The sequence below is a fragment of the Indicator indicator genome, chromosome 31 (genome assembly GCF_027791375.1).
Source record: "Indicator indicator isolate 239-I01 chromosome 31, UM_Iind_1.1, whole genome shotgun sequence".
Taxonomy (NCBI): Eukaryota; Metazoa; Chordata; class Aves; order Piciformes; family Indicatoridae; genus Indicator; species Indicator indicator.
This window is the reverse complement of record NC_072040.1, coordinates 4,877,594-5,021,772: the sequence shown is the minus strand read 5'-3', so window position 1 is coordinate 5,021,772 and position 144,179 is coordinate 4,877,594. Positions and strand designations below refer to the sequence as shown.

The following is a 144,179-nucleotide window of genomic DNA, read 5'->3' as shown; positions in this document are numbered from 1 at the left end:
GGACGGGAGCGCCCACACGTGTGGCTCTCCTTAGGTTGTCTCCGGGGCTTTCCATTTGCCCGCCCGCCGTCATCTAAGCCCTTCTAAGGGTTCTTGTCTAGTTCTTAGCTAGCCATGAGGGTTCTTGGCTAATTGTGAGCCGATTTTCGGCAGTGCTCTTGCTCTTCCCTCCCCTCCCCCGCCCCTCCCCCTTCTGTTTTCAGGCTCTAAACAGCATACTGTTGCATCTGAATTGCAAAGAGTAGTTCATACTGACTTTGAGTAGTGTAACACTGCCGGAGTTGCATATACTCTAGCAATATGCAGCATGAACAGCAGCACTGGACAGTTGCTACATTTGAAGACTCCCATTTTCCATAGTCTTTAAAATACAAAAACCAGTTATCAGAAGAGAAATCAACAAACTTCTAAAATTTATGGATTAGCCTTCTAATCTTCAGAACTGTAGAGTTCGTAACAGCATTGATTAGAAGGTTTACAAACCTCTAAGTAGAAAGGAAGTCACTGGTTCCTGTTACTTATTCCATGCCTGATGATTTGTTCCTAATTTTCTTCTTTAGCTGCATCCTCCCATATAAACTGAATAATAAAAAAGGTAGGAAGAAAATGGAGCAAACAAGTCATTCTTCTTCTCTGTGGTTCTGTCTTCTCTGTGCTGAAAACCCTGTTACTGTGGGCAAATAGGGATGAACTGTAGTCGGCCTTGGCACTGGAATTCTAAAATCTTCAAAGGTCACTTGAACATTTTCTCCAATGTCAAAGTCAGCTGGAAACTGGAACCCTCTTGCATCCTGTGATTATACAGAATATTAGGTTATTTTCTTTGTTTATATAATTCAGTTACTTAATTATAGAATTTGCAAATATTATTGCTCAAAATAACTTCTTCTTCTAGATTTAGAGGGAGAGTGATACAAAATTAAGAGAGTCAATTGAATTAAGAATCTGAAGATTTTTTTTCTTCCCTTAATTTTTAGTCTTTGAATGTTTAATCAGATGTGTCAAACATTACTGGATAACGATTTGCCAAATGTCTGGTCATTTTAAATGCAGTTTTACGTTTTTTTAATTTGTTTTAAACTCTTTGTGACACAGCATCTCCTCTTGCTCTGTCTCAAAGTGCTAATCGTATTGCATAGCCATCAAAAGTCAAATGGGTATTTACTGTTGAGTCTTATAACACAGGTCAAGCTGCCATGAGAAGGCTTTAGTGGTTGGACCAAGACAGATTTGCCCAAATTTGATGGTGTTACAGCGAGCTTTGTCTGCTTAGGAGATGCACCGCAGGGGCAGCTCTTAAGGGAGCCTGGGGGTAAGTCCTGAGGAGCAGGTGGGTGCATGGGCAGTGCAGGCAGCAAAAGCCTCAGCCCACCCAGGGCCCCTACTGTGCCGAGATGCCTGGAAAAATCAGGGAGGTGAATTCCCACCCTGTGTGGTGGGTCTGCAGCTCCCCTTATAATGAAGTGAGCTAGGAGAAAGCTCTTTTTATTTATAAGAATGGAAATTGTGTGTAAAGTCCTTAAAATTAAGGAGGGCATAGCTGGGTACTTCACATGCTTTTGAAAGCTTTTCCAAATCCAAGTTGTTTCTCTGTCCTTTCCATGCTCTTTCCATAGTGAGTCATACCTCCTGCCACTTTAGGCAACTGGCCCAATTCCTGAAATATCTGAATTTTAATTTCTCAGCTCAATACCCTGAGCTTTTTATCATCTGAACATTGAAGGGGACTGAATGATTTTGTGTGAGTAAAATCTTCTTTCTAACTTTTAGGTTATACGGTTGTCAAAGGAGAGAAATATCCCATTGGACCTTATGTTAGACAACTTTGACAGTCCAGTGATACAGTCTCATGGTTTTCTAGCACTTAGGACCATTCATTCTCTTTCTTTTGAACTTAACAGAGATTGAAAGATTAAAAAAAAAAAGTAAAAGAAAAAGCTGGTCTTAATTGTTTCTTTATTTTCATAGATTAGCCCAAATGAATAGACTACTTGCACCTACCTAGTGAAACTCTCACCTGCTGCAAGTAGGTACCTTTACTGCATCATGAGAAGCAGAGGTAAGGTAGACAGCAAATGTGAACTCTGGCTTTTGACCTGTTGTAAAGATTGAACAGAATATGCTTCTTGCAGTATGTGAATGTTGTGACTTACCAAAGAAAATGTTGGTTGAGCTTGAGAGATGGGAAACTTCTCTAATTGTATAGTAGGTGAACAAGGAAGCAGTATCCTTGGCTTTATCAGTGATGATGTGAGGAAGGTCACTGGCACACCTGTTCAGTTGGTGGTCAATTTATGGTGCATACAAGGAGTGTCACATGTGCAAAGGCCATAGAGCTATGTCTCTGTGCCACAGGAGTGCAGAGTGAGTTCAGAGGCATTTTTTGGTGGCTCTTACAAGAACACAATACCTCACCAGGCTGTCACCTAGTATTTGGGGTCCAGAGGCCAAGCCTTTCGCTTGTGGGTTCTTTGGTTGAGCATTAGTTTTCCATAGCCAGGATGACTTATTTGTAGCCATTCTTTTTGCAACCCATCCTATTTGGTTGGGTTTTGTACTCTGAAGGATACTGTGGCTTCCACTGCTGAAAATACTGCAGGTGGTGCTTCTTGAATGCTTCTACTGGCTTGGGTGAAGCTACGGCTTTGAAGGTTGTTACGATTTCAGACTCAAATGTATCTGACGTTATTAAACAAAACCAAACCCCAAAGCAGTTAAAAAATCCAATTAAAACATTTCACCTAGATGAAAATTACTTTCAATTGCTCTGTGTAAATCTCAGAATCTTTAAATGTGATTTGTGTTGCTTATAACTAGCAAAGTTTTACTTGGTTGTACTGAATTGTGCAGGAACATTTGAGTTGTTTGTTCTTATACTGCAAACTTTTATAGACCTTGTGTATTTTACAAACTACTTTAAAAGCCGTGTAAGAGAGTAAGTAATGCCTTACTTTCTAATCTAAGTTTATAATAGGCAGAGAAAGGCTTCCTAGAGCATGGATGGAATTATTACTCATTAGAAATGTCGTATACAACCACACAGGTTGAAAGTAAGCTTTGTTGGTAAAGCATCTTGCACTTCTTTCCTGAGGTAGGTGAGTATTCCAGTTGCATGTTATGATTCACAGCACAACTCTTTTTTCCTTGTATGTATTTCATATTCTTTATTAACCTTAGTCTAATAACATTAATCTCTGGACTCTGTTGCCTTTTGCAATGCTTGACACAAAAAGCAGAAAACTGATGTATTGCTGAAAAAACTGATGACAAATGAATGTGTTCTCTTTTTATTCTCTATTTGTGATACATAAATTCAGGGAAAGTAGAGATTCCTGTCCCTCCTTGGCAACAAAGATTCCATGGGATGCTAAAAACAAAGATGTTTAAACCTGTTTGAGGTGCAGAATTCACAATATAAATGTTTGTGGGGTTTTTTTAATGTTAAGAACACAAGTTTCTCTTATGTTTTCACCATAAAAATATTCTTATTTCCTGTCCTAAACTGTGGGCATGTTTCTCTGATGAGCAGTTTTAGTTACATTTCAGGTGCAAATAAAGTTAATCCCACTGGGTAGTTTAAATATCACATGAGTTTTATAAGTCACTTAAAGCTCTGGCAAGCAAGTTGCCAGTATAATTTTAATGTTGTTTTGCAGTTTGGCTTTCATGTCACAGTGAGTGTAAGTGCCATGGGTTTTACACAGCTGTCCAAGAGATTGGGACTGGTTGCTCTATATTTACATAAAGGAGAGTTTACCAATTAAGCAACAAACCCCATGTTTTTCAGCTTGCTCTGCTGCGAGTTTACTCATGCCACAAGTCCTGACACCCCATGCATTTCTGCTCAGTGGTATTAGGGAAAAACGTCTGATGAGATGGATATGGATGCCTACGGCAATACAGAAGTTGTGACCTACTTCTGTGCTGTTATGTAGAGCATTACCTGCAGGTTGCATGCCCACAGAACTCTGGGGCTGGTCTTGAGTCAAGATTTGGGTCGCTGTCAGCACTGCAGTTGGTGTGGGATGTCCTCCAGCAGATGTGTGTGTTGGGTCCTGTTGGGCAACTATCAGTTTTACTGGAATCCCTGTGGCTCCTGGAAGGGAGAATGCTGTACTGCATCTGCAGGTGTTCCAGGCTGAAGCAGAAGTGGTCTTCAGCTGAAGTGCTGGAATTGTTTATAAAGCTGCTCAAAGTCCCTACTAAGTTTTATTTGAAAAAAAAAAATCTCTTCCATTTTATTTCTGTTGGGGTTTTAAATTTATTTATTATTATTCTTTTACACTTGGCTTAGTTTCTTTCCTAGCATTGGAAAGAATTGTTTTCTACATGCTACTCAGGCTATCTGCCAAATTTAACACCTTGAAGGAAGTGAGGGTGGGGGACTTTCCCTGTTAGTCTCTTTGATAGCAATGCGTAGTGGTTTATGCACCAGACAGGATTTGGGATTTACCCCAGAGGAGTAAATAACAACACTTGCACAGAACTTGGAAGTTAAATGAAAATAACATTTACAAAAGTAGGCTAAATACAAAAGGTAATAAATACACACACACATGTATAATCGAACAGTAGCCCAGTGGTGCCCCCCTCCCCACCCTGGATCTGAGCTGTGCAAGCAGCCTTTGGGCTCAGTCCGGGGGACAGGGCTGCAGATGACACAGTTGGATGCAGCTGCTGCAAGTGCCCATCCCTATGTATTCCTACACTGTCCAGGCTCATAGATGAAACTTCTCATTACAAAGTTGCACACCAAGACGTATTTTCAGTATCAAGTGCTTTTGATGGTGCACTTTGCCCATCTGGAAAACAGAGTGAAGGCTCTGAGGCCCTCAGCAGTTAAGTTAAATCCAACCAGTGTGTACTCAATGAGCCAAAAAAGGAGGTGCTCATCTGCCTCAGCAGTTAGTCTTCTCTGATTCCTCCTGCAGCTCCCAAACTTTAACTTTTGGTCAGCACTTGGGCCAGCTTGGCTGCATGCTTTCAGCTTCTTGCTTCTTCCTGCTGCTTGCTGGACACTGCTTCCCTGCTTACCCTGTGCCATGTACTGGAGACTGATACTTGCACTGAAAATTCAACTCAGAACTCTGCTATAAAGAGACACAGAGCAAGTAGCTGGTTTCAGTAAGAAAAGGGGAGGAGGGGAAAAAAATCCAAACTGAAAACCATCCAGCACCTGGCTGCAGCAAAATAATGATTTTTGCAGCAAACGTGCGAGATTCTGTGGAATCTTGGGAAAATGCCAGCCTCTGTGACCACAGAAATGCTGAGTCCATGGGGCCCAGAGAGAAATGGCTGGAGCAGTTCACATCTCTCTGTCTTTGTTTCAAGCTTCTTGCAGTCTTGCCGAGGCATCAGATTACAGCTTTCTCACATTTTTAAGGATATCTTTGTTACCGGAAGGGCTAGAACATTCATTTTGATGGAAGTGAGCTGGATTTTGGTGGCACAATTTTCCAGCCCAGCAGCGGTGATATGACTCTGTCTATGGGCTTTGCTAGTGACAGCCAGGCACAAGATCAGGGTTTGAACTCTGTCATTGACAGCTGTCACATTGTCTGGGTGTCACATTAGGAAACAAAGTCTGCAAAGGCAATGAATGCAAATACAGGTGTTTTGCCTTAGGTTGGAAACTCAGAGTATTGTCACCTGTGAAAGTCAGGTGTGTTGGAGCTACCTCAGTTTCTCTCACAGGCTGGCACAGCACTGTACTTCCTTCTGCTTTTCCTTGCTGCTCTGAAGAAATGTGTGATGTGCTTCCTTTTCAGAAAGCTCTGCAAAGCAATAATCAACAAGCTCCATGCAACAGCACTCTGTAACTGAGCTTATAAAATTGAATGAACTGCACCTTTCCCACTTCTCTTCCCCTCTCTATCTGCAGTTGGTAGAATATTGGAAACAAGCCACAAAACCCACTTAGAACATTTTCTAAGTGTCTAAAATAATGAACAGCCAGAACAAGCTGATGTATTTAAATTCCCCAAATTGAGATGAGCTGCTGCCGAGCAGTCTATAGTAACTGCTCTCTCCATAACTATTACTAGAATGTTTTCTTTAGAATAATTTCAGTGAAAATACTTCTGAAAATCGTGAGCTGTTTGTGGACAGTTTAAAGAGCATACTTTATTCGCTAGAAAATATTCATTCATCTGTGTTTGGAATTCTTGTTGATGTACTTTTCCTCATCAGTGGCAGAAACTCTGTAATGCCACAGGCGATGATGCTTGCAGCACTGATGGAAGTACTTCTGCCCACAGCTCACAGTGCTGGACATACTCATGTTTCAGAACCAGAGCATAAACACAGCATTCATCATAACTTTCAATTTTAAAGAGTGTTTTTAATTTTCTGCCAATGACATTGGGAACTAATCAACTGCCAGTGTAACTTGGTGTGTTTTCTGCACATAGTCAGTGCTGAGCTCATGGCTTTAGGAGCAGGAGGGGGACCTTGCAGGGATTTCATTGTGGTCTGTCAACAGATACAACCACTGATCTCAGCTATGAACCCTTTTTTCCTCAGAGAGGTGCATCTTTTTCTTGGTCAAGGCATGAGGCATTTTTAGATCCCCTTACAAAATGGGTATTTCAGCAATGAACGGTCCACCCGACTGCAGTTGCTCTGTATGTGCACTGCGTGCATACTGTTCTGCATGAAGTCTTTAAAGTCTTGATGAAGTTGTAGCTTAGCCTTTAATAGTAAAAGTCAAACTGCTAGTGAAGTTTATTTTCCTTTTTACTAGGTTTTCTGGACTATTGTTTCGCTCAAGGAGCCATATTTGTTAATTTTGGCTCTCTGACTGTTCTTCCTTAAGGGTAAACTCTCTTTAGGCAGTTGTACGACTATGCATTAGAAGACTGCATTCATAGTTTATTCACAGCCTAGGCTCCAGCAGAATTCAACTGTGTGACTTCCTGGCTAAAGCAGGGGTGCATCCGTAATATAAATATCTTCTTGATTTTGTGGAAAACCAGGAGGTTTTATGTTTGTTCTTGTAAAAGGTTCCTGCTGGAAGCTTAACTTTAAAGTTGGCATCCAGCCTTTTCTGCTGTGAGTTGGGTAGTGATCTGATTTTGTGCTTCTGTAGACGTTTTTATATTTTCAAATTTTTAATACAACATTAGCTTTGCTTACAATCAGAATAAAAGCACATAACAAACATTGTAGTATTAGATTTTATCACCATTTATTTCTTCTTGTCTGCCCAGGGATTTCTGCATCTTCAGTAGAACTAATTTGCAGTCAGACACTGAGGTCTTCTAGAAGGCCAGCAGGCTCCACAAACTAATTTATCCAAATAACCAATCCCTCATAGGCCAACTATAGAAAGACACCAAAATGGGCTAAGCAGGCAAAGCCCCCTTTTGAAGTCTGGAATGTTTTGACTGACTTGAAACAGGCGGCAGGAATGAAGGGATAATTTTCAGTGACCCATGGGACTTTTTGCCATTTTCAAATATTAGGTAAAACAAAGAGAAATTGCTTGTTCTAATTTAGAAAGACTTAGCAATCCGGAAGGTAGCCAGACTCGGAATGGAGTACTGAAGTACAGAACTGAAGTTTACTCAATGCATTGGGGGTTTGTGTCTGGGTTTATAGGATTTGCATGCCCACACATACACATGCTGCTTTACTTACACATGGACATACCTGAGCTGGGATTTGAATTTCACTGTTACAGCACAACTTTAGTACAGAGTATGTCTATGCAACTTCAAGTGAACTACCTGAAACACTGCCCTGAAGTACATACTGTTTTTCTTGAAGCAGTCATTTGTAATTTGAAGGATGTGTTTCTGTTACTGCTTCTGAAGCTGGGATACTCAGATGCCAACTCACACCCCCCACCCCCCCATACCCCCCTCCAAGTTCTGGTGCCAGTTGAGTAAATGTGGAAATTAATGTAATTTTAAAGTGAGTTTTCTAGTCTAAGGTAGTCTTGCAGGCACAAAGTCGAGTATTTTGGTGCATACATAAAAATACATTTTTCTATGAACACTTCTAGGAAGATAAAGAGAGAGAATGTGACTCTTTAAGGAATAAAATTAGAACATTACAGATCAGGTACTTCATGTTCAAGCTGAGTCTGTGTCTTAGTATGGAGCAATCTGATGGATTTCAGCAGCTTCTTTAGATATGCACTTCTGTAAATTTTGTTTCAAATGAGACAGACTGACTTCAGTGCTCAGCTCTGTCCCCATGACATTGGCTCAGATAAGCTGGAGCTTCCTAGCAGAAAAAATGTTGTCTGCAAAGAGGAATGACTAAACCACTAGTGAAGCTTCTCTACCCATGCTGAATAGAATTATGTTTGCTTAAAACAGTATTTTGGCAGAGACTTTGATCTCTAGCACTTTTCCTTATGACGTCTTGGGTGGTTCTTGGGAGCTGCGCATTTTTAACGCTCATTGTTAAGGAAGAGTCTGAAAGCCATCACCTGTGCACTCACAGTGAGGTTAATAGGTTCAGAGGCCTGCAGAGCTTTGCTGTGGGGCTTATGTGTGTGTCCTGAGAACTTTATGGATAGTAATGTTAAGTTGGCAGGGTAAAGTTGGCGCTTAAAGCTCTATGGTGCTTGGTTTGGCTGTAGCTATTGCTGGTGCTGCTCCTACACACACAGCATTTTGCTTATTTTACAGTGTGCTGATGTTGTGGGACAGGCCTGAGCCAGCCATGGGCTGCAGGCCTTTAGCAGTTTGCAGTCAGCCCGGCCCCTGACTCAAGCTGACTCAGGTGAATCCCATCCCATAAACATCACCCTCAGTATAAAGGGGGGAGCTTGAGGATAGGGGCTCCTTGTTTTGCTTCTAAGGCTGCTGTCCTGTTTTGTGCCTGCTGTGTGTCCCCTGGGCTGAGGATAACTGTAGATGCTTGATATTGGGGTGAGTTTGGTTGTTTCATGCAATCCATTTTCATTCCAACCTGGGGTTTACTTTCCTTTTCCTGCTCCCCTTCTCTGCTCATCAAGGGTCATCAGATGATGGTGCAACTGCAGTAGGTCAGCCCTGGATACAGGCTAAATTTAGATACATGGGATATGGAATGATAAGTTTCTCCTGATTACAGATGTCTGTGAAATATTTGTGCTTACTGTTGTCCTGCAGTAACAGACAAATATTGTAGAGTGACAGAGGACTCTGAAGTACAGTTTTCAGTCATATATACTGACCTCAGATTAGTGGATTCTGGAAACATGATGTTTGAATTAATGTTATTTTGGTGTCAGTGTATGTCTGTCTGTATGGAATGTATTAGATTAAATTATGGTCCAGATTTTACTTGAGGAATATAATTTTGTTAGTAGCTAATAATATTAATGCTGTGATTTTCTCATGTTATGTTTACATATATGGCTACCCTAAAATCAAATTATATTTGCTGGGGTAAGTTTAGTCAGTAAAGAATCTGTTTACAACAGGAGAAATTAAAATCCAGAGTTGGTAGGAAAGCAATCTTCTCTATTTCTGTTTGCCTTGCTTTAGCTGTGCTGTCAAGTCCGTCCTGGAAGTCGTGGTCTGCACACAGCAGAGCCTGGCAGTGAGTTTGGGAGGCTTTGCAGGGATTTCTTATCAATCACATCAAATTTGTCATTCTGATGTTTTTGGCTTTCAAAGTCTTATGTTCTGCCACCAGCATTCACATAGGGAGTATACCAACAATGCACCTATACAAATGTGTAGTGCAGCAGATGGGGAAGAACTTCTTCCCAGCCCCTGTGTTGAACAGCTCATACCCTGAAGCACAGGATTTGATTATCTTGATTGCAATTTACAGAGCTATAAACGTTAATGATCATGAGTCAATGAATTAAATTGCTTGAAGATAAAAAGTTACTTATTATTTTCTCTGTCTTAAAAGGAGCAGGTAGGAGAGCCAATTGCTTCAAGCACACTTTCCCACTGTCCTTATGCAGTGGAGTAATTTAAAATACAATCTGTTACATTTGGGCAAAATGAGTAGGGATTAAGAAGGAGGTAGAAGTTTTTTAGCAAGCACTGTCTGGGTGCTTGTAGATTCAGGCTTTTGCTCTTGCTGAGTGTATTTAGTACTGTACATATTTTAGGGAAGAAAGCATGGTTAATTTCTTATTTTATATTTATTCTTCGTAATTGGATATATTTTTTATATTTAACTGCACTTTCAGGCCTGTAAATAATTTAGGAGATCTAAAAGTATCTCTGTATTCAGAATCAGCTAGTTAAATGTTTACATGCTTTGCTTTCACCTTCAGTTATTTGTGCATGAAAAAAGAATCTAAATTTAGGAATGGCCTGTTCCACTTCCGTTTTTTCTGCAGTTGTTTGAAGCATTAGGCTCTTCGGGATCAAGGTATATTTAGCAGCAGCCTGATGGATACATCAGACTTGTGTCTTTTGCAACAATATTTCAGAAAGGGAGAAGGCATAAGTTTTATGTTTTATTTTTCTTTGGGCTTAGTAAGGCATAGTAAAAGCTAAGTGGCACACCGAGCATGTTTTTATAGTGCAGACACTGCATAAATCCTCTGCTGGGTCCCTGGAAGGGCTGCACACTGCCATTATGCTTTCTATAAACAGAAGATGAGTGAGCTGCCAAATCCTTCCAGCACTGGCCGTGAGCACTCTCTGGTCTTAGCTTGTCTTGTTTGTTGTTGCTCAAAGGCTGTCTTGTTTGCCAGTACTGCATCCACTTTGGATCACCGGGAGCAAAGAGCATCTTGCGCTTCTTGGTAGCTGGACTCTTCATCTTCTCGGTTTCTTCTCCATCTGCCATTTTAAATGAAATAATTGCCTGCAATGAATAGAATTAATTTAACAGTGTTTTAATCTGACTGAGGAGAGTTAAAAGTGATACTGAGTCAGAAGAAAACGCTTTTGAGGTTGGAGAGGAAGATGGGAACCTCATATGACAGCTGGAAGAACACTCAGATCTGGAATGACAGAGAAGAGCAGGAGGTACGTAAGTGTCACTGGGCCAGACAGCAGAACTTGCGCTGTATCTCACAGCGACCAGCAGCAGACATTTAAAGAGTAGGAGATAGAGAGCAAGTGCTGCTTTTGGTGGGGTGGAAAAAAACCATCATGACCGTTGTTTAATGCTGTCCTCTGTAATCTTGCTTTTGTTTGGATGTGTTTATGCTTTGAGCCTCTGTAGTGATAACAATTATTGCTAGTTAATTATGTGGCTTCTAATAGCTTTTTGGTTGTTGTTGTTAATAACTACAGCAAAACCATGAGGATGTTACATTTTCTTGACATGAGAAATAAAGAATTTTGGAATTCCACAGTAAGGTTGTGAAAAGTGCCCACTTACTCTCTTCCGTCCTTTGAACAGTAATTCATGGCAGACCCTCTATTTCACTTGAGACAAATTGCTTTAGAGGTTTTGTGAGAGCTTTTGAGAAATAAAAATATACTCTATATTAACCAAGTCACTCTTACGCAAATAATCATTAACTCCTTACGGAAATGCTAGTGATTTTGAAGTTATGACTTCTCTTTACAAGCTATGATTTGTCTTCCCCATTACATCATTCTTGTGTGCTTACCAGTTCTCTTGCTTATTTTAGCAGCTGATTTGGTTGTGCTTCCATTGTTGTAGAGGTCTTGAGCAAAATATTGGGCCTGGGTGTTTTGTGCCTCTTTGTTTTGTTATCCTCCTCCAAAGTTTCTTTTGCTAATGCTTTCATTAAGAGCTGTCAAAGTCTTTTCTTGTATGGTCAGCATCATGCCAATAACTCATTTAACTTTTCTGCAATGGTCTTGTCTTGGCTGAGCATTACTGTAGGCTAATGTCAGCTTTTCACACATTTTCTATTAAGTTTTTACATTAATCTAAGCCAATAGCAAATGATTCTTCAGGATTTTGGATGATTCATCCTGCATTCCCCTCTGTTTGCATTTGGAACTACAGAAAATAATTTCAGTTATTTAGTTGTAATGTATGGTGCTCTCTGTGCAGTACTCAGCATCTGCTCCAGCCAAGCCTGAGACTTGCAGCTCTGCACAAGTCAGCTAGTCATGTGCAGGTGTCTAGGACATTTAAAATTGCACTGGAGGTCTTCTCTGAGCATCAGAATTGCTTCAGGTGTCTTTTTATTAACCTTGTATCCTCCAGTGTAATTTTTTTTTTGTACTCCTGATACCTTTGCACAGTACAGAGTTACTGTTGCAGATCATTCATCTCTTACAAATGTTTGCTGTTTGTAGATACAAACCATTGGTTTAATGAGATCTATGGATTGCCTGTATTGTGCATATTGGGGAGAAATGCATGTTTTACTTACAGGTAGTAGTTATGAAGCACAAACCTTGTAACTTCCAAGGAGGGACAAAGCATGACCACCATGCCAGCTGTCAGTACTGGGGGCATGCCTGAATGCATACTTGTACCTTTTGAACCTCTTCTTATGTCTTAGGAAATGAAAAAGATGTCACAGATTTTAGAGTATAATAGGATAAACAGGAGTCCTGGTATTCAAAGCCCTCTTAATGCAGGCATTGGTTTAATTATTTTTTGGTGTTTAATTGCATGTTTCAGAAAGTCACTTCCCACGTGGTCTTACTAAAATATTAACTAGAAGCCTAGAAACCTCTTCAGCTTGACTAATGCTCTTGAAAGATTCTTGATTTGGTTCTGGTAGGCAGGCAGCTGTAGTCTTGCTCATGTCTTGGGCAGAGAGGGCAGTGGAGTCTCCTGCTCAGACAGGTGCCCTGCTCCTCCTCGCTTCTTGCTATGGATACCACTGGAAACAGCCATCTCCCCTACACTGAAAATTGAGCTGCACAGGCAGTGGGACTTTTTTCTGTCAAAGCTAAATCAAAATATTTCAACATCCCTGAAGTATTTTTAAACACCCAGAATGAATAATTTTTAAATGTTACCCTCCTCTGTGTTTTCCTGAATGTGAACTTTCCAAAACGGAATCAGTGAGAATCAGGTCACAAAACTCTCTATTTCTGTGGCCATTTTTGTGGCCATTTCCTTACAGCTCAGGTAACCACAGAAACAAAGCTGAAATGAGAGTGTACTTCCTGTCATATATATTTTATTTATTTTTTAATCAACAATTTCTTTATGAATCTCCTTTATCTGTGTGAGATTTTTCTAGTTTGGGGTGTTTTTTTTGTTCCTCAGAAGCATTCTGTGTGAGACCAGAATGACATCCAATGTTTAAAGTTTTTGTATGATGTGCCAATGCCTGAGAACAGAACTTGAGTACCCTGTGCTACCTTCTCCAGTGGAAGGCTTCACAATGTGTGCAGATGTGACTGTACAGTGCTAGGTTGAGATCAGAGTAAAGCTCTTTGTTGTTATTAGAGTTATTTGAACAGTGAGGTAGAACAGTCTGTCACCAAAAAGGACTCCCTTCTGCAGCTGAGACTTGAGGTGACAACATTTTGCTTTTTGCATGGTATGCAACATTTGATGCCTGAACTGAACAGCAGAGCTCATTACAGTGAGAAGCAGAAGCGTTAATGGTTGTGATGACTAAAAAGTAAATGAGATAAGATTTGCAGGGGAAAAAAGTCAGCATGATGGAATAAGAGGTTGGAAAAAATAAAACCAATTTTCGATGCAACCAGAACCTTTCTTGCTGAATAGCTTTGAAACAGAAACTCCTTGTGAATTTGTGTTGAATTGAGGTTAATAGTTTTGACCAAACCCACAGAATCTGGGGGTGCTGGCATCAGCTGCAAATTGGTAAGATGTGATTGCACTGCTTCATGTGAAATATTATTGTCTTGTCACTGGTAGCAAGAAGGGTCATGCTGACAACTTTGACTCTGGCCTTTTAGAGCATGTCCATTCTCCTCCATTTTACAGCTGTTAGCTGTGTCTTGATGGCATTTGATGTGTACAGGAGGAGGCTGTGGTGAGCATGTTAAAGGTGAAGAGGAAGGTGGGAATTGTATGGTGTTGTAATACATGAATGCGTTGTAAAATCTTGTGGAAGATGACTCTAAGCTCTAAGAGGCAAGCCTGAAAGAAGGAGGTGTAATTTGCTCCTTCCTTTTACCCCCAGGTGAAAGCACTCCTTCAGTCACCTGTCTTCCCTAACCTTTGACTTGTCTTTGTTTTCACATTTACTGGCATGGAACATTTTGGGGTGCCTTTTTCTTTTTTGGTTGAGGTTAATACATGAACAATGATCATACCAGCTCATACCTGAGAAATTGTTTGTGCCTCTGAGCTCTCAAGTCTTGTGTATGACCTGCCATAAAATTAAAAATGCATGTTAACCCTTTTCACAGGATGGCTTTGAGAAGTATCAATTATCTCCTAGCTTTTGCTGATGAGCACTGTGACTATTTGCTTGCTTCACACTGCTGTTTAGGTCATCTTGAGTCCTTGAGCATTGGTACACTTTTGGCTGTCTTCCCACTCGCTGTCAACTTGTTCTAATAATAATCTGTTGATCTCAGCTGGTTTTGTCAGTGTTCTTCTGGGGCTGGGTTTGTTGTGTTTTTTCCTGCAGTCATCTTAGTCAGCCACTGATGTTCTGTGTCACTCTAGTTTCTTGTTGTCGGTGGTGAAGTAGGAAAACATTGCTGGGGGTTGGAACCAGATCTATAAGGTCTCATCCAACCTAAACTCTTTCATTCTATGATTATTTTTTCAAAGCATGTACAGGGCATTCCATGTCAGAGGCAGCTGCCAGAAATAGTTGTCCTTCTTGGTCTGCTGAGCAGTTGTGGACAGTGTGTCAGATGAACTCACTGGGAGACTGTGTGGTTGTTGCTGTTACCTGGAGAGGATTTAAAACTTGTGCCAAGCTTTTGAATACAGACGACAGTGCTTGCTGTAGTAATTTTCCTTTTTATGGGGTTCCTTGGCACATGTTTCATGATTAAATATGTTTAATCCCAAATCCTTGTGGGATACTACTTCAGAGGGTGTTGTTACTCTGTAAACCTTGTTTCCCCACTGAGAAACTGAGGTAGAATTGTCAGGAACAAGTGGTGCTGATCAATCTAGTGTATTTTGTACTTCAACATTTGCTTTCTGTGAGTCATTTGTAGGTACAGGAGTGACACTTGAGTGAATTAAGTGCTGAGAAATATTACACAGGACTGTAAAATAAATGTGGCTGTGATGAAGCATGCGAGGTGGTGGTAGTGGAGATGTTAGAGACTCTTGTGGGGGCTGCTAAACAAGTACCATTAAGATCACAAACAGGCCAAGTATGGGGAGTGCAGGTGCTGGACTTTATCTTCATTCAGTACAACCTTTCGATTTAATATTCACAAGTTTCAAAACTTAATGGATTCAGGACTGTTAAAAATAGTAAAAACTGAAGGACTAGGTTAACTGGCCATGACATCTGATGTGTTAATTCCAAAATCTGTTAGCCCAGTGTACCCGAACTGGTACTAAAGGTTTCATGACACTTTTTAAAGAGCGAAGACTTCAGTGAGGAAGTAACTTAATTTCTCTGCTTTAAGAGGTCCTGATGTAATGTTTAGTGGCAAGCAGGGTATTGGTGTTAAGACACTGACCTGACACTGGGATATATGAATCCTTACCACGGCTGTCCTGCAAACAGCTGGCTTGACTGTAGGGATTCCATGTGTTCTGTCTATTCTTTGTCTGCAAAAAGGGATGGTAACGATTTTTCTCACCAGGTTAGTCAAATCTGAGCTAGTTGTAGTAAACCTGTGTTATGCATAGCAGTTGTACTAAGCACTGTCTTGCAGTTCTGAGTATGACATTTGCATTTACTTTTGAAAGTCAAGTGACAGTGCCAGACATGAAAGGTGAGCTACTCTGGTTTTGCTTTCAGTAATGGAAGTGATGAAGCTCAAAATATTCCAATGAACATCTCTGAGTAAATGCTGGTAGCAATTATAGTCCAGTGGACAAATCCAAAATACACAGGGGCTGGCCCTTAAGCTCTTACAGTGATGAAGATTTGAAATCTAGATCTGGACACTGTAATCTCTCTATGTGGGAGGAGTGGCAGTTGTGTGCACAGCTACAGCCATGAGTTTTCATCCAGGAGTTTCTCCTACACTCTGCCAAAGCAGTAATTTCTCTTAAAACATGTTCTTGCATCTGGCTTTGTCCTCTGTGTGGGCATGGATGTTTTATTGTAAGACTGTTGTATGGTCTATCAGAAATTGTATGCTTTGAACAATTTAAATTCCAAGGCAATTATTTTCTGTAGCAGGCTTTGATATTTTAAAACACTGAGTACAATTTCAATGACACTGTCCAATGCTTTCACATTTTTGTTCTCATCTGATCAGAATACAGTGTGGGAATGTTTTTTTTTTTGAGAACCCAAATTGCAGAATGTGTTTAGTAGGGTTTTTTTAATATATATCATGTAGTTTAATGTAAATGAAGGAAATGTTAGGAAAAGTAAATCTTAAACTTGTTCTTTAGGTCTTTCCTAAAATAGGACAAAGTTAGTAGACTGACTTAAATATCTGCTGTTGCTTCTGTGTACAAATGATACCCTGAATGTAGGGCTGCATGATGTTGTTTTAATAGTAGCAAGGACCTATTATCTTGTAACTTGAGTTTTTTAAACAATGTAAATTTTAGAACAAATATAATTCAAAAGTAACTGCTGCATGTACTTTTTAATATTGATTTTTATATTTAGCTGAAGTTCCTCTATTAATCTTTGTTTCAAACATTAAATGCCTTGCTCATGGCAGCTGTCCATTCACTTGTACCATGACTACTGGCATGTTAAGTTCAGAGTGGAATGTCATGGAGAAAGCTGATAATATATTTAGTTCCTGTCACCAGACAGCGCAAGGCACCAGCACGTCTCGTTCTCAGAGGGGGAAGCCAGCTGCTTGCACTGCAATGTGTATCTCCAGTTAATAGAACTGGGCTTTTTTGTTTGTTTTGTTTTTAATCAGTGAAAGGCTAACTGAGGCTCTCAGCATGATTTTTACTGTGATCTTCAGTGTTATGAGTACCAAAAAAACCTTTTTATACGATGTGACAATTTTAAAATCGGTGAGAGATGTGTAGAATAATATTTTTCATTTTTTTCAGTGTTTTGATATGTGCATGCCCAAAAATAAGCTGCAGCTGGAGCAGATGCAGAAGAGCTCAGGGTTTGAATGACCAGAAGCAAACCATTTATAACATGATAGAAGCTTATTGGAGGGAGGATTTTCCCAAAAGTGTAGTGGAAGGCTTAATCCATATTTCTAGAAAATTGCAGCTGTGTATTGGCCTAGCAAATGTGAGATGTTGCAAAGAAGTTTGGCCACACATTTAGAATATTAATAGCTTCCTTATGTCAGATGTTACTCAGAAATGTGTCTAGTCATGTAGCCAGTTGTTGTGTATTGATGATTCTACCAAAAGTAATTTCTTCTACTGTATGATTTGCTTTCCCTGATAATTTCCATGCATAATGTCAGTACTTCATTGACATTACAAAGCCCATTAAAAAAAACCCAAAAACTAAATTGATCCGATCAGAAGAATGTGTAAATGCTCTCATGCTTTTTCAGCCAGTGCTGCTGGAATAATAGGGATGTGATTTTTCTTCTCCTTAAATGTGATACTGAATCCAAATGTATGTGCCTGCTTTCCACAGAGCCAAAGTAGGATGGAAGGCCCTGGGTGGATGGAACAGCCACTGACTTCTGAGAGCCTGATAGTTTTTTTTTTTTTAATTCCTGGGGGAAGCTTTTGCTTTTGAATGACCAGTTCTATGTCATCTTATCTAACTGATAACGTGCAGTGTATGAGACCAAACTGCTTTTGTGGCAACTTCTAAAAGCTGAACTAGGCTACAAAAGTAATAACCACAAAAACTCTCTAATGCAGCTGAACACTGGGGCAAAACAAATTCAACACCTACAATGTTAAAACAATGCTTTTCCCTACTCCCTGGGATGCTTACAGTGTTCTGCCTCTTATTTTGAAGATTTCTATAACTGTTCCATTTGTTCGTCCTGTCTGTAGAGAAAATTAGTAGTCACTAAATGAGTAAATTTAATGATAATTGATAGAAAGCAGTAGCTCTTCGAGTCACAGTGAACAGGCTTTTTAAAGCATGTACTTTGAGATAAGAGATGAGGAATACAGTATGGAGTTCATGACTGACCCATGAAGAGGCTGAATGTTGAAGAGATTGAGCTAAATAGACATGGCTGTTACCATGTTGGCAGGTCCTCTGCATCTTCCACCTTAGCCCATTTATGTTTCTGAATGCTAAAGGCCACACAGTTTTGAAATTGCTGAGGAGACACCATGAACAATTACCAAAAACTAGTTTAAATTTTGGACTCCCTTCTGACTTGCAGCCAGGTTTCTAGCAAGGAAACTGCTGCCCTCAAGCCTGGGGATATCCTTAATACAAAATGCTATTCATAGTGGATTATGAAATTAGGTTTATAATGTAGCTTGTGTTGTCTAAACTGGGACCGTAACAGACACTTCCCTCAAGACCCCATATTTGTTGAACCTAGACATAAAGTATCAAAATAACTTTTCCTGAAATGTTCAGGAAATCATCATAATCACAAAAGACCAGGAGCTTCATCTCTTCTCGATCCTTTAGAGGTAAGAATTAGACTTCCTCAGTGGTTTCTGGAACAGTTATGCTAGTTTAAACTCCCTCAAGGAATTCTAAGACCTTTGTAAATGAGCAAGATCTAAACATTACTTAAGATCCAAGGGGTGTTGTGGAGTTTTTTTTCATCTTGTACCTTTATACCAAAAATATTGTTGCATCGCTTACATCTGTGAGGGTCTTTTGAGATTTATACCAGTGTTCAAAAAAGGGAAAGTGAGGCACATAGTGGGATACTGGTACAATTGTGTTCACCTGTGATAAAGGCTTGTTCAGCAGGGTCTGTGATGAAGCAGCTTTAAATTCTTCTTGCCAGTGACACATCTTCTGTAAAGGCTGAGCAAAACATACATCTGGTGTAAACAGACCGTGTTAATAGGTACGTCTGTATTTGCATTAAGCAAACTGGTATGATGTGTAGGAAGCTTCTCACTAGGACTGTAAGGATAACTCTCATCAGTTGTGGAGCAATCTCAAGCTTACACATGTGAAAAAATTATCTATTATGGTAAATTTTGTTCTAAATACTAATTGAATTTTTGCTGAATGCCTGTTTTTCATTCCTTCTGTGTTAACCTTTAATCTCTGTAGAAGCCAAGTATTGCAGTTGCAAAAAATCTTAAGTCTTGGTTAGTAGATCACACGTTCCACAAGGGGACTTGTGAGAGGGAATTTTATACATAACTTTTCTAAGTATGATTGAAGGAAAATTATCGAAAGAGCTCTGCTAGTGCCAAAACTAATTTATAAGGTAATTGACATTTCTGGACCACGGCCAAGGTGATGCTTTGGGAGGTCATTTGTCACTTCATGGATTTTTTTAATTGTTATTATTTATTTTAAATTTTGGTTAGCTTTCAGGTTTACAGGGAAGATCTGCAGCAAAAGTCAAGTGTAAGGCGAACACTTCAGAGATACTGCAATTAATTCTACTAACAAAGTGTTTTTGCAGACCTTCTGTTTCTGTATTTCTGAACCATTATTAGTTTGTCTTAATACAAACAACATAAATAGTTCACTCTTGTGTGTAAGGGCCTAATCCCAGGCTGTGCATTCCTAGGTAAATGATGAAATGCATAATTATTTTTAATGACTGTACCTAATGCAAAGATAATGACAGAAGTTATGGCCCTGTTGAAGTCAGCAAGAGGATTGCCAGGGATTTTGGAGGGACTGGCCTCCTAATTTTTTTCCATGGCTTAAATTCCTTCATTTTTATAATGCCGGTTTCTACCAGTTGGTCTTTAATCTATAGTGGATTAGTCTATTGTACATTTTAATCAGATGAAACTCAAAACAATACTCTGGAAGACAGACCTTTTGAAATTTATGAAGCTCAGTTGTCAGTAGCTGGCTCCTGTGTGGACTTTGTGTAATCTAAAATCTGACTGAGAGTGAGGCAGCCTTCCTCTCACGTAGCACTGTGGAAGCTGTCCTGTCTGCCAGGTTTGAATGTTACCAAGCAAAGGATGACAGCTGTGTGGTCTGAGTGATGGTAACACACCCAGAGTGTTTTTTCCTTTTTATGTGAAATTAGATTTTTTTTTTGTGGAATTAATCAAAAACAGAAACCCCCAAAGTAAGTCTGAAACTTTTTTCACCTTTCTCTCATGTAAGTATAACCAGAAGGTATGGCAGTGTGCAAAGCAAACCCTTAAGCATCCCCATGTTGAAAATTTGGTTTCTAGTAGATGAAATTAGAGCCAAGCAGCATTCCTCAGGATTTTTTGGAAGTCACATCACATATGAAAATAAAATTTCATATCTCTTACAGAGGCTGGTTATAAAATTGATAACTTGGAAAACATATCTTAGGAAAGCAATTTGAAGTTATTTAAGATCCTGGAAGAAATGAGATGGGGAGTGTAGAGAAAGTGTAACCTCTGCTTGTTTGAATTGTGTCCTACCAGCTGTAGTAGGAACTTGATTAGTTCTCATGGGCACTGCATCATCCCCTGGAAGTAAATTACAGATGTGATAGCTGGCATTAATATTAGATGACATTTTCTTGACCTTTACTAGTTGTGAAGTGATTAAGAGCAGAATTGCTCATTAAGGAAAAAAAGTCAAGCAGTTCCTGGCCAACGCAAAAATAAGGACCATGAAACTTTTAATGTTTATTTCCCTTTTTAAGTATATACTAACTGTGATAATAGGTAACACACTTTTTAAATTAATCTGTAATTATCTGTATCTTTCAGATAATTAAAACTGATTACACCTTATCCAGATGTGGGCTGTGTTCTCTCTTGCCAGGTGCCGTGTTTCATCATGCACACCCCTTAAAAGGAGTACAGAATATGACTGACTACTGAAGGATTTGATATTCCTTTATGAATACTCAATGTAATAGGCAATGCAAAGTCCAGAGGACTTAGATGAATGTGTCTGCAGGGTAGTTTTCACCGTCCTATTTCAAATGAACCATACAGGACAGACTGACTGTCTTGAGGACCAGATAAAGTTTCCATGTCTAGTCAAGGCATAGACAGTTAGAGGATCAGTGACCTAATTAGAGAACATATATTCTTCTAGTGTCGATGCCTAAAGTTCAGATGCTCTTTATTTTACATGAGACTTGCCTGCCTGGCTGCTGCACAGGTACTAAAACAACTCTTGTTTGAGACAAGTTTTTTCAGCATCTGGTCTGCAGCACCATGAGACAGTAGCTAAATCTTTGCTATGCAAGACCTGCTTGTCAATCGTGAGCCTAAAGATAGTAGCCAGTGTAATAGGATGTTTATTGGGGGGAAACAAATAAAACAAATAATTCGGGGCTTGAGATAAGCTCCTAACACAGACCACATCCCTTTTGCAAGTTACTGTAAAATGACTACTGTGGTTTCCTCCTAACTGTATTCCTTTCAGGAACAGCCTCTGCATGCCTGCTGAAGTCATTCATAGCCTTGCCCTCTATATAAATGAATGTCAAGGTTGACTAAGATAACTAATGAGTTGGACAACTTCATACTTGAGCAACAGAAGAGAGGTAGCTCTAAGTTTCCTTCCTTTAACCCTTGGTGAGTTGCTCTTACCCCTAATGGTTTTCTCCCAATAAACTTCTTACTATGTTTCTGGAAAAAAATACCTGAACTAGAGCTTATCTGAACCACATCTACTTCATTACCACAGTCATCTTGGGACAAAAGCCCTTAAGTGCAAGACGGGTAAAATATGAAAACAATGGTTTCCAACTGTTCTAAGTCTTCAGGTTTTAACTAAATATTTTAGCATCAGAAATGGAACTAATAAATTGGAAGCTTTCAAAAATCACAACCAGAAGGTATGTTGTACCCTATAGCATGTGTTTTAAAAAGGAAATGACTGAGTAAATTAAAACATGGGAAGATAATCTGAGTTAATTATAGCTGTATGCATTAAATCATTCAGGAGAAGTTGCAGCTGAACTAACACTCTGTAAAAATGAACTCTCTGTGGTAGACTCTTCACTCCCTGAACTTATTTAAAATGTAACAGAGAGGGGGGATGGCTGCACAAAATGGAAAATTGCTGCCATGGAAGAGATGTTCAGATTTATTTCTTCCAGAAGAGAAGATGATTCAGTTACAAACCAGGGAGAAGCAATTAACTGTCTTTCAGTTAAATCTGATGCTTATTTGAAATGATGCTTATCCCCAAACCAATTTGGTACCTCTTATCTAAATGTTCATCTATAAAAGGAAGCAAGCATGATCTATTGATAGAAAGACACTGTGGATGTAATTAGAAATTGTTTATGGTCTGCACAAACACCAAGTCTAACTGCTTTCTCCATAAATGTTCACAGCACCTGCTTGATCTCTTGGGGTTTTTTTTTCTCCTAATAATATTCAATCATGCTTTCACTTCAAGTGCATGACAGAACTACAGTCCAGCTAAAGTCTTACTACCCTAATATACAGTCCCTGACAAGGGGCCCCTTACAGAGCAACCAGCCTTTCAAATTCAGATCTTACTGTTTTGTCTAAATTAGAAGCCAATGAGCTGGAACATGTAATTTAATTTTATAATGCACTGAAAGTACCAGACTGCTACAGCACATGGTCTCAGGGGTTTTCTGCATAATAGATTTCAAAGAAATTATCTGTTATCAGTAAATATAGAAGCATTTCTGAGCTGTTGGAAGGGTACCTTGTTTGGGTTTTAAAGAACTGAGCTAGAAAAATACTTTGCCATGTATAAGACCAAAGTGCTGCAGTTAGCCCTTGGAGAGCCAGCTCTTTTCCTTTCTTCTGCTCCTTTTTCCTAAAAGGTTACTTTGCTAGAGCTGCCTTCTACTGATCTTCCTTCTGTAGCTGCTATGGAGACATGAGCTTTTACTTTGCCAGAGAAAAACTCAATCATTGAGCCTATCCCCTATATTCATATGCTGAAAGCATTGGTGTTTCATTATTACACCTAGAACATGCCATTTCAAGGGACTGTCCCAATGTGCATCCTGGAAAAACAGCTGGTTCCCTGGTTAGGATGCACTGAACTGGTGATCGTGTGGCCTGTAAGACTTTCTCTGAGGCATTTACTTAGGAGGAAATGGCAGAAAACGGTAATGCTGATTTAAGGATTCCCTTCTACTTCTGGCACATTTTCTAAAAAGTGAACAAAATGAGAGCTGTTGTCCTCAGATTTCAGGGAAGAACTTTACTGTGAGGGTGCTTTAGTGGTTGTTCCGTCTGTACTCAACTGTGCACCACAGCAGCTGGGGTGGTTTCAGTGAGGGAAGGCAGAACAAGTTCAGTGTGTTCCAGTGTGACCTGCTCTAGGTGATCCTGCTCTGGCAGTAGGGTTGGACTGGGTGATATTTCAAGGTCCTTTCCAATCCCTAACATTCTGAGATTCTGTCCTGTACTTCCCAGTGTCTTTGAGCAAGTGACCAGGTTGAATCCTGTGTAGTTAGGTCGATGAGGACTAGGAAGCAAGTGAATGGTTAACACCTAAATTAATTTCATTCCTCAGGGCTTCACATTTTAAACCAGAGGCAGATAAACCTCTCCATAGTGGGATCCCCACTCTGAGATCTGTGTGTGAAAAGCTGCCTAGGCCACATTGTGTGTTTGGGAGCAACAAGGATAGCAGGAGTGTGATTTCCTAAGAAGGAATGACAGCAGAGTCCTTGTGCTTCATAGGGCTGCCCTCCCTTACTTCCCAAGGCAGCTGAAGAATGTCATTCTGGGCAAGATGAACTTTGCTGGCCATACAGACAGACTGAAAGCTTACTGCTGGCCAGCTTCACTGCAGGGAAATTTCTGTGAACACCCACTTCTCTCTAGCATCACATTTTAGCCAGTCTTATCTGATTGCTTTAAGAATCTTGAATCAGCTTAAGCATTAACCTCAGGAGTAAACGGGCTCATTATAATCAGTGCAGCTACCAGCAGGCTAACCTGTGGTTTGTGATTTAGGATCTCCATTAATAGATAAATAGGGTGGATTCTAGTGGTTCCATATGCCCACTTTTCATTTATTGGAAAGTACTGCACCAGCCATAGTTCAGACCAAGCTGCTTTACAACATATTGTCATCAGGAGTCAGGGGTATACAGGGTGTAGTGAGGTTAGGCAGGAGTGTTGCTCACTTGAAAAGATGAAGTCTCTGTAACAGTGAAGTGAAAATGTCTTCATTTAATTGGAAACTCCTGTATGCCCCATTCAAAGGCTGCAGCTTGTCTTCTGCTAAATTTCTGGGAGTTTATTCTATCAAAGGCAGTGCTTTGAGTTGGGAGTCACTAGCTTTAGGAGACACTTGTCAAGAGTGGGACTACTCTATGCTGCAGAAATCCAAGAGGGATAAAGTCTGTTCTTGGCTGATACAGCAGTCTAAGTTGTAATACTAAAAATGACAGCTCCTATTTTTGTTGCCAAAATTTGCTTTACTTTTTTTTATAGATGACATATATGTGAATTTGAGACCTACTTAAGACTAATTTTCACTGATACAAAAAGAAATAAATTCATCCTTTTAAAACTTTTAATGAGCTTTTTCTTTCCTAATGATTTCTTTACTATATGACATATCACCATAATATTTTAGATATACTAACTGTAAATTTAACAACATTAATAGAAACACTAATGAGCAAGAACTTATTTCAACAGGTGGCTTCATCTATTGCCATCTCTGAAGCTGAAATCATCTTGATTGTGGCTTCTCCTAGGCTCACCTGCTGGTTCACATATTTGTCAGGGCATGTTAGCTAAAAGAAGCTGAGCTGGTTGTGTGTCACTAAGGTGGTTGAAGCTCGCAGAGCATACATTCACATATGATTTTACATCTTTTGTGTACTGAGTCTTTACTTTGAGGTCTTCAGGGAAGCAACTGTCTGCTTTCCTCCCTAGAGAGTGCCCTGTGCATTATAACAACAACAAATAACATGAAGAATAGGTGAATTTCCTACTATTATTCAAAGACAAACTGAGGTTGTTCTAAATTTTCAATGCCTGCAAATTTATTTAGCAAATGCTTTGTCATCTGACCTTTCTTTTGTTGCTATGAGGTTCCCTTCAAGGCAAGCATTTTTCAATCAACAGTAATTTGCATATAATTTATCAAGAGAGATGAAAAGCAAAATTTTATTTAAAGATTTTTCCTTTCAGTGTCATTAGCAGTTCTGACTAATCAGATTTTTACAATCTCATCAGGTGCTTTTAGAAAATCTCTCTGAACTTGTCTGGAGGATGCATTTATTCCTGAGTGTCCTGTATTGCATTACAGCACAGTAACGAGTCACTGACTGCTGCAGATGTTTATGTGAAATGCAATTAACACTCTGCCAATTTAGTTTTTATAAGGACACAATCAATTTTTATTCATTTTAAAGCTAGAATGCTTTCTTTTGTGTGCTGCCTCTCTGCTGATTATATAGCTAAACAAATTATTCTGCTGTTTGTAGCAAATGGGAGTATTTAGGCAGGCAGAACTCTGGTGTGTTGCATGGATCACACGTGAGATGAGGATTAAATGTGTGGTGATGCAGAATTTGTATGAACTAGAAACTTTTAAAATATATGTTTAGTGTGTGAGAACCTCTGACCAAACAGAAAAGGATCCAAACAAAAACCCCACTATGTAGAAATGTGAATGATAGTATTTAGAGATGTTAATTGCTGTTGAATGTTTAATTACTTGCTTGGTCCTGTGATGGGCTTAGTGCCCACAGCTACTATGGCTTTCATTATGAAGGCAACAGAAAACAGCTTGGCCAGAATCTCCTTTGGCAGTGATGTTTTCTTGGACATTTGACTTCATGTGATTGCAGTGAACAAGACTAAATTGTTGTATGGTAATCTTTGAAGCAACAAAGAGAACTGAAGTGAATGGGATGCTCAGCAAACCTAGGGATGCCTCTGCAGGTGGGGGCTGTTGAAGACTGAAGCAGAATGGAGATTTCTGAGTGTTCCTGATCAATTAACTTTTTTGGCTTTATATTAAATGTGTTGTCAATTCAAGTAAAAAGAAGGCAAAAGGAAGACTCAAAGTGGCATGAATGTCAAGTCTTAAGAAAAATTTTGCTTGGAATGAACCAGCTCCTGCACTTTGCCAAAATATTGGTAAAATTGCCTTGTACTCATGCAGAAGCCTTGTTTAAAATTTTCTTCTAGGAAGTGGTTCCACCTGAAATGTATTACCCTGACTTGAGCAATCACATGCACAATCTGAAAAGAGGGCTTCTGCTTGTTAGTCTTTCTTCCTTTAGAAGCAAGCCCATACAATTTCTCTCCCTTTGTTAGGTGTTTGCCTTTTCACTTGACTGTTGTTTCTGTGTTTATCTGTGTTACTAGAAGCTTATCAAAGAGTTGCTCCCTTAGCCCACATAACTGGGCTGGCCAGGGAACCCCTTGGATGTGTTTCCTTTTTCAGATATTTAGTTTTGCACCTGATCTGGCTTTCTGTGGCAAGAGGTATTGGCACCTTTGGTGCTAATGTGAATGTCTTGCAACCTAAGGCAGGGTTTTGTGAGGCCTCGCTGCAGACAGCGCAAGGGCTTCGTTTCACTTCTTACGATTTATTAGTATGCAAGGTCAGTGAAACCTGGATGAATAATTGCAGAAAATAAACACCCCTAGGAATTACAAACAAGTTGAGCTATAGAAGCTGCTTTTATCAGAGTCAGATGTGATCCACATTTAGTTCTTTCATGTTTCTCTTGTGATGTTTTTCAAGGGAATTGGTACAATGAAAATTACCATTTAGAAATACACTGTAATTGCCACAGTGTTAGGACAGAAACCATTGTGAAGCAGGGGGAAAAAACACTGGAAATGACCAGCAAGGACACTTTAATGAACACTTGAATGCACCTCAAATGAAAACCAGATGTTCTTTGTTAGCTTCAGCAGTAAGCATTCTGTTCCAATTGAGGAAGCTGTACCTCAATCAAGAACAGAACAAGGAGAACTTTTACAGCAACAATGCCTGTTTTTTGAATGGTCACAGATAGCACAGTAGAGCCATGCTGCTGTACTTTTCTGAACCCTTATGACATATTTAACATTACTGATGGAAAGAACCCACGGTGCTGTAACGTTATGACTTGACAAGTGCAGTTCTGTATTTAAAAAAGTCCTGTAACACAATTTGCTTAGCAAATGGGGAAATATTGCTGCAAAATAACCACTGAGAAAAACTACAAAGAAAAAAAAAGGACCCATTTTCTTACAATTGTATGTAATTTCTAGACCTTCAAAACATTGCCTTGTAGAACACCTACAGTAGCGACGTGAGGTGTTAGCACTCTGCAGCCCTGCTGCAAGTACAGCCTTATGGACTCTGCTGCAGCTTAACAATGGTAAGTTTTCCCTTTAGAAAGTGTTTAATCAGAGATGTTCAGAAGTAGTTCTGGAACCTGTTACGTTTCGTAGGTTTGATTTATAGTACTGATTTCTCTCTGGGTGATCTCACTACTCCATAGAATGTTGTGTGGATAGCTGCTTCCTTGGTAGGAAGTGTGAAATCCCCTCTCTGCCCTGGAAGGGATACAAATAATTTTCATGTGCGATGTCCGTTTTCCTGTTAGGAGAAATGGAACTGGAAACAGACAGGTCATGGTGGGGATGACTGCTCAGTGCTTCATCATTTGTTGGACACAGTGGAAGTAGAGGGAGTTCCTGGCTGTTTTAGCTGGAGGGGAGAAATAGCCAGTTTCTTGTAGCTCTTCCTCTCCACATAGTTTTAGGATTATGTATACTTTATTATTTCATTAATTACTAATGTAATATGAATCATTACAATCTGCCACCTTGGGACCTACTGAATGGAAACGTAATGTATCATGCCAAGATCTACTTGGAGACAACTTAATTTATGACTTATTGACTAAAAATTGTGACCATTTTCTTCTGAGCTCTTAATATATGCTGCATAAGGGTTTGTCAGGGTGCTGACTCTGAAAATGAGGTTGGAGGGCTGAAAGAGTAGCATGCAGTGGCTAATGCTGAGCAACACACTATAGTTACCAGTTGCTTGTGCATTTGTCCTTCTGTAATATTACATTATTTAGCCATTTATCTTTTTTAGTTATTAATAAATGGGGATATTAGGATTATAGCAAAGTGCTGTTTGGAAGGCAGCCCAGGAGTCCAACTTCCTGCTCAAAGCAGGATCACCTGTAAGGTCAGACCAGGTTGCCTCAGTCTTACCTAGTCTGGTCTTACAAAACCTCTAAGTTTTTCACTTCAAGGAGAAAGTTTTCCTAATATTCCCTCTGAAACTAAAGTTCTGCTCATTGCCTTCCTCATCAGGGTTTTTTTTCTACTTTAAGCAGATTTTTCTGCAGTGTGTCTGAAGGTTAGTTGTTCATTATGCCAAGTTGTATGTCTCATTGAGCACTGAGGTCATGGAAATTGTCTGGGGAAGGATTTCACAGGAACAGGAAGGAGTACAGAAATGTTAGTAAAAATGTGAGGTTTTCATCTGGTTATTGAGGTCTATTCAATTTAAGTGAGCAAACTTGTGTGATACTAATTAGTACGCTAAGAAAATGAGAGATAAATTCAAGGCCATTCCTGTGTTTCAAGCTTTAGCAGTTTGAACTGAGATTCGTGTGCTATTGCTGCTTGTTTTATGTGAAAGCCAGGCTGGGATACTGATCCATGTGATTTGTGGAAATAGTAAATATTTACTCATTTGGGAAACCATCTTCAGGTTTATGAATATATTTTGAATTGGTCTATGCAAAGTTTATCCCAATGTCAACATAAAACAGATCCATTCCTGCTGTAAGTGATAGCACAACAAAGTGATGTTTACAAGTTTCAAAAGAAATATTAGATAAATCAAATAAGCCTCAAATGCACAATAACTTGAGTACAAATGCAGTTTTTAAAAAGAGGTTTGGGATACATTTATGAGGGCAAATATTACATCTATTCCTTCTGTTTCGTCCTACTTTCCGTGTGCTGGGATTCAGTATTGTAGGCACGCAGATGGCAGAGCTTAATGAAAACACTACCTGGTGTACTCCTTGGTGTCAGACACCAGCTCTTCATGAGATGTTGATTTGTAGAATCACTGGTTAGTGGGGAAAAAAAAATCTGGATTTGAAAATTCTGGTTCAAGTATTTCCCTACTGTACTGCGGTGATTTTACTCTTTTAGAATAGCTGGAGCCGTGGCAGTGTCACACTTGTCATATCCTGGAGTACTGCATGAGTGCTGACTGCCAAAGTGTGGGGTCTAAGGCAGCTGGCAGGAGTCCTCAAGCTGAAAAGAAATCATGAAAATGGAAGTTATATAACTTTCAATTCCTCACCAAATATCTCCATGCCATTTTACTCATTTGAGAATTTTTTTTCCTTTTTATTGGATTCGTATCTGGGACAGGTGTGTTACAGGGAGCAGAAATCAGATTATGATTTAAATCCATGGTATGATTACTATTGCAGCATTTGATATAGCTGTCTGCTGAGGTTTTGGTGTAAGAACACTAGTTCTTGGGGAGGAAAGTGGAGTTTTTAACTTAACAGGAAAAATAAATAGAAGGTCCCACTCTTAAACACAGTCCCTCTTCCCCTAACTTCTTAAAGTTTGGACACCATTCAAAGTGGTTCAGAATTAAAGTTAGACCCAAACAAGCTGTTGTGGAAATGCAACCTGGAAAAGGAAGAAAATAGGTGTCTTTGGCCCTATATTTTACATAAAGCAAGGAAAGCCTTCGTTTTATGACTCATATATAGTTCAGCTTGGTTTGTTGATGTTTCCTTAGAGAAGCAGAGAGGTGGATGGAGAGCTTCATTAGTTCTTGGAGGACTTAAGAGATTGAATCATCAGCAGAGAACTTTCTTGCCAGCTGTTTGAATTGAGTTGTAATAAAATGTACGCAGATGCTCAGAGATTTCAGTAGATGACTGTGCCTGATGAAGTGGAGTTATAGAAAAGAACATCTTAATTTCAGTCCACTGTCTCAAACTCCTTTCATAGGCACTGAGAATATTTTACTCTTGTAGAAATCAGACTACTGAATTCTGGGCACCCAAGTCAGAAAACAGAGCCTCTTGTATTTCCCCAAGACTTGAAAGTTTTTGTTTGTTTGAAGAGAAATAGATGAAAGAGTTTATCTTACAACAGAATATTTAGTTATTGATAATTTTTATTAGCATCTCTTGGCTAATCCCCACTAGAATTAGAAACATCTGATTGTTCATTTTGAAAATCAAAACATTAATCAACTTCCTGGGACAGAGCCCTAGGCCAGCCATGGGCTGCAGGCCCTTAGCAATTTGGAGCCACCCAGGGCAGCTGGGGTGAGTTGGCTTCAGGTGAATCCCATCCCACAAACATCAGCCTCAGTATAAAGGGGGAGCTTGAGTAAAGGAGCACCTCCTGTTTCTTCCCATCCCTGGAGGTTCTGTTCCCATCCTGCTCCTGAGGCTGCTCTCCTGTTGCTGTACCTGCTGTGTGTTCCCTAGGCTGAGGATGACTTGAGCTGCTTGGTATTGGGGTGAGTTTTGCTGTTTCATTCAATCCATTTCCAGTCCAACCTGGGGGGCTTCTTTCCCTGCTCTTGTTCTCTGCTGGAGGAGGGGTTGGTGACAGAGCAACTGCCATAGGTTAGCCCCAGACATGGGTTAAAGGAAGATGATCAGCCTGGCTGACATATTTGTATATATAGGTATATTTGGACTGTCAAAATAGCTTTAGATTCCCACAAGGAGTAGTTCAAGAAACACTACTGCTAAACTTGTATGGATTGAAAAGTGGCCAGGAATGAAAAAAGAACAAATAGAAACAGCAGATTGATGTTCATCATGCAAAACCTTCAGCATCTCTACTACAAGTGGGGTGATAAATACTCTTGCTAATCAAATAAAAAGGTTTTTCTAATTGGCTAAAAATAGGATGAGTGGAGACCTGGCAAATTTAAGACAACATAATTTGGGTGAAGAAGATCAAGAGGTTGAAGAACTCCTGTGTACCTGGTATGAGCTGCAGCACATCTGGAAGGACTGTGTGAGCTGCTATAGCCAGTGCTCCTAGAAATATTCCAGAATCCTTTTGTGCAGCCCACTGCCCAGAGCACACCACTAATCAAAAGTTAAAATTATTTCATTGATAGTAGAAAACATTTTCTTTATGCAGGTAATAAACCTGTATCCCACAGAAGAAAGATTTCTAAAGCTCAGAAAGAGTTAAATGGATATTGACAAGAATAATGGATATGGCAAAAACAATCACAAAGATTACTTTGTAAATGCTACATAATGGTTATGCTTCAGAAAGCAAAACCATGGGCAGATCTGGAGGAGCAGTCAGCATTTCCCTGATAGAAATGTCTGGTACCACAAGATGGGTGAGACCCTATGGAAAGGACAGACAATGAGGCTGCCATGGTACAGCAGTCCATGATTTCACAAGTGAAAATAAAAGTTTCTAAGTGACAAAATGCTTCTACATGTACAGGTCATTGGAAAGGGGAAATTCAGATCGCAAGCCCTCTGCATTTAGCTTTTGGCTCCTGCACATTTACTCTGTGGAAGACAACACTTTTGTCTTATCTGAGATGATACCTTCACTATTCATATTAATTCCTAACTGATCACCTGACTGCTTAGACTGGTATGGTTTTAGTATCCCAGCCTAGCTAAGTGCTTCTGGAGACTTAGAGCTCAAAACCCAGCCCACTCAAAAAGCTTGTTAATGGGTCCCACATGACACAGCTATCATTTTTTTAGTATCAGATGTACATGCTGTATCCATTGTAACTTTCATTTAGGGGCAGCTTGCTCTAACTGCACAGGAACTTGTAACGCTTTGTTCTTCTTTTGGTCTGAAAAAAAGTTAGATGAGAGTGAAACTGCATATTGTGGAAGACAATGCTCACTGTGTCTGGCAGAGAGGACCAATGCATTGAAAAGTGTTGCAAGCTTCTCTGTGTTTAACATTTTCCAGGTTGTTTAAATGTGCATTGTAAGCAATGATAAAATGACAAGTTATCATTGATCTGTCCTTTCCTCCATCTCAGAGGGATTCATTAAATAATGCATGCACCCATGTGAATTACCCTTCTTCAATATACTGTCCCCAGACCATTAGCCAAATATAGCACCAGCAGTATCTTGCAACCCCTAGAAACCCTTTGGCTTTCATTTAATTAAATTATCCCATTATGAAAACTCTTATAATGAGATTAAATTTAATTATTTATTAGACACTTATTTGCACTAGGGAACCTATCAATTATGCATGGTTTTGCTAAACATTTTTCAATCCATCACCTTTTCTTTTCATGGAAGGTGCAATTTATTACATGCAACTGAAGTACTGTAACAGAAGAGCTCTAGCAGAAATGCACATGCCATCCTGTTTCAATTAATTGCAAATATAATAGGACAACAAATATGAAAACCCATTCACTTTCCTTTTGAAAATCAGCATGCCCACAGAGTTGCATGTTTTGTAGTTTAGTGCATTTTTTGCATCTGGCCTAGTAAGGTAACAGTCTTAAGTCATGGATTGTTGTTGTTGTTGTATTTTATGTTAATGGTTCCTAAATGCACAGAAATTCAGAGGTAATGACTAACTAGAGTAGTTCAAAGAAATTTGTGGCACATTGTGGCTTGTATCTATATACATACAAGAATTTCTTACTGATTTATAGAAGATACTAATATTCTCTTAAAGTTGTCATAATTATTAGATTTTAGGCAGACAATTAACATAGAAAATATCATCAGTCACATCTTCATTAGGATATGAAAACAAATGCATAAAGTTGACAATAATTGTTCCAAGCAGAATGACATTTTCGAATATATATCAAGAAGAAGATCTAAACATCAATACATCTCTGAGCTTTTCTCTTATAAGGCCTTGTCAATATGTAATTAATTATTCAACTGGAGTTCTGTGTGGCTCAGGGCAGCATTTCAAAGCACTTTCTTCTGTAAATTGCAAAGTCATTATGCGATCCTTTTAGCTTTTTCTCCCTTTTTTTCACAGAATGGGGATGTGTATTGACACCTGCAAATGGCACATGCAGGGCAGTGACAAAGGGAGGAGCCAAGGGCTTTTCAGTAGGCTATGGCAGATGCTTTCATAAATCACAACCTTCTACCTTGATCTAAAAGTGCTCCTGTTTCATGTTCAGATGTGAAAAGCGGTCAAGCAAAGACATATCCTTTTTTAACCCCTCATTTGTGCATGTCAGAGGACATTTGCTTCATTAGCTTTGAAATTCAGTGGCCAAACAGACTGTGTATTTTAGAGGATTTAACTAAGTGTGTCCCAAAGTTCACACAAATTACTACAGAGCATTTGGATACTCAGCTAGTAGGAATGAGACTTGGTGCATCTGTTAATAAAACCCAAGGAAGGAGTATTGCTTCTGTTTGGCAAGAGTCCTGTCATCTGCTTCTGACTGTCAGATTCCCTGTTGTTATTTGGTGCTTTCCTGATGAAAGTCCGGACGGTCAGTTAAACCTCAGTGTACACTCATGGGCTAGGTAGAATGGTTTTATTTTTGCAAGGGAGGTGGCATTCCTCCAGACAGCTCTCCAGAGCATGTTCAGAGTTGGTATGCTTTTTGATGCACTGCTTTTTCTATCAAAGGACCTAGCTCTCTCTAGAGCACCCACCCATATTCCACTTGAAGGGATCTACTCATGTGTGAGTTGGGCATGTTCCATCCCTAGTCGCACACAATGATGTTTCTTCTCTGGAAGCACCAAGTGAAGTGAGTGGTGGTACCATAATTAGTCTGAGAGAGACCGTAATGGCCTCTGACACTTCCTCTACAGCAGCAGCAAACCTCTGAGTGAAGTTAAAAAAAGGTCTCTAAGCCAAACTCTTTGCTACATTACACTGCAATGGATTGTCACCTGCAAACACTGGAGTGGTGAAAGACTGAAATACATTTGACATCATCTTTGCCTAAAAGAAGGGGTTTAATGTGTTTTTCAGTAAGTTATAGAAAAAACTTCATTAACTTTGGCAAAGTTGTGACAGTTGCAGTGCCTAACTTTTTAAAACCTTGGTGATTCAGCGAGCTGTGGAACAGTCCAACTTAGTCTGTGCTGGGGGCCAGTAACTTGGCAATGGTTGTTCTCACTTTGGCCATTGTATAATCAGTTGGCAGCTTTGAACTCTGCTTTGAAATCCCCTTTAAGAATAGTATTGTGTACACACTCCAGAATGCTTAAAAATAATTTAAAATGCATACTTGAGAGATGAAAATGAGATTAAAATGAAAATTAACACAAAGCATGCTTGAGACATGACACCTGCCAGCCACCTGCTTAGCTTACAGCTAAGCCAGCCAGGCTGGATGTACTGCTAGATGTACTCAACCTTCATACCTCAAACCTGTGGAGGTTTCAGTGTTTGCAAATTGGCTGTGGTTGCAATTCTCCAGGTACTTCTTTCCTCCTTATACATGTCAATCTTTTTCTTTTCTAAGTGGTACAAGAAAGGTGAGCCTTCTGAGAGCTTCAGATGATTCCGAAACTATATATCCAGCTTCAATTGTGGAGCAGGATTTTGGATACAGTTTTCCAATACTTTGAATGTAAGCTTTGACGATTTCACCTGAGCAAAGCCATGTTCTGTGAAGACAACCAGAATGGCTGTGATGTTTTCATCAACAGTACCAAAACATTGCAGGCTTTTCATTTAAGTAAATGAAACTTATGTGTTAACTTTCACTAACATCCCTTTGCTTTTGTATTTATTAAGGACAATTAATTGGACGCTGCATAGGTATCAACATGTTAAAAAGCTACTAACTTCAGCTCTGTACCTTTTCAAGCTTGAAAAAGGTGAAAAGACAAAACCTGGCCCAGGCTGTCACAAGCTTTGGTCATGTCGTTATTAATAAAGACCAGCATGAACTTAGTATGGTTCTGACTGAATATAATTTATCAATGTTTTAAAAGAAAGATATCAAATTCAGGTTTAATATTACATGGCAGCACAGAGTTTCCACCTGTGCTTGTTTATTGCTTTGCCCTTCCAGAACTGTTTAACTAGAAGCAGGCTTCTGTGGAGGGCTTAAGATGGGAGTTAAAATAATGTTGTATCAGGGAAATTATGTTAAAGGAAGAACTTGTTAAAAATGGAGGGAAACATGGGGGTTTGAGAAAACTGCAGGATGCAGTAAAAATTGTAGGACATTTTATGTGCAAAGACTTGGCTGCCTTTTTAAATTATTATTCTTACAGCTTTAAAAATATTTTTAGACAAGTGAGACTGTTTAGCTTGGGCAAAAAGGTTTCTGACTTGAAATTTCCTTGTTTCGGGAGAAGTTTCCTTTTCAGCATATCACTGATTTTCCCAGTACAGATAACCATTGCTGGAAATCAAGGCATCAGGTCATTAAGGCAGAGAGAAAGACTCCTGCTTCCCTTATCCCTGATGCAAGGCTTTTTTCTCCATGGTTTAGGCTGCCAGCACTTTTCTTTTGCACCAGGCTGGCAGATGAAGGCTTCCCAGCATGCCCTTTGAAAATGAGGTGAATCAGGAGCTCACACACAGTGTCCATTCCTGTGGCTTTTACATCTTTTCTAATGGTCTCAAACCTCACTCCATCACTGGTGCCTTTGATTTTACCTTCTGATATTCATTAAAGTAGATGGTGAATGTCACCCAACTGAACAAATGGGTGGAAAATAAGATAATGGGTGGAAAATAAGATGCTCTGTTACATGGTGAAGAAGATAAAGTCAGCCTGGCCCGTGCAGGAGAAAGGACAGTCTAGCTGTGTGCAGCATGTCTGAGCTGAAATAAAGCAGTTCAAGTGTGAGGTGACTGTGTGATTACAGCCACAGCTGGGCTTAGAGAGCAGGCAATGAGCAACCAAATGAGGGAAGCACTTTGTAGTGGTGTTTCCCTTCCTTCAGCAGCTGTAGAGGAGAAACCTGATTTCTTGAGATACAGCCTGACTGGTACAGATAGGGACTGAGAGGGTTTCCTGTGACAACTGACAGATCTTACGCCCTGGGCAGCTGTCTTTATGTAGAATGAAGTTGCCGTGTCAGCAAAATGGGGAAAAATAATTATCTGGGAACTGTAAATGGTGATCAGCTAATTTCTTGTTACAAACTGGCTTCCTAAGGAAGAGCTTTTGCTGCCACATTCTTTGTGCATGTCTATCTAGCTGTGTCTCCTAGATTGATATTTGGGGAAATATCAATCCAGTCTGACAGAGTTAGCAGCCTCAAAAAATACCATGCTGCAGGTTTAATAGAAACATGCAGATGGGTTGTGGGAAGGTAAGCAGATGTCCTTGGCTGATGAAAAGCTAAAGGCAAACATCTCTTGTGCTAGATGTCTGTGAATCTGTAGAGTGTCCCTGTACTGACAGTGGCAAGGTTGGAGGTGTGTAGGACTTTGTGGTACAGGCTATAGATGCCTGTTGGCCCTGGGGATGCTCTTGGTGGGCACAGCTTGTTGTTTCCCTATGCTCACACTGGGGTTTTGGTGAGAGGTGCATGGCTGGTCTTAGTCAACCCTAAGCCTTGGGAGCATCCTTAGTGCTCCCAAGACCAGAGACTATATTTCAAAGCAACTTCCATCCCAGAAGCCAGACCATTTCCCCTTGGGAGCTACACCAATAACATCAGCAAGCCTCCCCTTCAGCCCTGTCTCTTGATTACTTTTACTTAAGTCAACCCAATGATCTTCTTTCCTACTGGCTCAACAGAGTCTTCAAATCCACTGCAGCTGCTTTACCATGAGATTTCAACTCTTTCAAGGTGCAGCTTTGAGCTAGCTGTGCTCCTGCCGACTGCCCATCTGTGTTCACTCCCCTTGATTCTGTGGCCACTGAACCTCCTGAGGATATCTGTGTGGAGAAGAACAGTCCTCCCTTTCCCCATTCTTGGTTACCAGGAGATGTAAAAGAGCTGGTTAGAAGCAGCAACTGTGAGAAGAAAGCCTTTGAGCTATAAAACAGAGGGAATCTCTGGCAAGACACTGTCAGTTCTTCTAAGCTTGTAATTTTCTCTGCTCACAGCCTTGCTCTAAAAGACCCTGGTTGACCTTCCTAGCACATGGTTAGGAAAGCTCAAATGCAGTAAAATTACAAGAATCTTTCATTTATAACTTACTGCCTGTCTCCTCTGGGGAGGAATGTTAAAGTACAGTTTCTGAGATTGTGTGGTGGGTTACCAGGTTGATTATGTCATACCTGTTTTTAGTGGCTCTTTTGATCTACTTTTTTTGGTAATTGTATTTTAATTATGTCAGACGTTCCCAGGATATTAATTTTCTATGTATCTAAATAGGCATTTCAGCAAAGGAATTGATGGAAATGTCTTTAGAGATGAGGATTAGGAGCAGCATGAGGAGCTTAGTAACTGATTAGGCTGGGGACTTTTTCCTTTGGGTATAAAATGAAGCATCCTGAAATATCTGTATGGAAAGACTTTATGCCTTGTGCATTTATACATTGCAGAGTGGCAGATGTAGACAGTGCATACTTGGAATTAACTATTTTAGATGGTGGATACCGGGGGAAATTTTCAGATTAGAGTGTTAGAACATAACTATGTGACTCATTAAAATTAATGGGAACTGTGTCGTGTGGTCTCCACACACCACTTTGAAAATTTCCCTGGGTGTTTCTCTATGAATATTTATGCAATCAGAAATAAATTGCAGACAATGAAGCAAAAGCCAGTGTAAATACAAAGTGATCATGTGATTTAAGTATCTTTAATTACTGATGTAAACTTTACTTCTGACCAGTAATAAAATATACAGATGAACGAAGAAAGTGGTAAAACAAAACAGTTTCAGCAGTTGATTAAAAAGAATATACATTTCTGATTAGTTTCTAAAAGAAGTTTCTAAACCTGCTGGCCCTTTTAACAAAGATTTCAAATCTGTACTCCAGTATATAAAATAGTCCACTATAAAAAACAAATTAACAAAACAACAATATATGATTACATCACTCAAGTGTTTTGTGCTAATCAGATCACCAGATAACAACCAAGCTTCTGGTAGTGTACCAAGAGCCTAATTTGATCTCAGCATTGGGTTAAACTAGTTCTTTGTATTCTGAAGACTGTCTGCACTGAGGATGCTAAAAGAAAGGGTGCAGGAGGTAAAAGGGAAGGGAGCTTGCCTTTGCCTAAGAGCCTGCCCATCCCGCGTGTCCTCTGACCAGGTACCATGGGCTGACTGAAAGAGACAGGCTATTTATCTTCAAGGCACGTGTAGTGTTAGTTTTATTACCCACTGCTCTTTTATTTAACAGCATAAACCCAAAGAAGGGTAACCAGCAAGGTTTGTGGTTCCTGATTGTCCACTGAGTTCAGGGAAAGAATGAAAAATGAAGCAGTGATGTCTGGAAAAACAATTAACATGTGGTGTCTGCATCCCATCCAAAACTCCAGACTCCCAGAGCTGTTCTCAGCTGCTAATATTATTGTGCCATCTTTGCTTTCCTAAGACAGATGCAGCAGGTCAGAGGATGGCAAAATGAGAATTCTGAATTGATGCAACCTTTAAAAACCCTGTCAGGAAGAGCAGGTATTCTGAAGCTTTCCCTGTGCTTTTGTTTCCCAAGTGGTCTCTACCTTTTTTAAATCTTGTCAGATTGAACAGCAATCTTCCACCAAATAATTCCATCACGAGATTAGTCTGTCATAGGCTTTGCCAGTTTATCTTCTCTGCCCTATGGCCTGAATACTGGATACCAGAAAAAGTGCGTTATGCTTTTTCTGTGTAATGCTGCCTTAACCCAAACATCTTCCTCCCCTTAAGCTGTGAAGCAATGAAATTCCTCCTCAGGACACCAAGCAAAAAAAAAGCAGTCACATCTCTAGCAGGACTGAGTTGCTCACACCCTTCCTAGTGAGAACAGTTGAAGGAGTGAGAAGAAATATATAACAAATTGGTCAGCACAAGAATGAGCCCTTGCATGTCACAAGCAGAATATAAGCACCCTTCTGTATCCTATGGAAACTCCAAGAGAGTAGGTTCCCCTGGGAAACACGTGTGATTTCCCTGAGAGGAGGATAGTTTAAGAAGCTTTTGTAAGGGAAGACAAGTTTTGTACATCTGTTAACCAATGGGTAAATGGATAGAGGGCTGGAAAATCATGCTAGGAGGATGTGGACATCTCCAGATGTTGCCAGCTGCTTATGAGTAGCAGGGCAGCAGAAACTTCATGAGAAAATGACAGCCACATGATTGTCCCCACTGCTAGTGTAACTCAGAGTATCTGTGCTTCCTCCCTTGGTTTTTGGGATCAAGAGAACTGATGGAAGGAATGACAAAGGGATCTAATAAACGCATCCACTGCCTTCTCTCTTCTTCAAAGACAAGAGAAGGGAATTAAACTTCTGGCCTGAAACAAGGCAGCTACCTCTGGGTGGACTCCCTGGGAAGCATTCAGAACATGGTTAGAGGTGAGACACCAGTGTGGTGGACAATGCAGTGGCTTCTCTGACTGACTTTCCATCCTACAGAGATGTTCATTTGAGCATCACTGCATTTGATGGTAGGCAAGGAAGGAAGCTGTGCTATTAGTTCTAGGCTGGAATGAAAATAACACATTTTCATAGGCTAAAGGAAGTGTGAAATGTTTTGGTCATTCTCTTTAGCAAATACCACCTGTGTCTGGCATGCTGATCTGTGGGAATCTTAATGAGTTTGGATGTTGCTATTTTTATTGTATGTTAGATTATCACATTGCCACTGATGTCTGTATGTGGGCTTTTCGTGTTTGACTGTTAAATGGCATCACTGCTTTGTGATTGCTAATAGTTCACATTGCTATTAGTTCTTAGCTATTTGAGAGAAGATTTAATAGTTTTCTACATGGATCTTTCTAGCAAGAGAAAAGCTATGCATGTGCTTAGAGAGCTGAGGTTGGAAATTTGGCAAGAATCTTTTAAGCATTGCTGGGGAGTTCTGTTAAAACAGACACTTAGGTCTTGTGAAGGTTATAGCTTGCTTAGGGGAGTAGAGAGATTTCACAAATCAATGTCTCAAGCCCAACTCTTAAATCACTGTGATTTTTTTTTTTTTAATCTATAGTCATGAATTTTGAAACCAAATGTAACAGCAGTCTTTAAACCTCTCATTCAGGGTCTCTAAAGTCCACCCCTGTAAATATAGGGGAAACTTTTTTTTTTTTACTGCATATTAGCTTTCAGCTATTTTTTCATTGTTTTTTGCTTAAGTTGTTTTGTGGTGCTCATTCACGTTTTGAGAAGCTGCTGTCTTGGTGGACTTCAGTGCATCCAAACATAAAGAGATAACTAGACCTGGATCCTGCAGCCTGGACTGTGAGGGTAGACTCCAACACTGGTACACAGCCCTCTGAAGGTAAGAAGGACTATCAGTGGGTGCCCCAGTCCACCTCTGGGTTGGACTGCAAGGCACTGGCCAGGGTTGAAGCATACCCTAGCTCTGGCTGACAAGAACCTCATGACATAGGACCTGCTGAAACTATTTCATCCTGAGCATTCATCAGATGGTAAAAACAATTTTGGGCAACCCTGTATTAGATTGCCATAAACCCCAGCTGATCTAACAGTTATTTTATGATGCATACTGTGTAACTATTTACTATTGACCAGAAAAACAAGAGCCAGATCCTGGAATTCATCAACTAACAGAGAAAGATTTGTATAAAGCTCCATCTGTTTGGTATATCACATATGTCTGAGGCCAAGCCTGTAATAAAAAAATAGGATCAACATTGTGTCAAGTTTCTAATGTAGGCTTTAGACATGCATAAACAAGATTTCATAGTATTTTGGAGGTGAAAATACTTATGGCATTTTCTTAATTATATATTAAAAATAATTAGAAATAAAAATAATATGGATTTTGAGAAAGTAGAGACAAGGGAAGATAAATGTACCATAGGGGTGGTGTTGCTGGCTTGTGAGAGCTTTTTTGGGTCTTGTAGAGGATCAGAGAGGCTTGTAGTGCCCAAAGTGTTCCTAGCTGAGGGGCAGCTGCTCTCCATCCCCAGGTTTCCCCCCTTCTCAGCTGTAGATGCAGTGCAGTTCCTAAGACACTTTGTGAATTCAAATTCTAAATATGGATAAAGGTTCAAGAGGGAAAGCCTCCCTCCTGGACACCAGTACTCCTTTCAGCGAGGGGTGGGAAACAATTAACTTGTGGCTGGGGATGCTGGGGTTGCTCTCCCATTGGAGCTTGGTGGAGTGGGCAGCAGCACTGTCAGCATCCTCAGCCAGGGCAGTGGAGCCCTTGTTTGTGTCCCAAGCACTGCAAGGCATCACTTGAAGTGTTTGGTCTCCAGCAGTAGAACTTCTGACTTTGCTGCAAAAAGCACTCATCTGCAGTGGTGTGTATTGCTTGAGTATGTTGCAAGTTAGTGCATTTCTTAGCTACTAAATCTAAGTTTTCCTAGATGTCCCTAAATTAGGATGTGCTACTTCCAAAAGAAAGAGGAAAGATCAGCCTGGCTACACAAAGGTGCCCTGCTTGTGACTGTAAAGAAAGTGGCACCACAGATACAAGCATTTCTGAGTGTCGCTCAACACTGTCCTTAGGCTGACAGCTGCAAGTCAGGATTTTTACAAAAATCAAATTATTTAAAACCTGTTTATCTCTGCTCATCCACCCCTGTCTTGAGTTCTTTGTTCTGTGGTATTTCTGTCCTTGTCTCCTTATGTTGCTGTATTCTCCTGGTGTGGCTGTACGAGAAGCCTTCTGCCTCTGCTGCTTGTGCAGTGCCTGCGCTGCATCATTTGGCACATCAGCTGGCATCTAGTGTAAGGTGTTTGTCTGTGTTTAGCTTAGCAGCATTACCTAGTGGGGAGTGCTGTGTAGAGTTTCCTGTGTTACAGAAGGCAAGGGGTCCTTAAAGGCATATTTTAATAACTTCATCAGGCGAATCACCTGGCAGAAATATGAGCACTTCAGCCTTTTGTGCATTTGAATATGGCACAAGACAGATCTCATGTTTTAGGTATTGAAAACAAACTTTTGCTTGTTCTTAATTCTTGTGAAACCTTCTTTAATCCTTATTTTAACCTGGTTCCCTTTAAACTAATGACAGGTTTGCAGGGACAAATGTACTGACTTGAGCCTAGGTTCGAAAGGGGTCTGTCATCTTGTGTTCATAGGCTGAAAACACAGGTGTAGTTATAAATAGTTGGGTTAGGAATTCAATATTTCTTTAGAAAGGTGAAAGGTGGATCATCAAGCAAGAAATTAATGTAGAAAATCTGTGTAATGCACTTAATGTAAAAAAAAAAAAAAAAAGGGGGGAAAAAAAAAGGCAGTATTAGTAGCTGGGAAGTTTCCAAGAGGTAAAAGGAGCTTAAGCTTTGTTTACATTTTGGTGGCAAGAGGTGACTCTAAGTATTTAGGTAAACAAATCAAAGCTGCTGGTTTTATTAGTATGTAACACAGAGCCCAGTTTTCTTACGTTAAGCTAAAAAACAGTGGCAAAAATTATTTAGATGTCTTGAATAGTAGTCATGATAAACTTTGCAGCATGGGGAAAAAAAAATCCCAAACAGCAGAACAACCTTCAAATTTTGTACCTATTAATAAAAACATCTCTAGTGCTTCTGGGTGCATTCCGAACAGCAGTGTGACTGCAGGGCTCCTTGCATAAAGTTACCTGACCTTTGAATTCTGACCTTCAGTCTAAAACAGCTTTAAGGGTTATGCTTTTTCTGATTTGTAAGATGGCAGAGAAAAAGTTCATGCTGCTGGAAGGAAGCAGGGGAGGGAGCTGGGCTCAGAGATGAGAACTGGGACTTTGAAGCCATCTGAGAAGTTTTCCTCTGGCCTTGATTCCTAACAACAAATACGGGCAGCCTGACTCCGAGTAATTATATGAATTTTCAAAATAGAGCATGTGACAATTCAAGTTTCTGTGAATACAATTACTATTGAGACAACTGATTTTAAGGGAAATGATACAAAATGTGGATTCTCGGGGGATCTGTAGCCATCAAAACTTGGGAGCCAGCTTAAGCCCATCACCTGTGTCTAGAGGGAGGGAAAAATCTCAGCAGTTGTTCCTAGACACATCAATTGCAGTGTCTGTGTTTCTGAAGATGAGGGTTGGGACAATCATTTCAAGCTAAAGCTGATATTTAGATGGCTATGGTTTGGGTGAGAATCCAACATGTGCTGAACAAATGAGAGTCGTGATATAATTACTGTAAGGTTTAGAAGAATTTATTGTGGTAAATTCCTTACAGTTTACAGGAGAGGCAATTGAGGGGAGTGTAACACAAATTGCCCTGGTAATGACTATTTTAACTTAGACTTCCATTTTTTCCATTTTGTTGCAAGGCCCAAAATGTGGAATATTTATTAACTTCACTTTTAGTAGATACTTGATCCCTCCTGATCGCCATGAGAAAAATGCATGCAACAATGTTTCATGACTAAGGACATACATAGACTGTGTTCAGCTAATGCAACGATTGTGATTTGGGTGTGTTAATCAAGTACATGTATTGGTCATTAATGCAGGCTTGTTGTAATAACCTGTCAAAGTGACCTTGGATTGCTGATCTTTCCTCCTTCATAATTCTAAATCCTTTATTTTATCTATATATTTTTTTCTTATTTTTCAGCTGCTGCACAAGAAAATTATGCAAAAATTTACACAAATAAGTGAAATATAGCAATGATCCACTGCTCCATCTGCTGCTGAACAGTGACATGAATAATGGGTCAGGAAAAAGTAGAGAACACACTTAGGAAATCGTTACAAAATAGAATTTGCAAGATACAGACCTGTTGTTTCTGTGGTCAGTGAGCAAACGCTTTCCTTGCAGAATTAAGAATTCTGAGTGCAGCTTTAATCCAGAGCTGAAAACCGAAGAAGAGCTCTCCGTCTCCCTTTGCACCTTTCTGGACGTGCTGACAAAACTGGTTTTGTTCATGTCAGTGCAGAGTAGTTGGAGAAAAGACAGCCCGGAAGGGCTGAGATGACTCGCTCTGTGCAGTGCACTGTGCTTGTGGCACTGGCAAAGATGCCATTTACTGCTGTGAAAAAATGTGCAGTTGTTTGTAAAGTCTAACTTTTTCTCAACTTCCATTTAGTGCTATTAGAGAAGGTTTAGACAGTTATGGGAGCACAGAGTAGGCAAAAACGAATGTGTGTGTGAAGTGAGGGGTTTCTAGTGTGCAGAACAGCAGCACTGGGCTGCTTTGTCAGCTCTCTGGCAGTCTCTTGCACAGTGCTCCTGGCGCACCTTGGGCTGCCTGAGTTCTGTGTTTATTGCCTGCTGCAGGGTTAGCAAGCTGCTTCTCATCACCAGTGGTGGCTGAGTTGGACTGGTTTGTTTCTGTAAGAAAATTTCATCACATTGAAGGATGATTATTTTCAGGTTTTAGGCAGGTGGGTGTTCCATGCCAGACTGGAGGAAAAGATGGAATTTAAATTAGAAAAATTAGCTCTTCCTCAAGGATGCTCCCAGGTTGCAACTTACTCCTTTCTTTTCACCCTCTATCCTGCAAATAGCTAATTCTCCAAATTACTTTGCTCGAAGACAATTATGTTGCCTTCAGCAGGATACTTTTATAAATGGTTACTAACATGTTTGTGTCTTTTGAGACAAGGTGATTGTGTGAAAAACATTGTTCTCACTGATTCGTAGGTATCAGTGACAACATTAAAAAAACCCTTGCAAAACTGTTGAACTTGACTGGAAAATGAGAAGTAATTTTCAGTAGCTGAATTCTTTAGCTGGGACATTGCTGAAATGAAGGCTGCTCAAGTTAGAAAAGCTACAACACTACACTTAAATCAGCAGCAGATCTTGGAGCTCTGCCTTCAGAGCATCACAGACTTGGGGTCTCAGTCCCTAGGGAAAAGCAATGCCATCACTTACAGGCAGAGCATCTACTTCAGATGATCTGGAGAACAAAACTTACTGGTATTTTTATGCCATGAGCTTTCTAGCAGAGGAAGGTGATGTAGGAAGCTTTCAGCTGGGTGTTTCAAAGTACCAAAAGAGAGAAGACTGTTAGACACATTTAAAACACCTTCATGTAGGAACCTTCCCTTCACCCTGCCAGATTACTTATTGATTTTTCCCATTAGAGTGCTGAGCATATTTATAGTTTACACTGCTTATGTCTATGTAAATACATATTTATGCCATATTTTTCCCTCTGTTACATCATGCTTTTAAGATGCAGATAACCTATTGAAAAAACATGCATATCTTGATTGATTTTTGGACAGTGAAAATTTGAGAAATACTGAGGTATTTGAAAAATCTGTTTGCGTCATGGCTCCCAAGAACTATTTCAGAATCTTATAAAGCTCTGCATTCATTCAAAAAGATAAAGCAGTGTCTACTTTTTAATGCAGACTGCTATTTCCTATTTTAAATTATAGAGAATGATCCTGTGCTTCACACTGAAGCTGCTGATTCAACACAAGTACAATTACAAGAACACCAGCAAAGATGTCAGCAGTTTGAGGATGATGGTTAGCAGCAGGTACCTTTTTCTTACAATGCCTCACACACAGACCCTAATTCATTATTAATTTTATCCACTGTATCCTTAAAGGTCTGCAAGGAAATTGCCCTTTTCAGTCACTGAGATTTTGGAAAGAACAGTTGACAGGGCTGTCGTCTTTCACTCTTTTGTTTGTAGTTACCAAGATCTTCCTATTTTTGCTCACATGAGTAGCAGACAATAACGGCTCCTGTCAAACCTGCAAACTTCTGCTCCAGCCAGGGATGTTTCTAGGCAACAGCTGCCATGTGTAAGATAAAACTGGTGTAGAGACACTGGAGGGGCAGTGCCTTCTTCAGAGGGGTCTGGTGTTGCGTTGCAGTTGTCGTGGGCGGAGCCGGGCGCTGGCTTTGGGGAGTGACGGGACGAGCCTTGGGCTGCAGCCAAGTGTGGTCTTGCTGTGCCTGTTTCTAGTGTTGAACTGAAGGCCAAGATGCAAGCATCTCACTGTTTTCCATCCATTTTCTGTTTCATTTCTCTGGATTATCAGTACATCTGTCACTGCGGCACCAGAGCACCGTGGGTGCTGTGCTCAGCATGAACTTGCTTTGCTTGTGCTCAAATGAGTGTGTGGTACTGCACGTGGAGCTAAAACCATATTGCATGAGTAACAGTCATAAGAGTACACTCAACAGCTTGTTGTGCTCATGTTATGTAACAGGTCTGCTCTTGTGCTCCTTGTGACTCAGGATGCCAGCCACATCAGCAGGAATGCAGAACCAGGGCAAATTCAGGTGTGATTTAAACACACACAGATCCCACTGAAATCTCTGCTGCAAGCCCAGTGCCATTGTGGTTTAAAATTGGTATTGGGTGCCAGTGATCAACAATCTAGTCTGCACTGATTTGGCATGAAGTTAGATGGAAGAATCAAACCAAGAAGCCAAGTAAACAAACCCTTTTCAAATAGGAGCAGTGCTCAGCTGGCATCATTTGGTCATCTATTGACATAAGTCTGCACACATTTAAAGGAGGATCTGCTCTGTGGTATCAGCTGCAGGGTAAGTTCATAGGTTAGACCATACGAGGGGGTAATATACACTAAGATGAGTCCAATCTTCAGACATCACATAAAGACCTTTAAGGCACTGTTTAATGGATTCTGCTTTATCTGATATCCCCAATCTGGATCACTTATATAGCTTCAGTTCTCATACTGCCTACACGCCATGCAACAGAAGAGATGAAAAATTCAAAGCCCACTCTTTCTTGTGATGCATCAGCAACACCCTTTTTCTGATCATCTTAGCCTCTGTGTACTTTATCCTGTGTTTATCATCGCATCATCAGGCTCTGTATGTGTGCGGGGATCTGCCTTCGTTTAATTCAATACAGAGACGGGGCATGCTCCTGGAATTATTACTTAGACAAAACTCCCACGGGAACTACAAACTCTAACCAAGAGTAAACCTGCTTCAGTAAGCTCTACATTTAAATCAGTAAAGTTTATTGCATGCAAAGATTCACATGCATCACTGGGAGTCAGTCTTTTTTTTATTTTTTTTTTATTTCCATAGCACCCTGTTTTAGAGAAGGGGGTTTGAGTTACATTTCCCAGTGTCAGATGGTGCCTCACAATAACAATATCATTTCCACATGTTTTCCCCACCCTTCCCTCCCCAAAACAAACCAAATAACACCCCACCCCCCCAAAACAAAACCCCCAAACTTCTGCTTTCTGAGAGTGTGTACCTGATCCTTGTCATGAAATAGAATCATAGAATCAACCAGGTTGGAAGAGACCTCTAAGATAATCCAGTCCAACCAACTGCCCAGCCCTAAGCAATCAACTAGACCACGGCACTAAGTGCCTCATCCAGTCAGGGAAGCAGGACCTGTGCCTTTAACTCTGTAAGGGACTGGGTAGGGGTTTTAATTTAAACATGATCAGATTAACTCTGGGGAAGGCTTCAGTGGTGAGCATGTTTCAGTGAGGTTTACCTGACAAAACAGTGTATGTCTGTCATAAGTAACTTGTGTTTCTTTCATAGTTTAATATAGAACATCATAAATAGTTTTCTTGGCGTGAGATCTGGTTTGTGACTGTACAGAAGTGCAGGGATTGTTTGTGCTGGCTATGTAGACAGGCCCAATGGAAAGCTGCTTATTTTGACCTGGGTTCCCATATATGGTGTGTGACTGTCCCAGATCCCTTTTCTCTGCTAACAAAATGAAATCCTAGGTGCCTTTTCAGCTCGAGGGTTGACTTGTAGCTTTGCAAACTGATCTGCTTTCCTGAGGTGTTCCCAGTGTACTTGCTACAAAATAATCTCTCACTTGCTGCAATGTAGTTGCCAGAAGATGTTTCTCCTCTAGAAGTGTTGCTTTCATTCACAGGTTAGTTAATTGAAGGTAAGGATGTATCAGCAGTGAATAATCACAGATTTCTGTAAAGAAAAGGTATAAAGGGTTTGGGTTTGTTGTTTGGGGTTTGTTTTGTTTTGGGTTTTTCTCTTAGTATGATAGACCTGGCACAGTATTAAGGCTGCTTCTTTTGCTGCTGGAAATCATTTGCACGGTTTTCCTCATCATATTTGGAATAAGTGTACTGAAAAAATGTAGGAAAATAGGTTATGTGAATTGAAGAACACCATCCATGAAGTGGAAATGCTCCACAGAACCCGGGTCAGTCTCAGCTATTGTGACTGTTTATAATGTTGGGCGTGGGGGTGGTGTAATACTATATATATATATATATATATATTTTTTTTTTTTTTTAAAGAGGGGTTTGGGGGCTTTGGTTAGGGTTTTTTTGTTGTTGTTTGCTCGGTTGCTTTTTGGTGGTTTGGGACTTTTGTTGGTTTTATTATGAGCAACTGAAAGTGCTGTAACAGGCATGTATCATAAACCATTTCAGTTTAATGGCTTACTAATTAAATTACTTAATTACCTATTGACTGGTGAAAGCTAGGCTTTAAGGAGTTAGCGTTACCCCATGCACAAATTAACTATGTGCAACCATCTCTCCCTCCTTTAGAGATGTGTAAGGTCTGTGGAGAGACCTTTACACAGTTTCAAACCTCTAGTAGCGGAGTAGTAATGTGAAGTACAAATCTGACTCTACTCAGTTGATCCTAGGGCTACTGGTATTTCACTTATCTGCATAGTTATGGAACTCTATGTGAAGAGTTCCAGCTATTTCATTTAATAATTACCTTTAGATTGGGGCAGGCTGGGTCCCACAGCTTCATCAGACCCTTTCTTTACAAGGCTGCAAGAATCCCACATATTTAAGCATAAATCCGTTACATATCCGAGCGGAGCGGCGTGTGATGCCGTGCGCCGGGGAGCTTCGTGAGTGGCCGTTCTGCTGCTACCGCGCTGTTTTAGCTCCGGTTTCTCTTTCCGCTGCTCGGGGGGAGATGTGGCTCGCACGGTGACAGCGTTAAATGCGGGGGAACCCGCGGGGATCGGTAGTCTTTGAGGGGTGAAGCTGAATAAGAAAGGTGCGGAGCGGGCGCCGGTTCCGCGCAGCCGGGGCAGTCCGGCAGCCCCGGCCGCATTCCGGCCGAGCAGACGGGGCGAGAGCGCACAAGCCCCAGAGTGGCTGTCGCTCTCAACCTAGCGTGGCTGGGGCAAGGAGAGGAGCCGTGGTTTGTGTTACAAAAACAACAAAACCCCAGTAAAAATGAGGGGGGGAGGGGGAGAGAGAAGGGGAAGCGGCGGGGAGCGGCAGCCCCCAGGCACTGCCTGAGCGCACCCAGGCTGAGGAGCGGCGGCGGGGCCGAAACAGCTTCCTCGCGCCGCGGCTTTGTCTGCCGTCTCCTGGCTCCGCGGCGCAGTGAGTAGTCGGAGGGCGCGGGGGGCGGCGGGACCGGGGACGAAGAATAGTAGCCGGGCGGCGGAGCGGGCCGCGGTGCTGCCGGTGCCGCCTCGGGGAAGGATAGCGCTCGCTGCAGCAAGCAGCGGCTGGCTCAGGGGCTGCGGGCTCCCCGTAAACGAGAGTCTAGGCAGTTCTGCCCGTTCTGAACGAGCGCGGCGGGGAGCCTGCGGGCGGGTTTCCCGGCCGCGCTGTTACCGCAGGGAATTGGACAGGTAGTGCAGGAGACCCAAGAGAGAGTGAGGAGCGTGAGAAAGACGACAGAGAAACGGGGGAAAAGTGCCTGGCAGATTGTGACAGCGCCTTCTGAAGCAGGAAATCCTTCTGCTTAATGTGTTTGAGTTTTCCAAACACTAAGGAAAACACGCAGATCCCCCAGGAGAGCTGTTGTGGATGGCAGAATAAACATCTACACAACTGAAATATTTGACGTTTATTGATGTTTTGCGTGGCTTATTGAGAACGGTGATCTTAGAACAAAGAAGTTTAAAGACCTTCTGAAGTCTTACTGCATTTACATCTTGATTTGAAGCAGCCGACAGCCACGCGTCTCCCGAATTCGTGTTTCTCCCTGTGCTCCTGACAAACTCCAATCAGAGGAAGGGCTGCCTGCGCTACAAAGGGTTTATTCTGGAGAAGCAAAACTCTTAGTGTGATTAAAAGTTTCTTAGAAGGTGGCTGGGGTTTGGTGGAGATTTTCGGTAAGTGAACATTTAGAAATAATGCAAGAAGAAGAGGTAAAAAAAAAATCAGGTGAAAAGGAGAGCATCTATTTCGTGTAGCTTGTCTAAAATCATCACACAGAGACGAATTTGAGATAGGAAGTGGAAATGTTCTGTAGTGTATTGGTGGGAGAGACTTTTGGTGTTAGATACCATATATAAAGAGTATTTTATTTTCCATCCTATTCTTGGACTTGTTTGCTTTGCTTGTTTGCAAAGACTCTGCCACGGCAGACTGCTGGTTTGGTGTGTGTAAAATAATCCTGTCTCTGTAAATACCTATGCGCGTGTGTGCACACTCGACATTTCGGTGCACGTAGGCACGGATGTGCCCAGCGCTGCCGAGGAGCCGGTGACACGCGGGGGCCAGCCAGTACCTCGCGGCCGTCCCCAGGCCTGGCAGTCTCTGGGCAGCAGCGGAGGCTGGAGTCATGCTTTGTCTTTGGAGAGCAGGAAGAAGGAATGAGTAATCATTTTGCTTGAATTGCAGTAAGTATGAAATATTTCTCGGGAGCCAAAAAATCTTGGAAAAGCAGAAAGCCGTTCTGAAATGGCTGGTCATGATCGCAGCATTGTCACAGGGCAGTGCTGCTCTCCGAAAGGGCAGCAAGTGCTGGGGTTTCAAAACCTTTCATTCATAAACATAGGAAAGGAGCACCCAGGAAGGGTTTAAACTAGCAATTAAAAATTAAATAGCTGTAATTACCTGCTTCTGGTTTAATAAGTGCAGTTTATCTTTGATGTGAGTACCTGATGGAAAAGCCCTGCCACTCTACTCTGAGCCCAGCAACGGGGTTACTGAAGGAGTGAAAGTATTACCAGGGTTCATGTTTTGCCAGCAAGGTGCCTTTTTGGAGCCAATTTGCATTTTGGTTTTGTAACGTTTTGGCTGCAGAAGCCATTCTGATGCTGACTGCAACGCTTCTACGGAGGCAAAGAGTGCTGCTGGCAGACAAGTCCTGTTTTCTCCCTCCACCCTCATTAAAAATGACAGTTGTTCTTAATTTTTTTTTGTTTATTTGGGTTTTTTGTTTGTTGGTGTGTTTTGTTTTGTTTTTCTTCCCTAAAGAGGAAGGCTAGTTTGAAAAACTGCCATTCTTTGAAATGTGCTTCTTTATAGTGGAGCTGCCATCTAAGAAAAAGTGTGCATCCTGGGCTAACGTCTTATTTTCACTTGAATTTCTTTTCATCTGGAAAAGTGTTTTAAATTATAGCTATTAAAAAACAAACAAACAAAATCCCAAAACCCCCAAACTCCCCCCACCAATAAAAGGTTGTTCCTAGCAAGCAAAAATACTGTGGAAAACCTTTAATTTAGACAAGTACCTACATTTTATTTGCTCTGTGCTGCTGAAATTTAGAATCCCCTCCCATTTACAGTTTACTTTTCACAGAACATTATTAACTTTTTAGCTTCATACATGATCTTCTGTCAGACGCTTTTGATTTGTAATTTAGCACAGTATAATAAACAGTGCAAAAGTCATGAATTTTCCTCTGCATTCTGAGCTCTGTGGTAGGGAAAAATGTGATAAAATGTGTACCTTAAGTCTTGTTTGATGGGCTCTCAAAGCAAGTTTGCCGTCTGGAAATAATTTCTGGGGTTGAAGAGCATGGTATTAACAGATTTAATGTGGCTATTCAATGGATTGGTGGAGTACTGTGTGAGGTTTAACAAAATGAGAGAGACAAATTGAACATCAACAAAGCCTACATCTGTGAAGAATTATAAATTTAATTAGAAAAAAGGCAAACTTAAAAGACCTCCTTAACTAATCAGAGTTTGATGTTGCTAATTTAAGATTCTTAAATGGTTGGATTTTAAGTAGCTTTGCTATCACTGTGGTGCCCAGATCTGCATCCCATTTTTAAGGAGAAAGATGTGAAGGTTATGTACAACAATCAAATTACACCCAGTAATATTTGAGAGGTGGTGGAGAGAATGTGTGTGCCATTTTTCATTGATGGCATTTTTAGTTTAAGCAGAGCAGAGTATGAAGGGCGAGTAAGGGTGAGTGACAGCTCCTTTTTTTTTTTTTTTTTCTTAACCTTGTGGGTTGCTTTGGCTGCCTGGGTAAGAGCTTTGCATTATTTTTTTCCCCCCACTTTTTGTTCAATATGTGAGTTATGTTGTAGAACCTCAGTTATTCAGAGATCTGTTGGCAAAATGGGAGAATGTATGAGAGCAAGCACACACCACCCAGGAATGTTTTTATTCTAGGAACTCTGGTTGTCATAAGTGTGGTTCCTTAATATGCTGTAATTTTGTACTGCACATAAAAAACTGAAAGTATGTGAAGTGTAGCATTTTGTAAACTGTAACTAATTTCACTCACATCTGTGTCTAATTGTTGTCTGCATTCACATTCTTGAAAGTAGATTTATTTTTCCTGGACCACTCTGTGGATTCAGCTGACCAGCCTAAGTGAGGATTAGTTGTTTTAAAGTTATTTTGATTAAAGCGTCATTTTTAAATATTGTAACGTACAGCACATGGTTTAAATAATCCTTGAGACACAAAGGAATATATCTGAAGTATGTCTAATGAAAATTAAGATTGTGGATATGAGCATTCACAAATCATAGAAGACATCTAAGGTACATACTTAATTCACTTTGAGCTGTTTTTTTGCCCTCTTCCATGAATCCATAAATAACGTCTCTTGCATACATGTGCACATGGCTATGGATGTGTTTGTAGCTGTGTAGAAGTTCTCTTTTCATTTGGGCAAATAAAGTAGCAAGGGTTAAATGTACATTACAGTTTAGTGAAGAGTGAGTAATATGTCAGGGCACTTTGGGAAATACCAGCTAGTTAAAGCATCTACTTGAAAAAGGAAGTTTTCTGTTATACAAGTTCTGTTTTAAAGGATCCCATGCAAGAAGGTGTGAAGATAGCTCTGTAAACAAACTTGGTTCTCACCTATAAGTTTTTCTAGGTGTTTGGAAGTCACAGCAGAAACATATCCTAAGGCACTCTGCTGCAGTTTCTGGAGTAAAGAACTGGGAAAAAAGACTCTTTAAACCAAAATACAGTTTTGAATGTATCAGCTCACTTAGTTTGGTTTGGCAAAGCACGTTGTGCACTGCTCTGAGTGCCTGGTCACACAAAGATTGATTGTTTTTCAGCCTGTGTTATTGTTGCTTCTTGACAGCAGTTGTGATGTTCTGCGTTGCCTGGTTGCCTCCAGTAGTTGTTTACTCTTGTTAGTAGTAATTCCATCTGTGATTAAAAATAACAAAAAAGCCAACCTGCAGACACATAAGTAGGATTTGCTTGGATGATTTTTATGGTACTTAAAATGCCTCGTCTCTCTTGCCTGTGCTCCGTGATCATTTAAAAGATGTCAGTTCAGGTTGAATGGAAGCACACACGAAGGACACTCAGTGCATTCAGAGGATGCAGACCTTGACTGGAGAAGCTTTTGTGTGCTCTTAAGCTAACAGTGTCTAGCAGTGTATCTTCACCTGAATTTTATCACCTGCTGGCAATTGTTGCTGGCTACAGAAGAGAGTCTGCTAGCCAAGCAACCATGTTTTCCTAACAGGGTCTTGAGGTCTATTACTCACCTGAGTTATAAAAGGAGTTGTTTAATTAAACTGGAAAATTAATGCTGGGCTTCCCTTTAGAACCAGACTCATCATTTTGATGAGTGACCTCAGAGGTAAATGCTACAGCTTCTTCCTATTTATTTGGCCAGGAGTGTTCTTTTAGGTCATTTTACCAGAAATCCTGCTAGTGACTTTGTGCGGTGATGTGCGGAGGTTTTATTTCAGCTCACTGTGCTCAGAGATGGGCTGGTTCTGGAGCTGGGTGTGTAATGGTGTTGGTCATGGGCTGATCTGCTCATAGGGAGATTTGCCCCTTCTCCCCGCAAAAAAAAGCAGTGACCTCTCTGTCTTGCTTTGCTCCTTGCCTTTGGATGAGCTGACTTGGGGGTTCCCAGCTGCCTAGGGACAGAGGGAGGATGTTGAGGAATGGAGAAAGAGAAGAGACAACATGATGAGGGCATGAAGCTGTCGAGAGCAAAGGGGATGGGATGGGAGGGAGAGAGACCCTGGCTGACAATGGGAGAGGTGAAGGGTGGTTGGTGAGGACTGGGGGTTCCTTGGTGGTGTGGCTCAGCAAGGTGGGGTTACCTTGAGGGGTGTAGCGGGAGCTGTGGGAGGACAGGGCCCCTCTGCAGCCGTCACAGGCCCCTGATGAATCACTGTCCTGTCACTTGGCTGCCGTCCCCCTGTGCGGGGAGGAGGGAGAGACCTGCTGAGAAACAGCAGCCCAGCCTTGATGTAAAGACAATATGCCTTTGACGGGCACTGCTGCCTCTGCTCCGGGGCTCAAGGCATGGAATCGTCACCTGCACTGTTCTTCTTTCTTTAAATAGTAAAGCAGAGTAATAAAGGCTTCTATTTGCTTCCCTGGTTTACAGGTGAAGAAGTCCCAAACTGGTTCAGATGTTGCTGTTTTCTCAAGCTTCAGGTAAGGATTTGATTCAACAATGCTTCTTTTCTGTGAGCCTTTTATTCTATTTTTTTTTCCCTTTTAAATCTTTCTTAGTTTCAGGTGATAAGTGAACTCTTATTGTTGATTTTGGCATTAAATAGTTGAGCTAGTGCTGGAGCCCCACTTTTATATGCGTGCAACCAAGTCTGTAAAGCATGAGCATGTGCGTTTTGCCACTAAATTGTTTGACTTTGTATCAGATACTGACTATTTAGGCTCATTGCAAGACTATGATATTGTCCTTTGGAGATTTGTTTAGCTAATGAGAGATAAAATGAAGGATTTGTGTTTAGAACTTGTGGTAAAATTTCAGTTAACATGCAAAAACTTTGCGGCTGAAATGGCACTTGGGCTTAAGGACATTTATGCCATTACTGTGGAAGGAATTTTTAATGTCATTTTAATGGTCTTTAAAAGAGCCCAAGTGTTTATTCTAAACTGAAAAATGCAAGGCTCAAATGGCTTGGTGACACAGTGACCTATGGAGTTTCTACTAGGAGCAGTTACTTAGACTGAGTACATCAAAAAACATTACTAAAAGCTTTAGGTGTAAAGCAATGGGAGGATGGGGCACTTCCCCAGCAACAACCAAGGGATATGTTGTGGTGAGGATGGCAGTAGGCCTTTTTGTGTAAGGCTATTCAAAAACACAAACTGGAAATGTTCAGCTCCTTGCCTGCTGTATAAATGTTTAATTTTTGCTTTGGATCAGAGTTGTGCTTTTCAGACTCAGCAACAGCTGCTGAGCCACAGCCCAGCACCAAGGCACCAGCACCTGATGGCTCTGTTCTGTTCTGCTTGTGTTCTTTTTCAGCTGGGCACACTTTATGTAATCTACAAAGCAAACAAGTGAGCAGACAGAACAATGTTTTAATGCTGCATTTGTTTCAATGGAAACAGAGGAACAATTAAGTAGTTTGCCAGAGTAAACACATACATCAGGAGTATCTCACGCCCTGTCAGTAGATGATAGGTTTCCACAATTGCTTCATGTGTTTTATTTGGTTTGGAGGCTCATTATATTGACACTGAAAAAGAAGAGTGTTAATTTGTTGTGAAGAGACTGCAATTACTGGTGATTCCATCTCTCTGCATCTTAAAATCACAAGGTAGTGTGAGTGTTTAAACCACAGTGCTTCATATCTAAATTTTATTCCGTTGGAAGCTGCAAACATTACGGTAGTTGGTCGGTCATGTACAAGGCTCCAAAATGAGTTTAGCACTAGAAAAGATGAAGTTGGGAGAAGCTGCTGACTTTTTACTAAGTGTTTTCAGGATGCTGATGAATAGCAGGCTGGCTCTTGTAGAGATAATTCCTTTGTAACCCATGCTGAATGCATCACTAAAAGTGGTTGTGTATTGTTTGCAGGTCTATGGAAATGCAGGATCTAGCCAGTCCACACAGCCGACTCAGTGGTAGCAGTGAATCCCCCAGTGGTCCAAAGCTTGATAACTCTCACATAAACCACAGTTCCATGACACCCAATGGCACAGAAGGTGAGACACTGTTTTTCAGTTTTTCAGAGTCCTTTCCCCGTCACACTGGTGTTCTTGCAGCCCTATAGAGAATATGTTTTCCTATTTTAGGTGTTCTGTGTTGACGTAATGCCATGTGTAGAGCTGATGTTAAATGTTTATCAGTAGTTATCAGATTTCACCAATAGCTTTCATTCCAGGTTTATTTTCTTTTCATAGAGTTTGGATGGACTGAACTTAAAAAAAAAAAAAAATCCAGAAAACCTGAAAGTGTAGCTTAGTGGTAAAGCAAACCAGGAGATGCTTAGAGTTGTCATACCATAAAACACAATCTTGCAGTCTTTTACACCATTTTGATATTTTTGTTCTTACTTTTTGCAAGCTCCTAAGGCTGTGAAACTTTTGCCAAGTATGCTAATAAAACCTGAGTGTTGAAATTTCCTTGGGCTAGCTTGCTGCTCTGATCGAGTGGCCAAAATTCAAACAGGTGTAGTTATTCCATGTGGTAAACGGATAGCTATTTTTTGAGCAGAAATCAGGCAGTTGGTAAGTTGTGTTTGTTCTCAGTAGAATACTAACAGCAGAACAACCTAGCAGCTTTGCCAGTACTATAATGCATATAATAATGCATTCAATGAAGTGTAGAAGGGCTTCTATAGTGAAGCAGCAAAAAATCCTCTTTCGTATAACATTTCTATGGCAAGAGCAGGAAGGGCACTTGGCACCTGGCCGTCTGCATGACCAGAGATTGTAGTACAGTAGTAAAAAATAGTCACACAGCTTCAGTATTGCTGCTCAACATAAATATACAGTTAAGCAACTGTTGTAGCAAAGATAGGCCTTTTTTTTCCCTAGAAACTGGGTCATATTAGTGCTGCCAGACCGTTTTGGATCATGGGCACGCATTGCGTTCTTCCAGGAAAGGCACATGTCCATCACACAGATGCTGTCCCCACTCGGTTCCCCAAACATCTCTGTTATTTGTTCTAATTGGAGCCCTCTGTAGTGGGGAGGCTCTCTGGGTTATCAGATTAACAGACACTTCTGCCGCAGTTGTCTATAATTCACTTTTTGCTGCTGCTGTAAAAGTATTACTGTAATCAAATTTTAAGCCATTTGAAGACAGAAGAAAAAAGGTAGCTTTTAAAAGAATAAATGAAGGGCATAATATGTTACTGTATTTTACTCAGAAGAATATTTCATGTCCACAGATGAGTCGTCTTCCTTTTATACACCCAAGCATATTGTTATGTTTTTCTATCGGATTATCACGTGTGAGTTTTGGTACAGGATAAAATGGCCTGACCCTTTCAAATTACAACTCCTCTAGCTAATGAAGGACTCCACCAGCTTTTGTGCCTTCTGTGTAACTCGGAAGGTTCTTTAATAGCACAAAAATGGGGATTGTTCTGTGAAACACTGACAGACTCACCATCTGGTTTACCTTTGTGTTCTTGGTAGCTGTTGTGTGCAGGTACATGCTCTGCAGAGCGGGCACTCGGCATTACCTTGTCAGGGGAAGGGTGATGTATTTATCTGCTTGTGTGCTGACTTCAGGAAGCAAACGATGATACAGTACGTGTCAGAGCTTAACGGAGAGAGTGGATTAAGCCACGGTAACTATTTATCTGACACTAGAATTTTCAAGTTCAGGCCTAATGATTTGAGGTGAATTCCTCCCCTGAAAGCTGTGACTTGCAGTGCATGTTTACCTTGTGAGATGAAGCCAAACGGTTCTCTTTTGTTTGCCATTTCCCCCAGGTGACATCACCCTCCTCTGTACTGCAGACTGGCTGCTGAGCCCTAGGGCCCAGAGCCCTGTAGGTTTGGGAGGTGTGGGTGGGGCCCCAAAACGTCCCCAGAAATCCCTGTTGATTTGGGTCTAAACTGTCCAAACTGAAAATTCCTGTCTGATTGCTCTTAAGTGACCAATAAGGAAAGGTTTTCAAAAGAAATTTCATCAGATCTATTTCTAAATTAGACATGTGCCAAGAGACAAAATTTGTGAGCAAAGCAGATGCCCAAGAAGCTGAAGGTGGAATTTTTGCTATTAATCTTTTTTTTTTTTTTTTGTCATGAGAAAATGTTTGGTTTGGATTCCTTGAGCTACTAAACAGGTTTGAGGGGAAAAAAATAAAGCAAAGTTTTTATTTTTCTATTAACAAAGGGTGAAGTAAAATTTTTTCTTCTGAGATTCTTAACACAGAACCCTGCTGACATACAAGTGGCAGACTGTAAGGATGCAGTCACAAGGGCTGGCCAAACACCTTCCTTAAAACACTTAAGTGTGGTTTGCTTGCTTGTTGCACATGGAGTGGAGATGTGGGTTGCTGAACCAGTATGTGAAACCAACATCTAATTTACTATGCATTTATTCTCACTAATGTGAAAGAGCCTTCCTTTTCTAATGCAAGGGACCTTCATCTGTACATGAAATAGGGCCTCCAGGTATTTGCATGTTATATCTTGTAAAGATATGCTAAATTTGATTTGACTATGGGTGTGATTTAGGCAAGCTTCCATACCCTGCAGTGCAGGATATGTTCACTAGATGAGGAGGAGGAAGGCAAAAAGAACCCCTCCCCCTCTCCCAAGGTGGAATGGCCCTGTATGAAAGAAACCTGTTCATTAATTCCTCTAAGCCACGTTTTCAGACTTGTCTCTTGTTCTACAAGAAGATGTGGTTGGAAGATAGCTCACTGTTATTAGCTCATATTTTTAGCTTCATGCTTAGTGGTAAGTTTTCAAAACAGTGAATGGGGATTCAACTGTATGACCAAGTCTGAGTTTAATTGGTGTGCAGCTTAGATGTAATAACTCCATGTGTACTTCATTTCACTTCGGTGGAGCAGAACTGACCAGGTAGTGCTGGCCAAGGACTGCAGCTGAAGAAATTTCAAGGGGTTTTGTGTGACTGCTGTTTATTTCCTTCTATCTAAAGTTTTTCAAACAAGTCAGATTTACTAATTCTTGCCTCAGATAACAGTTTCTCTATGGCTTTCTCCTGGAGCACAGTGGTTTCTGTAGAACTTTGCACTATTCTCTTAAGTTTGTTGCAGATTGTGAGACAGTCTTCACAGCCCTGGGTGTTTGTGTGGTGAGAGGAAAACATCTTGATTTAAAAAAAAAAAAAATCATAGCTAAGAAGTCATTATTTTGCTAGTGTTGGCTTTTTAATTTCTTCTTTTCTGGGCCAGGCAACATAGTCTTCAAACTAGTGATGAGGAATTAACAGGGAAATTACAGACCCTGACCAGCCAGAAATTTCCGGGGATTGAATATAGAGCAGCACAAAAACGTCTGGCTAAAGACACTCAGAAAATCAGTCCTGGTATGCAAAGATGGTGTTGATGATATAAATACTGCAATATTTGAGTTTTCCATGAGCTCTTTTAAGTGTTTTTCCACAAAACACTCTGTTATAGGCTGCACCAGACACTGGACAAATGACAAAATTTAAACATTTGGCCCTATGTGACTTGCCTAAGAAGGTCTGTTTGGAAGGGGAAAAAACCCCATGATTGAAGTTGTGATCAAAATGTTCATAGTAATGCCTTATCTCTAATCCTCCTTTGTCAGCGAATTGCTGTGCTGAGTCGATACTGCAGAAGTTAAAGAAACAATAACAGGCCAAAGCTAATAAAACAGTCATTTGTTAAGTTTTACCAGACAGCTGGTGGCTGTTCCCACAGCAGGTCCCATGTTGGTAGGTGCACTTCAGAGGTTTGAAAGGAGTGGCAAAGCTGGAGTGGACAAGTGTGTCCAGCTTCTGCCTACAGTGATCTTTACTGCAAAATGTGAATTGCTTCTTATGGATTATGTAGATTCAAAAACAGGAGCCTGTGGCCCATCATGATGATGTTTTATGCAACTGGAATGGAAAAAGTATAGATGAAGACTGTGAGTATAGGAGTTGTGGTTTTCCAAGCAGCTACGCTTCATTTGTGTTAGAAGTGAAGCTTCTCCTGCCCTCATCAGAAGAAGAGAAGGCATTTTCATATCAAGGAGGAAGGGAAAACAGATAAGTTGAAGATCAGATTTTCAAAGATACATAGGCAGGGAGGCTTCAAAGGGAGTTGGACATCAAAATCCTTTTGGGGAAAAAGAAAAGAATCTCACTCTTTAAGTACCTGCTGCAACATGAGAGTGAGATCCCACATGAAGGCGGTCAGAGCTCCCCACTAGGTGACTACCTCCTGGGTGGCCATTAGAAATGTTAGATCTGGGGAATGTAAACCCATCTTCAGGGTTCCAGAAGGCAGTGCTGTGTAGTGTGTTTGCTCTTGTGTTGTGTTGTAGCATGGAAAAAAAGGGTGTCAGTGTTTTCTGAAGTAAGGTAGAGTAACATGTTGAAATCCACATAGAGGGTGTGAGCTGTTATGGCACATGTAGATTTTTGTAAGTAAACTATATGTTGAATATTTATAATTCTAGCAATACTCTGTGGCACTCAAAATAGTCTTTTAGTGTTGCAGTGAAGCCTACACATTGGCAGGGAATGATTCTTTTATTTGATTTAAATGATCCATAATTTTTGTGCCCTTTGGGGTGCAAAGTTGTGGTAGGTGATGACAATCAGATACCGAGATCCTTCTTTGGGAGATGGTTGGGTTCTGGTACTTTTTTAATTGCTGGCTTGCCAAGTTTGTTGATTATGGAAGCTGATATTTCTAGAGACTGCTGATTAAGAGTTCAGTGGTATGAAACTTGGAACTGATGCAGAGCCACCTTCATGATTAGACAACCTGAAATAATCGTGCAGTGAAGGTAAACTATGGATATTAACTTCTTACTCAGCCTGAGAAGAGGACAGTTCATGTGGTCAGAGGCAAAGACTGCAGTGGTTTCAGGCACTGGAGTGGCAAAACAATGTGGGGGGTCTGTAGGGGCTGGTAATAATCCTCAACTTGCTGCTGCTTCCGGGTGATAGAACTCAGACGCACATCACTGCCTGTTGACGCGAAGGCAAGGGGCATGAAACTTGGTCACACTTTAGGGTTAGGTTTTTAATCCCTGGTCAGTGAGTGAAGTACCTGTGCCACCTGTTGGATGAGACAAGATAGGGAGTTTGCTGCTTCTGGGTGGAGAAGAACGCAAGCTGGTACTGTGCTTCTTGGTTCTGGTGTACTTGGCTTTGAGTCTCATAGTCCTGGAGTTCAGACCCTGGGCAAGAGTAGATGAGATTACTTCCCGCTTACAAAAGGTCTTGCCCATTTTGTCATTCTGCTGCTTCTTCATGTCTCTTGCACACCTTAAATGGTAGAGTGGGTTTGATGTCTCCATGATGCGCTGTTCACTTGAAGCCTTCTATACTCTCAGAGCAGAGCTGGAAGACAATTATCTTTGCTATTGGTGGCTGGGGCTGTGATGTGTGGTCCTCATGCCTGGCTTTGCCCGGATACTTCACACCTTTGCTGTGCAGACTGTTACACCTGTGCAGGGGAGTTGCCATAGTCAGATTCCCAATGGGGGCTTTAAGAAAGCAAAATTAAAAAATGGGCCAGCACAGGTCTGAAAGGGTTATGTCTGAATATGCACTGACTCCATTTGGGCAGGAGAAATGTGGTCAGTTGGTGTAAATTGGCGAGAGAGTTTGAAGGGGTCAAAGCATCAGTTTGGCTCTTGTATTCCAACTGCAGGGAGTGACTGTACTTGTCAGGTGAATATCTGGGTTAAATCTTGATTAGCAGCTGAAAATTCAATGAAAACTTGTCTCCACCCAGGTACTTTGAATTTTGTTTCTGGTTTTGCACTGTGGTGATGATGCTGTTTCTTTGTACATGTTTTGCTGTAGATGTGCAGGTACAATGATGTCTCAGCTCTTTCAGTTGTAAGTGGAAGATGAGGCTGATGGGGGAGTTGTGCATGGCGTGAAGGTTTGATGTTAGCCAAATAGTGCAGGAGTTTTGAAGCCTTCTTACATCAGAGAAGTGGGGAGAGCAGGAAACGGTCCAGACTTAAACTAGAATGTGTCCCTGCTTTGAGCAGGGACTTTCTTTGAAAAATAAACATAATTTTGGGTGAGAAATTACCTTGTAGTAATTACATTCTGGTAATTTCCAGACAATGAGATTCAGGAAGAGTCCTCTGCTTTGAGAAGCAGGAACAATTAAGTTCTTGGTTGCCATGGTCAGGAGCTGATGATTTGATAACCTGTAATAGAGAATAATGTCTTGGATAGGATTTAGTGTAATTGAGTAACCTGTTTACAAATAACCTATAACCATGAGTCACCTGTTTATAATTGCAAGGTTCCTCGGTAGAAAGAGAGGGGAGTTTGAATAAAATGATGGGAAATGTAATCAACTTACAGGTTCAGGGAGAATTTTTGTCCTGTTTTTAGTGACAATTCTTTGACATTTCAGGTGAGCTAAGAGTAGAAATTCAGAGCATGCTTCAGGAGCATGTGACGGGCAGATTCATGCCAGTCCAGAGCTTTAGTTCCTTGGACAGCTCCATACATCTCTCATGACAGACATGGATTACTGATGCACTACTGTGATAGACTGGCAGATCTGGAACCTTAAGAAATCCCTTTACAGCTCTCTTTCCTGTGATTCTGGTGTGAAATCAGCTCCATTGCAGGTCAGGTTTTGCCTAGGTTAAACGAGAGAGCTGCTTCTGCAGTGTGAATCCAGGGGTGAATATTTCCATCTGGTAAAACCATGGATTTTTTTCTCAGCTTGTTTCTTTGTATAGCAAGCTTTCAACCTCTTAAACTATGCTTAGGCTTGGCTAGGGGGAAGCAGGTAGTAATTTTCTTGTGTTTTGATTAAAGTGCTTGGGGAATGGAGGGCTTTTCAGTTCCTATCCATCTTTATTAAATTCCTAACTAGTGGTGGCACAAGGTCTGTTAAGGTCATGGGTGTTCTTAAAGATGGTATGATAGGACTTACTTATTATCACCCTAATAATAGCTATCCAGGTCAGGAATAACGTGAACAGCCTTTCTTATCTCACTTTTTCATATATTCAGGAGATGCAACAGCTGAGAGGAGACATAAGGAACAGTTGTCATGAAAAATTTGTGAGCCCCTCTGTCAGCAACTTCAACTCATTTCCACGAAGAAGGCACTGCAGTGTTTCATGTTTTCCTGTATCTTCAGCACTTTTATGTTTAGTAAACAGTATTCAGTTATAAACATGGTTGCAGTTGAAATATTGCTCATGAATTGTAGAGAGAAATTCCATTTTGATGGGAGTTTTTTCCCAAATGACGATCTTTAACAAGGATCTGAAGTCCAGATGAGTGGCCAAGATAGTTGAAGTAGTCTTTTAAACCAATGGCAAGAGAAGTATTTACATCCACTTAGAAAGACATTATCTAGATTACACTGTGGATGAGATCAGATGAAAGAAAGAGGCATGCAGAAGTAAGGATTTGGATTGGTAGGGGAAGGAATGGCCCTTTGTCAAAAGGGGGAAGTGCCGCTCCCTTGCCCTTTCCAAACCTGGCACCAAAAAGTGTTCCTGCTAGTCAAGGCTGCAGTTCTTGGACACGTGTAGAGAAACATGCACGCACACAGCCATGGCAAGGTGATATTAAGGCTTTTATGTGTCAGGTGGGGTGCAGTTTGCCTTGGTTCTCTCTTCTTCACTGTCTGCATTGTCACTGAACTGCCTTGCTGAAATGTTGGGTGTGTACCAGCTATGCTCTGTGGGAAATGGTGACTCCATCAGCAGGGGTGAAAGGGATGATAGTGAGATCAGCTCCCTTATTTTCTGAGATGTCATCCTTAGTTACTTTTGGTGTGCTGTAACTCCAAAAGCTGGGTTTGTGAAAAAAGGATTTGAGAGCTTGCCAATTCCCGTGAACTTCCTGGGAGTAGCTGTTGTGCCTGTTTGCATCCGTGCAGCTCAGCCCAATACTTGCTCCAGGGATCAGAATGCTGTCGTTACTGAGATGGCACTGGAGCCACAGAAAGGAAAATCTGTTTGCTGAGGTTTTATTAAAAGTCATTAATTAATAATTAACTATGAAGCAGTATGAGCCAGGAGACACTCTCTTAACTCATTGTTTGTTGCTGTCTGACAGCTGTGTTGGGTTGTGGGTGCAGAGGAAATAGATGTGAAAGCACTCTTTGAAGTATTTGGTGAGGACTGTCCCCTTTGTTTATTCACAGTTGCTGAGTATAAAGTTGGATTTTGTTCGGAGAGGAGAAATTCGCCATGAGGAAAGTGTTTTATTTAATCACAAATTCTCATTTTTCCTCTGAAAAGTTATTTGGGTGAAATAAAAGTTGAATGGGCCTCAGAGAAACCCATTTAAAAATTACTTCCTTTTTTGTCTCATTCAAATTTCTGTCTTTCAAGCCTGTGGATGTCTGTGTGACCTGATCTAAATGTGGACCCTTATTGTTGGGTCTGAAGGATTAAGAGGAATCAGGACAGGTGCAGAGAGAGTTGCATGGGGCCTTCAGTTTTGTTACAGTGTCTCTTATCTCTCAGGGACAGAAATAACTCTCTTGATCATTTTGTATGTGTCTGTGAATCATAGCTGCCAGTACTTTGCATCGTTTGTGTACACAAATACACAACACGCAAAATATCGATAGCCATGATTCAAAATTTTTGGGGCAGATTTTTATTTAGCTTGTAGTTGTAGTGAGTGTGTGTGCATGTGTGGGCAAGATTAGGTGCATATAAAGGATATTTTATTTGTATTTCTATAGTTAAAACAGAGCCAATGAGCAGCAGTGAGATTGCTGTTACTACTACCACGACAGACGGGTCTTTAGACAATTTCTCAGGATCAGGTAAGCAGTAATCAAATGTGTTAAGCTCAGTTTTTTTTAATTTACTGTTTTCGTATCCCACGTGGTCCAAACCTGTGAACAGATGCTTAAAAGCCTTGTACGCTTTGTAGCTTATGCCTATTTCTGTTCATCTTACTCAGGCAGTGTAAATCAATAGGAGTTTTCCCCCAGTAAGGAGCATTACAGCATCAGGCTTATTAATGTCCATCAGTGTCTTCAGTGGGAGTTTCACTAGGGAATATTCTGGCCCAGAGTAATTACTCTTGATTTCTGTGAGTAAACATACCTGCCTCTGTGATTAGTGTAGTAATTGAGGGGTAGGTCTCCCTCACATATTGTAATTTATTATTATTATCAAAGTATTAATTCTTTTGTCAGGCTTTTTTCTTCATGGAAACCGAACACGTCTTAGCTTCTAACATGCAAGAGGCCAACACTGTGAGAAAATTGTGAGATGTCTGCACAGTTTTTTGCATACCTGTGGATTAACTGTGGTATTTCTAGCATGTTAGGTTTGTTATGGCGCAAATCAAATGAAAAAGGATCTAATACTGTATCGTGGGATTCTATTTCTAGAGCAGCCAAATTTGACATCTCCCAGCCAGCTGAGCTGTGGGAAGCCAGCCCCTCTCTGGCCCTGTAACAGCCTCCATTTCCTGCACGTGCTGTTGAGCATGGAAACACCAAACCTGAAAGCCAAAGCAGGGTGTCCAGAGTGTTTTAAATCTCTGCTGAAAGGCGGTGTTTAAATGTAGCTATGTGTGTCTACAGCCATCTGACTGAAGGTCAAACCATGTGATTTGATGTATCTGCAGCCTTGTGGGCTGCAGAAAAGCAACCAGTTGGGTGTGAAAGGCAGGGGAAGAGATTCTCTGCTTCCCTCTGTGCCTGAGGAGTGCTCCCAAAGTGTAGAGTTCCTGTAGTTGGCCAAGAAGGGGGTAGCTGGCAGAGGGTAGTTAGCTGTGCCTTGTTTACGTGCAGGCATTTCACAGTGGGGCCTGCTCCTTTTCCAGTTCTGGTTTTACAGTGGCCACATAACCTGGTGGCCCCTGGCCCTTCCTGGTGAAGGCTTCAAACCCACTTTGGGCCCCAGAGCAGAAATGGCACCCAGATAGTAACCAGAAAGGAAAGGGCTGGTGGGATTGACACCCAGCGCACGCTGGCCCAGCCGCCAGCTCTCAGCAGCACCCAGAGCAGTGAAGCAAAGGCAGTGTGCTGGCACAGAGCCCCGTGGGTGCTGGGGGAAAGCCACTGCTCACTTGCCCACACCGGCCTTTGGCGCTAAGGATGCGCACACCTTGGCCTTTACTGATGCAGTGCCGACTGCTCTGGAGGTATGAAAGCCTTTTAGAAAGCAGCTGAGATGGGGAGAAGGGAAGGAAGTGCAGCATGGCAGCATGTTGCCTGTATGGCAGGATTATTTTTTGGAAAGCGACATGTGCTCTGTGCCCATTTTGTGGTTTGCATTGAGGCACACAGAAAGCTTCTTCATAAAAGGTAGACCTTAAAAATTTTACTTGAGATATCAGTAATCCTTTGAAAAATGAAGAAAATATTTCTGTTCAGAAATAGACAGCTTGCATTGAAAATGACTGTGTGCGAGCAAAGAACAAGCTACTGCTCAGGAGCTGTACGGAGGGGCAATTTGGTATTTGAGATTTCCGATCAAGATTTTATGCTAAGCATTCTTGTGTAGTTCCTGATAAAATGCTACTTTCTGAGGTACAGTGATGCTTGAATTTAATTAAAATCTTGTTAATGCTCTGAAATTCTATTAGGAAAAATATTTATCTTTGGTGTGTGTATTTACACTTGTGTGCTTTCTTTCTCCTTGGTGCAGCAATTGGAAGCAGTGGTTTCAGCCCAAGACAAACACATCAGTTCTCCCCACCACAGATTTACCCTTCCAAGTATGATATCTTTTAAAAATAATAATAATAGTAGTAGTAGTAATAAAGTAACTGAAATAGGTGGATTTTTAACCTCTCTTAAAATAATAATTGGGTCCATGTGTGAAATAATTTTCACCACAGCAGCTTTCAGGAGAAAAGAAAAAAAATAATGCTACGAATGTATTTAAAAACTGTTTGGATAGTTCTGATTTTGCTTTCTCCCTTATTATTGATTTCTTACTGTTTTGTTGTTGTACATATTCTGTTATCTAGCAGAGCCTATGGTAATGTGTTAATGAAGTAGCAAGATTATAATAGGGCTAAAACTAAGTTCAGGTATGTCTATCTAATGCAGTGTGTGTCCTGTTTTCTGTCATTTGTAATCAATAGCAGACCATACCCACATATTCTTCCTACCCCCTCTTCACAAACGATGGCGGTGTACGGGCAGACACAGTTTACAACTGGGATGCAACAAGCTACAGCTTATGCCACTTACCCCCAGCCTGGCCAGCCCTATGGAATTCCTTCATACGGTAAGAAATAACTTCCATCTTATTTTGCTCTTGAGGTCAATGGTTTTTAGATCATGATTCTGCCACTTGCCTTACTATTCGGTCGGACAGCTACATCCTAGCATTTTTTGTGGACGACTGGCATTGAGTGATGCTTAGTTTACGTATTCAAAAGAATACATAAATACATAAGAAGCTGCTCAAAAAGGATGGCTTTATTTTGTGATCAAGGAGAGAGATTCATTAGGCTTTTATTGGTGACATGAAACACCAGAACCAAAATGGGAAAATAGGGACTTCCAGAACTGTCACAGGCACAGGTCCTGGTGACTCGCTGAGGAGCTCTGCTCATTGGGCCATCAAGGGCAGATTTTCAGCTGATCCAGAAAACTGGAACCCAAAAGAATCAGTGAAGCTCTGCTGATATTCAGCTGCTGAAAAACTGTTTCAAAAAGACCCCAACAAAAAAAGACCTCATGTTCAATGTTTTAAAACTCCCTGGAGGTGAAAATTGAGGCAAATTGCCACCAAAGCTCCATCTGCCTGATGAAGGAGATGGTACTAAGTAGCAAATATTAAAAAAAAAAAAAAATTAAATTAAACCCAAGCTGCTGTGGTGAGACCATTTTGCTGCCAGACTGTGGTCTCCCAGCAGATCTAGCAGCTTGGCAGCAAGAATGCATTACTAGAAAACAGGTCTTGTGTCCCTCTGGGGGAATAAATTTTAAAATATCCAATCGCTATGCTTTTGTCTGGGTATTTTGTAAAGATACATTCAGGTAATGTGAATTCTATACCAAAAGGACAGAACACGTGGTACAAACTGTGCTCCTTTAAAATTATTAAAGCTTTCAAGTGCAGAAATGGTGGATCTCTTTCATCCTGAAATCTGTAAGTTGAAATCCACTGGGTCTCAGATATGTGTTACAGCGGATTATCGTGAACAGTGGGTACAAGAAACAGATTTTGTTCTCCTTACTTAAATGTGTTTCATTTATATACCATCAATAAGTATGCCCCAAGGAAGCGTTCTTCCTGTGGCTGCAGCCCTGATTACTTGCTGCCAGAAGTAGGGCTACAAACATGAATTGGATCTTTCAGTTTTGGTTCCATTTAATTTATTTTAAACTTACATAAAAATGTTTTAAGGATATTTAAAGGCTATGGAGATGTGGATCCTTGCCCCTCAGCCTCTAAGCTCATGTTGCTGATGGAACTTGTCTGCCATTTCCTGCTGGATCAAGGGTGTGATAACAGAGACCCCTTGCCCATCTGCACTGCTTTTGATGTGTTTCTCCTGTGGACACCTTGCACTTCTGCTTGGCCCAGTGACTTTTTTTTCCTTCTGCTTTGTTCCTCTGGGTCCTCTGGGACCTCACTGAAGTCAACTGTAAAACTCCCACTGACTTCACCAAGGCCTTGATTTCTCTACTTGAATTTAGATTTCTTGTTGTCAGCAGAACTAGAATTGAGAGCTACTTTACTTGGCAACTGCTCACCAGGGGTTTTTATTAGCTTGGGGACCAAACACCATATATATTTTTGCATCCTTAAGACACATCATATAATCCATGCTTCCAAGATAAACGATATGGGGAACCCTGGGATGCTCGTTCGCAAGAGGCAAGAACTGAAGCCTTATATAGAGTCAGATTTCTCCTCTTCAATTTGCTGCTTAGACCCCATGTACCATCTGCCTTACCTTCCTCCCATCCTGGCAGAGCTGCTAGAAGATAGGAGGAGAGGAGATTTGTTCTGTGAAAGGAAAAAATCTGAAAATCTGATTTGGAGTGTGGGGGCTTTTTTTTTTTTTTTTTTTTTTACCTTGGGTCTTACTGGAAGAAAGCATTTGTGAATTCCTACATCAGCCTCCCCCAGATTTTTTCTGGGCCAGTTTTGGGAAGGTGCTGTCTCAAATGCACCCCTGGCCTCTTCGTATTTCCACTCCCCCAACTCCAGCATGCTGTGGCTGGACAGGCAGGAAGGGGGGTGGAGGGGAATGCCATTGACAGCTGCCTCCCAGGAGCTCCTGGCTCTGGGTCATCTGCAAAGCCCCTGAGGTGGCTGGAGAATTTCTTGAAACTGCCTCCTCCTGCCTGCTGTGGTACTAGCATCTAGCAAAGGCTTTGCTTAACTTCTTTTCTTCCCAGATCCTGGCAGTCCTCTTATGTTTTCTCACTGTCGCTTACCACTTCCTTTCATACATTAGCCTTGGGGGAAGGAGAAGGGAGCATTCAGATTTGATGGGTGAAGGCATTTTGGATGACAGCAGGTGAGAAGAATAAGTCCCAGGAGATGCTCTTCATAGCATGGAGATTTGCAAAGGGGCAAAGTGGTATCCTCCTGCCACTGCCTTTGGTCATCTCCTCCTGCTTCATCTGAGATGCAGGGCTCAGGCAGGCTGTTAAAACCAGAATGCTTGATTTAGTTAAACTTTCTCTGAACAATCTGTAATCAGCGTTTCAGAAGGCCTTAGGCAACAAATAGGGATCACTGATACCAAAACATCCATAGCAGGAGCTTCCCCTTGGAAGTGAGGTGTCAGATTCTTCACTGAGATTGTTTCATTGCAACATGAAACAGAAGAAGCATCAGGGAAAAAAAAGCAGTTAATCTGGCAGTTAGTCTGACAGAAGGAATTAAGGATAATTAATGACAGCAGTTGAAAAATTATTAAAATGGCAGAAGAAAATATGCTGCCATTTGTATATAGGGAGATAGTGAAGTTTGCAAACACAGCCACTTCTCAGCCCTCTCCTACCTTCAAATGTTGTTGAATATTGCTTTCAAAAAGCCACCCCTCCAACCAGGAAATGTGCTAAGAGGAACAGTCATTTTCAAATGAATGCTACTAATTCATACTTAGATTAATTCTGTTTAAATGATGGTGGTTTCTGAATGGTGAGGTATTACTGAATGCCACAGTGAAACGCCCCAGAGTACTGTGTTACTTTTCCTTTGCCTTGGCTGTAATTATTTTGAGATAGTAGTTCATGTTGGGACAACCTTATAATTAAGCCAAAGAGACAGAGGCTGAACTGTGTCTGTTTCCTCAGTGCTTCACTTGCTGATATTTTACTGGCTTTCTGCCTTACAAATCAGGGGAGGAATCACTGAAGTTGGGAGGCAAGTCATTCATTTAACTGGACTTTGGGTTTTTTTTTAATTACTAAATTTGGAAACGAGAGGGTAATGTGATGTGTAATGGATTTTCCTTTCAGTGCAGATTGACTCTCTGCTATGTTTTTCACAGTTTGGGAGATGGCTTCAGGAGTAGTTCCTGTCTATTAGGTGTTTATTTGTTAAAAGTCTGCCTCCTATAGTGTTTGATTAGCTCTGAAACTCATTGCAGTTCATGCTGCTAGGATGGCAACAAGGCTTTGGCTATCCTGTGCTTCATTAAAATCTTACAAAGCTGCTGATCTACCTCTGTGAAATGTCATGAATGTATGGAAAAGTCAGCCTCTGGCAAGAAAGTTAAAAAGGAATAATGCAGCTTCCTGTTCACATGGAAACTTCTTTTGCAGTTACTGGAAACAAAGCTTTGAATTTAACCTCCACCTGGTGAACCTCAGGGAGAACCACACAGCTTAGCGTGCTCTCAGACTGCCCCTGCCCATGCAGTTGTGCATGCTCTCCACAGCCCTTCTCTCCCTGTGGCAATAGGCGTGTGTTAAAAATGCTGTTAATGAAGTGATTTTTCTTTTCCACCCCTGTCTGAATATGAACAAATAGATCTGCTATCACTAACTGATTTAGGTGCATTGTGGGCAGGCATCAAGACAGAAGGTGGATTGGCACAGTCACAGACTCCTGGACAGACAGGATTTCTAAGCTATGGTGCCAGCTTTAGCACACCTCAACCTGGACAGGCTCCCTATAGCTACCAGATGCAAGGTCTGTATAAACAGATATTATCTTAGTTATATTTACTTAATGCTGTGGGTTGTTTCTTCTCCATTTATTTCTTTATATTCCTAGGATAACAATGAGTGTTTGCTTGAGCACTTAGCCCTGGTGTTGCTGCAGCTGGAGCTGAAATGCTGGTTGCCTGTGAGAGTGGCAATGGGCCAGCTCTCAGCAGTCTGGAAGACCCTTCAGTTAGTGACTTCATTAATTCTTGAGTAGTGCAGTGTTGTGGTGTTAATACACCAAGACTGGATCTCCAAATACCAATATTTTAACAAAAAGCGAGTATGATGAAGCAAGTCCTGGAAAATGTGTCAGGATTATGAATTTAGGAAGTGCCAAATATAATTTGACACCTGATTTTGTTTGGGAAGGGAAAGGAGATAAAAATACCTTCTGCAGCTGTGGAGGTGGCTATGTAATGATTGAAGTCTGCTACTTTGAAGTCTATTTAAAAGCTGGAAGTCTTTGTGTGTGGGGGGCTATTATTGTCAACTATATTTTGTAGCCTTACTTGCATATTTAGTTTGCTTAATATCCTTGCAGCTTGTTCTCCCAGTTCCTTTTCCTTCTCTTGTATCGGGAATGTGCTGGGTGTGCCTGGTTCTGGATTTTCACCACTTTAAGGGATATTTAATAATATCTTTAGTTACTGCAAATAACTAATTTTTGATATTTGACAATTGGAATCAAGTGTAGAACTCTTGGCAGAACTGGACCTCATTTTAAAAAGTTTAGCACTTCTGTTATTGTCAGCATTGCATGTAATCCATGCCATCATGTCAATGCTCCATGGAGTGTCTTGAGGCAGAAGTGCTCACAGAGACCAAGTGAACGATGTTTTGCTTTTATTTTAAGAGTATAATAAGCCAGTCCTTTCCTCAGACACAGGAGATGGGGTTTGGTTGGGGTTTTTTTGTTTCTTTTTTTAATTCCCTTCTGAACTGCGTTGAGTAGCTCTGTAAGGCAGAAGATGCAATCTGACATCTGAAGTACTGCTTACTTGCAGTGTGCTCTGACAAGAGGAGGATAGTGTAATACTGTGAAATTTTCATCTGAATGCTTAATAGTGGGGATCTTCTCATCAGGGTAAATATAACCATAACCAGGTTATTTGGTTTGCTTTCTGTAGATAGCCCCACTAAAGAATTTAGACAAATGTACCCCACCCCACTCCAAACCTTCCTGACTCTCTATGGGAGAGAGCTCAGAAAGATTGCCAGCAGCAGCAGCTATGAGGACTTTCTGGACTGACATTCCAGCTTTTAAAGAACTGATAATTCATTGTTGCTAGGAAATACTTATTTTAAAGTTATGTCCATGTTGCTTGTAATTTGTTGCAGTCATGCCTTCATGCCACAGCTGTGTATCAGGATCCTGTTGTGCTAACATACATAGCCAAATGAAAGTGTAGTCCCCACAGAAACTGGAGACTGCAATAAAATGTGCAGGCTAGGAGGGCCTAAGACAATAAGCTGGCACTGTTTAAGCATAGTAATCCTCACCCCATGTTGATTATCTAACAGCTCTAAAGGTAGGGGGTTTGTAAGGTAAAGAGCAGAGGAATATCAATAAAAAAGGACTTTAGGCAAAGTATTGAAGTGGTTTTGCAGATGTCTATGGGAAACTCATTTGATGGAGGGAGGAGAGGGGGAGCAGCATGGGATAATGTGAGAGAGTGCTTGCTGGAAAATTTTAAGAGTGAGCAGTGATATTGGTAGAGCAAAGCTAGGACTCAGTGGCTAAAATAGAGATCTTTCATAAAGGATATTTCTTTTTCTGTCATGTGCAAAATGTGTATAAGACCAGAATTGTCAGAGACAGAAAAACACAGCAGATATCAAGAGGTGCAGCAGTAAGATCATGGAAAGCATTTCAGCTGTATGTGTTGAAAGGCAAAGATCTAAAAATACTCTGCAAAATAAATGCATTAAAGATGACCGAGTTGGGAGGCTCTAATGAAGGGAGGGTCAGAGGCATTGATTTTCACCCAGGTATGAGCCTGGGTTCTGCTCCAGCTGTGCTGCACTGAGGCTGAGAGCTGCCCACCCATGGAAGGCAGGAGAAGGCTGAAGGTCTGGCTTGGGTGGAGGAGCCACAGGTTGAGTGGGAGAGTTTGCTGGTCCCTGTGTCGTTTCTGTTGTGCTATGAGCAGCATGGCAGTGGGGGAAAGCCTGATCTACAGAAACCTTACAGACCATAAGAGCAGAGTTAAGGAGAACATTTCAGATTAAAGTACTGGTGGAGTTGTTGGAAGCTAAGTACAATCATGTTGCTGACCAGGTCTTCTGTGTAGTTAACTGTTGGCAGTATGTATCTAGACCATACATGAAACTCTGCCTTTTTAGTGTTTTCATTAGGCTAACTTTTGAATTTGAAACAAGTTTAAATTGGCTTAATTCTTCCTATTAATTGAGCAGCTGTTAAAAGTAAACAGGAACATTTGTTTCCCTTTGCTCATTTAATTTTGGAAGGAGAACCTATTTATAGCTTCAGCTATTATTTAAGGACAAACTTGGTTCTTTTCACTTGAAGACAGGGGTAGTGCTGCTGCTGTTCATTTGCTTGTGCAGAAACCTCCAGAGAGGCAACTGAGTTTGTTCTCCTTTTCCTCTCTAGCATGGAGGCAGCAGCTTCAGCCTTGTTATAGCTTGCAATAGCTGTTTATCTCCTATCTGCAGCTGCTGAGCTGCTAAATGAAGCTAATGGATCCCACAACCTTGCTCACAATGAGCCTTGTGAGGCAATGAGCTCAGGGCCCTGCTGCCATCCCTGTCTGTCACAGAGGGCATTTCCTAGCAGCTGCCCTGCTCCCTGGTTGGGGTTCCCTCATGCTCCTGAGCTTGCAGTGGTTCTAGTTCCTCTTCCCTGGGGCCACTCTGCAACCACCTAAGGACACTGCCCCACAGTGTGTGTGCAGCCAGTTCAACCCAGTGCTTTTCCTGACCCTGCTACCGTTACCCTGATGAGTCACCCAGCAACAGTGGAAGGAGAGACTGCCAGCTTTTGACAAGGATGGGGACAATCACTGCCTGTGACTCCTTGCTAAGGCTTTCTGGTAATTGGTTTTTTGTTTGTTACAAATTTATCATCTCTATAATGGGGGGGTGGGAAGAGGTCCTAGGTGGTTCCTTCCCCCTTTTTAATGAGTATGTTCCTTAAGCTGTTTTTCATATAAGTTGGTTCATAGATGTTGAAAGACCGCTGATGGCTGTGGGAAGGAGCTGTTTTTCCTATGTTGGCAGAGTTCTAAGGATTGCTCAGTGAGGATAAATGGAGTGGAGTGGGGGTGGGGCAGGTGCCAAAGAAAGAGCTCCATTTGCAGCTGCCTTCTTGAATATCCCCAGTATCCTGCTGGAAGGGTTCTAGAGCTGTGATGAGCACCAGCATTGTATTAGTTACCATGGCTGGGATGTTAGAGTCTATACTGAGCGGTTGGTTTGGGAATTCATCCATAAACCAATAAATGTAAAGGTATTTGGTGGTTATTGTGCAGTATAAAAATATTGTGCTGGATGGCTAAGCAGTTACTAAGACAACAGGGGGGCGTTTGGGGGAGTTTGGCAAGGGCTTTGAGGAGCTGCAAGCAAACGGCAGAAACCTTGAGCTTAAAGGGCCCATCTGGCTATCCTGAGCTTCCCCAGGAGAGCTGTGCTAAACCTCTGCCCCATCCGTTGCACCCTGGTGACAGATGTAGCCCATGGCAAGGATTTTGACCTGGGGAAGCAAATGGACCTCTGTGGCCACTGCACCAGGGAGGACTGTATCCTGCAGGGTCACGGTGAGCCCTGCACCCTGCTCCCAGCAGGTTCCAGCCACCCTCTGGTAATGACTGGAGTTCCCAGCTTTAATGTGGGTCTGTGCTCTTTGCAAACCAGACCTTTGACCTGTGTCTGACAGCTTTTACCGTGTTCTACAGCCGCACTGCTGGCCAGCTTGGGGCTGTAAATCTTGTGCCTTTGGTAGAGATTCCGACTCCTGTGGCTGTTTGGCTGGTGTAGGAGCAGCAGCTCTATGCCGTGCTGTGGCCCATTACTGAAAAAACAAATGGCAAAATCCAAGTATTTTGAAAACAACTGTAGGCCAGTAGCTCTGGGTGGCCCACAGAGCCATTGCTGAGAAACCTGCTTCGTGTTTGTTACGGTCTGGAAGACCCCCTGCCCCTCCTCCGTAGGAGCCTGTGCTGACCATGAGATGAAAGAGGTCTGTGTGCTGTGTCTTTGTCTGAGAGGAAGGGATGCTGGCTGCTATCTCATTACTTTTCTCATTTGCTATTGCAAATTATTTGCCAAACTTTCTGTGGAAAGATAATGCAATCATAAAAAAAAAAAGTTTGTTTATTGTGCTTTTTGTTTCTTAACTAAGAGAGGCCTTTTGTATCTTTTCAGAATGGTTCAGACTGCACCTATAAAATTGGTGTTTGAGTGCATTACTGCATCAGGACAGTAACTCATTCTTCCATTCAAATCATGCTTAGAAATAAAATAGCGTTTCAAAGTTTTGCAATTTAAAATATTCAGCTGTATTTTGGCTCTGGGGTTTGTTATAATAAAAAATAACATCTGTTTTCCAATTTTAAATAATTCAAAGTGACATGTTTTTCTCATTAGTAGTGTTTATCTGCACTATCTGCTAAATTTGGATGTCAGCTCTTCTGCTGAAGTAATCTGATTTTAGTTCCCAGGATTAGTAGCATCTATCAACAAGCACAGAGCTTTTGCACCAAGAGCAATACAAGAGACGTGTTTACAGTCATTATGACACCTTAGGTTTGAGTTTCGTCTTTCACTGCTGCTGGACACACTTCACATCCACTTTGAGGCTTAACTTGTGTGTGGTTTAAGTAACCTTTTCAATTAAAGCATTTAATGTTTTTCCTTCTGCCTTCTTAGACCTGGGATACCTATGGATTTGGTTGGGTTTTTTTCTGTTCACAAAAGTAAATAGCTCACAAATGCCCTTTAGGGACTGTGCTGAGCGGGCATCTCCTCCTGCATTCCTCCTTCTCCAGAAGTCACCACTTCTCTGATGAGTGGCCACTGCACAGGGTTTGGTTGTTAATTGAGGGGTGTGGTGAACATCAGAATTGGTTCATCTGTGCCTCTGGCCCCCATGGATTTCCATCCCTCCTCACCAGCTTTGTTCTCTTGCAAGCTCTTGTGCCCCAAGCCTTTGTGTACTTTGCATCAGGGCAGGTTTGGTGGCAAGGAGGCTGCAAACCAAGCTTTCTTGAGAGCTCCTTGCGGGTTGGGCCTCTCCTGCTGGATGGGTTCAAGAGGTTGCTCATTACATGCTTTCTGGTGGCTTATGGAGCTTCACCCTGTGCATCCATATGTCTCAGCTGGTGGCTGTGTCATTTCTGGGTTATAACCAGTAAGGACAAAATAGCTGAAAGGGTGGGTTGCTGCCCTTTTAGTAGAACATCTTCTCAGGTTAGGTATTAAACAAGAGCTCCATCTGTCTATTTTCAGTGGCTGGTGAAGGGCAGAGGGAGGAGGTGAAGGCAGTAATGCAGTCTCTGCACTAAATTCAGCCTTAGAAAGGTCACCCTTCTCAAAGAGGCTCTTTTCCCCCTTGTGACATGCCTGGTAGAATCTGTAAAAAAGAAAGAATGCTCATGGCCCAGGGTTGTCTATGACTGATTAGCAAATCCAAACGGCTTCACTGCTGTGCTGTGCGGAGCAGGGAGCCATGGTTGCTGCTCCTCTTGCAAAGAACCCAGGCTTGGAGTTGGGGGAGAGAACCCAGTTCTCAAAGGCAGGAGGAGAAATGGAGCCAGTGGGCTTCAGTGAGGAGAGGTGGCATCTCTTGGGAAAAGCTCACAGTTATTGTTCAACAAAAAAATTGAAGTAAAGAGGCCCTCGTCGCTTCCACACTGAGTATTTAGAGGGGCAGGATACCCTAATAATAAGATCTGAGGTGGCCCCCAATTCCTGTCTAGATTTCATGGAGTTTATTGCAATAATGAAACACAGGGTGTAGGAAGGATGAATTATCGCTTTCTATATATTAACATGGTAGAGAGGTGATGACAACCAAAGAGGTCAGCATATGGGAAATGTTACAAAAATGCCATATCCTTATACAGTTGCATGGTGGAAGTTATTTTCCAATTCTGTTTTAGTAATTAACATAATGTTTCATTTCATTTCAGGCAGCAGTTTTACAACATCATCAGGAATATATGCAGGAAATAATTCACTCACAAATTCTACTGGATTTAATAGCTCACAGCAGGTAAATTTGTAAATATGACTTGAGGAAGCCTTGGCAAACAGAATTCTGATCTACTGAAAAAACGTAGCTTTTAAATTACCTTTCTGAAAGTGGTTTAACTTGCAGTGCTAACTTTTGTTAATGTCTTTCTTCAGTTTGTCATTTTCCAATAGAAGAACTAATTGGGGTTGATGATGTTTGTCACACATCTTCAGCAGTGTGTCTAATAAACAGACTCATGTGTGGCTCGGAGTTCAGTTGGCTGCCTTGCAGTCTTAGGCCCTGCAGCATGCAGCCCAGGAGGCACACGTGCTGAAACTCCCACATGTGTTTGTAGTTACATTTTTGGAATTTATACTAAGAAGTAGCAAAGCTTTGATGGACTGCTCAGCTGCTCTTCTGTCTTGCAGGAGTACCCCTCTTACCCCGGCTTCGGCCAGGGCCAGTACGCACAGTACTACAACAGCTCTCCGTACCCTGCACACTACATGAACAGCAGCACCAGCCCTACCACGCCCTCCACCAATGCCACATATCAGCTCCAGGAGCCACCATCTGGCATCGCCAGCCAGGCAGTCACAGATCCTGCAGCAGGTAATTACATGGATTTTACGGTCCCTATGAGGCACATTTTTGTAAGCTGAAAGGGGGATGAATTGGACTTTTTTTTTCTTCTGGGTATAGTCGTTGATTTGGTTGTTTATTGCTTTTTAATCCTGAGCCTGGGACATGCCTTACACAGATGCTAACAGAAAACAGATTAAAGAAAAGCTGGGATAAAAGTAAAAGCTTAACACTTATGTGAAATGCCAGTTGTTTGTGTTTATCTGTACAAGTCTTGTGTTAAAAATGGCAGGTTTTGGGAAAGTCTCCACACTAAACCAGAACCTGATGCTTTTAAGCTGTCTGTTATGATAAACTCCATTGATTTTTCCCTAAATCAGACTGAAATCAAGAGACCTTCAGGCCCAACTGTCCACTTGAAAGAGAGCTTTTATGTTTTCACTTTCAGAGGGCATAATAATGCTTGCAATGGGCAGTTGAAATTGCACAAGTGTTTCCATTTTAAGGAAAGATTTTCAGCAGCTCATCCTTTTCCCCAGTCAGTTTACCTTTCTTGCTGGAATTTGGCACTCCTTTATTTGCTGAGATTTCTTGAACATTTATACCAAACTGCTCAGGCTGCCTTTGCAAATGAGGAGTGAAAAATATTTTTGCCATTGTTAAATAAAACAAAACGCTAACATTTTTTAGCAGTTCAAGCATGTCAGTAGTTAGCAGATTGTTTGCAGTCTGTCAGAAAGCCCAAGGTTGTATTTCTTGATGAGGTAAGCAGCAGCTGTGATTTGGCAGCATGAGGAGGGGATTTTTTTTTTTTGAAGCTTTGTTGAGGAGGTGACTTTAAGTTTTCTTGAAGTACCTGATGGGACTGATCTTGCATTGGCAAAGTGAGCTTTGATGTAATTTGCTAGGACTCTTGGTTTTCTACATGAGTGTGCACCTGAGGAAGAGTTGTCTCTTGATATACTTCGTGAAAGTAAGAAGGGAGGAAAATGTACCTGGTGTGTGTTTCTGCACATGAGATTGTGTGAAGTGTATCTGAGAGAGGAATTGTTCTAAATACGTGGATGGATGCATGTTGGATTCTGCAGCTTTTAGAATACAGGGATGTGTGCTGGAGTCTGCATCATTCCTCTGCTTTTCACTTTGAAGTTTTTTGTTTTGTTTTCTTGTGGAATTGTTTGCTTTTCTTAAGTAGGAAGAAAAAAAAAACAAATGCAATCATGTTTTAGCTTTTATCAAGATACTCTGGGAGTGGATTGTTGTATCATCTGCATCTTGATCTTTTTCAAAATCTTTGCATGTATGTGTTAAGTAGTTGATACTTCCTAAAAGCAATGGTAAAGACACGTATGGGGAGAGTGGGTATGTTTTTCCCAGGCTTGGACTCAGGGGCTTAAAGGCTGTTAGCTGTTGAATTAGTTTTCTGTGTCTATATGCCTGGGCAGGCCTCTTCTATCAGTTCCTGGTAGAAGCAAGGACCAGCCAGTGAATCCATTTCCCCTTGGACAGGGTCCAGTTTTTTAAGCTTTCCTCTTGGAGGATGTCATCCTGCTTTGGCAGGGGAGTTGGACTCAATCTTCAGAGGTCCCTTCCAACCCCTACCACTCTGTGGTTCTTTGATTCTATGTTGGCCATGTCTGGTCAGGTTAGGCTGCTGATTCTCTGCCCCAACTGTAATGCTGCTTGAGGGATGATGGGGAGCAGTGCAGAGCCACCATGTCAGGATCCTGCACCATATTAGCAGGATGGGCTCCAGCTGCTGAACTGCAGCTGTTCTTGCTGGATGTTATATCCCTAGACATCTTCTATACTTCAAATCCTCATATAATCTGTGTGGTCTGAACTATGCCAGGGCAAGCAGAGAACAGTCTTCAGCCTTCATAGGGGCACTAGAATAGTTTGAAAGGCGTATGTGGTTCCTGTGAATTCGGGCCACTGAAATGGAAGAGTCTAGTAACAAACATGTGAAAGAAAGGAATTATATGCTCTTGTGACAGTTTTAATAGAACTTTGTGGACTTAGGAAGCTCAGATAATTTCACTTAAAACGTGTTTAATTCCTTGTGCAAATATAAAGTAGTCCTTTTATGGTTGCCCACAATTCCTAGTTAAATATGTTGGGTTTTTTGTTTTGTTTTATTTTTTGCCATGCAATCTAGGACATCCAGGGATTCTTGCAAAAGAACCTGAGATTCTCCATGCTGAGTGTTTAGCAAATTTTCCCCAGATTTGTCATGTGATACTATTGCTGTATTGAGAAAATACAGCAGTTACTGAGGGGGGATTTCCACAACAAACAGAAAGGAATTACAGAATATGGTATTGCAAATGGTATCTCTGCCTGTATTCTCTGTTCATAAGCAATCAAAGTGTTCTTGTTTATGAAAAGTTGGAAGATTGTCTTTTATGACCAAACCATCAAAACTGCCCATAGTGATGGACAACAGGAAAGGATACACTTCAGAAATAAGTCAAGTTGCAATAATGCATTGCCTTGAAGCATAGGAGCAAACCTGCTGCAGTATGGTTGATGTCTTTTGAGTAAATCACGATGTAAACATTTTATTCCACACAGTTTTGTGAGGTGTTTTTCTGGCTTGGTGTCACCATATAGTACAGGGGTGACTGCCAGGGGTCAGGACCCCTGGAGTACCAGGACACCTGGAAAAGGAGGCATGTATTTATAGAACCTGGAGTTCAAATGCTGTTCTGTCTGACTACAGAAGTCAAGACTGGGCCTGTTACGCTTGGTCAGGGCTTGGAAGGAGCAACTGTGAGTGTGTGAAGTAGAAGCCACGTGTAACATTTAGTGTCTGCCTGGGGCAGAATGGAGAGAGGTGCTACAGCAGCAAGATCTGACCTTGTGTGCATGTTCCCTGATATAGAAGAGGAGCTGATGCACAGGCCTTTGTGGAGGCACCTGGCACACAGAAGAATGGCTGCAGCCTTCCCCTGGCAGCAGACACCCTGGGAGCAGCAGGCTGAGCTTTGTGCATGACTTGCCCTGAGCCCTTTTCCAGCTTCCAGACATTTTCATCCCAGGGGATTTCCAAAGCTGCTGCTGTTTGTGTGTTTAGGATGTGCCTACATCAGCATTCCAATTTGGAACAGGAGTCTGATGCAGAGATTTGGCTTAAGAGTGGTTCTAGAGCACCTGGCTGGAGTCCTTCCAGACAAGGGTAACTTGGAAGATGTCCTCCAGAACAGACACTAGATCAGGCTGGACTTAGACTGAAATGACCTCACAGAAACAGGCAGTGATGACTGGGGTGGTTGCCACCGCTTGTCTGGTCCCACAGAGCCAACCTGCTAATGTGGCATGGCTGTATGACTCCTGAGTGCTGCTCTTCCAGGGTTGTCTTCAGACTTCTCTTGAGCTCTTGTAGTCTTTTGGGAGCCTGACATTTTGGGCAAAACATGTCACAAATCTCCTAGGTCTTATTGGAACTCCTTGTGTTCACCTGGCTGCTGCCAGCTTGTGATCTTGCTTTACTACTGGCACAGGCAGGGGAGAGCTGGTGCTCAGCCCCTTTTCTGCTCCACATTTTGTGGTGGGCCAGATTTTTCCCCTGTACTTCCCTCTGTTTGTGATGTTCAAGAATAGGATAAAACTCATTTCAGTGCTTTAGGAGTGTAATCATTCCTTTGTCTAACATTACAATATGTCTGGTTCTATGGAGTCAGCTGAGAGTGAGCAGATACACTGCTGCACCAGTGAATGCACAGTGGTGGGTACAACATAGGTGACTTCAAAGTTTTTTTTGCCTTCAGGGTTAAATCTCTTCACTTAGCTGTCTTGAAAACAAAGGAGGCTGAAGCAGCCTATCAGAAACTACAGCAGAATGGTAAACAGCTGTTTAGGAAGCCATGTCCAGAGAGAAGTCAGTTAAAATAGAAAGGGGGTGTGGCAGAATTCCACGGCCTCTGCTCGGGCCCTGTGCTTCCATTAATCACTGGGTGACGGCACAGAATGCGTTTGTCTGTTAAACATGTAGATGACACCATGCTGAAGAGAGCCTGCAAGTTCTTTGGAGACGGGATGAGGACTCAAAAAACGGAGATGTGATCTGAACAGGAGCAGGTGTGAGGTATACATTTAGGCAGGAATGACAAGCTGCACAAATGTGGGATGGGGAATGTTGGCGGCTCCTTCCCAGTTCTACCTTTCTCAGTGCTCCAGACACCCTCATCTGCTGCTGTTGTTCTTGCTCCAGAGTTTGCCAGGGCTTGGGCTTGTTGGGGCTCAGGGCTGAGCTGGATCCTGGATTCTTGGGATGGGTTTCCTTATGAGGACCTGAGTGCAACCATTGGACTGTGAGCTGGTAACCCAGCCCTGCACATGAAGGCTACCCTCTCAAGCAGCCTTAATCCGAAGGGTCCATGGCTCTGGTTTCCCTTTACACCCATGGAATATGTTTCTTGCACCCTATGTCACATTTCCCCCATTTTTTTCCTTCATCTGTCACACTGTTAATAACAGACTGGTCCACTCAGCAGGCACACAAGCTCCAGGTATCAGCAATGTTGTATATTCAGTTTGTGTGCAATGTTTGGCCATGTCTTTGAGAAACAACCAGCTGGGTCTTGCTTTCTCCTCCTCAGATGATGGAGAGATTCTGAAATTAACATTTATTGAAAATAGTGCAGAAAATGCAGATTGCTTCCTGCCAAGTGGTGTCTGGAAGGGAGTGCAGCCTGTGGGACATGGGAAATTAAGCTTTGCTCGACTTTGGGTTCCTGCATCCAGTTTGGAGGGACTATAGAGAGCAATGATCAGCACCTAGAAAAGAGGATCATCAGGAAGCAGTTAACATAACAAAGGGGATTTGAGAAAGTCTCAAATTCCTGTAAATACAACAAAGGGAATAAATTCACAGACTGAACTTCTGTTGCTACATGGAATGCTGAGTTCTGTTTATAATGGTGTGGCTGTGAGAGCAGCAGGGCGGATTCCTGGAGAGAGCCTTAACAGCAAGGCAGACAAACGGCTGGTATAGCGGTCCCCAGAGGAGCGGGCTGTGGTGTGCCCAGACAGTATGGGGTTCAATGGTGGGGTTTGAAGGCTTCTGCCAGGAGAGGGTCTCACCCATCCAAACCCTCACCTGTGAGGAGATGGAAATGAGCCTCCACTCATATGTGCAGCCTCTCATTTGTTCTTCAGTGGAGGTGTTTGCAAATCTGGAAAGCAGAACAGCCCTTACGAACTCTCTCCCCTGCCCTCCCACACTCTGCACTGTCTGCTCACTCTTGCAAGTTTATTTGGTTGTATTTATGAGGATGTTTTGTTTGTCCTTTTCCCATGCTATCTGTTGCCTGTTTTATTTGGTAGTACTATTACTAGCCCAAGTTTAATACTTAAAATTTGTAGGCACGTGATGTTTATGAGAAGAGTTTTAAAAACTGGAATGTAAAGCTGAAGTCCTAACTATATTGTCAGAGACCAAGAGCAACCCTAATATAAGCTAGGCAACAGGAAATGCTATCTGTCCTTACATCTGACTTTCAGAGCACATACTTAGAACATCATTGATTAGAACACTTGTGGAAGAAATCCAGGTCTGTTTATTTCACTGGGTTGTAATTTGTTTCAAGGCTTTTGTGCACTGTGGTCTTTCTTTTATTTCTTTTTAAGTATGTTAATAAAAGTAATTTATGGCAGATAAGGTCATTTAACTTTAAAAGGCTGGGAAAATTTGTACTAGCAGAGTTAAGACTTTTTATTTATGCTGAAGTAGGGGAGGTGAAACAGCAATCAACATTCCAGATTTACATGGTTTAAATATTGTGAACATTGTCTTAGGAAAAAACAACTATTAGAAGATAAATCATTTCTAACATTTAAACCTGACTTTAGTGATGTAGACTGAGGTGGTGAATTGGCACCAGCCTACACACAGAATCATTCTTTTAGGTCTAGGTTGAGTCTCTGTTGAAGGCTCTTTGTTTTATCTTGAGCTACATCTCAAGTTGGTTTTCTGCTTTGTTTAATGTATCCCGAGGTGCTTAGGCAAAAGCATGATATGAAATACACAATATATACTGATTTCCATTAAGGGTAGATTTGAAGGCTGACCTTTTCCTTTCGTTCAGCACAAGCAATTGTTATTAATTTGAGTAGCTGTGAGTGTGTGCAGTCTCCTCCTCAGTCTCACCTTTGACTTCAACAGGATATTTTTTAGAAGGACTTGCTAGTGTGAGGAGTCTACCCCTCTGTTCAAACTGCAATGCCATGGGCTGGGTTGATTAAACAGAAAATTACTATTGATGCAAATACACACATCTACTGAACCCTGAAGTGAGTTAATGTGAGTTGGGAAGTGAAACTAAATACATCTTATGGTGAAAATTCCATCTGCCTTCAGAAAAACAGGGATTTTTTTTTTTTTAAAGAAAACAGTGTCAAGATAGGTCTTTTCTGTGGAGTTGAAACCGTGAAAGGAAGTCTTGAAAAGAGATTCTGAAATGTGTTGCATTGCTGAGAGGTTTAGTTTTTGTCAGGTGAGTTAGGAAAGATGGCTCGTGCTGGGTGTCTGTGTTGTTAGCATTCCAGAATGTCCCCGATACTGAGCCTACGGATGTTAGCAGTGGCAAAACATCTTCCCACTAGCATGTGCTCAGATCTTGGTGAGGTTTGCATATGTAAACTATTACTTTCACCTGTGCACCAAAAGTGAATAGTTTTACAAATTTTGCTGAAGCATAACATGGAGGTGCGGTGGTGCTCATAGGGGGTGTCGGGGTGCGGTGGTGCTCATGGAGAATTGCCCTGTCTTGAGAGTGCTTGCTGCAAAAGCTCAGTGTGGAGCAGATCTTTGCAGAGTAGGCAAAAACATCATCTACATAGCCAAGCACATTTAAGTTATTAGTTGAACTTCTCCTGGCACAATCAGGCCTGTCCTCTGTACTGCAGTTAGAAAGAACTCTACTCATCTGGCGTAGATGTCATGTTCTAAAAGAAACCTGTCTGCAACCAGGGAATTTGGACAGGTTGTCAGTTTCTATATGGAGCTGTTCTACACACCTGGATGTTTTCTTCCAACCAGTCTCCATAATAATAGTTACCTTAAAGCATGTTTGAAAACTTAGAATTAAATCAGTGTTGTGTAACTGGTTTTTCATATAACTTGATTTAAGTCATTCATCTATCAGTGTTGCTACTCTTCATTGTGGATTTAACTGGTTTGGTTTGACCTGTGTAGTGAATATCCTGGCTGTAGTGCCTCATGTAAAAAGCAAGTAAGCTGAATATTTTGCAGTTTGAAGTGAGAGGTAAAAATGTAATTTCTTTGCTGCAGCAGAATACAGTACAATCCACAGTCCATCGACACCCATTAAAGATTCAGATTCAGACAGATTGCGGCGTAGCTCAGATGGGAAAGTGCGTGGACGTGGCAGAAGAAACAACAACCCTTCACCACCACCTGACTCTGATCTAGAGGTACACTGTACTAGATGCCTTTGACCTGTTACAGACTCTTATTTTTATCATTATTTTGCACAGTCAAGTGTTACTTACCTACTAAAAAAATGAAGTGCCATCGGAGCTCCCTTTCTTTTCTTTTTTCAAATGTTATTTTTGCAGAATGTGGAACTTGTCTGGTAAAGAACCTCCTCCAGAGAAGAGCACCTACTTTCTCAGGAAAATACTGGGACATTCTTCCTTCTTTTGATTAAATTAAATAAAACACACACCCCCAAACAAAACACCACTACAGACACACACAAAAACAAACCAAGCCCCAACCCCCAGCACAAGCCTTCCCCAAGCTGAGGAAAGGTTTGCATTTGGACCAGAGATGCTTCTAGCACAACAGTGAGTTTTGTGTTCTCCTGCTGTGCTCGCATTCCTCCCAGAGGCCTGTTCTTTATGTTGAGCACACATCTCCAGTGACACACCGTAGCTGTGAGTGTCCACGCTGCATTACTTTTCCCATCCAAAACCTTAGCCCACTTGTCATCATGGGAAATAGTCTCACCATGACTTAAAATACTTGTATTCAAATGCTTTATTTTTCATTAAAATACCATTTTGTGTGTGCTCACAGAACAAATTTAAAGCACGTTTTCCATTGACTGCAAGCAAAAGGGTTATTTACTGATGTCATGAATTCTTACACATGCAGCATCTAAGTTCATAATTTCAATTCTTCAAGTGCCTACAATCAATTCAAAATGGACTTGGATTAAGGAGGTTTAAATGTTTAGCAGCAATTCGCTTTATTTTGTTTTTAGGGGTAATTTTCAAGAGCAGTTATGTGAACTTTGTTTTTAAGACTTACAGAAATACGGAGTTCAAAGCCAAAGGATTTAATTGTCAGAGGTTTCATTTCAGTTTCTGTCTCACGTCTGGCTTTGTAACAGTGTGTTGTACAATCGCATTTGCTGTCCATGCTTGACAAGAACGATAATTCTGTTCAAATAGAACAATTTGATAAAATGATGATTGTAGTAAGAGGCTAGCAGATTGTATTACCCTGTTCTGGAAAAATCGTTGTTAGTTCTGAAAATAAATGGCAGGGAAAGCCACGGGTTTAATCTATAACCATTTCAGTACAGTTTTCTCATTTGTGCGCTTGCTCATTCAAGTTTTAACTTTCCGTTTCAAGTATCAGCTTCACAGAGGAACAGATTGATTTGATTCTCTTTTTACAGAGAGTATTCATTTGGGATTTGGATGAGACAATCATCATTTTCCATTCCTTGCTTACAGGGTCCTATGCTAACAGATATGGAAGGGTAAGTGTCAAGAGAGTGATGGAAATTGTCAGTAGTATTTGCTGTTCTGTGGTTGATACACAAGGAAGACCAGAACTTTAGTTGGTTTTCTAGAAGCAAACCAGCACTGGTATTTCAACACATACAGAGTGAAGAGCAAGGTTGCTTTATGCCCTTATGGTCAATAAATAATTAAATAGGATTGAGAGTAATAATTTTGAGCACTCAAGGTTTGGTTTGTAACTACAGAGTGCCTGCAACCTGTTAATAGCACCTGCAGTTGTTTACCTCCCCTCAGAGTGAAGGCATTCCAGGAGTGACTCAAAGTAACCTCAGTGGACTGTGGTCAGAAGTTAGAGGAATATCACTGGGTTTAGAGGACTACAACTCCTTATTACATGTCAGAAAAGCAATTGAATTCAACAGCCTTGGTTTCCTAGGTGTTATTAGTTTGTATTAAGGTACTAGACACTAGAACTTTCAATTCAACAATTACTGCATGGATACATATAGACAACAGCTTTACAGAATAATAAACACTGACCAAGCTATTTTCAGTTTCTTGGGCCAAACCCAGCTGTTGCATGACACCCCAAAAAGACCAAATCTCTGTCAGTTAGCTCAGAATGAGAGCACATCCCAGTGCTGGCCAAACCCCTCAGTGCCAGGAGAGAGTCTCCCCATTTGCTTGTCTGCAGCAGAGTAGTGCTGGAAAAGCCCAACTAGTGGTTGCTGCAGAAGTGCTCATGAGGGCGTTTTTTCAATTTGTTGCTCATTCCCTGTAGTGGTTTCATTAAGTGGAGCCTAAACACAAACACCTCTCTCGCTGGATGATTGAGGTTGAGGAAAGGAGCTGGCATTCAGCTGTGAGAAGATAGGAACTGTGTGTGCAGAGATGGGGCTGACTCCTGACGGCAGCTCCACCGCTGCTGGCACTCTGCCCAAGCTGTGGCTTTTGCCTGCTGGCTCTGATTGCATGCTGTGTGCAGAGTCCTGCATTGCTGACCACCATGGGTGCTGAGGGATGGTGGCATTGTGCTTATGTAGTGAATAAAAGATCTTTTTGGCATGGGGTAGCAACGTGCATGTCCTTGGCTCTCAGATGCAGTCATGAAGGTGTCATTCTTGCTTTGTTTTCTGAAAGTTTCATTCATAGTGTAATTTCTCTTGGCTTATTGACAACTTCAGAAAACCATTAAGCAATTTCCTTAAACATGAGAGGAAGATTGTGTCAAATGTTCAAACATGCTAAAGCATGTATCTGTCATGAGAATTGCAGTTTTATTTGCAGCAGTGGGAGGTGCACAATTTTAAGAGTGGTTCCTAATGATTTCTGGCATTTAAAATCAGAAATCCAGATCATAGATCAACCTGAAAATTAAGGACTTGTTGAAGCAATTTGCTGCTCTTTTCAACTTTCTTCTGTTTTTTGAGTGAACCAACATCATGATCTCATATATTTCTTTACTGTGATGAGGGCCAGAAATGCCCTTTTAAAGAAACTGAATCTAAGCTGCTCATATACTCATTAAAATACAAAAGCTAGATCTTCAAACAAACAAAAATGCCCCAATTAAATAACAGGGGATTTGGCAACTTGGCATTCAGCTCTTTTCGTAATGCCCAAGTGAGTTTCATGGTGAATGACCATGAATGATGAGCAGCCCTGCTGCTGAAGGGATTGGTCTTCTTTTCCTTATTCTCATTCCTCAGAACTTCTTGCTTGTGCCACCCTTTGCTGTGCAGTCTCACTTTCTCATCTGGTTTCATCAGCTGCTGTCCTTTGGCTGCTGCTGTGCTCTGCCTTCTCCCTGCTTTTGTCCCTTACTTTGTTGGAACAGAATAATACCTAAACTGCTTTTTATTTAAGGACCATTTGAATTTTGTGAATTTCATGGAAATGTATGAAACTAGTAGAGCAATATGATTTGTCCTTCCAGAAGAAAAGACAAAAGATTTCAATTTGCCTTTGGAATTTATTTTTTTAAATATGTACATAGAGAGAGCTATTGATAAATACAAATTTATCATTTACTAGAATCGATATTAGACCTCCTAATACCTCAAACTTATGTCCTGAGCCAGATGTCAATTGATTCACTCTTGGTATTTGGAAAAAATTTCATCCTTAGTATCTTGGAGCAGATAGAAATACATCTCAGTATTGGTGCTACAATACCATGGTCTTTACGTACATTTCCATTCCCCATGAATCCATTTATATTCAGAGGCTTGCAAGGAATTTTCCTTTACATTATAAGCTATTTTAATGTGGTTTAATATATTTTAGAGATTGAGCAAAACAAAGCCTGGTTTCACTTAACCCTTCATTTGTGACCTGTAGGCTTAAGTGGAAAATAAGCCTTGTACTCAAAGTGAACTTTCCTGTTTTTCAGCTTCTTGTTTCTCCACAAAATGAAGAAATTAAGTGGGTAGAATTTAGAAATGACATACAGACAATGTTTTGGCTCCAATACTAGTATTCAAAACAAGGCGCCAGCTTAAGCAGTTTGACACTGGTATTTCTTTTCTTTAGCTCAACTCTACCTCCCTCAGATTTGTACCTGATTTTGACCATACCTGAAAAGATGCTTTGACTGAACCTGCAAATCCCAGCCAACAAGGAGAGGTTGTTAGCTTTCCTCCTCATTGTGTGACAACTCACCATAATTAGTTAACAATTAGTGGCTTAAAATTGCAAAAGAAGGTTTGGTATCCTAGCCTTGTCTTTTTGGAAGATTTTCAGCCCCCACTATAATATCTGACAGCAGTTTAATCTACTGCAGTGCCTTTAACCAAGCCCCTCTGGCTTTTAATAGGGCTGTTGCCAGAAGGTGACTTTCATAGATACTGAACACCCTAACCCAGAGAAGGCTTTTGCCTGTCTTAAAGATGTGGGCCACAGGCACACAGAGCTGCAGCCTTGGCACAGTGCTTGCACTAAGTGGAACATTCTGTAGGAAAAGATTGTGTTTAATTGAGGAATTAAGGCTGCCTTCAAAAGCAACCTGCTTTGTTTCTTCTTTTAGCTTTTACGATATTTAATCTGACATTTTCAGTAGGTGCCAATGATTTTCTTGGTTTTTCTCCTAATTAAATTAACCTAATAAGCAGCACTATTTTAGTGTTACTTTAGTGCCTGCTTTTTAAAAATAACTTGGAGTGAAACAGTTCACAGAAAGCTTTACAAAAAGCCATTTTTCTTCAGACTCAGCAACATTTAACTCAGCTGTTTAAATCGAGCATACACCGAGACTAAAATATGTATCCATGGCCATTTGTTTAAAATTAACCATCTGCTCTCATGACCAGCACCATGCTCTGTCTGCCCATTCATTCTACTCTTCAAAGTTATGTTCCTGTTCATGGATGGAAGCTCAGAAGGGGATTAGTTCTACACTGTTGGGTTAGCAGTAGCTAGTGATGGTCATTTTCGTCTGACTCCTTTTAATAACTAGGGCAGAGACTTCTCTGGAGTGACTCCTCCTAGAGCTCAGTTGCAACAGAAATCCTTGTCTGGTTTAAAAGGAAAGTCTGATGTGCCGTGAAGGGTGGTGGGGTGGTAATTGTGCACAAAGACAAGCAGGAATGTCAGAGGGAGAAGTAGCCTCAGGGTATCACCTGCTTCCCACCTCACCTGCCTACAGAAGTAAAATAAAGGAAGACTTTGGTCTACAAATAGAGCAGTGTTAAAACAGATACGGAATAATTAGTTCCGTATTTTAAAGTTTTTGCATTTGAATTAAAAAGCCAAATGCTCTGGGGTTTTTTTGTTTGTTTTTGTTTGTTTTGTTTTGTTTTAATTGGTGGTGCCAGTTGAAATAGAAGACTTATTTTTAAGGGCAGAGATCATCAAAATAGCATGGTGCCATTTTTCTTTCCCATTTCTAAGGGCTATTTTTTTCTGATTCGAGAAAACTTACTTACTCTTAACATCTATGAGTTCAGGAATACATGTTCTGTCTGTTCTATGTAGCTTTGTTTCTAAATGATTCTTTCCAAAATTTTTTCTTAGTTTTACTTTGGTTTTGGCATTTCCAGAAGGCAAGCAGGCTGCCAACTCACCATTGCTTTCCAACTCTTTACTACTGACACATTTTGTTTTTTAACTGGCGTTTATAGAAAAATGTGTGAAAGTTCAGAGATCATGTTGAAACGTTCTTACTGTGATTGAGAGATGGAAAAAGAAACTAGGGACTTCATCTCTTGGTTTTTAACTTGGAATTGTCACCAAGTTTAAAATACTAAATGAAGTAAAACATGGGTTGTCACTTCTGCGGTTCTATTTCGGATGCAGTTCCTAACAAACAAGCATTGTTAATAAAGGGTGTCATGAGAGAATAGAATTTGTTCTTTCAAACCCGTGCTTCTTGGCATTATAGATGAGAAACTCTATCTCAAATGTATGTATTAGGCTTTCTTTTTGATTTTTCAGATTGAAAATACACAAAACACACAAAATCCATTTTTAAACAAGACAAAAATCTGTAATGCATTTGGTAACCACAATGCTGAACATGCTTTTTGAGTTTATTAGCTCAGTAAGGAGTAAGTTGTTATGGTAATTTCTGTAGAGAAGTTGAAGCATGTTGTGTATTAATAAACAATAGATTTGTTAGCTCTGCATGGATGGGCCAGACTCAAAACATAATTAAAGCATGGTTTTGTGGAGAATCAAGGAGTGGTTTTAAGTATAATTGCCATTGCAAATAAAACTTTGACATGATTTGCTTTAAAGTCACTAGGTGTTCCCTAGGACCAAATCCTCTCACTCATGACCAGTGAGAGTTTATTATGAGTACCAACAGTATTATCATACCCCTGACTGATCATAAAACTTGTGAAAAATCTGGAGAAGTTCTAGGTGAAGTGGATTTTCCCTTTCTGCATGGTGGAGGACAGGGTGTCTGTGCCAGGAAGGCACAAGGATGACCACCAAGCTCCTGCTGCAGAATCAGAGTCAAGTTAAAGTCTTATTTTTGAATGTGACTGGATAGTGCTGTGGTACAAGATTACAGACTGAGGAATGCTCCATTAGTATGTCAAATACCCCTCTTGAAAGGCAGTTCCTCATTTGTGTTCTGGTACATGTGCTAGGCACGGTATTGATGGTATACCCTTTAATTTTTTCTTTAAGGATCCACCCACTTCTGTGTCTCTTGGGCTCCGAATGGAAGAGATGATTTTCAATCTGGCGGACACGCATCTGTTCTTTAACGATTTAGAAGTAAGTGTTCACGCTTTTAAAGCACATCCAGATGATTTGATGCTTGTCTATTTATTTGTGGTGTTCGATGGTTTGACAGTAGACTTTGATTCCAGAGTCTTAACACAGAATTTAGTCATCAAGTGCTACAGCAATACCTACACGAAATGTCTGCACTTGTGTCTACAGGTTATGGTCATTTAAATGGCAGAATTTTGTCTGTGCAGCTCTTGGTATTTGTGACCACAGTAAGCAAGTTTTAGAAGTAGCAGCAGCAAAAGCCTCTAAACATTGGAATTCAATAGTCTGCACAGGCCATTAAGTGTAAAAGATCAGCTTCTACAAATTGGTGATTTCTGGGTACAGATTCTCCCCACATCCTACTGTGGGCAAGAGTTACCTTAACCCTGAGGGAAGTCAGAGCCCTTGCTTGCCCAGGCACTGGGCACAAGGTGTTTTGTGGGAGATTTTGTCCCACAGAGCCTCTCCCTGCAGCCTGTGGCCTGACAAGGGCTCTTTCAGCTTGTGTATGCTCTGGCTTGGCAGTGCCTGTGAGATTGTTCTAAAACTACCCAAACTGCTGAAAGAGGCTGTCACCAGAGTGCCTGACTGCTTCATCTTAAAAGGGAAAGAAGCAATTTCTGATCGTATTCTAATAACAGAAAAACATGAAAACAGTTAGATTTCTTTCCCATCATAATGAAGACAGCTGTTTATTTAAAATCCAACTGTTAAGCAGGCTTGTGCTGGGGCTGCCAACACACGTTAATCATCAAGTTATTGTTTTGCTGGATTTTAGAACAGTGTGGCACTCCAGACAGGCAAAAGAATCTAAAAGATTCAGATGAAACTTTTGCTGATCAAAGTTAATTGGCAGCAATTGGACTTAAATATTTCCTGGTGTTTCCCTTTTCAAAATCCAGGAAAACACACCTTATTTAATAGATGAACCAAAATCATTTGAAAAATGCCAGTGTGTGATAGACCTTAAATGTGGTTTGCCTAACATCTGTCCTATATTTTGATTTCTTTTCATCTAAAAAGAAACCACTCACAGATGATTTGGCAACTTAAAATGTAATGAAATTATTTAAATGTGCTTTTTTTTTTCTTTCATTCCTTAGTGGAGTATTTATTTTTCATACTTACAAGAAAATAGATTTTCTTTAAATGTTAGTGTTTTCTTTCACTAAGGTAGCTGTGTGTAAAGATAAGATTGGCTTGGATTTAAGAAGCACTACTGGTGAGTTGCATGTATAGGACTGATTTTTCAGGTTTGTAGAGAAAACTCAGACAATACTAGTTATTTTCTAAATCTGTTTCTGATTTCTGGTTATATTTCATTTTATCCAGAGCAGAAAATACTGCAGTATCTTCCCAGCATGTTCAATAAAGTTCAGTGTGATTTATTTGCTGTGCACAGGCAGATACTCAGAGTCATAGTTTCTCCTTTATATATGATTGTCAGAGCCACTGAGTTGAGTGGAAGTTAATCAACTGCATTTAAGGGATAGCAGACCATCTGCCCACTGCCGTGTCCCAGCCTTACCAGTGCAGAACAGCAGTTTCTCTGAAGAGCCTTGGAGCTGTGAATGAAAAAAATGCTGCTCTGGGTGATTCATGGAATCAGAGCTCACTGAGGAGCTTTTTCCCCCATTACCAAGCCAGTTTATCTTACATTTCCCAAGTGTAATAGTTTGTGTCTATATCCTAGTCTGTCGTCTTCATGCACTGAGGCACTTAGGAGTCAGCAACTGTGTTGACATCCTTGAACATGAGCTGTAAGTCCTTATTTCTGAGGAACAATGAGCTCCAATCTGATTATGCCTTGTCCAAGGGAGTGAAGAGCATGTTCAGCTTTCAGGGCAGTGGGTTTGTACCTGTGGACTGACATAGCAAAGTCTTTAGAGCCTGCACAGTGTGGGAAGTAGCACGTAAGGACTAGAGTTGGTCACAAACTGAGGTTTGCAGTTCACCAGAAAGCCAGGGTTTGTGAAACGTGTTACAGATGTGATGTTTCTAAAGGACCATGTCCTCCTGGCATCACAGGTCGCAGTTCTTGAGTGAGCCTCACTGTTACTAGCAGGGCTTGCCTGGACCCTAAAGCCTGTGACCCTGGGGCCATCCATCTCAGAAAGTCCTTGCTTGGTGGTTTCGAGTTCAGGCTGCCCTGGAGTCTGCCAGGCTTCCATGAAAACTGCAGGCACTTTAGCTTGGCCTTACCTCAGGCTTAGAGCATCTGTTTTTGCTGATGAAGGATGGAATCTGGAAGATCTAGTGGTGACCCTGCTCAGGCCTTAGCTTTCCAATTCATGTGCACAAGCATGTGGGCTGTAGGAACCAAGAATTTTGTGGGCAACTTTGCCAGTGGGCCACAGGGCTTTGAGCATCCTTGCCCAGAAACAGTGTGAAGACAGGCAGGGCTGGGGCTGGGACATGTCCAGCTCACAGGGTAGACTGTGGGTCTAGGCATAACACAAACTGGGAATCTGGAAGCTGACGCTCTCCTGCTCACCCAGATTCAGAGGGAACCCTTTCTGGCATACAGAGAGGCTGAGTTAACAGGCAGGCAATCATCTGTCATAACTTTGGCCTGCGATGCACATTTTTCCAGATACCACAAATTAATGTTTTTTTAATAAAAGTTGTCTTTTCATCTGACATGCTCCAGAGAGCTCTGACCAGAACAGCGTTCTGGCCACCCCTGTTAGTGGGAAAATATCTTGTTCCTTACAAATTGCGGAAGACTGATTTAACATTTTGAAAGCAAAGGCAGAGTTGCAGCAGTGATCTTTGCAGCACTGCTTGATTTGTGTGACCTAACTGCCTTTTCAAACCAGAGATTTAGTTAATGTTGTTAAGTTAAATTCTAAATAATTTAAGAGAGTAATTTTTTTAGGCTATACAAAGTGAATCAAAGCTAGCACATCAGTTGCAAACTGCTTTTACCAATCCTAATATAGTAGGGGATGCAGCCAGGTGAATCAATCATTTAATTTCTTCTATGTTGCTCTTTATGTAATAGTAATAATCCTCGTGTTTGTAATTGCCATTTTTCATACTCACTAAAAACATTCAGTTAGATCTCAAAGTCAGTACTCTGCATTTGAGTGGGGTGAGCAGCACTTATGCTTTACAATTAGTTACTGCATCCTCAGTTTGTAGTAAGTTCTTAGTTTATTGATTTGGGAAAAAGTAAGAGTTGGATAATTTCCATTGTTTTGTACAGGGTTTATTTGGAGTAATTCCAAAGTATATAGTAGCAAATCATTTTGGACCTTGAATGACCATTTCTTAACCATCATTTTAAAAGGGGTATGACAAGTTGTTTAGCATATTGGAAGTGTTAATGTTTACTAATGCATAGTTTGATCAAAATACCATCATAAACAATGTTTTCTTGCATTAAGTCATTTCATAATAAAATTGTCAAAGTACAGAAGGCAAACTAGTAGAAATTAGTGCAGTTATACAGATTTGGATTCCAAACTCTGCATTTAAACATCAGAATAGGAAGTTTAGGTTTTCAGCGCTGAAAATTTTCATTTAAATGTCTCCTACTCTATAGTAAAATTTTAATTGTGTGCAGGAGGCAGTAACCACATTGATTTAGTGTTCTCAGGAGAATCAGAGCTATGTCATTAGAAAAGAATGTGTGATTTTGCACACTGATTATGTTGTGATAGGGATAATGAGGTATAATATTTTAATGGTATGTATGGAGCAATTACACACATTAGGTGTGTCAGGGGAATTAGCAATTTGAGAGGATGGAAATGACATCTGCCTATCTACATCTTTAAAGATTGCTTATACTTGCATATTTGTACTGACCCTCTTTAGATATTAGTTTATTCATTTCTTTGGCATATCAGGTAAATATTAGAACCAAGTAGGTTAAAGAAATAATTGCTGGTCGTAAAGGATTATGAATATCTTAGTTTAAAAAGCTAGTTCAGTGCTTTGCAAACCTTTCATTCCAAAATGATACCATCTCATTAGACCTGTAAGTTATTTTCTAGCAATTAATGCCAACCTTGGTGAATTTCTCTGTAGATTCTTTCTTAAAGTCCACCTGGGTGCATATTAAGATGTTCCTGATGAAATTTCAGGGCCCAGTCTGTCCTCTGTGTGTCAAACAGAGCTGCAGAACTGTGTTGCGATGACAGGGATGGTGTTGCTTCAGCTGAGGGGCTCTCAAAGGCACTGCATTAGCAGATTGCTTGCACAGACCCCTCTGGAGCTGTGCGTGGTCCCCACCCCCTGCAGCCCATCAGTAAGGCCAAGGCAGGCAGGGGCTGCGGGGCTTCTGTCCCAGCCCAGGCGGTACCTTTGCCCTCTGTCCTGCCCTCCCATGCCAAGGAGCTGTAGGAGAGTAGCTGTCTGCATGGCTCTGACTGCTGCCTCTCCACCTTGTCAGATACAGCTGGAGTGATAGAGAAACATTGACAAGTCTTGCTCTTTGCACACGTGGGAATGTACCTGACTCTCCTGCCTTACACACAGCTTAAAGCAAAGAATTAACAGCATTTTCATCCCTGCACTCTCATGGTCTGTTTGCTGTGTAGACCTCTTCCCTCCACCCATATAGCAATAAATCCTTCCAGGAACTCCTACAAGTCTCCAACTGCCAGCTTGGATTTACTCAGATCTAGAAGTCAGTAGGGAGAAATTAACTCCTAGGTATTTTTTATGAGAACTGCCCTTGGTAAGTTGCTTCCTGCAAATTCTCTGTGTGGATCAACCTGCCTTGGTTTGCAGCTCCCAGTTACGGACCATCAGCATTTATCAACCCTGCTGGCTCATTTTCCTCTGGAAGCTCATGGCAGTTTTGCTGTGCAAGTGTGACTGGAGCGTATGACCCCTGGAGCATGCAGAGCCCTTCTGTTCCCTAAAGAATTGCAAAGGACCTCTAAGCCTACACTGCACTAAAGCAGATGGTGATCCCTCCTGTAGTGACACCAGGCACTACAGAGATTGCTCCAGGGAAATGGTAGTGAGAGCTCAGGCTTAAGAAAGGCCCAGCACTGCTGCCATGAAGCCTGGTCACAGTGTGAAACTCCTCCAGCTTTAGTCCCTCTTTGGCTTCTGTCTTCAATTCTTGCAGGTGAAGCTAGGCTGCCTCCCTGCTGCTGGAAACAAATGCACCATATAAATCACTTCTGGGCCTCGAGGAAACCTTTTCTTCATGACAAGGACATATATTCTTCTTTTCATCAGCCTGAGAATTTTCTTCTTCGTAGAGCTTGGTTAACACCACAGGAGACTAAGTGACTTTCCTCCCAGGTCCTCCAATGGCCATGCACAGAGTGATGCCCCCAGTTTAGTACACGGTGACCTGTAGGAATGCCTTTGAAGCAACAGAGCCATATGTTCTCTTTCTTTAATCTGAAGGAGAAAGGGAAACTATTTCCCCTCAGATGCTGATACTTTAATAGGGCACAGAGTCAGGCTGGTAACTTCTGGTACAGTAGCACTCTGGGACATACTTTGTGATCATGGGCATTATGATAATACATATTATTGAATAATAACCTTCAGCAGATTTACTGTGTGCAGGTTACTGTCCATCTCAAAGAACTGTGACCACTGCAGGGTAAAATGCTGCTCTTCCTGAAAACGTTTTAGTACATCTGGTCCTAGAGTTGAGTAATTTGTCAAGTGAACTGCTTGGATGCAAGCCAGCCCTTAAGTGCAGGCTGTTGAGCAAGCGGGCTGGCTGCTGTTAGCAGTGTGGAAGTCCACTATGTATTCTTTCACACCTTGGAGAAACGTCACAGGTATGACGTTGCCTGGATTTAAACTTAACTAAGTTGTACAGAGGCACAAAGTTGATGAGAGTTGGGGAGCTGCAGAGACATAGCCATGCAGACCAAGGAAGCAGAGGACGAGGATTGTGGTTGCCATTACTTTGCAACTCCTGATCACTGTGCCTTGGTCTCCTTGCCTACAGATAGGAATGATGATGGTGATAAGCATGGTATTTACAGATACAAGGATGATACTTCTGTCAAAGTACTCAAGAGAGAAAAGAGACAGCCAGGACTAGGGATTGTGGTACCTGGTGCCATGTACAGTGGTAGCTGGGTTTCTAGCAATGCTTCAGCTTGGTCTCTTTGATGCTTCACTCCTCAGGAGCATCCTGGCACAAATCTGCTGTTTTATCTGCTCACAGTTAGAAAATGTGTGTATTCAAACAACATCAGGAAACAAACAAAAAATTGAAACCTGCAAATAACCCCAAAATCTGTCTGGTTTTTCATGGTATTTGTTCCTTTGTTTTCAAGTGATTTTTATTTTGGAGTATTGTTATAAATTGTAATTATTTGTTTGAGCTATTCATACATTTCAAGTCCTTTTTTTAAAACCACAGGATAAGAAAAAATAGAGCAGAAGGGTGTCAGTCATCATCAGTCATTGCAGTGTTTCAGGTATCTGTAATTGTAAGCTCCATGTGATTTACTGCTTGATGCTATGGCTTCTGTTTGCGATGCTCAGATTTTGCATGTAGCTCCACAGAGGGCAGGCATGCTTTAATAGAATCATAGACTGCATTGGACTGCAAAGGACCTCTAAAGGTCATTTAGTTCATCTCCCTAGATATGGGCAGGGACATCTTTCACTAGAGCAGATTACTCAAAGCTTTATCCAGTCTGACTTTGAACGCTTCCAGGGATGGAGCATCCACAACCTGTTCCAGTGTCTTACCACCCTCACAGTAAGGAATTTTTTCTGCATCTAACCTAAATCTACTCTCTTACAGTTTAAAACTGTTATCCCTCATCTTATTCCTCCAGCTCTTGCTGTAAAAAGCCCATCCCTGGCTTTCTTCTAAGTCCCTTTTCTACACTAAAAAGCCATAGGGAGGTGGCCCCAGAGCTTTTTCTTCTCCAGTGCTGTGCTGCAGCAGCAGGCTCTGAAAAGGTAGCACAGCAGTGGCTGTGTGAAGAGTGCTGTGAGGCAGTGCTTGGAGAGCAACCCCATAAGCAGTAATGAAACACTGCAGAAGTCCTAAAAGGCCCTGTGGAAATTAAGAGGTGAAACCTTCCCTGCAAGAAACCCAGCAGACTGGGCAATTTGCAGTACACGTTTACACATTTAGTGTCAGCCTGTTAGCAGATTTCAAACCACTGGCTTATGTTCTACTGCTGACACATGTAAGCACCTGCCTTTGAGTTTCTGCTTTTGAGTGCCTAATGTGTGTCAGAGCTCTTCTGCCAATGCAGTTGTGCCCTCAGCACAGATATGGTGTGCTGCTCAATGGCTCAGTATGTTAGATACTAAACTAGGTCATGATGGGAGTCACTCTGAAGGCCTCTTAGTGCCAGAAGTGTCATTTCAGATTTGAATAGGCTGTTTTGGTAATTTAAATTGTCCCAGAAGTCTGAAATAATATAACAGTGATGCCAAATAAATAGTAGATAGTTGATACTTGTGGTAAAAGCAGTTAATATTGCTGTTACCTAAGGTATTGTTTTCAATTTGTCCTTGGGTATAAAGGCTTCTCTTTGTCCTTTAATATTTTGTTCACATCAGCTCCACAAAATAGTTTTTATATTTTCTCTAAATATTCTGAAATACCAATGAACGAAAATCTATCTGCTGCTACAGATGTCAGGACTGTAGTTAGGGTTTGTAAGTTCCTTAAGTAATTTGTTATTTGTTTATAACCTAAACATCTATAAAGTTCTACAAACTCAAGTAACTTTCCTGAGCAGCAGGTTTTGTGTTTTAGTGTCTGATGAAGCTGACAGATGTGTAAAATCTCATACTGCCTGTTGAGTCCCTGGTGCAGCTGCAAGTGCCAAAGGGTGCAAGTTATTCTGGCTAAGATCAATGTTAATTTGCACTCAAATATCTTTCCCAGCCCACCCTTTCTGTTCATGTAATGACGTTATTTTTGCTGATTTAGCCACCTTGAGCTATTTATTTTCCTCACTAGACTTTTTTAGGGGCGGGGGGCCTTGAACTGAAGAGAACATAATAATCACCTTTTTAAAAAGGCTCTCTTTGTTTATTCAGGTACCACCTAAACCACAAAGCTCAGATTTGCATTATCCAGGATGGAGATTTAAGCTTCTGAAGCTATATTTTTATTTTGGGACAGCTAGGTGAAGCTAAGTGCCATTCTTACATTCCACCTTACAGCTCTCTAGCCTCTCCTCACATAAGACTGGAAACCCAGCGTAAGTGTCTCAGCAATCTGCGTGCCAGGTTGTTTCTGTCAGCTTCTGCAGCCTGGGTTTAATTTTGGCCTGAATCTAAATGTTGTTTACAAGCTGTTGGTAGCCTGAGAGTTGTGGTACAGCTCATGGCCATCTGGGTGCTGTGATTGTAGTGTATGTTCTAAGGAAGTATGCATGCAGATCTATTGTACACAGAGCTGTTAGTGCTGGGGTTTATTGTAGGAGTTCTGTTAAAATGTTGCTACATGGAGAAAAATTGAGCAGTGCCTTTCATTCATTTTCTTTAAAAGCACAAAAGCAGCACTCAAAGCTGGTTTCCAAAATGTTTGAGTTTCACAGTCTCAGGAGATGTCTACTGTTTCAGTGTAGTTACAATAAGGCCTCTATCTGAATTTCATCCACTCTAGTAGTCTAATGAAACCCTAAAGAAAGGGGAAAGGGATTATTCCCTTCACTTGTTGCATTATGATTTTTACTTTTCTGTGTTTTAAAGTAAAATCTGTTTGCTGTTGACAGTAATAAATCTTTAGATGTGGTCAGGAGGCTGGGTGACTCTGTAGCGGACTGAAGTGATCTCAACATCTGCTGTTAAAGTATGAGGGTTTAATGAGGAGGTTAGAAAATGTAAATGGAAAGTTTAACAAGAGAAACACTGAGGCATTGAAGGGAATGGAGGATTTGGGGTTTCGCTTTTTCCAAGATCCTTATCCATTTGCAACAGGGGCAGTCAGGCATTTTTAGAACTTTACCTGCAGCCAGGAGGTGGCAGTTCTTCATGGTCACTGAGTGCTGACGCAAGTACTGAGCTCAGTTGAATGTGATTGCCACCAGAAAGATCAGCTGGATGTAACCAAGTGAATCCCTTCTGCACTGCAGAAAATAATTTGGTCAGTTGAAGGCTCTCCTCTCTGTCTCTGTGAAAGTGGCACTGCTGATATGAAGTGTGGATAGCTGGAGGAATGGCCTCTGCCCTACCTTTGCCAGGGCAGAGGCAGCTGTGGCAGCAGCTTAGCTCCAGTTAGGGGGTTTCCAAGAACATTCTCTGACTGAAAGGTTAAAAAATACAAGTCACATTTCAGTGCACTTACTGGTAAATAAATGTGTATGTCTGTCTTAAAGTTGTGTTGATGAGGCCAAATCTGCCCTTATGGCCTTGGCCAAATGAGTACTGCATGAATTGAGCCATTATTGCCTACTAATAAAGGTTTATGAACGGAGTGAAAAAAGCCAGTGAAGACATGCACCACCTCTTCTGTTCTGTCACTGCAAGAAATTCAGACAGAACTTTGAGCACAGGCAACCTCTGACTCTTAGGCTGTCAAGAGAACTGGCTAATAAAACTGATGTCTCTTTCCTGGACCTGCTCTCCACAAGTGTGGTGTTTCACCAAGCAAAGACCATGACATACAAAATCATAAAGCAGGCAGGTTTTTTCCTAATTTTTCCATTATCTGGTAAATTCATACATCTTTCCTTACCATAAGAAGTGGGAAAAATGGAGGGGGGGGGAAGTTGTAAAGTTGTATGTGACTGTCAATTTTTAGTTTCTACTCAGAACCACACTTGAGCACCTGTGCTAATCTTATTTCATGTACTGTGAACATGTCTGGAGGTTTAAATACAATCTTGTATATTAAAAAAAAAAACAAATTCTGAGTGGGTGATTCCAAATCAGTCTTTTTTTCTTTTCTTTTTAGTTAAAAAAAGGAGTACTGTGAAAAAATAGATTAAAATCTTGCCAACAATGGAACTGCTTTTACTACAACATGAAATCAGCACCATGGCAATACAGCTTTTCTGTATAAACTTCATATGGCCATGCAAAGGGTTAAGCTGTGTGATATTGGGATAAAAGGTTTCCTGAATTGACTATTATTCCTATGGTCTGCCTACAACTTTGCAATAGATGGAATGATTTTTATGGGAATGTGGTTATTCACAGCAAGACTACAGTTGGTGTCATATGAAAAATTCTTCTTTAGCAGATTCTCTCAGCAGGGATAACAGATCTGAAAGAAAGGCAGAAAGGAGTTACAGAGCGCTGTGGCTGTTGTTGGTGACAAATTGTGCTTACAGAATGATGGGGTAACCCATTGTAAAGGGGAAATCGGAACAGTAAATCAGGGTTGATCCTCATGCTTCTGCTGTTCCAAAGCAAGTCCCTTGTGCTTGTGTGGATTGTTTGATAGCTCCTGTTTCTCTTGGCCATAAAGCTAGTGAGACCTCCTGGCTTCCAGTTGCAGGGGCACGAAATAAGGGGTCACAAATAGGTAAAATTACTGCAACGATGTATCGTTGTTCTTGAGGTAACAACGTATCAGTAGGTATGAATTTAAGTAATTGGGGAGAAAGGAGAAAAATAGTCTCTTGTGGTTAGATTTTAATATTGCTTCTAATTATTAATTATAATATTTGTTTTATTATTTCTTAGTAACACATCTCTGTTTTTCACTTCTTTATGGTGTTTTGGGTTTTTTTTTTTTTGTTTTTCATTTGGTTTGGGTTTGTTTCTGTGGTGTGGGTTTTTTTTAAGATTACTAGAAGTTCACTGAAAATAAATTTCTGGCCTGTCAGACTCGCAGAAATCACAGTAAAGACTGTTGAGTAAGCCTTAGTCCTGGTGAGATACAAGTAATCATAGAATTGTCAGGGTTGGAAGGGACCTCAAGGATCATCCAGTCCCAACCCCCTGCCATGGGCAGAGACACCACAGGTTGCTCAGAGCTCCATCCAGCCTGGCCTTAAAAAACCTCTAGGGATGGGGCTTCTACCACCTCCCTAGGCCACCTGTTTCAGTGTCTCACCACCCTCATGAGGAAGAGACACCAGAACAGGTGGCCCAATAAGGTTGCATGGAAATCAAAAGTTCATGTAGACCCAACTTAAATTATCTTCCTTCCACCCCCAAATTCTGTAAGGATGGTGGCTGAGCTAATCCCTGGGCACCCAGAGTAGTACTGCATTTATTTGTAGATGCAGACCTAATTTTTAAGGTACTTCAAGTCCTATGAAGAGCAGGAGAGTTCCCTTTCTAATCCATCAGCAGCTGTGGCCTCCCTTCCAGCAGGCATCACAGCAGTTATCCTAACACATTCAGGCTGAGACACAAAGCCCATCTATTTGCATTTAGCTTTCCACAGTGGCAGTCCAAGAACAGCTCAGTTTCACTGCAGGAAGGAAGGAAAGGAAAGGAAATACAAATCACAGTAAGGAATTTTCCCTGATAGGTATATGAGGGAATGGCTGGAAATAGTTTTTCATCTGATTGATACTGCAACCATGGGTGACTTACAGAAAGCTGATCAAGTTCCACTTCATGAACATGGGACTAAATGACACTGCTCGTGTAGCTGTAGGTAAATGCAAATAGAACGGAAATGCAAAACAAAGTTTTCATTCATAGGCAGAGCTGTGGCTTTGCTGGTGTGTGCAAACCCAGCCAAAATCTTTGACCCATATGACACACGTGGCTTTGTGGAATGTGCTGTTGTGGGGCAAACGCCTCCTTGGCTTCCTTGAGAAGGTTACTGCCATAGGCTTAGGCAACTTACCGAGTATGTAACTTCTTTTCTTAGATGTACCCGGTGTTGAGCACCTTCACATTAGGTGCCACTGAAAACAGACCCTACATGATTCTTTTCTCAGGAAGTCAGATACATACATACAGCCTCACATACATAGTCTCACATACATACAGCTCAGCTGAAACACACGGGAGCCTACCAAGCTTGCAACACCACTTGAACACTTTATTTTCTTTTCCTCCTTTTCTCTGGGTATAAGGCTGTGAAGTGGTACAAAAGCTCTTGCCTTCCTCTATAGCTGCCTTCCCTATGCTCTGGTGAAACAGGTAGTTGTCTTCTATCCCAGCTGGACAAGGCCATGGTGCTTCAGCTCATGTCCTACTTCTGTCACTGAGCTAACACAGGGCTCAACACCTGCCCCACAACATTGAAGAGAGACAGAAAAGGGAGGAAAACAATTCCAAGTGTTGTGCACAGGACTTCAGGCTGCCCACAGCAAAAGTTTTGGCTGTCTGTGCTGGCAAGTTGAGCAGAGAAGATTTAATTGCAGTCTTGTCCCATTAGCAGATAATGAGAAGGGTGGGAGACTTGCTAGTCCAGGGCATTGTAGCTTTCGTTTAAACGCAGGGATTTAGCAGATCAGCAGCACCAAGGCACAGAAATTTAAAGGAAGCAGTCTGGAGGGACTGAGACAGAGCAAGCTTACATCTTGTGAACATTCCCTGTGACCCTCTCATTTCCTGAGACAGAAGAAAACGGGTTTGGCTTTGATGGAAAAATCATTCTTTTCTTACATTGAATCTTGAAATTGTTGAGAATTTAAATCTGCTTGAACAACCTTTAGTATATAGTTTCAGTAAAATATAGACGTTCTTAGAAGTAGACTTTCAAGTTAATACATTTGGGAATAATACATGGCATGCTGACCAGGTTCATGGCTTCTGTTACTTCTTTAAACACATTCATATTTTATTTTCACTGGCTTTCATTACTCACAGATTTTTTCTTTTTACAAAAGTACATATCTGCAGATAACATGAATCATATCATGAAGAAGGTATTTACAATGCAAAGTGCTGAACTTTAAAGTGAATCTGACATTTTGAACTTAACATTGTCCTTTCCAGGAGTGACACAGATTCCTTCAACAGAAAGCTTGAGAGGTTTTTAGCTCCTTCTGTCTGTGGGTAAGACTCTGACACTCTCTTCCCTTCTCTTTTCCTGCAAAATATACAGAAATAGAATAACAAATGATTTTGTCAGAGTTGCAGCAGGAACTGATTTTTAGAGAGGCTGTCAAAACACTTCAAGTGAAATAAATTTTGTTTTGTCTTGCCTGAACAACTGGACTGTAAGAAGCACATTTGGAGCAATAGGCAGCATGTCTGAGCTGGAACCCAAACCACATCCACCTACTGAAGCAAGGGAGAGAGCTCTGGGCTGGAGGACTGCACTTACTGTGACTATCTGGAGCTCTGATGACCCTCTGCTAGAGGCAGGAATTTGCCTTTTGCTCTTCCTTTTCTATAGAGAGATTTCAATCTATCAGGTAATGTGTACTGAGACAAGATCAGTTCTTGCAATAGCTGCTTCAAGTCAATTAGGAACTGAAAGAAGCTAGCAAAATAGGCTTGCTGTGGTGGTGGGGACATAATTGTCCTGATTCAGTTGCTATATAGATACTTCTTTAGATCATGTCTTGCTTTAAATTACGTTCTTCCAGTTGTAAGGTGCAGCTGAAATGAGAATGTAAACCTTCATTTTAGTGTAGCTACTTCAATAAACACAAGTTGCAGAACAAGATCTGTATTTATTTTGGAACAAACACTGTTTGTTTTTGGAGTGTCAGACTTCATCCAAATGCTCTTGTTTGTGTGAGCAAACAAACTAGGATTTTAATCACTTTTTCTATTAGCAAAGAATGCCATCCATGGTGTATTCTATAAGGATTCTGGTGCAGGAGAGCACTCCAGAGTCACTGGCCATGAGAATGAGTCTGTTAAAGAATTTTGGTTCTTAGGTCTTCCCTGTTTATAATAGCAAAGCATTTATAAGGGTAATAGCCTTGTATTTATGTTTTTATTCTGCTGTGCTATTTTAACAGTTGAAAGTTGGGCTTGGGGCTTTTTTGTGGGTTGTTCTTTGGTTGGTTGGGTTTTTTTGTTTTGTTTTAACACTATAAGCTGCTGTCTATAGTCTTTTAAGTTTAAAGTGGCAGTGTTTGGAAAAGCCTGCATGGCCTGATTTAATTCCTTGACTGTTCATCCACAAATTGTCAGACAGAATGAAGTGGAGTTCAGGAACTCTTTGTTCTTCATATCCTGTGCCTGACCCACAGGTAATCTGCACCTTTTTTCTTCAGTGCCGAATGATTGTGGTGGGAAAGAATAGAAAATGTTAGGGTCAAAAAGTGCAGGCTAGACAGAGATGACAGGTCCTGCCAGCTGGGTGCCAGCACAGGGAGCCTGTGAACCACTGGCGCAGCCTGCTCACAGGGGGCTGTGCTGCACCCAGCGGTGGCCAGGACATTCAGAGCTCAGCCCTTGCTGCCTCAAACAGAAAGGTCTTCAGAAGGGTTTGTGTGTTAAGCAGGAGCACGTGGCACAGGCCAAACATACACACACGGAGAGACACAGAGGGTATATAGATGTGCTGCTGCTCTCCGGCAATTTTCTAACCTGCACCCATACTGAAGATTTTTCTGTCTTGTCAAGTTTAATGGCTGCTGCTAACTGGTGGTGGGAGACCTGCATGGTATTTCTCTAAAATTAGGGTAGAGAACTGGTTGAAGCAATCTTGCTTTTAATTTTGCAGGAATATAATAATAACTATAAATAAAAAAGATGTAGAAAGGAATGAATTCATAATTACAAATGATCATTTATATACTACCTTGGCATATGCAGTTGTCACTTGGAATTTGTCACTTGAAATCTGTAACCTTCTAGTTACCAAAGCAGGATATGGTGGCTTATAGAAGTAATGGGTATTGGCAGAGCAGATCACCTGAAGGGGTGTTTACCTCCCTGGGCATAGAGCTTATGGCTACAAAACACATAAACAGGCACTGCTGCTGTCAAAGCTACATGGAAACCACAGCAGTGGACACCAGAGGCATATTTTTTTTACTAACAGTTAAAGTGTTTTTTTTTCCTCATCCATCACATTTACAAAGGACTGCAGCTTTAGGTTTTTTTGTCAGATCTGCTCTCACATGCACATGCCCAGATTGCTCTGCTGTTCAGCTGGGAGAAGTAAGCAGTGGATATAATTGTGCAATGACAGATCTGAGAGGAGCAGAGAACCTTAACAACCATTTCCTGTGAGGTGGCCAGCTGCCAGGCCACCTCCATGGGCATGCTGATGTCAGGGCAAAATGAAAATAGCTTTCCTCAAGGGTGCTTGTTTGGGTTGATTTTTTTTTTTTTTCCCCCCTCTCTCATTTGACTTTATAGACCAAGGTATTGAAACAGTTATTTGACAGCATGGTGTTAGTTTTCCTGCAGCAAATGAAGAGGATTAACCTTAAATGTGGAAATGTGTTTTGGCTGTAATCAACAGATTTGGGACTGTAGTACTTCATCCTCTGAGGTTATGGCCATGATTATAGACGTTAGTCTCTTTCACAATGTGCAGACTTCTCTAGACTCAGCTCACATTCAGTGGTTATTCAAAGTGAGCCTTGTAACACACATGTAGAGGTATGGTATTGGCACAGATAAGAGGAACTCTTGTAACAGCTTTAATCTCACTTTTAATTATTATCCATTTTTCCTACAGTAAATTGAATAGTGAGGCATATTTTATATGATTATGGCAGAAATGCACAACTTGATGGGTAGTAGTGAAGGAGCAAAGTAACATAAGTATTTCCAGAACTTTATTGCTATAGCTTAATGCTTTGAATATGAATCTTTATAAAGATCCTAAGTTAGTTTAAAGGAATGATTTCAGAAGATTACCTAGGCCCAGGCATTTTAAGAGCTGTGACTGATGACTGTTGGAGAATCTCTGGGAATTTTTGACTGGTCATATAAAACAAAGCAAAAAGGAGAAGGAAAAGTTAGGCAGGTGTTAGCAAATGCTTTGGGAATGGAGGAGGAAGAAGACACAAGTTTTCCATGTACAAGTCTTAGGCTAGACTCATCTAGTCATTTGTTGTTTTTCTTGGGTTTACTGTGTTTCACTGGAGACATTTTCATTTCACAAATTATTGCAGCAGTTTTACAGAGCTCCTGCAAGCACATTTCTGCTGCTGCTTCAAGCCCCAAAGCAGAGCTGATGGAAGGGAACATAGAAACGAGTCTTCAGTTTCTGTGCATTTTAGTAGCCCACTAAACACTTTGGCAAAGGCTTCATTAAAATCACTGCAGTTTGGATAGAGTTCTTGAGAACAGGATTTAGACTGAGATGCTTTGCCTTCCTGAAAGTTTTATCCCTGGAGTGCATTTTGCTTTCCAGGGATTGATCTCCAAGTGCAGAGCTGCACCTCAGCCTATCTGAAATCCAAACCTTCAGTGCACACATGTTGTCACTTGTAGCTCCTCATGAAGATTTCAAGCTGGACACACTGGAGTTGCAGGGTCAACACCTTCAGGAGCAAAACACAGCTTGCTGCTTGATCTTTATACAGAAAGCACAGGATGTTTTGCTCCTTACTTGCCAATTCAGTCCAGTTTAAAAAAGAATTAAAAAGAATGTTCTGCTTTGGTGCTGACTGCTAACTAATTCTATCTTAATAAAATACATCTGCATAAAGAACATTTATTTATAGTGCTTCTACAAGGACTTTGCCAGAGAAGTTAGGGGGGAAATGCTGATACTGTATTGCCTGTGAAAAGTGTAGAAGCATCAAACATGTCTGTAAAAGTCTGAAATGTGGAGCCTGCAAACAAAGCAGGGTAGTTTGTGTTTTCTGAATGGCTGTTGATCTCTAAGTTGTTGGCTCCTGTCACAGAAGCTCTTTTGGGGAAGTACTTGAGTCTCCGTATTTTTATCTCAATGTATCTTTGCTGGGAAGTGCACATTTATTTGCTGGGCAGTGTCAAATTCCGTTTCAGCACATCCATGCCTGCAGTGCTTATGGAGCTAGCTGCTGTGTGAAGATGTGGAATGTGTGGGTGCTGGCTCATAACCAGCTGGGACTGGCCAGGGTAGTCTTTGCTCACAAACAAAATGCTTCACACAGTGTGCAGGTGAAAACAAATGCAAGGTGTTCTGATGGCAGGATGGACCAGGTTAATTAATGGTGGGGAGGTAATTGGGTTCTTTGAAAGGCATTGCAAAATTACTTTGCTGCTAAGAGCAACTGCTAAATGAGTGGTTTTCCTTCTTGTGTTCAGGGATTGAAAAACATACCCATCACTCAGTAGCCCAAAGTCTAGGTCAGCTCAGAGTGAAAAAATACCTGGTACTCAAAGCTCATATTTAGCCTCAAAGCCATGTCCTGCCACTCAAGGAACAAACCAGACTTCTGGGGTTTGCATGCCCAAATCCCCCTTTCTTTCAATTCCATGATTTCAATTTCTAATCTAGCATTTCAGTTCTCACTTTCTACCTACCAACCAAGTAGAATGGCTGATTTTCCAGGACTTCTGATAGTCCTTGGCCCTTCCAGTGTAAATTAAAATTCCAAGTGCTCAGGTCCTCTCTGACTGTGGGATGTAAGATGATGTAGTATCATCTTTCCTGCCTCTTTGACCTGAGAAAGCCAAATCTGGAAGCCTTTTTCCTTCTTTCAGATGCTCCTGTGAGAAGCTGATCTTCAAGTCCTTCCTGTAGTTTCAAGGTTGCAAAAAGCACCTTTTTATTTTCCCCAGATTTCTGTTTTGAATCCTCTTCTCCAGGAGCTTTTTCCAGTGGTCATGCATGGTTTCTGTGTTGGGGGAGGAGGCTATTGACTTGATAATTTTCATTCCTACATTGACTACATTAAGTTTTCTCTGTGTGAAGACTTTGAGGTGTCACTGAGCAGTGGAAAAGTAACTAAAATGGGTGACTTGCAGATTCAGGAGTGTGGCCCTTGATCAGCTCACCCTCTGTTCATGTTTGAATTGTTAACTTTGCAGGCATCTGGATAGACAGTTCAGTTTTCACCAAAACCCCTTAATTTCTGTGAATTTGATAACCTGCTGAAGAACCTTCTGGCTTTCTTTAAAGCTAAGTTGATTTTGAAAGCCTGGCAACATATGTTCACACTTGTAGCTTCAGCTGTCTATGCATTTAATACACTTAGTCTGCCCGAGGAGGAAATTTGCTGTATGGTGGCTGAATGTGAGCAAATGCAGTGGTGTTGTCCCTCCTGTCTCTCTGGCACAAGCTACCTCTGTGTAAAACACCATAGGTGTTACAGTGAGAGTCAGTCTGTGCTGTACAAGTGCAAAGAACTCCAACTGGTTCTTCAAAGCACTTGAAAAGTTTGAGGTGTTTTTAGTAGACCTGTGTTTTTAAAAAATCCAGAATCTACAGCCATCATGTGAGGCCAAATAGACTTCTGCAGCTTTTTTCTTATCTGAGGTTGTTGACCTGAGGAGAGGAGGAGAAGGTTACAGGGTCAAAGTCTTTTCGTCCTTGGAGCTTGCTGCTTGCTGGGAGAGGGTTGGCTGGAAAATAGATGTTTTAGAAAAAGGGTTGAGGGTCATGATTTTAATTCTGTTAGGGAACAGCTGGTTTGAGTTTCTTTCCACTTCCATCTTCCCTCCTTTCCTGACAAATCCATGGAGAGAGAAACTTTTGTTGAGAGAAAAGCAGTAACACAAAAAAACCAGATTGTGATATTTTCCTGTTCGTTGTAGGACTTCACATGGAGAGAGGGAGAGGAGGAAATTATTAAAACAGTTGAAATCCATTATTGTTGCAAGCATTGAATTGAGACTGATCTAGAGTGCCTAGGGGTTTATTTGTTTCCCTGCTAAAAGCTGAACTCATTAATAGCCATGTTCTCATTTTCTTGGCCAGATAAACAATTCAGTGATGGACAAAGCTCACTTTTAATGCAGTGTCTTAGTTTGCATACAAGCCACTGTTTCATTTGGCTATTTTTGTTCAGATTTTCATCATCTTTGCATGCTACTTTCATGCACTAAGACTAAAAAGAGAAGGAAACTCACAACTCTCAATGAACAGCAAACTAGGAACAGATTTTTCGTCCGTGCTGCTCTGAAACTCTGGCCTCAGGCTGTGTTGGTGTGTGGCTCAACAGCAATCAGAGGTCGTAATTTCATTGGCGGTTAGCATCAGGTTTAATTTTTCTAATATGTTATATTTATAAAAATGTCTGGTTTCAGTTACACTTCTGCACTGCCTGGATCAGCTTTGAGCAGCGTGATGTTTTAAGGTACCTGAAAGGCTATAAGAACGTTTATGGAACACATATGCTAATTGTTTCTAGCCACTTTCCTTTCTAAACACAAAAATGTGTTTTTGGAAGGCCGTTTAGCAGTGGCAGCAAATGATGGTGTGCTTTTATTCCAAAAAACGAGCAGGAGGAATAGGTGAAGGAGTTGTTTTAGCAAGACTGCCATCTACTGATTTCCACCATCAGAAAGGCCCCTGAGGAGCAGAATGGGCAGAGGATTTATAGCTCTATCTTGGAGATTTGCAAGGTCAAGAAAATGATCAAGTCTTTCTGTTGCCTTAGGAATGCGACCAGGTTCACATTGACGACGTGTCATCAGATGACAACGGGCAGGATCTAAGGTACCAGAGAGCCAAGTGCAAGGAGACCTTGCTCTGTGAGGTCCTTCCTGGGGGAGTGTGGAGCTGCTGTGACGCTGGCAGCAGCCAGCTCTCCTTGCAGCTGCCCCAGCCTTTGCAGCCCAGCCAAATGAGTAGCTGGTCTCCGTGGCTAACCTGGGGTTCTCTTGCCTCTGAGCAGCACCTACAACTTCGGGACCGACGGCTTCCCTGCGGCGGCCACCAGCGCCAACCTGTGCCTGGCGACAGGGGTGCGCGGCGGTGTGGACTGGATGCGGAAGTTGGCCTTCCGCTACCGACGGGTCAAGGAGATCTACAACACCTACAAGAACAATGTTGGAGGCAAGTGGCTCTGCAGTGTCTAGCTCAGATGAGGAGGCTTCTGTTCTTAGCATGCTGGTATTTGGTGATCTGTTCAGTTTGTGGTGTGTGGAAAACTGGTTCTGAGCTAATGAAAGCAAAGGGAAGTGACAGAAGGTTGCTTTGTTTCAGTGCAGACATGCCCTTATCCATTCCACAGGTCTTCTTGGTCCAGCAAAAAGAGAGGCTTGGCTACAACTAAGAGCAGAAATCGAAGCTTTGACAGATTCTTGGTTAACACTTGCACTGAAAGCACTCACCCTCATTCATTCAAGGTGAGTATGAGGAGTATGGCATAGCTGGGAAACTTGAGGATGTCTGCCTGGTCTGATGGGCAAAATGCTGAACCTGCAGAATGTTTTTCTCCTTTTTTTTTTTTTTTTTTTTGTCTGGCTGTGCCACTGTGTACCTTGCTCTCCTGTAAGGTGCAAAAAAACCCTTTTCCTTGTAAGTGGCAATCATAATGTGGCAAGGTTCTCCTGGGGAGGGATAAGATTTTCCTTGTTCTGTTTTGCTTAAAAAAAAGAATGCTTGTCTTTTCTCTTCCATAGGACAAACTGTGTGAACATTCTTGTAACAACTACTCAGCTAATTCCAGCTCTGGCCAAAGTCTTGTTGTATGGATTAGGGGTTGTATTTCCCATAGAGAATATTTACAGTGCAACTAAAATAGGTGAGCTATTTTTATACAGTTGTGGTACATTTGAAGCTGTAATTCTAAATAAAAGACATTGTAGTCTCTATTTAATTCTTCTATGCATTCACTGTAGCAAATACAGGGCTTTGTAATATCTGATTTCACCAGAAACTTCTCCTGCTGAAGCATCTGAGAAGTACTTTTTCCAATGCTTGTCATGATCCAGCACAGAAAACTTCACAGAGCTCTGTTAATGCTGATGCAGCCTCTGATAGGTTGAAATACATTGGCTTTTCATCATCAGTTCTCAAAACTGTGAGGCTCTGTAGCAGTTGAGGAGGCTTTTTAGTAGGCTGCAAGTACAGAAGGCTGAAGTCTCCTCAGATTAACAGAAGGAAATCTGCAAAGACAAGCCCTGGCTCCATTTGTTTTCAAGGCCTCTGGAGCAAATTTTGGTGAACAATTTACCAGAAGCAAGGATATTTTGCAGCAGAATGTAATGATTTAAGTCCATTTATACTGAGTGTAACAAGCTTCAGCTGGGCAAGTGTTTATTTCTGTGCTCTGGTTCAATATTGAAGATGTTGTTCTGGGCATGCAGAAGTACAGAAGGCCAGATGGCAATGGTGCTTGTAGTTTTTAACATGATTATGACACATCTGTTGTCTCTGATTCCCTCAAAATTGGGGGCTACATGAAAACATATTTTTCATGTGTTCTTAAGTATTTATATTGCAGGAAGCACAAATGGCTGAGAAAAAAAGGTTATTTTGTTTTTGTTCTTCGGAAAGCTTGGCTGAGAGTTTTATGTAGAAATTTGAAAGCATTGCCATAAAATATTTCAAACTGGATAGAAATGTTATGACACCCATCTATCAGAAATTTGAAGTGAGTTGGATCCTTGAATCCTAGTATTTTAAATACCTATTTTAATGAAAACATGGGGGTCTGCAGTCACTCGTGACTTCAGACAGGACAGAAGGGGAGCCCAGGAGAGTTGTACTCAGTCCCCAGCTGCCACAGGAAATCGTGAGTGGTCAGTAACATGACACGATCCATAATTCACAGGCACCCTTACAACCCCATTTGTGTTGGAGGTTTCTTATGCCTGGTGCTACTGCTGAAGGGTGAGATTGAGTAGTTTGGCCTTTCTGCTGCCTAGAAATGTTTTAGTTTCCAGCCCATCTGTTCTCACACTGGCATTATCCTGTTGCTGAAATAACTGGTTTAGGAAACATGGCTCTTCCTGTTGGTTGCTGTAGACACCCAGGTAAGCATGACCAGACTGAGGGCACCTCAGAATGGGCACATTTGAGAGAACTCAGTTGTAAGCATTTAGTTCTTGTGGCTTCCTGGTGCCAGTACCTGAAGCTTCCCACTATTGGTACCTACACATAGGCCTGGAGCACTGGGACCATTTCATGAGATCTGTGCAGTGAAGGATCAAGGACCTTGCCCCACGTATTGGTTTACAGGCATTTAAATCTAAATCTTTTGGGTGACCTAAATGAGGATACTACTGTTTCAGGAGCTGTGATTAATCCTGTCAGAGGCTGTGGTGAAACAGCTAGAATTTCAGCTCAGACTCAGTTAATTTGCTCCTTTCAGGATACTGGCTTGTAAGCAGCTCTTAGAGAATTCTCCTGTATGGAAAATTCCCCCCAAAACCTGTCTCAAATTAGGGCAGGAGACCAGAAAGGTGATGCCGTGGACCTCTACTGCTGTGTCTGCCTCAGTGTCTGTGTGAAAGGACCTCCCAGACCAGAGTTTGAGGTTACCTGTCAGCTACTGTGGCTGAAGTAAAGCTGCAGTCAGCCTTGATACCCTTCCTGCAGGACAGGCTCTAGATCCAGGCTAGAAATGGATTTGTGCGATGTCATCCCATCACCACCTATCCTGAATAGTCTGATCTTTTTCTTTCAGGAAAGGAAAGTTGTTTTGAGCGAATAATTCAAAGATTTGGAAGAAAAGTGGTGTATGTGGTTATAGGGGATGGCGTCGAGGAGGAGCAAGGCGCAAAAAAGGTAATGGGCCTTTGGCAGTGTGTGTGACTGCAGCAGCCTGCAAACCAAGCTGCCTTTTCCTGGCCATGGTACAGCAGGCATTGGCATCTGGGTTTGTGTCTGCTTTGTGAAGTATGTTGTGACCATGTCGAGTAGAAAGCTGCATAAAACTGTAGACAAAGATGTGCCTCCCTTTTCCCCAGATGTTAACTAGCTGCATGTGTTTGGTGTCTTGCAAAAAGGAGCCAGAAAATGGGCCGCAACTGTTAACTCAGTTTTCACTGGCACCCCAAAATACCACATAGGATGTTATTAATACAAAAAAAAAAAAAGGCAACTCCTGCTGATCAAAGGCAGGATGCTGTTTGACTGTAGGAAGCCTGCGGGTGTTGCACCTCAAAGCTCTGCAGGACTGCAGTAGGTGTGCAGAAATTCCATTTTTCTTGTGCATCCGTTTGGATTCTGCATTCAGGTAACTGCTTGTGGCTTGTCCTGCACTCAGTCTGTAATCTGAGCAGAGGATACTCTTTGACTATGTCTTTATTTTTCACTTTCTTTTGGGTAAAAGGGGAAAATTCACTTTTCCACAGCCCCACCTTTCATCCCCAACCCCAGTTTCATTGTAGACTAAGCTCCATAAAAAGCTTCGTAGGATACAGCGTACACCCCTAAGGAAAAACACAGATACTTCCCACTGATGGATAGTCAGCACTGGTCCCAGCCTTGCCATCTCACCTAGACACAGCAGATAGGAAATCTTGGCTTGGAGGACAGAGGCCTAACAGTGGCTGTTGGGACAATAGGAGAAAGAGTAGTGAAACGGGTGGGTGCCCTGCTCACCCCAGCACTCTGCAGAGGCTCAGTTTCATGTATCCCTTGGCAGATTGAGGGGAGCAGTTTGCTCCTTTCTCCTTCAGAGATGCCTTTCATCTTTGCAGAGAAATGTTTTCCTGCTGTGAATGATTATGTTTTAAAAGCTGTGTTTAGGATCGGGATGTGGCGGGGAAAGTTGTTCTTTGTTCCTTTTCTGCTGCCTGGTGAAATGGTGCTGTGTACGGTAATGCAGGAAGAGTCCTTTCAGTAACATTATCTAGTTCAGTGCCTTTTTTCAACAGGAAACATGATTCAGAAAAGCATAAGAAAAACCTCTCCAGTTGCACACAGGAGTAGCAGTATAGAAAGTTCCTTTGTGCCACTACTTCTGTGTATTTTTGGTGGAAGGCATTTTCAGATTCAAAGTATGTTTGGTGCTCTGGATTAAATTATCTGCTGCAGCACTGGCCAGAGAAGCTTCAGATCAGCTTCCCAGGAGAAGAAAGAGGGTGCAAAAGCAGGGGGGAGCTCAGGGCAGTTGCTAGCCCAGGGATGTTGCCCTATCAGTCAGGGTCACCATGTCCCAGTGCCATTCATGGAGTTGCCTTCTATTTTGCTTTGCTTTGGGTTTGGTGTTTGTTTTGTTTGAGCTCATTTTCCTGCCTTTGCCATTAGAGATGCAGTCAGGAAAAGCTCATAAGGCATAAAACCCCAGCTCCTGAGTTTTTCTGTTTGGGAGAATCCTCCCAACGGTTTCTAGTTTGTGAGAGGAGACAAAGGAGAAGGCTGTGTGCACCAAGGAGCTGGATTTTACATCAGGTGATTCAGGAGAGCCTGAAACATCAGCTTTTTCCTTTGTCTCCAAAATGGTCCTGTTGCCTCTGAGGGAATTTGGGAGGAAAAATCATAAATCTTGGTGTAGTAGTAAATGGAATATAAACCGGTATGCAACATGTCAGGGCTTCTAAGCTCACAGTCACATTGTGCTGGTCAGGTTGGGGTAGGAAGTAACTATGGCTGCTTAGTAAAGCTGGCAGCAACACAACAAAAATATTGCAAAAAGTGACAAACTATTCAAATCTGTCTCCTGTCTCAGGAGTAAGGTTTTTGTATAAGCGTGCTTTGTGTCTGGGAGCGTGCTGCTGCTCTTCTGACCTGTGTGCAGGAGAGCTGAAAATAATGATAATCCTGAGGTTACAGAATCTTTTTGTTTGCATGGGAGGCTCCACAATTACTGCACACCTGACTGCCGGTGCTAGGTGCAGTAAATGGAGGTGTGCTCCTGCCACAGACAGCAATAAAGTGGAAATGAAGATTAGCCAAAAGAATGGCCACTTGAAATCTGGGGTAAAATCTGACCACAAGCTTCTGAGGGTGATCCAAAACTCAATATTGCATGTGGGCACCTAGCAAGAATCCCTGGGGTTTGACTGAGCAGAAGCTGAACCTTGCATGACATCAGGCAGGGCTTCGGGTGCCCCAGCTGCTGGCCGCATGATGTGCTGTGTGCTGAGGCTGTTACTAGGGAAGCAGGACAGTGCTGGAGCTGCATAAACCAGAAGCTAGAAACCAAGAATTTTTTACTACGACTCTCTCTATTCATTAGTTTCTTGTATGACCTTGGAGGGCATCCATGTCATTGACTCTTGGCTTCTGCAGAGACATTGTGCAAAGGCAGATGCCCACCCAACTCCTGGCCATGCCACATCTTAGGTCTGTGATTTAGACCTCCCTGAGCTGGTGGTGGAGGCAGAGCTGGTTCCCAGCCAAGTGAAGCAGGGGAACTGTGGCTGGTTAGCAGGAAGAGCAGGTGGGCCCTACCTGAGAGAAGAGGGAAGCCGGCGAAGGAGAGGGAGACAGCTCTGCTGAGCACCACCAGACAAGTGCAGTCTGCTGGCAAACCCTACCTAGACCTGCTGGAAGCACTAATCTGTGCCTGTCCTCTATGTCATGTCATGCCCTGCCAGGTGTCATTAGTTCTGCTGTGAGAGCCAGCAGCCCAAAGGAGAGAGAATGCACAGGAGCTTTTGGAGGCTCTGGACAGCATGATTGGGAGGTTTCATTATGTTTTGCTCTTGCTGGTTCATTTCCTGAATGTGGTACAAGAAATGAACCTTTAAGAAAGGTTTGAGCTGAAAAATAGCAGTGTCTGAAGTGACAGTGAGCAGAGGACAGATTGTGTAATGGAAGAGGAGGACATTGGGATGTAGACTTGATGCTGAGCGAGCTCCATTGCATCTGGTTCCCATTGCTGGCGGAGCAGTTCAACCGAAGTCTGGATTGAAGATGCAAAAACAGTAGACGTTGTAGCGTGTGTTTAACACTTCTGAAGGTGGAGGGGTCTGGACAGAGCATGCTGGGAGCTGTGTTCACCTGTTGTCTGTGCTGTTCACAGCATGCAATGCCATTTTGGAGGATCTCGAGCCACTCTGACCTTATGGCCCTGCACCATGCCTTGGAACTGGAGTACTTGTAGCAGCTCAGCAGCACTTGGAAACCTCAGAGCTGCCTCCTGCCCACGGCCAGGCTGCCTGTGTCTTGTGTCAGCACCAGGCTGCAGAACATTGTGATTCCAGCACGCTGAGGTGTAGCTGCAGTTGGTCTGAACTCTGCCCTTGCAGTGGGCGGAGGAGCACGTCCTTGTCTCCAGCAGCTGTCAGTTCCCTGAGCCCCACGACAACAAGGAGCCATGAGGATGTGGGAAGAACTCATCCTTGCCCTGCCTGCTACCACAGGGAAATGGAGGAGGGGGAAAGAAGGAAGCCAAGGTTCATTCCTGTGAAGAAGAAAAGGGACCTGTGAGTGCTTTGTAGTTTCTGGGCTTTTCAGTGTGATGAAGATCATCTCTTCAAGACAGCAAACTTGATTGCACAATGAAGACTGAGATTTTTCAGATTACTAGTAGAGTAATTTTCCTGTAAAGAAGGTTTACTTTTTTGTTTTCTCATACCCAGGGTACTCTGTACATTTTATTTATGAACAGACTGTGTTTTGACATCATAGAACTGAGGATATGTGTAAGAGGAGTGAAGGCTATTGTAAGCCTTTGCCTCATGGTACAGCAACTACTTTTGATTTTAGCACATTGCAGAGTAGTTTAAAGTATGTCTAATTTAAGCTGATAGGTACATCACTGAGACAATCATGTACAGGAAGAATTTTTTGTGTAAATTTGTAATAATGAATGATTCTTTTACATATTGCTAAGGTAAATGCTGCTGTCAGGCAGCACTGCCTTGATGGTGAAAGAGTGAGGCCACATCTGCACAGCTGCTGTGCAGAGCCTTACCCATGGCTCGGGTGTAAATATGTAGATAGTGGGTTTAGATCAATTTGTCAAGACCAAAAGCATGGATGTCAAGTGTCAATAGGAATTGTGGGGTTGGTTCTTCTTAGCTGTTTCTCTGCCTCTTTCTTCTCTCACCTACTCTGATTATGAAAATACTGATTTCTTCCCTCCCCCCCCTCCCCCCCCTCCCCCCCCCCCGAAGGAAATACAGATAAAACACAGCTGAAGAAGAGTCCTTTGCTGTTTTCTGTTTCCTGTTTAAAGTTAACACAGTAACCCCTTTTTAAAAGAGTATTGAGAAATGGATTGGACTCATTCCAAAGAAAGAACACAAAGGTATTTTGAGATGACTTAAACAGAAATCTTGGTACCAAATAGTTTCTGCTTTATCCGAAAGATGAAGGGAACTACCATCATTGCTATTTCTGGAAACAAGAATGTTCTGGAGCAATTGAACAAGAATTCTCCTCATGTACACTAAAGTTCCTTACTCCTCCACCAGGAGTCAAATTTTGCTAAGATATTACCTCCATTGCTGGCAATGGAAACAGTGAAATAGTTATCACCAAGGGGTTACAATTTGCCTCTGTCTGTGCCCATTCACAGGAGAAACCAAGACTCTGTCTGTGACTTGTGACTTTTCTAACCTTCGGGGCTATAAGCCACTTGGTCAGCCATCCTGCTAGGCTGTCTTCCATGCTCTCTGTTCCCTCTGCCCAATTTAACTCTTTGTTCAAATGAGCCTTGGCTTTGCTGGTTCATCTTCCAGCTCTTGTTTTCTGCTGGCAGCACCAGCCTAGAACAGCCTCTTGCAGTGCTGCAGAGCTCCAGTGTAGCTGCAAGCCAACACCCTTTGCCACTGGAGGAGTCATGTTGCTGCTAGAACTCAAGTGTTTGTGGAGTGCTTTGTGACCAGCAGAGCAGTCTGTGCTGCCAAGCCTTGCACATGGGCTTTGTGTCCCCCGATGGAGTGCTGGCTTCCCACAGCAAGCACAGTGTGGGGACGTTTTAGACTGAGGCTGGCAGTCAGCCCCTTTTGCCCAGAAGCAAAGTAGACAGTGATGGGGGATGGAGGGGTGGGATGGGTGGTTTTACTCTTTCTTTTGTTTTCTTCTTAGTTTGGGTGTTTTTTTTTTTCTTTTGTGTTTTGGGTTTTTTTTGTCTCTTTCCAATTTCTAGTCACTCATGGACTAAAAAAAAAAAGTTTATCTGGGCCTTATTGTGCAAAAAGTGTGTTGTGTCCACAGTTGTGTACAAAATTCTTCATTAGTTTTGTTTTAAATTAATAAAATTGAGTTGTGAACATATTAAACAGTTGTCTCATATGCAAGTCTTTGGTATTCCTGCCTTCTACCTCTGGAATGAGGAGCTTCTGCCACCTCTCTTGGCAACCTGGGCCAGGCTCTCACCACTCTGTGTCAAACATCTCTACTTCTCTCTGGTCTGAATCTCCTTCTTCGATTTCAAACCATCCTGTCACAACAGGCCCTGCTCAAAAGTCTGTCCCCAGATCAGAGAAGGTGTCCTGGAGCCAGAACAGGTGTTCTGGGCACCTGTGCAGGTCTGTGACCAGCAGACCCTGAAAGCTTGTTGGCCCTTTTGCTTCATATTCGTGTGGTTTTTCCACTAGGAACAGGAAGGAGACAAACCTGAAGGCTGCTACCCACAACCCTGAGACAGGGCTGTTCTGAAGACTCATTTGCTTCCTCAACCTTGTTTTGCTTGGGAATGTGGTTTGATGTTTCCTCCTGCAGTGCAGTGCAGGTCCTTCCTGAGCTGGGTCCCAGGGTGCTAGGAGGAGACACTGCCTTTGTGCTCCTCTTTCTTTTTCTTTCTTTTTTTTTTTGACTACCTTTTCTCCCACATTTGTCTGCAAAGAGCTGATCCAGTTCTTGCCATTTTAACCTGTTGCTGATGAGTGTGAGGTCCTCCTCCATATTAAGTGGTATCCCAATGACACCTGAGCCAGGGGCTCTTCAGTGCTTCCATGGAACACGTTTCCTTCTGTTCTGAGATGAGAACACTGCACTGGAGATGTGCAGAAAAGTCACAGTTCAGATACTAATATTTTCCACAGGGTTCTAATTTTTCATCTGTACCAAACAGCCTGATGTTCAAGTCTGGTGCAGGTCTCTGATGGGATACTGAATGGTTGTTGTCTCTGGTCAGGTTTCTAAAACCATTCTGGTAGCTTTGAAAACAGGCTGGCAAGAGGAGCCTGCTGCACAGGGCACTGGCCTCAGACACTGTCTTTGTGCTGAACACTTGTGGGGTGGTTCTGAAATGTGGGAGTAGATGGGATTTCTAAATCCTCAGCTTCCTGGTGGAAATAGCTCTGGACAGATGATTTTACTCTCCAGAGGACAAACTAATTGCAAATTATTCTGTAGAAATGAAAATTTAATTGGAAAGCATGACCCAGCTCAGGTAAAAGAAGAGCAGCTTGTTGTACATGCTTCACAGGGTGACAGAGCTGCAGATGAGCTGTGAATGCTCTTTTCCAATCAGTCTGTTAGCTGTACTTGATCACACTTGCGTGTGACACTCGGGGTGTCCAGAAGTGTAAAGCAAAGGGAAATCTGGGCTGTCTTTTCTGTGCAGGTTCAAGTCCTTACTAAATTCATGTCCAAAGTCACCAAGTCTTGTGCCAGGTTCTCATGGCACATTCACCTTCTATCTTCACGGGAAAGAGAAGTTTGTTTTATCTTCATGTTCAGTGTTTTCAGAAGGTGGCCTGGGTAAAACAAACAGTCCAATGTCTTTGTGGCAGCAGATGGGGGAAAGGCTTTGTTCAAACTCATTCCAAGATCCCTTCACAACAGTGCAAAGTTTAGTCCCGTCTAAAGAGTGCCAGGAGGAAACAACTGCAGGATATGTGTGAACAGAGTAAGTCCTTGGTTCTCCAAACCATGGACTGAGCCTGCTGCTGGTGACAGAGCCCATGACAAAATAAACTGTGGAGTCCTCGCAGCTGGACTACAACTCAGCCCTGACATCTGCAGCTGTTCCTGTAAGCCCACAGTGGTTTGTTGTTTGCTTTGCTGCAAAGAGAAAGACAAAAAAAACGTAAATCAAAAGGCACAGCTCTGATTTGAAATTCTTCAGTCAAAAGCTTGAACCCATGTAACCATGTCGCTATTTACCCATCAGCATGGATGTTTTGTTCTGCCAGCACTCCCCAAATCCTCAGCTCTGTAACACAAATAGTTCACCCTAATGAACCATGTTCTAGTAATTGGCACAGCTGCTGGAAAAGGCCAGCAACCCCCGAAACCAAATAGGATAATGGTAAAAGCCTTTCACCACAAACCCAGCTTGTGGTGTCTACAAGTTTGCCACAGCATTTCAGCTTGCCAGATGCTGCTGACTGCATCAATCTGCAAATACTCTTATATTTCTTCAAGAGTTGCTGAAGATGCTTGGCAGGTAAGGACCATTCTGGAGCTTTGAAAGTGAAAGGATAGGACTGAAGGCAGCAAAATAAACACATGGGGTTGGTTTCCAAGGGAGTTTATATTCTTTTTGCTTTAAAGCCTAATTTACGTTTGATTTTTCTTAACTGTGCTATTCCATCAGTATTGCTGTAAGGGTTTTGTTTCCTACATTTTGTGACTCCAGGTTGTTCTGCTTGCAGTAAGGCAGGCATAGGTGTCAGCTGGGGCAAAGCAAATGTCTGTTGCAGCAGGGGAGATTTTGAATCCTACCTCCCCACTAGCTCCAGGCACCTGCAGTCACTGCCCACCACGGTCCCCATCTTCTGCAGGCAAGCTCTCGCCTGTCCCTGACACTCTTTTCATGCATCCCTCCTCCCTCTGGAGCATTGCTGAGCAGCAGCAAGGGGAGAAGCTCTGGGGCTGTTGCTGTGCCTCTGGTGGCTCATGAGGAATGAGGGTTTGGAAAGTACCTAACCAAGCCAAATCATTTGGGCTGTCTTCACTCATACTCAGAGATTGATGATTTCTAGAAGGAGAGCATGTAAATCAGGTGGAAGTTGCTAGAAACGTTTTGCTCTTATCAGCATGGAGTAAGAAAATTTGTGGTCTGGTGCCAACAGAACATGGCTTTGCTGGGTTCAAATACACCTTTGCCTCTGCTACTGGTTTCAAAGTGCTTTGGCAATGCACAAAGGGTTTTCAAAGGTAGAAACATGGTGCCTGAGGGAGCAGCATGAGTTTGAATAACACGGCAGAAGTATTTATGAGCCTTTTTTTATGAGGTCAAAGCAAAGACCATCCAGCATGTAACATAAGACTGGCTAAAGAAGAAAGGTTTTCCAAAACCACATAGGAGAGTTCAGCATGAATGGAATTTTATTTCAGTCTCTATGGCTTATTGAAATTGATGATGTTTTCAGGTGGAGTCTGAATGATAACACAGATCAAGGTGAGCTTTCCCAGGCAGCTGGACATTGGCTGTTGCTCAAATGCTGCTGCTAATGGTGAAATAATCCTGGGCAGATGATGGGGTTAGTGAAGGTGGGGGGTGTTAAATAGTCTCAAACATTTTCAAATGACTGCAATTGTGTTGACTCATTATTGAGCTATGGAGATTAATGCTCCTGAGCAGTCCCACAGATCTCAATGGCAGACCTCCCAGGATGTATCTGCTGCATCCAACCACAGCGAAGTGCACCATTGCCTCTTCCACCAGCTCAGTAGTTCCTACTGGGGTGGTGTAGAGTTAGTAAGTTTTCCCTACTACAGGAAGAAACTCCAGTCCATGTCCAAGTGAAGGAATAACCTCCAGGTCTAATTCCTGAGCTTGCCAAACCCTCGCCCATTTCCTGGAGCTCCTAGAGAGGTTTCAAGTGCTACCATTCCAGGATGGTCTCTCACACACTTTTCTCCCACGTTGTACACACTCACATTTTGGTCCCAACTCTTTTCTTCCCACCCCTATCTTTCCTGTCTGCACACAGATCTCTGAACTGGCAGTCTGACGATCCCAGGTGTTCAGAAAACTAGAAGTCCAAGGTGCCATGACCAACACCACCCATCTCTGTAAATTGAGTTTCATGCTCCCTGGGCTCTACCTTCACCTCATCCACTAACTCTGTGTTAGGCTTTGCTGCAACTGGGCAAGCAGTTCAAGGGTTGACAGAAGTAGAGGCTGATGATGGAACCTTGGCAGCAGACATAGGATGTGCACTGACTTCCCACCTCGAGCTGGTTTGCCTTAGCTTTCCTGTGTGTCCCTGGGAAGACAGGCAACTGTGGAAAGAGCTCAGGCTGTGCTGGTTCCATCACTTCACAGAATGATTGCACAGGTCTGGGTGTTTGAAACCAGCCCTGCACAGAGGTGCCTCAGTGTTGGTGGAGGAGCTTTGCTGGGTGGAGTCACACCGCCCACAGCAGTGCTGCAGCTGAGCAGGATTTCCAGCGACCTCTCAGTAGTGACAAGGGCAGAGAGTCTGCCTTGGTAACTGCTGTGCCAGAGCATGCTGTCGGCCATGGTAAGGGAGATTAAAAAAAGCATTTTAAAATGAAACAGCTCCAGCCTCTCTACTGTTATTCATTAACATTTCATAGTTCAATCTGTTTTACTGATTTTCATAGTGCATAAAATACACAAAGGTGCAGAAAATAAGATACTGAATGAACAAGCAATGTATGGAGAGAATCAGGCAGGAATGGCTGCAGGGAAACAGGCTGGCCATGAAGTCACCAAAGGGCATGGACTCTGCCATCATTCATTTCAAAAGGCTTCAAAGTACATAAAGTGCCTCTGTGGAAGTATGCAGATGAGATGACAGCAGTCTCCCAAACCAGAACACCATGCAAGGGGGTGTGAGATCCTACTCAAACATGTGGATAATTTGGGCAGATGGGCATTGGTCCTCCAGTAAGTGGGATGTAGTTGGATGTGTGTATCTGCATTCATTTATGTGTGCTTTTGGTCTGTATAGGAAAGGCTATGCAGATGCAGTGGCAGGAAGGTCAAAAGCAGAAAGGAAGTTGTCTTGAGGCAGGATCCATTAAAGTCAGCAAAAGGAAAAAGAGCTTTTGTGGGGAAGCTGCCTTAAAAGTGTTGCTGGGCATTGATTTCCTCTCCTTTGGGAGTATTTCACATCTGGCACCTCTCTGGAATTGGTCAGAGAAGAGCATTTGGCTTTGCCACCCTCGCTGCAGACGTGGCCTGAGGTTCTTTTTGATGCTCCTGGCAGTTTGCAGTGCAGCCCACCAGCTTCGGAGCCAGACTCTGATCTTCGTTTTCATTCTCCTAGAGCCTCTTTTCCTGTCACTTTCATTCACATTGCAGCTTCCAAGGACTGTCTGTCTCTGTACACAGGCACTGTAAGTGGAATAATAATGATAAAAACAGAGCTGTCTCCCAGTGTTTGTTTGAACACACCTGGTAAACACAAGGGGAAGGCTGAATGCAGTGATACATCTCATTAGAAGACAATTGAGGCTTTATTTAACTCAATAATTAAAAGTTTGACAGAGATCACTTCAGTTTTTTAATACCTGGGTTTGAACTGAATGCCCAAGCCTATCAACAGGTAGATAATTATCCAAGAGAATAACTTCCATATAAGCAATAAAGGTTCTGCCAAAGTCAGGTGGGTGTCTCAGCACAATGGAAAGTGTTTCTGCAGGGGATATGAGGACTGTATAAATTAGTCCATCATTCTTCTGTGCACAGACTAGAGATAGCTCCCAAATGGTTTGAGCAGACAGTGATGGTATGGAGCTGCAAAGCAGAACTCACCCTGTCCAGCCCCCATTCAGAGAAAGGGCAGTAGAAAGGAGGTGCACAGCTGTCAGCTTGCTGGGCCCTTCGTGGTTCAGGCATGTGTCTAATGCTGTGCCTACATGAGCACTGCAGTGTAAGGGAGAGCAATCAGGATCATGGAAAATCATGAACAGGAACAGTTACAGAATTACCATAACAGTGTTTATAGTAGGAGCTATAAATGGTACCATGAGGCTGATTAAAGCTAAAGAGCTACTTTTTGTGCTCAGTGATTACAATTAGCTCTTCATTGAATTGCTTGCCAAAGGACTCCACTAAACCACGGCAGAGTGACCTTATGGGCTGTAGTTTCAGTGCTTTAAACGCACAACTGAAGTTTTTCACATGGAGAACCACAGATACTCTGAGCATGGCTGTAGTAAGGTGAGAGGAATGATCTACCTGCAACAGCAGCAATGGCTGAGGCTTTGTACATCCTGCACATTTGCAAGCTCTCATAAGCTTTTCAAAGTCCAAACCTACTGTTCTCTAGCTGCTGGGTGAGTCCCCAGCAGCCTGAACTCTCCTTTAGGTATGCCTCAGGATTACATTTCAGGAGTTGGGAGTGAGGGGATAATTTCTGCATCCCTAAGGGGCACCTGTTGCAAATGTGATCAAGGTGTCCAGGTTCCCAAAGCCCATACCTGCTTATGGTCAGTTTTAAGACACTGTACTTGCATTTGACCAGTCCAGTGTCAGAGCAGAGCCTTTCACCTCACATATCTCACTTTCTCCATTTCCTTTGTCCAAGCAGAACCTCCTCCCTCCCATTCTGGTGACTGCTCTCCATACCGTAGCTGGTACATGGCTGGCTCCATGCTTTGCTGGTGTCTGCCCTTGCTTTTGCAGAACTCAGTAGGGTCTGTTGCTTCATCCAAGTCCCACCTACATTTAACATACATTTTCACATCCTCCTCTTTGTTTGATTCCCCCCCACACACAGTCATCTTCCCTGCTGATTTTCTTAGAGCACCATGAAGGCTGATTTTGATCTTGTGATTAATCTGACCAAATAAGATTGGTGTTCAACAAAAACATTTTTAGAAGCAAAGCCCTCAAGACTAAATGCAGTCATGCTCACTCCAAGAGCTGCAGTCATTTGTCCTTGGTTTGTTTTTCCCAGAAATGACTGGCACAGGCATATTTTTTCATAAGAGTAGTTGGCTCTGTTCTCACTTGGCTGGTCTTAGAAGATGATTTTGGTTACAGTTTCATCTGCCAAGTTCCATATTCCCTGTGACCTAAGTTTGGATGTTAGTTTTCCAGCTAGACCACCTGCCTGGTGTTAATTAGTTATGGTTTCTTTTTCATATGCAAAGTTGTTTCAACTTCATGAGCTGGCACAGATTTGCCTGGGCTTCCCTCCTAGTCCTGCTGTACAAGCAGTGCTGCCTGCCTGGACCTGCCATCTGCACTGTGGAATCAGCCAGCCTCAACCAGCGATGACAAATTGTGCAGGGGGCAGGGGCAGGAGAAAAGAGGCAGCAATTAACTTTTCTGTGTCAAGGCTGTTGTGCTTCCCAGACTTACTTAGGAAACTCATCTAACTGAGTTGCTGGCCTTGTTTCTAAGAAGTTGCTGGGTTCGTATCCAAAGCAGGAGCTGTGAAATGTCTTTGGTAAGTACGAGAAGTCCACGTGCCCAGCTATTTATACCCCGGCTGTACAGCTCTGGCAGTGCTGTTCCCTCACACACAGGCTATTTGCTGTCTGGTGGTTGCCACATGAGCCTGCACTGACTGTCCTATTACTCTGGCAGTAACCCAGCAACCTCTCTGCACCCTACCCAGGCCATTCCTGTTGGAACTGGGCTTATAGGAACTGTTGCAGATGCACACCACACAGAAGAACACCACCCAACTGAACTGCTTACTTGGTTAACAGTCTTGGGACATCAAAGTTCCTGTGAGGTCCATTAACAGTGCCTTTGAAATGAGAGGGGTATTTTATAGGTCCTTCAAATATCAAAGAGGTAGAGGTCCACAAATACCACTCAAATTGTGTCTGAAGTAATAAATTAAATGTGCTCAGAATAGCTTTGGCAGTGAGTACAATGGGCACTTGGGTTCACATCAGACTCTTGCTCACCCTCAGGCCGTGCCTGAATATTGTCCAGGAGAGTGCTGTTGGGGCTGACCAAAACCATCCTTTGGACCTTTTGAAAGGGTCAGGAGTAAGGGCAGTTGCAGCCCAGTGCCTGGGAACATTCCTGTTCACTTCTTAATTGACTGGAATGGTTGTAGCCTCAGAGCCTGAGCTCAGCTTGGGTTACTCACAGCATGCTCAGAGGCAGGAAAGAATGGAGAGGCAGAGGCAGGAAAAGAATCACATTGTGCTTGCTGCAAAGCTGCAGAGACTGACCTGTGATCATCTGGACAAAAGAAAATGGACTTTCACCAGGTTGTTGAAATGCTAGAACTTTTCAGACCATAGAACTGTTTGTGTGCCAAATTCAAATCTTTATCCAAGAAACGCTTAGAAGCCACAGTTATTGAAAAACTTTTAAATTTAGTGTTAGTATTGGGGAGGTGGTTGAGGCCCCTTCCCTGGAGATACTCAAAATTAAACACTATTTTGTGCACTTAACAATGAGAGCATCATGTTTTGTATACTAACAGCAAAAAGACAAATGAACAACTGCAAACCAAATCCCAACATTCCTTCAAGGGTCCAATCCAGCTTAAAAGGTGACAGTTGAGGAACAATAGTAAAAGGAGAACATTCCTGGGCAGCACTAAGCTGCTGTTACATCAGCAGTGTTCCTGCTCTTGTCACAGCAAGCCACTGGTGCCCGTTGGGTTCTTATGGCACGGCATGAAGAAAGGCCCTGCATGGGTGCAGCCCTGCACACAGAGGCAGCAAATAGCTTCCTGCAGGATGCACAACCAGCGGAACTGTGAGCCCTGCATGACTGCTTTTGCAGAGTTTCTCAGAGAGCAGAGCATGGCTGATTCCAGCACATGCCCTGAGTTTTGAATTGCCACAGTCACAGAATCCTGTTGGTTGGAAGACAGCCTTAAGAGCCCTGACTCCAGCCGTTAACCTGGCAGTGCCAGATTCTGCACAGAAAGTGTGCCCACACTGCCCAGTGTCAGCAGCCCCTTCCCTTCCTTTCACTGCCGGTGCTCTCACTGCTCCTTTGGGCCATGTAAATAATTTGCTGATGTGCAACCTACAAATGCAGTCCTGCTACCTGCTGGCCCTGAGGCTCTTGCCTGCGTTTTCCCTCCTTCCCATCAATTGTGCATGTACTTTTGTGAAACTGGATCCCCCCTCCCTGCCTGCTTCAGCAGTACTGCCTCTTTGAAAATGCTCAGAAAAGACACTGGAGCTGATATACCTTGCAGCATATGACTCTGTTGAGAATAAATGAGGGGGAAGGGAGATGAAGGGAGGGGAGGAGGAGAGCTGAGGGTCCCAGAGACAGCAGAGGGCTGCAGGAAGTGGCTGATGAAACCGAATCTGAGAGCAGCTGTGCTGTGCATGGTGTCTAGCAGAGATTTCACTGTGCTGTGCTGTGCATGGTGTCTAGCAGAGATTTCACTGTGCTGTGCTGTGCTGTGCATGGTATCTAGCAGAGATTTCACTGTGCTGTGCTGTGCATGGTGTCTAGCAGAGATTTCACTGTGCTGTGCTGTGCTGTGCATGGTATCTAGCAGAGATTTCACTGTGCTGTGCTGTGCATGGTGTCTAGCAGAGATTTCACTGTGCTGTGCTGTGCTGTGCATGGTATCTAGCAGAGATTTCACTGTGCTGTGCTGTGCATGGTGTCTAGCAGAGATTTCACTGTGCTGTGCTGTGCATGGTATCTAGCAGAGATTTCACTGTGCTGTGCTGTGCATGATGTCTAGCAGAAATTTCACTGTGCTGTGCTGTGTGTAGTGTCTAGCAGATATTTCGCTGGGCTGCCTAGAGGACAGCAGGAGGATGTAATTAAAAAGTAGTTACAGAACTTCTTTTAAAGGCACTCAGTCACTAAAAGAAAACCAAAGTGAACAAGCATCTACTTGTGACTTGTGCAACTTCCTGTAGGGAATAAGACTTTTCCTTTTTTTGGTTTTCATGCTGACAAAAAAGATGTTCAGCTGGCCTGTTGGATTATTAGCAATGCAGTCACAGTGGTTTGCTAGCTAAGATCAAATGTGTACAAAACGGAAACCACCTGAGTGGCTCTGAGATACACTTAAGGAGTGGAGCAGCATCACTTTTTCAGTTCTTGAGGAGTTACCAGGCTATCACATGAAAAGGACAGGCTTTGAAATGCTTTCTGGGTCTGTAGGTTGAAAGGAAGGAATTTCTCACAAAGAAGAGTAAAATGAAACCTGTACTGTGGGGAGGAACCATCCCACTTTCTAATTCATCACACACAAAAGCCAAGCGCTGGCCACAAATTGAGCTGAGATTACTGTGGGTCTGACAAGAAATTACAGCCCTGCTCAGGCAGGGTCTGTGCCAAAGTCTATCTGGAGTCTCACTGGGAGCTGGCAGGGAGTGAGGTCATGCACATTTCATTCTTACACAGGTAACTTGTGTCAGACAGGCTTTGAGGAGCTACTGGATGCTCAAGTGCTTGACAGCAGTACAAGGTCAGGTTTTGCAGCCTGGGCTGAGCTCCCTGCTGCTGGAGCCACTTGCTAATGTCTTCTGAGCTATCGAGTTTGAAGCCAGTGGGGCCATATTTAAATTGCAATTGATTTCTCCAGATCACAACCATCTGAGGTTATAAAGACAGTTCACTCCTAATGCCTCTTGCTGCAATGGGAATGGCAAACATCAGGAAGCATGATGGGTGGAAGGTCCCCTTCTGTCCACCTGCAGGTTTGAAATGGATAAGGAGGAAGATTAATCTCTTGCAGGGTGCTCACTGGTGCTACTAAAATCTGGACAAGGTAATGGCTTGAAAATTTTTTTTGACCCCTGGATGTCTCGGACCAATCCATATAGCCTGAGTGCCCTAATCTGTGCTGCCACCATCACCTAGGGAGTCAGGGTCCAATGAGTTGCTCTGAAAGCACCTAAACCAGATGAACTTCCTTCTGGAGGTGCTTTCTTTTCTAGGCACCAAAGCGACTTTAGCTCATAAGGTAGGACAAGCTCAGAACTTTTACCTATGTGAAATGACTCCCGTGTAGTTAAGGCTCTCCTGCTCGTTGTTGCAACAAGCCAAAGACAGCCCTGGTAGGCAAATTAAGCCAACTGCCACTGCTGCCCAGCTGCTTGCTCCCACCCTTCTCCCTAGGGCTGTTGCCTCCTCGGTTCTGCTGCTGTAACTGCCTGTCAGTGAATTTTACTTTGGGGTTGTGAGTGAGCTAATGAGGGGGAAATGGCTGGACAGAGCAAGCCTGGGATAAAAGCTGCAAAACATGAGTCAGCAGCAGCTGGGCCACATCATCCGACCATGTCTGAAGATTTAATTCTGTGGGCTTGAGTCTTGGTCCTGCACAGAAGAATGTTCTGTAGATTACAAAGGTGGTCTTTCCTAAGGAAAGGGGAGAGCATCCCTTCCCCATGCACTAGCAAGCAGAGAAGCAGAGAAAGCCTGTGGAAGCCTCAGGCAGGCAGAGCAAAGATACAACCCCACAAGGATTCTTCAGTGGCAAACCTGGGAAATCAGAGGTGCAGCCATACTGACAGTTCAGTTCCAGACAGAAATGAAAGGGTGGGACAAATGACTGCAGCTGTGAGATCCTCCCAGTTAGCTGTATGTTACAGTTTTCCAGAAACCTTGCTGTTATTTGCAGAGAGAAGGCCCAGAGGCAGGTGAGAGAGCAGAGCAACCTGTGCATGTCCAGCCCCAGCTGACAGCTCTCGCTTTTCCCCAGGTGTTTCTATGCACAAGGTGCTATGAATATTATGCAGGCAATGTGATGTGGCTTCTGACCCCAGTGGGTGAGAAGCTGCAGGTTCTGTGCGTGCTCACCACCCCTGGAAGTACTACAGTGGTATGCAAATGGCAGATGTCAGCACCAGGACAGAGAAAATACACAGAAAGTTTAATGAACGGAAGAAGAAAGAGAAGTGGTAACTGGCAGCTCTGGCTAGGGAATATGACAATCAACAGCAGGGCTACCAGCCAAATCCTCCTATAGACCCCCAAATGCTAAAAGCTTTAGCTGAGTGTAAACAAATGCCATGGTGGGAGGGAAGCCGTCCCGACGGACAGGTCTGGTCACCATCAGAGGGCATCTTTCATCTGGCCGTGGGTGAAGGGGGCTTTGTGTACCTTCTGCAGGCAGGGGCCAGGGTCCCTGCACAGGAAGCCATCGCCTTCCCCTCAGGCCTGCAAGTGGGCAGCAGGGCTGCACGTAGAAAATACAATATAGAGCATTTAGAAGCACAGAATTCCTCCAGCACCTTCCCTTGGGCTGCTGCTTTGCAATTCAGACAGAGAGAGCAAGGGAAATGTCAGCTTTGGGTGAAACCCGAGGACAGATCCAGTGTCTAGGGGAATCTACAAAGTGAACCTGCCTCATTACTCCAGCAGGCAATCACATGAAGTACTGGTTAGTGCTTCAAGTAAGTTTGCCATATCTCTGAAATCGTGCCTTAAAAATGTCTGTGCAAGCTAAAGCACAAGGCCAGGAAACATCTGAATGTTGGTTTCACCCTTGGCTTGGGAGCAGCCCCTCTGAGGTCTGAAGCAGCTCTGGTGCACTCTATATCCTGCCCAGGCTTTGATGTTCCCTTGCCTCAGGCTGCAGTGACCTCCTTCCATCAGAGCAGCCACTTTCCTCCCTTTGACTAAATATGTTCTTCATGCCTGCACAAGCCAAAATCAAGTCCTTCAGATTACCCCAAGTTCCAAAAATGTTTATGAGATTGTCAGTAGCTTACAGTGAGCTCTTCAGCTGGTGAACCAGAGCAGGTATTTAACAGAGCTTTTGTACATTTCTGCTGTGATTTAATTGCAATTTGATGATCAAACTGTTGAAAATGTGTTTTTTGCGAGAAAAAGATATGTTGAAAAATAACACAAATCGTATAGCCGGCCAAATCTATTTTGTTTTCTGGGGCTGTTGGCATTGCTGAAAGGGTTCAGTCAGTCACACAAACTCATTCTTTCTTTTTCATACAGTAATGTGAGTGGAGCTCTCTTGTAGCTGAGCCTATTTTCATCCAACAGATGGTTTTGAGAGATCTCACCTGCAAGCTAGCAGTGTTTACAGGTATTTGCTGATTTCTTTCTTTCTTGATCATTTCCCAACATTAGGAAGTTAATCTCCTTCATTCTTCTTTACAGTGAAAGAATTTCTGGCCACGCCCACAGGTAGCCCAGTGATGATCATTGACACAGTCTGTGCCCTGAAACGTGAGCTCTGCAGCTATCCACATGGCTTCAGGCTTTTATTTTCCAGCCTGAAGAAATAATTTTGCAGTTTTTAATCTCACCCCGCTGGGTTCCAGGGGTATGTCTGTGGCTTTTCCACAAGGCACAGCTAATTGCCAGAGGGGGAAATTTAACTCAAGCGGTCTCTGACAGCCTGAGTCTCCAGGATCTTTGACCTTGCTACTGGCCAGAGCTGCACAGTCAGTGGTCCTGGGGTAGGGTTCCCAGGATGTGTCCTGGTGCTGAGCCCCTGCTGCCTCCCACCCTCTCACAGCACTTAGTGCTGCTGAGGAGCTAAAGAGAAGGAGTAGGATGGGATGTCTGGGTCAGACTTGGCGATGCTCCCACTTTATTCACCCTTTCCTGGTTATTCCCCATCCCCAGGACATGAGGGAACAGGAACTGCCAAGCTGAAGTGATGGTTGAATTTAAGATTTCTAAAGGCAATACTGAAGGCTTAAGTTTTATTGGCAAGTGACACATGCAATTTAGTCCCTCTGTTACAGCCAGAGCAATAATAGATGCCGAAACCTCAGTGTTTTTCTGAGGTGGTCCTGTGAACTGATGACTCCTGAGCCACTGACAGGTAGGAGATTTCAATCAGATTACCTGAAAGGGTGCCTGGAAGCATGATAATTGAAGGTAATTAGTCACTGTCCTTGCAGGTCTGCCTGGTCATAAGGTAAGAGACAGTCTGCTGCTGCTGACAGGAACTCCCAGGCAATGCCACCCTCAGCAAAGGGGGCTCTGAATGCATCACCACAATGAACCAGCAGCACAAGGAGGGTAAAAGGTATTTCTGTAGAGCAAGCTGGAGACAATCTGGGCTGGTTTGAAATAAAGGTTTGAATTGCAACATTTTGAAGTGATGTTAGCCAAAATGAGGGTTTTAATATACATTTGAGATGTGATATTTGTATTTAGGAAACAATTAAAATGTCCACTTTCTTGGTGGACAAAACAGTCAGGAGCCTAAACTGCCCAGCACTTTTCATACCATTATACTCTTCAGCCATTGCTACTTTTCATACAGCAACAAATGATGAAATGCCACTTCATCAACCTGTTGCAACAATTAAGTTCTCTCTCTGCTATGAATCAAAGAAATATATTGAAGCTCACACAAAGATAAAATTCCTAACTTGCTGATGATGACAAAATTTGCACTTTACAGAATCAAGACCACTAGAAGCCCTTCCAGTGTGGTCATCGAGAGCTCAGGCTCAGAGAGAGCCATGCATGCACCATAGGAAAGGCAGAATATCAGAATGCGATTTATGTTACTTATTTCTGCAAGTGATTTTTCACTATAGCTGGAGATTGCTTCTCCAAGAGATGTTCCAGAGTATATCTGATTAAAAATTAAATAAATAATAATTTTTTAAAATCCAAATAAAATCCAAATTAAAAAAAAAAAAAAATTAAAAGCCTATTGCTTTTTCCTCTCAATATTGTTAGGTGAAAATAACATCCCTGACACATTTTTTTGCATTTCACTAATGCTACCTATTTTACTAAACCCTTTATGTAAAACCGCATCAGCCACACTGAGTGAAAATAATACCCCCAGCAATTTAGCTATAGTCAAATCAAAACCATTCCCACCAAAGCCTGGCAGGTTTTGCATTTGGTTTGCATAGTTGGCTGTGTTTATTTTTATTGCTCTGTTGTTTTTAATAAGTACATTTGTTTAGACTACAGGGAACTCAAAATGATTGTAAATATTTTCTGGCTGGTTACTGAAAGGAGAACTCAAAATCCTCTTCGGAGAGCACTGATCTATAACAAGCACAGCAGTCTTTTTATTTCACTCTCTTTCCTGTAGGCTACAACATATATGAGGATCAGATGTTTTTCAAACCCACCCCCCCCCAGGGCTTTTCTGCAGAAGCCCCAGATGAAGACAAGGGCTAGGGCTGGAAATCTGGGAGTAGCTCCCACTCCACCACTCCAGCTCCCAGCTCAGCCTGGACACAGGCCCTCAGAGGTTATTTCAGAATGCTCCCCAGACTGCTGAGTTTCACGAGGAGTTTCCAGCTGTTGTAAAGATGAAGTTCTCTTGGTCTGCTCCCGTTTTCCCATTCTGCAGTGAACGTAGCTTCGTAAGACTGAATCTAATTTACTTACCACAATAAAATTATCACACACACAAAATCTGTCAGACCCAAGTTAGGAGATCCTTACTCTGAGGTTATTGGGCAAAAGCCTGGCTTTAATTAGAAAAACTATCACACACTCCCAATTAACTTACAGTGCTTCACACAGAGCACAATTATGTTCTTCACTGGAAACAAATTTTAGTCTTCTACCACAAATAAGAGCCCAGCATATGAAAGGAGATGCAGAGCTCTGAAAATTATTGGAGTTCTAAACTAACACAAATATTCTTAATATTAGATTTTATGTAAGAAGTAACATTTCTAATCTGTTCAACTAAGAGCATATGCCTGAGGATTCTTGTTGTTATCTACCATATTTCTGAGGCTATATATCAGGTTTCCCATTAACGTCAGTGGGTCCAGGATTTCCCTGGTAGTGCCCTTTGTAGTGCTTACCAGTTCCACCAGGTTCTCTCCCCAATTTTGCAGCCACTCACATCCTTCATGACAAATGTGGCAAATCTCTCCAGTCTCCATTTTGAGTGATATTTACCATCTGTGCTCATAAAAGTGATCTCATTGAAATTGAGTAACTGCTCACCAGAGTGGGAATTTGGCCTCCTGATTTGTATCAGGTGTGCAGAAGATGGTCCCTAACATTTCATCACTCTTGTTTTTTGCTAGCAGTGTCTGTGTGCTGGAGAGGCTGCGCTGCCAGCCTGCTGAAAGCTTGGGGCAGACATGGGCTGGGACTGAAGGCATGGCCTCTGATGTGTGTGAACGACCAGAATCACCAGCAGAGGAATGGTGGCCTTGGGCTTGGCCACAGCAACCCATCCACACAGTGTGTGCAGGTGCAGCAGGGCTGATGTGCCACAGAAGCACTGGGTTTGTCCTGCACATTCTGCACAGCTCTCCAATGTCAGTGGGCTGCATTTGGGAAGCAGAATCTGGTCAAACAACAGGTGAGACTGGGAAGGCAAGAAGTCTGGAAGAAAAGCAAGAGCAAAACTGGAGACACGAAACTTTCATGTGTCAAACCTTGCCATGGCTCAGCCAGCAAAAATGCCACTGAAAATCTGAATGCTGCATGGTGAGCACCCTGCTTGCTCCCAGCTGCCACCCCTGCCTCGTCAGGGCAGTCACTTCAGCAGAGGAGATTGTTAGGAGCTTTCAGAAGGAAATACAACACCTTAATAGTGCTTCCCGTACTGGAGGACATATCCCAGGGCTGACAGTGACATTTGACAACTCTGTGGAAACTAACCCCGGTTGTCTTCCTGGCACAGACACGTCTGTTCACACTGGAAATGGCTTTTCCGGTTCCTTCTCCTCTGCTTGGCAAAAATCTTTAGCATACTTTTCAAGTTTGGGATAATTGGAGCATTGATTTTGAAATCTGAGCTGCTGTGGGGTGGATATTGGACTGTGGTTTGTGGAGAGCCTTGCTGGGTCTCAGACTCCACACTCCATATGTGATGGAAGGTTTGGGACCTTTATTGCACCTTCACACAGGAATAGGCTGCTGGGCTTTGGGTTTGGTTCTGCATACTCATAAAAAAAGTTCAGAGGTGAAGGTCAAGGTCATCAAACATCCTGACCAGTTTGTCCTTTTGGGTGGAGAGTTTGCAGCAGAGATAAAAATCCTGCCCACATGAATCAGATCGATGCTTAGCAATTCGGAACAAAATGTGGCTGTGACCTGGTAATTTACCCCCAGATAAGTGATTTGTTTCTCTTCAGTAAATCTCGGGAAAAAGCATTGCACAAACTGAAACACAGGAGTCATGTTTGCCTTCGCCACAGGTTTGTTTGCTTTTCAGCTGGAAATGTAACCAAAGATGTGAGGCTATGTAAAACAAAAGCTTCTACAAATCATCTTGCTCAGAGATACTCATTTTGTGCCTGAGATATGCCCATCACAGGGAGATTTTTCCATCTCTTCTTTTTCAGACAGTATTTGTGCAACATCCATTCATCTGAAATCCTACAGGTGCTCCATTCACAGGAAACTTTGGGTTAAGTTCCATGGAAGTACTGAGAAGAATGGAACTGGAGAATCCAGGATAGAGTTTGGGGCTGGTTTGAAAATGCAGAATGGCTGCTGAAGGTTGCACTGTGGTCACCCAGGGAGGATCTCTGTGCATGCTTGTTCACTGGCCCAGGCTCTGGGCCAATAAAGTAACTTTGAATACCCCAAAACTTAAAAAAAAAACACCAAACCCAAAAAATCAACGGAAAGCTTCCTTTGCTGTAAGGCAGGCATTTTTCAAGCACTGTCCCTTTTTGCATGGGAAGATGTTGGTATTAGAAAAGCTTCAGTTAGCAAAGGCATAGCAAGAGGGCTTCTGGACTTGCAAAATCTCCTCAGTTGAATTGCTTGGAAAGCAGAAGTTGAGCCAGCTTGTCACAAGACATGACATCTCTGCATCCTGCTGCTCAGATTCCAAACAGGTTGTGAAATATTTGGTGAGGCTCCAGCTGGCGTTTCCAATACAAAGCCTGTCCACGCGGTTCTGATGCAGCAGGAGCCCCCTGATCTGCTTCACCAAGCAGCAGCTGCGCCAGGATGTAGCAGCAAGTCCTGAAAGAGGTCTGAAATATGGAGCAGTCCCCAAGCCCATCTCTGTGGGTCTGCCTGGCCTCTGGTGAGCAGCACACACCTGGCTAATGGATCAGGTTTGCTGGTGCTGCTGGTATCCTCCTCAGAAAAGTTGGAGAGGTTTGTCTGCCCAGTGTGGTGCAGATAAAAAGCAGTGAAGGTATGCAAGACATGCCCACTATTGGTGATACCCAGCTGCCTTCAAATCTCAGCTCAGAGCCTTCCCTTTTGGTCACAAACCCAATTCAGAATAGCTGATGAAAAAGGTCAAAAGTGAAGCAAACAACTGGCCCATAAACCCCAGCAGCTTGCATGAACTTCCCACCTCTCCACAATAAAGCATTCATAAGCAGGGTAGGCAGATACTGCCATTATTAAAGATTCATTAGTAGGGCATTCATTAGTAATAAGCACCAGTGTCGTGTCAACAGTGCATCTAAATTGAGCTAATTACATTACTTGATGCCACATATTTTATGTGTGTAATTTAATCCCTACAGGATAAACCTTGGCTTTTCTCCAAAGCCAGCCAAGCAGGCCTGGTGGTTTATTCTCTCCTGGAACAAGAGCAGGGCACCTTGGGGCTGTCCCATGGCCTGCAGACACTGCAGCATTCCCCATGGGCTCTCGTCCCTGCCTCACGTTAGCTTTACACCCTGACTCCTCAGCCTGACTGCCTGAGCCTTTGGTGGAAGAGGGGCCACCAGTGACCACACACAGAGATGTCAATCACCACAAACACCTCTGGGAAGGAGCTGAAATTGCTCTTGCTCAGTATTTCTGTCTTGCTTTAATATTACCCTAAACCTCTGAGAGCTGCTGTGCCCTTTGAAGGGTTTCCAGACATTCAGAAAAACCATGAAGTTTTCTGAGGAGTCTTTCTGCCTTGGACTGACCCCAAGCTCCTGTTCTGAGCAAGTGGACATAGGTACAGCTTCCAGCAGCAGTGTCCTTCTCTAGGGAGGATGAAGAAACTCTTCCCAATCAGGGAAGTCTTCAGAACCTTTTCAAAATAATTGTTACTAAAATTAGGGACCTGACCCTTTAAAAATATTCTGAGCTACCTTTTTTCACTATTTGCCCAGATGCTGTTGCTGAAGTTTTTGCATCCCCAGCTGCTGGCTGCCAACCTGGAGCAGTCTAACCGAGACAAAAGATGAGCAACAAAGACAGTCACGTTAAGTTCAGGAACCTAAATTTAGTGAATTATTTCTCCCAGGCAACTGCCCTGGACTTTCTCTGTAGTCAGTGAAAAAGGTGTTTCCAGACATATATTCAAATTACTTCAACTAGGTTCGTAAGGTGGCACATCAGAGGCGACCTTTTTGTTTGTATTTGGAGGGAAGATTTGATTCTAATGGAAAATTCAGAGAGCTTATGTACACAAACACCCTTGGGCATAGCTGAGCCACTCTTTTTTCAGTGCCTTGATAGACATGAGTGCCCTTTGCCTGATCTGCTAGCAAGGGAGGTTGAAAACTGAGTGATGGGCTGGTGTTTCTGGAGACATGATGCAGCACATCCCTCAGACAAGCAGACATGGCCCAGAGCAGGCAAACAACACAACTGCAAGGATTTCAGACAAGCCATGTAACTGCAACATGGCCCAGAGCAGCTTCTGCCAGCACAGAACGAGCTTCTGTGAAGCTCCTGTGCACCAGGCAGAGGCTGTGCTGGTCCCAAGGCTCAATGTCCAGCAGGCAGAGGCTGTGCTGGCCCCAAGGCTTGTTTCTATCTGCTCATTTCCTCAGACTTCCTCTGAACTACACAGCAAAGACAGCATGGAAGCAAAGGAGCAAAGTGATTACAGCAAGTGACTCAACACACAACAGAGGTTCAGGGCAAGTTAAAAAGAAAAAACATTCATTGGGGAGTCTGTGCAAAAATCCAAAGGAAGCCTGGACAAAAACAAAATCCAGCACGGATCCCTATCTGAGGCTCAGGTCACTCCTAGCTGGGGAAGACCAATGCTACCCTAACAAACTTTGATGCAGTCTGGCTGCTCCAGCAACCACAAAGAGAATTCCAGAGAGGCAAGAACTGAAATAAATAACCTGAGCTGGGACAGCCTGTGTCTGCTTGTGACCCAGCATGGCAGAGACAATGGCACTGTGTCCTGTCCTGCTGTAGAGGACACCCATCCCACTCTGCCTGCTGCCATCACCTCCTCAGGTCACTTTGGGCTCCAGGTGATGCCAGGCTTACATTGTCCTTCTGTCACACACTGAGACAGCCTGAGTCAGTCAGGATGACTTCAGTGTCATTTCAGGTCTTTGCCCTGGCCCCTGAACCCACATAGTGCTTTCTGGGGCAGCAGCTGAAGCTTCCTGCTGGTTGACTTGCACCAGACTCCTCTCTTACCAGCTTAGCAATGTTAGCACAGAGAAAGATCTCTCTTTTAGGACAGTTGACTGCCCTCCCAGGAGCTTATGGCCCTGCCCAGTAAAGGATGCTGGGAGGCTGCATTTGCCAAAGCACATGAGAGGTCACCTCCTCAGGTCCCCTGTGGTTTGGCTTCTGGCTGCTCTTTAAAGAATGACTCCTTGCCTGGTTTTGGGAAACGGAAAGAGTTTCCCTCCTGGGACCTAGTAAGAAGCTCATGATACATTTATGTCATAGGGATAAGAACAAAGAACAAATGTTTTCAGTCTGGATCAAATGCTTGGAGAATGTCCAGAGTGATGAGGTATCTAAGGCTGCCTAGGAAGACACATCTTTCCCCTTACCAGCTTGTAGAAGACCAAGCATCTGGAATCTAACATTGTATGATATTTAAGAATCTTATGCTGTTAGTTATTAGATGTGGTCCAACAAGAACTTGTGAGGTGGAACTTCATCGAGGCATGCCAGCTGGGGAATAGACCTGTCAGCTTCCACCTGCTGTTACAGAAAAGATGGCTTCTACACAATATAACCACTGTCCTAGGCAAAGGACCTATGTTAGGGCACAGAATCTAACCCAGACTGACTGCATGGGCAAGAGCTCCATGTAAATATGCAGAATTATTTGTTTTTCTCAGGACGTGGCAATATATTTTCTTCATTAAGACCAGGGATCATGCCAGCCAGACCCTGCACATACTAAGTCCTGAGATCAAGTAAGTTACAGCTGTCAAAATACTGATGGTGCTGGGAAAGGGCTGGTCTGGTTGTAGCATTTCATGTTGTGGAACTGATTAAAATGGCAGCTCACAGCATTTGAGAATTTAATTTCTTCCTTCCCTACTTAATGTCAAAACTCCCCTGTCACCTCCTAATTCCTTGTGTCCATCTTTGCCTCTGATGTGACAAGCACTGAGGGCTGAGGTACTGGCAGTAGGGCTGTGGAAGTGTTCAATGTTTCTACCTGCAGACATTAAAAGTCACAAATGCTGTGCTTTAGGAGACCCCAGGAGCACTCCCATGGTCTAAATGTTTTGAGCTTCATGTAGCAAATCCATTCAGGAGAAGACCTGAGCATTCCCATTCCTGACTTTTCACAGGTGCTGATCCCAGAAGGGACCTCCATCAACTTCCAACATGTGCTCTGCTGCCAGTGCAGCATCACCAGGGCCTGGATTAAGGAGCATGCCACAGATCAGCCTTTAGAGCATCCTAAAACACAGGATTATAAAGACAACTGACTTCTTCCCCTTGGGGCAAAAGACAATTCAGAGCTCACTCAAGCATGCTGACAGGATGTTTACAAAGAAAAATGCATTGTGAGGAGACAATCTTTCACACACCACCATGGACGTGTCATTTAGGTTGGATAAGGAAGTTCTTCATCACTTTTAATGAGGAAAAAAGAAAGCAAATTGCTTTTTCCGTATCTTGACCTTCATATCTTCACCTGCATCTTGACCCCTGGTTCAGAGAGAGATTGGATCTAGAAGCCAAAACTCCACATTTACAAATAGCAATAACCCCCCCCACCCCCCACCCCAAAGCCAGTGGCACCAGATATGGTTTTGTTGTCCATATTCCTCTAGCTGGTCTACAAAGATTAAGTCATTAAAAATTAAATAACTACCATCAAACTAAAGAAAATTCCAAGTGCAAAAGTGTCCCTGAGGCTGAAACTACCTTACAGGCATGGCTACTTTTGCAGCACTTGGATGTCTGTGGTCTGAAAAATGGTGCTACCAGGAAAACTGAAATGCAACACAGGTCATGCAAAAGATAACTCTGTGATGGCCATTTTCTGGTTTCCCCTGTGACTTGAAATGAGAAATGAGAAAGGTGTAGTTGGGGTTTGGTGAGAGCTTCAAAGCAGAAGCAGGACACTGAGAAGTCTAACAAAAGATGAATGTTTAAACAGCATGGAGTTAGTGGACAGCACTCCAGGGCACAGCTGGTGGACAACAGTCCAAAGAAAAAGGATAGATTAAAAAGACCAATGGTTTCTTTATCCTAATTTTCCCAAATTCTGCATACACTTTGGAATGGGGATTATTATCAATAAGGCTCTTGCAGCTCCTTTTGAACTCTTCTGTCATTATCTTGCCTAAGAAACACCTTAATTAAACAGTGTGAGAGATGTGCCATTACTGAGATGATTTTCCAGGCTGCACTTGTGTGCCTGTGCTGACCACAGAATCGTCTGCTTGGAAAAGGCCTTGAAATCTTTGAGTCCAGCCATAATCTAACATCTCTGCACACAGCTGCTAGCCCATGGCCCTGAGCACCTCATCCAAATGTCTCGTGAACACCTCCAGGGATGGGGATTCCACCACCACCCTGGGCAGCCTGGGCCAGTGCCCTATGACCCTTTTGGTGAAGATATTTTTCCTGATATCCAACCTGAACCTGCCGTGGTGCAGCCTGAGGCCATTTCCTCATCTGCACTCTGATTTAGGCTGTCACAGGGGGTCTCCAAAGGGTATCTGACTGTTAACTAAAGGCACAGACTCACTTTAATCTCAGATACCAGTACTGAAATTTCAGTGGAATGATTTCCAAAATTCTTTATTGCATTGGCATAAGGAAAGATCAGGCTGGAACATCAATCACTGAAAATGGACTATTGCTCCTCCTTTCTCCTGTAACTCCCTCAAAGGCTGGAATAAAAGTCTGCCCAGGACTGGAATGCAGCAGTTTATACTCTACTGGTTTATTTCTAGACAAGATTAGTGGTTCACTCATAGAAGATTGTAGGCACCATAACTGTTTAAATTTTGCAGTTGAAAATGTTTTCTAAGTGAAGATCTAAAGGCAATGCTTGCATTCATTCACTCAGGGTTTTTTATCTGTGCTGCAGACTCAAATTCCTATCTAAGCTTTATTGGGGGAGGGGGGCGGGAAATCCTAAAACAGGCCAAATCTAATTCTCTTGGAATTTTCCTGCACCTAGCGTTATTAACAGATGGATGATAATTGGCATGGGAAAGTTAAGTGGAGACTGAGAAAATGACTCAGTGGAGCATGAGAAATTAAGTCTGAAGAAGAGTGTGAAAGGAAGAAGACAAAAGAAATTAGATTAAATGGGATAAGGCCTGAGAGAAAAATCCTTCCTGGCCAGACCTATGGAAACTGAAGGCATAGTGATTATAATTTTGTTGGTAGATGGTGAGCCACTGCCAGCATCAGGTTTAACCCTGGCTGGATTCAGGGCTTACTTACCTTTTTCCTCTGTGGAAGCAAAATCACTTCCCAATGCATTTCACTGGATTCAAACTGTAGATGAAGGTGACACCTGACAGTAACAGAAAGTAATTCTTGGGCTCTGCCCAAAACGCAAAGAAATTAAAAGAGTGAGCAGGAAGATGCACATCTGCAGAAAGGCTGATTTTCAACACACACAGTGCAAATGTTAAGACACCACTCAGGTCAGCAGGGCTCAGGAGAAGGTACGATTTGTGAGAGTGTAAAGGGAGGAGGCTCTGGAGCGTATCAGCAGCCCCAGAGGCCTTTGTCTCACTATTTCCTTGTAAAATAACAAGAAATTTAGAAGGCAGGTAACCTTTGTGTAGTGCTGATGCACTTTGCTGCAGTTTGACTCATGCTGTAATCCTTCTCTCCATGCCTTCTAGACCCAAGCTGCACAGGATGGCTCAGCACTGTGAAGCTAAAGCTGACATTGCAAGCAAAGAAAGTGTGAAACTCCTATTGCTTCAAACCCATCACTAAAACAGCCCAGGCTGTTCCAACCTTGCCTCTTCATTCTGTGGAAATGGAGGCAAACAAAGGGGCTAAAAAGAGAGGGAAAAGGGTCTGTTTTGAGCTCTGCATGACCACCATCTGCACCCTCAGCCTGTGCCTCTTCACTTGCACCACACTGCATGGGAGGGCTCCAAAACCATCACCTGCCTAGACCCTGGCCCCCAGCTCCTTCTGAGCACAGCATTGCAGCAGCCTGGCACCGAGTGCTGTGGAAAGGTTCAGCAGTTCCACAGACACAGAATTTCAGGTTTGCAGGAATAACTGAGGACAGCAAATGCTGAGCTGAACTTCTCCCCCTCTGGACAGCACAACCTTCGGTGGCATGACTGAAAATGAGAGTCTTAAGGCAGTGGCTTTGATACAGATGCTCAGGGGAGTGATTTGGAAATACAGCCCATAATTTTCATTTGGTAAGCAGCCCAGATTTCTCCATGTTGTATTACATATCTGAAGTATTATGTGCAGATGCCTGAACCATTTCTTTGAGTCTATATATCATGCTGGTTCATCACTTACTTCAACTCAGCCAGATTTTATTTTCAGATGTACTCAACCATCCATGTGAGGGGCAAAGCAAATGTGCCTCTTCCCTTCCTCCTGTCTAACACAGGCACAACACAATTTCATAACTATGACATCTAAATACCTTTGTTCTTGGTGCTGTTTTCATGTCCGAGGAAGTTTGTTCAACTAAAACCAAAGCTGAGGTCTCAGGATGATTCCTGTCAACTAAATAATATTTTTTTTCTGTGAGTCAGAAAAATGAGAAAACTGACAATCTGCTAGAGCCAATGGAAGAAATACCTTTGGGTTTGTAAAAGTAAGCAGGCAGGGATGCCAGGGGAGCTCTGCAGAGCTGGTTTCACAGGAAGACATTTCAGTACATCTGTGCACAGCATGGGTGTCCCTGGCCCTCAGCAGCAGCCAGCTAGGGAACAATGAACAATCCTGGAACGTGGTGCACACTTTGCACTACTTCAGAACTCCCAAGGCTGGTGTCAGCAGCTAGCATGGGGTTTAAGTATTGCTGCACC

The 144,179-nt window shown here is 42.2% G+C and overlaps 1 protein-coding gene across 6 annotated transcripts; it reads left to right on the top strand.

The window, feature by feature from the left end:
* Positions 1-55,856: 55,856 nt before the first annotated feature.
* Positions 55,857-117,429, top strand: EYA1 (EYA transcriptional coactivator and phosphatase 1). 6 transcript variants are annotated; one of them, XM_054394769.1, is made up of 18 exons: positions 55,861-55,984; positions 57,725-57,758; positions 63,044-63,090; positions 64,636-64,719; positions 66,560-66,629; positions 67,005-67,147; positions 70,862-71,023; positions 77,190-77,272; positions 77,662-77,845; positions 85,110-85,252; positions 86,467-86,550; positions 91,667-91,756; positions 111,085-111,143; positions 111,322-111,482; positions 111,661-111,775; positions 112,052-112,173; positions 114,061-114,161; positions 117,349-117,429. In XM_054394769.1, exons 1-18 carry the CDS (start codon positions 55,861-55,863, stop codon positions 117,427-117,429), a joined length of 1,887 nt encoding a protein of 628 aa, XP_054250744.1. The 6 variants fall into 6 exon arrangements, with proteins under 6 accessions (XP_054250747.1, XP_054250749.1, XP_054250748.1 ...); XM_054394772.1 differs by lacking the exons at positions 57,725-57,758; positions 63,044-63,090 and having other exon boundaries at positions 55,857-55,984; positions 67,002-67,147; positions 70,886-71,023; positions 85,113-85,252; XM_054394771.1 differs by lacking the exons at positions 57,725-57,758; positions 63,044-63,090 and having other exon boundaries at positions 70,901-71,023; positions 85,113-85,252.
* The last annotated feature ends 26,750 nt before the right edge of the window (positions 117,430-144,179 follow it).

Excerpts from the sequence above, each read along its gene's own strand:
- EYA1 (XM_054394769.1), top strand. The coding sequence starts at position 55,861 with ATGGAAATGCAGGATCTAGCCAGTCCACACAGCCGACTCAGTGGTAGC. Across the intron at positions 77,846-85,109 it reads AGTCACAGATCCTGCAGCAG|CAGAATACAGTACAATCCAC; the intron begins GTAATTACATGG and ends TCTTTGCTGCAG. Across the intron at positions 91,757-111,084 it reads TGTTCTTTAACGATTTAGAA|GAATGCGACCAGGTTCACAT; the intron begins GTAAGTGTTCAC and ends CTGTTGCCTTAG.